The sequence below is a fragment of the Somniosus microcephalus genome, chromosome 24, assembly GCF_052327205.1.
Source record: "Somniosus microcephalus isolate GS21.2 chromosome 24, FLI_Smic_1.0, whole genome shotgun sequence".
In the NCBI taxonomy this organism is placed as follows: Eukaryota; Metazoa; Chordata; class Chondrichthyes; order Squaliformes; family Somniosidae; genus Somniosus; species Somniosus microcephalus.
This window is the reverse complement of record NC_141010.1, coordinates 40,956,330-41,078,225: the sequence shown is the minus strand read 5'-3', so window position 1 is coordinate 41,078,225 and position 121,896 is coordinate 40,956,330. Positions and strand designations below refer to the sequence as shown.

Here is a 121,896-nt window from a genome sequence, read left to right as displayed (position 1 = left end):
TAGGAAGGATGCCAAGGCCTTGGAGAGGTTGCAGAAGAGATTTACTAGAAAGGTACCAGGGATGAGGAACTTCGGTTATGTGGAGAGACTGAAGAAGCTGGGGTTGTTCTCCTTAGAGCTGAGGTTAAGGGGAGATTTGATAGAGGTGTTCAAAATCATGAATGATTTTGAAAGAGTAAATAAGGAGAAACTGTTTTCAGTGGCAGAAGGGTCAGTAACCAGAGGACACAGATTTAAGGTGATTGACAAAAGAACCAGAGGCGACATGAGGAAACATTGTTTTACACAGCGAGTTATGATGATCTGGAATGCACTGCCTGAAAGGGTGGTGGAAGCAGATTCAATAGTAACATTCAAAAGAGAATTGGATAAATACCTGAAGGGAAAAAAAATTACAGGGCTACAAGGAACGAGCAGGGGAGTGGGATTAATTGGATAGCTCCACCAAAGAGACGGCACAGGCATGATGGACTGAAAGGCCTCCTACTATGCTGTATGATTCTAAATGTACTTCACAGATCCTTGAAAGCCTTCAATTCCAATAGTCTGGGCTGCAGTCAAACCCAAGTATCAAAAGTGAAAGGACAGTGTGCTCCAAATCAGCTCCAGCTTCTCCACACATTATTTTAAAAGAACAATATGTGTAATTACTACGATCATCAAAATTACAAATCAAGGTAGAAACATGCAACACCCCAGTATCCAGTTGAGGTCCCTGCAAATGGAATTCTAACAAACACACATACTCTTGCTGAAATGTTTTATTTCCAAGTATGAACAATAACACCAGTATATTTTTTCTGCAAACATCCTCCATTACGATGCACGCGACAGAAAAATATTTACATTTCGCAAAAAGTATGGCACAAATCTAGCCTTTATGTTAAATAAGAGGAAATTCGTAAATCATTTACATGCTGGAAAGGAAAGGCAAAGGTTACTCCATGAAATACGAAACAGCCAACCCATTTTCTTTACCTACATCTGCTTTAGGCAAACACTGGGAACCTTAGCCGCCATACTGCGAGATCACTGTACAGAGAGAAATTACAAGGTGTTATGCCAAAATATGTATAAAAATACAGTTCTTTTTAAACCAAATATTTCAATGTTTCTGGAAATAATTTAAAAGAAAAATCACACATTGACTTTCTTTTTTATATACACAGGAAACCAATCACAAGCAACCTATGAACACTTCAAAATGGCCACCTGATCAGCAGGATGGGGGGGGGGGGGGGGGGTGGAGAAGAGGAAATGTAATCTTTAGTTCTAGAACAGGAATTCTAAATTAGTTTCCCCTCCCCAGTTTTCTCTGCTGTTACTGTAGGCACCGACTCTTGCTGGGGTAGTTTCAAGGGTGCCCTCTAGTACATCACCATGTGGCCATTCTTCATTTGGGCCTAGATCGAGTGCCTGGGTCTTGACTATGTTGCACATTGCAGCTGTCTTTGCCCGACACCCACACATTTTCTGGCTTGGGTCACTGAGCAGTGATGAGGAATTAAAGGCTGATTTTTCTGCTCCCTAAAGCCGAGGGGCACCAAAGCCACAGCTAAGACCAGTTAAAACTCAGCATAGACCAGGAATGAAACCCGGGGTGTATGGCTTAGCTTTATACAAGGTAGCACATTTACCCACTAGGCTATTGGGAGCATTATTTTACAGCAAACTATCCAGGCACACAGAACACCACATGAAAGCACTGGGAAAATGTAAATTATACATCAATGTGTCCAGCTAAATTAAAATTCCAATACATCAAGAAATATATTTTTGCTTTTCAGTCACCTTTTATTTAACAAATGAGGCCTCCATTGAGATTTGAGGCAGCATCCCCACCTAGCGCGATTGAAGATTATCTGTATTTAATACTCAATATTTTTACTGATACTTTGTGCTCTTCTCCTGCCCTTTGAATAAAAGTAGTCTGGCCCCAATAATTTGGCGATATACTTATAAAAGTGGAACGGATTCAAAATCCATAGTCACATCCATGAGTTGTAGAAGGGATCAAAAGGAAAACCATCACGCTGTAAATCTAAATAAAAGCATAAAATGCTGGAGCTACCCAGCAGGTTAGTCAGCAGCTGAAAGAGAAACTGGGTCAAGAGTAGTGGGTGGGACAGCTCATCAGTTCAGGCAAACTGTCCAAACCCAAATTATGAACCTATTTTTCCCTTTCAGCTGCTGACCGACCAGTTGCGCACTTCCAGCGTTTTCCATTTTAATTCCATGAGTTATACCGATTTAAAATAATCTCAAAGGATTAAAGCAAAGATGTCTTTGTAGAGGGTGCGTGGAATTTTGTCAGATTATTATTGAAGCAGAGCCCATCAATTTGTTTTAAAAAGGGATTTAGATAGTTGCTCAAAAAAGAGGGACAATGAAGGGTGTAAGAAAAGAGCAGGCGAGCAGACCAGGCGGCTCACGTGGCGAAAACCACTGGCGCAGACTTGATGGGCCAAGTGGCCCGCTCCTGTGCTGTAACGTTCTGCTTGGATAATTTGGTATCACACCAATGGTGTTTAGCCCGGGTGCGCGAGACATAGTAATTGAGAAATCCGCAGCATCTGCATGACGCTTTCCTTGAAGAGAGTTTCAGGCCTGTTAACAGTGCCCAACAGTCTCGTAATTGCAATATGCAATATGAAGTAGACTGTTGCTAAAATTGTGGCTTTTGTACATCTCAACCCCAATGCAATTTTAACCTGTAACACTCTGCTGGCAGAAACAATACCAATGAAAGCTCTTGTATTTGGAAATTGCAGGTTTAATAAAGGCTGTCATTAATGACAGGACTTAATTTCATACTTTGAAAACATTCCTCAGTGTGGATTAACTTTTGATACTTTAATACTGTCAATGTTTCTTCAAATTTGATTGATTAAAAAAAAACTATTTGTACCCGACCTCTGCCTTTTTACTAATGAAAGTCGGCAATCCTGTACGAGATACTTCCCAATGGCACCTGATGGAAGTCCCACGCATATTTTATTTCCTCATAACAGGGAATTATCTGTATCTTCATGAAGAAACAGCCACAATCCACTTCTCTCACCAAAAAAAAATTTCCTCTAAGGTACTCCAACACAAAATGCATGCCAACTTACTTTAACCAATAAAATACAGGGTGGATTCCCAGTCTCTGCTGAGTGCGCTAATCTCATCCAGGGTGGTTGTTGGGGTGTCACAGCGCCAACGGCCTGGGTAGGGAAAAGGTCAGCCAGGGCTCCCACTCCTGATCACCATCTTGTGGTATCTGTTGGAAACTGCAACTGTGTGGGATGTTAGGCCAAGAACAGGACTGGGCTTTGGAACACTGCTTTTCACCGCTCAAGAGCCTGCTGATACTCTGCCATGGCTTACAGAAGACGGCTACTTGGGTGAGGCAATGGTGGGCAGCCGGTGTTTGTGTAACCCTACCCTCGTAAGAGTCAGTGCCTTCAGGACTGGAGAAATAGGGAGGGATGACGAGGACACATCGATGCAACAAATGTACACTGGATAAGAGAATTTGAGCTGATTAGGTTAATGGGAAGAGGAAATGAAACACTCTTAGGGTTGGTCTGGGACTAGTAGTCAAGAACTGCTATAAGATAATGGGGATAATTTTCACCGAGTGTGGGCGGAAGACTGGTGGCTGTGGATCACTTGCCTGTTATACACCCCACACGATTTTCTTTTCCATTGACTTCAGTAACAAAAAAAAAAATCAGGTGGGGTGTATAATGGGTGCCCGATCCGCAACTGTTAAGTCTTCCTTCCACGCCCATAGTGTAAGAAGTTCCCACAGTGTGCACATTACAACTTATTAGATTCTGGTCGCAGTATATTCACAGCTGTCCAGTACATTCAGCAGCTGCCCTCACCATCTATCATCAATCAAAATCATTAACCAATTGAGCAAAATGCCCATGAACCTCTATTTGGCAAATCTATTTATTGATTTCTTTGACCAAATTGGACAACAACACGCAGAGCAATAGGAAAAGACCCTTCCATTATCTGAACCACCGTTGAGATCGGAACAATTCTACAACTATTCAGGATATCAAGTTTAATTTGCAAGACTCCAATATTTGCTTTGAGGTGGATGGAAAATAAGTTAGTGCAGTTATGTTATACTCTCTTAAATGTTTTACATGGTTTGCAAGAAAGATCTGTAGCTTTTACTAAAATCTGGTGTCAGAACACTACAGCAAGCTTTTGTTCTTATCTTTATAGGGTGCCCAATTATGGACCCTGGTGTTCATTCCTGTGATCTCTAATTGAAATTTCCATCCAGCTAGTTAATGCATGGGCACAAGGCCAGGTTGAGCACTGGCCTACGTTTTTCATGGTCTTGTTGTATGGATGATTCAAGTGTTTTAAAGATGCTTCACTATTCCGGTAAACTTACCTTAAATAGGTCATTTTCTGACTTCACTCTCCCAGCAGGCAAGGGCACCAAGAATGTGAAGTCAGAATGTGACCTCTTAAGTTTTCCAATTAAGTGCTGTTCCATTTTAGTACCAACTGCCTTTTTCTTCTGGGGGTGTAAAGAGTTATTGCCATGGATTTTAGGCATTGTGTAGCAGATGCCTCGTCAGGTTTCTCTCCCTGTTTTTGGGAACAGCATCTACATACAACTAATTAATGGTCTCCTGGTAAGCATCATTTAACAATCTATCATCAGGGCAAAAGGGAGAACATGGTATTTACGTATCACTGGTTAGACTGAAGGCGCAAAATTATGCCAAATGTACTAAACGTCTGGTAGATGAATTAGGAAGTTTGGCCAGTTCCGTGTTCAGATAATGGGTGGGATGGTTACCCGTGTGGTTTCTTTGCAGACTCCTTTATCGTCCAACTCATGGTATGAAACTGGGAGGAAGTAGGAAGCAAAATTTCAACACAAATTCTCAAACTTTGAATTTTGATAGGTGGCAGAAAGATACTTCAAATAAACAAATCCATCAGCCTCAAAGTATTAATACAAATAATACATATTCTTACTCTTCACAAAAATGCAAGAAAAAAGGGAATTGCAGTACAACCTGTGTATTCAAAGCAATGTACAATTTTTGACTTCAAAAAGGATTACAAAGAAGCTTTAGAAGCTGTTAAATGATTTCAATAAACACAGGAACAATTCTGAAATTAAGAGATTAATAAATAGTTAAAAATAAAGCATGTTAAAAGCATCTTAGGTTTTTATGTAAAAGAATCTGGGCCTTGCAAATAGTTAAATAAAATCTACCATCTTTTGCACGTGGGATGGGAAACAAGGAGAAAATTATGCACACAGGCCATCTTATTTCTTTGAAAAATATGAAAGACTTTTAGCACACAAAGCCTCCTTTGATTTTAAAATCGTGTTCGGTCATTTAAAATTAGTTGTAAAATGTGGGAGCCAAACACAAATAGGATGGAGCCAGGTTTAGGAGCTTCAAATCTTTGCTAAGACTGTTCTGAGTCCAACCCTTTGGTTTGGGGGAGGGGAGTCTTCATACGAGGCCACCACCCAACAACTTGGTTTTGATCTTGCCCCCTTCAACCACCAATAGCAAGGGAAGACAAAAAATGTTTATGTAAAACTTGACAAAGCCCACTCCCTCAAACGTGTACAAAAAATGGTTACATTTCACATACACTGTTTGATAAGTGGTTGCTGACATCAAAAATAATGACAAACTTAACACCTTGAAAACTTTTGTTATAAAGGCATGGCAGATCTGAGGCATCTTCCAAAATCGGAGCGAGTTACCAGCTTAAAGCCAAGAACCTCGTATAATTAGAAACAAAATACTATAGTCGTACAATTGACTGTCGTGCTTTAAGAACAATGTACTTCATTTCAGTTGCCAATCAGAGCCACGTTCATGAGGTCATCATCGTCGCCAATTAAAAATGCCGGGCTAGGGCGAGATGATCTTTCAGAGTTCAGGGATGTGTTCCCTGCCATAGATAAGGATTGGTCAGTTGAAATAGGAGACTTTGACCAACTTTCTGGTTTGATGCTGGAGTGAGACTTTTTCTTCTCCCTGTCTCTGTCACGGTCGCGATCCTTATCCTTCCCTTTCTTCTTCTCCTTTTTGTGCTTTTTATGCTTTTCTAAACTGTACTCGGGGAGTGGCCGGATATCGTCATCTGAGCTCGGACTGTTCTGGTGGGATTTCTCAGCAAAGGACGATCCCGATTCACTGCCACTATCTCCACCTTGTGGGGTATAGGCAGGAGACTTGCTGTAACTTGGTGAACAGCGTTCGTGTTTCGGTGTGGAACCACTGAACAATGGTGAGCCATAGTTTTTTGCGCCAGTTATCTGTGGTCTCAAACCATCACCACTGCCATCACTTGGCTTCTGCAAGGTTACTTTGGCCTTAATGCTTGGAGAACCACCATCATGCTTGCTAATGATAATTTTTGCCACACCAGTGCCGCCACCATTCTTGGAGTCAGAAGATTTCTTTCCACTGTCACCTGAACTACCCGAGACAGAGACCTTGGATTTGCCTTCTTTATCGCTCTTCTCTCGCTTTCCCTGGTAATCTGCAGGGGACATATTGTGTTTGGATGGCATGCTATGAGTGGACGGCATTGTTGCTGTAGCCATTTGACCATCTGGACAGTCTTCTGTACCCGAACCGCCTACGCCACCCACACCATGTTTTAATTTGTCAATCACTGCAGTCAAAGATGGTTTCTTGGTTCGACTAGGAGATTTTCCTTTGACTAAATTTCCATGAGCATTTTGAGATGATGACATTGAGGAAGCAGAGGAAGATGAGGAGGTTGGAGGCTTCTGGTTCAAAGAACTGGAGGATGCCATACCAGAGGACTGTTTCATGCTTGAACTGGAACTGGACCCTGACATGTGAGAACTTCCTGAGCCAGAGCTGACTGGAGATTTAGCTTTTGTAGGCGGAGTTCCTGGAATGGGCTTCAATGGCGATGATAGTTTGTCTGAGTTTCCTGAAGGTCTTGAGTGGGAGGGAGACACATTGGGCTTTCCTCCAGATGGATTAACCAGGGAAGATGATGATTTAACTTGAGGTTTCACTTTGTTGCTACTACTGTTGCTGGAACTCAAGCTACTACTACTGGTCAACCCGTGCTTGGTGACTGGGGAAGAGCTGGGTTTTCCCATGGACTGAGAAGAACTCTTGGACTGGCCAGAACTGGCGCTGCTTTGCCCTGGATAAAGGCTGCTGCTGCTCATTTTGGAACTGGAAGAGCCCTCAGATTTGTTGCTTTTCACTTTGCTAGAGGAAGAGGAATTGGAGGAATGAGAGTGGTGACTTTTACTGCTGGATGAAGGTCCTGGCCCAAACGGACTATGCGAAGACGATTTGCCAACCATCTCCTTGCGAATCTGAATGGTAATTTTTGGGATCGGAGGCGTGGCGCCACTAGGTGGTGTCTGTGACCGGCCCGAACTCGCAGGAGATTTGGAGCCAGTGGTACTAGCTGGTGGCGTGAAAGGGCGACTCGACACACTATGAGATGGGGACTTGCTTTCCAAGTCAGTTTTCTTGCGTTTTGGAGGCTTTTCTTTGCTTTTCCCATCACTCGACGGTGTCCGAGTGCGTTTCCCAGGTTTTCCATCGATGCCCATCCCTGATAAATTGCTGCTCCCATTTCCTTCTTTAGCAGATCGTTGTTTTTGAGATTTGTCCACTTTCCCAATCTCCACTGTGCTCAATAAAGGGCTCTGATTCCCACTGTGTTCCATCCCATCGGATGCTCCTAAAGATTTACTGCCACTTGTAAACATACTGAAATCCACCATGTCTGTATGGCTGCTCCCTTTGGAGCGATCGCCAGCATCACCACTCATCACCTGCACACTCATCGAGCTAAGCACCTGTGAAGGAAAACCCTTCATGTCATCGACATCGCCACCCTGGCTGTTCTCATCAAAATATCCACTCACAAAATTGTTCCCACTTGGATTTTCTAATAAAAAATCTACTCCATCGGGAAAAAACTGGTTCGAAGAGTCACTGGTTGGAGTAGCAGTAGCATCTGCTATTAAATCCGCAGGATCAGTGTACGTGTTCTCGTTACTTTCAGCCTGAAAAACATCTGCATCAAACGTACTATTTACAGCAGAATGAGAAGAGCTTGAAGAATCACGGATAGGCATTTCAATGGACTGGCAATTGTCCCCTGTGGTGGCCAGCTTTGCAGTCTGTTCTGCTATGTCAGACAGAATCTCCGTGACATCAGCTCCAATGCTGTCTGTGCTAGACAGCCGCACCATTCTCTGCATACTGGACTGCTGCGAGTGCACCACTGCCGGAGGGTATGTTGTAGGAGGTGTGTTACATTGACTGGGGGCAGGAGTAATATGTGGGGTGTCCAAAGTATCTCCAGCCAGGTTTACATCAAAAACACTGTTAGGAGCATCAAAGTCCATGGAGATGAGTTCTCTCTGGAAGTCCTCCTCAGTCTGTTGTTGCTTGGGTTTATCTGTCTGCGACCTCGTCCTCTTTTTCTTCTGTTTCGTGCTGCCTGAAGCCACGTCAATTCTAGGTGAGCTAGAAGAGGAGTTTTGTCTCTCCAAAGGGCTACTGCCATACAGCGTTGAGAAATCCTGGGTCGGGTTGTCCTTGAGCAAGTTCATGAGCATGGGGTGATTTTTGGTATTACTTGCAGGGGAAGATACTGGTGGTGGTGTATGGCCGGGTGGTGTAGGGCTTGAACCAATGGACGAACCAACGCTCCCTGTAATTTGCAGTAAACTTGTCAGGATGGGGTTCTGGTTTACTTTAAAGGAATCCTCCCCATGCCCCGATTCATGCCTTTCCTTCACGCCCATGTTTCCTAAATTGAAGATGGTGGAGATGGGCCCGGGAAAGGTGCTCGTCGGAGTGATGGTGCCACTCTCTGGATTGTTGACCAGGTGCGTGCTGTAGCCGGGACTGCTGGCTGGGGGTGGATTCCTTTTCAGCATGTCCTCAACAGTCTCTGCAATGAGGGGTAAGGCTGGTGTGTCTGCTTGGATGGTCTCAGCTTTTCGGCGGATTGCTCGCATCGTCACTGGGATGGACATACACCTGTAAAACACGTGTGGCATCAGTAACATTACCTAAGCTTACTTTCATTCGTCAGTGTTTCCCCCCAGGAGTTTATCCACAGTACAGGAAACTTTGTGCTATCCGGCACCGACGGGACCGAGCTGTTGCCGTCCCATCAAAACTGCCGGACAAACCAGCGGTAATGTTGAAACATACGGAGATTTTGAGCTCCGTATCTGGCAACAAACCCTGTTGCTTAGCAACAGCTTCTAAACAGTCAGGCGTACCTTGCTGAAGCTGTTGCTAAGCTACAGAGACGCTTGCAGAGCCTGACTGGTGGAAAAAAAAAGCAACGAAAAGAAAAAAAAACTAACGAAACGGCTCCTGATTTTTGCCGGTGGCTCGAGCATTCCGGACAGTTAACCTCCGGATAAACCAAGGTTTCCTGTACTGAACTATTCAGCTCTACCACAAAGAGGAAGTCAAGGGAGGAATTCAACAAAATAAAAAACACCCTTGAATGTACCTTCTTTATCAGGGCCTCAGCATGGTGATCGAATGCGAGCACTCTTCATTCCACAATACACGTTATAAAATAAGTACAGATGGAGGCCCATTCAAACTCATCCATTCAGAAAAGTAGTCCCATCACTGCCTCCACCTACATCTGAAATAATTCCAAGTTTTTGTCTCACTACTCTGCCAAAATTGTTCCCACTTTGATGATGGCCATTCCACCTGCTGAAGACTCTTTATGTAAACAACATCCTGAAGTCAGCCTTAAATTTGTCTTTTGCTTCTTTGTCCTACTGTTGCGGTCTTGAAGTAGTGCTCCAGATTTAGCTTTTCTACACTTACTATCTTGTGCATCTCTGTAATCTTCCCCACAACCCTCCACAATATCTGCGCTCCTCCAATTCGGGCCTCTTGCGCATCCCCGATTTTAATTGCTCCACCATTGGCTGCTGTGCCTTCAGCTGCCAAGGAACTAAGCTCTGGAATTCCCTCCCGAAACCTCTCTGCATCTCGCTCCTCCTTTAAGATACTCCTTAAAACCTACCTCTTTGACCAAGCTTTTGGTCACCTATCCTAATATCTCAAGTGGCTAGTGTCAAATATTGTTTGATAACGCTCCTGTGAAGCGCCATGGGACGTTTTACTACGTTAAAGGCACTATATAAATGCAAGTTATAGTTGTAGTAGTTAAATGAAAGCTGCCTTCAGTTAGTTTCCCATTATATAAACCTCTCTGCCCCTCTCTCCTCCTTTAAGATGCTCCTAAAAACCGATGTCTTTGATCAAGCTTCCCTAATATCTCCATATGTGGCTCGGTGTCAAATTTTGTTTTATAACGATCCTGTGAAGCACCTTGGGACGTTGTACTACATTAAAGGCGCTATATAAGTATAAGTTGTTGTTACGTCGCCTCCCCTCTTAGCTGCCTTCTTTCTAACATTACTGCTTCAAGACCAACCAGAAACGGACAGTGTTATTAAAAAAAAGCTAATAGCTTCTCTTTTTTTTTTATATAAAGTTCCTTAGTGACATAACATTGGAGCTAAAATAATTCAGGCTGTTATTTCTTTCCCATTGATTTTCTCCTTCCTTTGGGGAGGGTTTAAACTAAAATGGCAGGGGATTGGGAACCTGTGCAGGGAAACAGAGGAAAGGGAAGCAAGGGTAGAAGCAAAAGACAGGAAGGAGAAAAGCAAAAGTGGAAGGCAGAGAAATCAAGGGTGTAAATCAAATAGGGCCACAGTAAATAATAATTCTAAAAGAACTAAGTGTCAAAAAAACAAGCCTGAAGGCTTTGTGTCTCAATGCGAGGAGCATTTGTAATAAGGTGGATGAATTAGCTGCGCAAATAGATGTAAACGGATATGATATAATTGGGATTATGGAGACACGGCTCCAGGGTGATCAAGGCTGGGAATTCAACATCCAGGGGTATTCAATATTCAGGAAGGACAGGCAAAATGGAAAAGGAGGCAGGGTAGCATTGCTGGTTAAAGAGGAGATTAACACAATAGTAAGGAAGGATATTAGCTCAGATGATGTGGAATCTGTATGGGTAGAGCTGAGAAATACCAAGGGGCAGAAAACGTTAGTGGGAGTTGTATACAGACCCCCAAACAGTAATGCTGAGGTTGGGGGTGGCATTAAATGGGAAATTAGAGACGCGTGCAATAAGGGCACAGCAGTTATCATGGGTAACTTTAATCTACATATAGATTGGGCTAACCAAATTAGTAACAATACTGTGGAGGAAGAAATCCTAGAGTGTATATGGGATGGTTTCCTGGACCAATATGTCAAGGAACCAACTAGAGATCAGGCCATCTTAGACTAGGTATTATGTAATGAGAAAGGATTGATTAGCAATCTTGTTGTGCAAGGCCCCTTAATATGATAGAATTCTGCATTAAGATGGAGAGTGAAGTAGTTGACTCAGAGACTAGGGTCCTGAATTTAAATAAAGGAAACTATGATGGTATAAGGCGCGAGTTGGCTAGGGTGGATTGGGGAATGTTACTTAAAGGGTTGACGGTGGATAGGCAATCGCAAACATTTAAAGATCGCATGGATGAACTACAGAATTTGTTCATCCCTGTCTGGCATAAAAATAAAACAAAAAAGGTTGCGCAACCGTGGCTAACAAGGGAAATTAGGGTTAGCATAAGATCCAAGGAGAAGACATCTAAATTGGCCAGAAAAAAAAGCAAACCTGAAGATTGGGAACAGTTTAGGATTCAGCAAAGGAGGACAAAAGGATTACAGGAAACTTTGGTTTATCCGGAGGTTGTATGTCCAGAAATTCGATCCAACGGCAGAAATCAGCAGCCATTTTGGTTAGGTTTTTTTTCTTCTCCTAGCATTTTATTTTTTTATTTTTTTTATTTTTTATTTTTTTTAAAAAACAGCCAGGCTCTGGAAAGCATCTCAGTAGCTTAGCAACAGCTCCAGAGACGCTTCCAAGGTACTGGCCGAGTGTTTACAAGCTGTTGCTAAGCAACAGTGTTTGTTGTCAGATACGGAGATGAAAACTTCCATATCTGACAACATTAGCGCTGGTCTATCTGGAAGTTTTGATAGAACGGCAGCAACTCGGTCCTGTCGGTGCCGGATATCACGAAGTTTCCTGTAATTAAGAGAGGGAAAACAGAGTATGAGAGTAAGCTTGCAGGGAACATAAAAACGGACTGTAAAAGCTTCTATAGATATGTGAAGAGAAAAAGATTGGTAAAGTCAAGCGTAGGGCCCTTGCAGTCAGAATCAGGGGAATTTATAATGGGGAACAAAGAAATGGCTGACCAATTAAATACATACTTTAGTTCTGTCTTCACAAAGGAGGACACAAATAACCTACCAGAGATGTCGGGGAACATAGGACCTAATGAGAGGGAGGTACTGACTGAAATCAGTATTTGTAGGGAAATGGTGTTTGGGAAATTGATGGGATTGAAGGCCGATAAATCCCCAGGGCCTGATAATCTACATCCTAGGGTACATAAGGAAGTGGCCCTAGAAATAGTAGATGCATTGCTAGTCACCTTCCAAAACTCTATAGACTCTGGCACAAGTCCCATGGATTGGAGGGTAGCTAATGTAACCCCACTATTCAAAAAAGGTGGTAGAGAGAAAACGGGGAATTACAGACCGCTAAGCCTGACATCAGTAGTGGGGAAAATGCTAGAGTCCATTGTAAAAGACGTAATAGCAGAGCACTTGGAAAACAGTGACAGGAACGGACAAAGTCAACATGGATTTACAATAGGTAAATCGTGCTCGACTAATCTACTGGAATTTTTTGAGGATGTAACTGGTAGAATAGATAAGGGGAGAACCAGTGGATGCGGTGTATTTGGACTTTCAGAAGGCTTTCGATACGGTCCCGCATAAGAGATTAGCGTACAAAGTTAAAGCACATGGGACTGGGGGTAAGGTAGTGACTTGGATAGAGAACTGGTTGGCAGGACAGGAAGCAAAGAGTTGGAATAAACGGGTCTTTTTCAGAGTGGCAGGCAGTGACTAGTGGGGTACCGAAGGGATCGGAGCTAGGACCTCAGCTATTCACAATATATATTAATGATCTAGACGAGGAATCTAGATGTAATATCTCCAAGTTTGCAGACGACACAAAGCTGGGTGGGCGTGTGCTGTGAGGAGGATGCAGAGAAACTCCAGTATGATTTGGACAGGTTGGGTGATTGGGCAGATGCAGTATAATGTGGACAAATGCGAGGTTATCCACTTTGGTGGCAAAAACAGGAAGACAGATTATCTGAACAGCAATAGATTGGGAAAAGGGGAAGTGTAACGAGACATAGAAACATAGAAGATAGGAGCAGGAGTAGGCCATTCGGCCGCTCGAGCCTGCTCCGCCATTCAATGCGATCATGGCTGATCATCCAAATTCAGTACTCGGTCCCTGCTTTCTCCCCATACCCCTTGATCCCTTTAGCCTTAAGAAATATATTCAACTCCTTCTTGAATATATTTAATGTATTGGCCTCTACTGCCTTCTGTGGTAGAGAATTCCACAGATTCACCACTCTCTGGGTGAAGAAATTCCTCCTCATTTCTGTCCTAAATGGCCCACCCCTTATCCTTAGACTGTGACCCCTGGTTCTGGACGCCCCGACCATCAGGAACATCCTTCCTGCATCTAGTCTATCCAGTCCTGTCAGAATTTTATAAGTTTCAATGAGATCCCCTCTCATTCTTCTAAACTTCAGCGAGTACAAGCCCAATTGACCCAATCTCTCCTCATACGTCATTCCTGCCATCCCAGGTATCAGCCTGGTGAATCTTCGCTGAACTCCTTCCATGGCAAGAACATCCTTCCTCAGATAAGGCGACCAAAACTGCACACAATACTCAAGGTGCGGTCTCACCAAGGCCTCGTACAACTGCAGCAAGACATCCTTGTTCCTGTACTCGAACCCCCTCGCTACGAAGGTCAACATACCATTTGCCTTCTTAACCGTCTGCTGCACCTGCATGCTTACCTTCAGCGACTGGCGCACAAGGACACCCAGGTCTCGTTGCACTTCCCCTTCTCCCAATCTATTGCCATTCAGATAATAATCTGCCTTCCTGTTTTTGCCACCAAAGTGGATAACCTCACATTTATCCACATTATATTGCATCTGCCATGCTTTTGCCCAATCACCCAGCCTGTCCAAATCATCCTGGAATTTCTCGGCATCCTCCTCACAGCACACACGCCCACCCAGCTTTGTGTCGTCTGCAAATTTGGAGATATTACATCTAGTTCCCGTGTCTAGATCATTAATACATATTGTGAATAGCTGGGGTCCAAGGACCGATCCCTGCGGTACCCCACTAGTCACTGCCTGCCATTCGGAAAAAGACCCGTTTATTCCAACTCTTTGCTTTCTGTCTGCCAACCAGTTCTCTATCCAAGTCAATACCTTGCCCCCAATCCCATGTGCCTTAACTTTACACGCTAATCTCTTATGCGGGACCTTATCGAAAGCCTTCTGAAAGTCCAAATACACCACATCCACTGGTTCTCCCTTATCTATTTTACCAGTTACATCCTCAAAAAATTCCAGTAGATTAGTCAAGCACTTACCTTTTGTAAATCCATGTTGACTTTGTCCGATCCTGTCACTGTTTTCCAAGTGCTCTATCATTACATCTTTTATAATGGACTCCAGCATTTTCCCCACTACCGATGTCAGGCTTACCGGTCTATAATTCCCCGTTTTCTCTCTACCACCTTTTTTGAATAGTGGGGTAACATTAGCTACCCTCCAATCCATGGGTACTGTTCCAGATTCCATCGAATGTTGGAAGATGATCAGCAATGCATCTATTATTTCTAGGGCCACTTTCTTAAGCACCCTAGGATGTAGATTATCAGGCCCTGGGGATTTATCGGCCTTCAATCCCATCAATTTCCCTAACACCATTTCCCTACAAATACTGATTTCTTTCAGTTCCTCCCTTTCATCAGACCCTATGTTCCCCGACATCTCTGGGAGGTTATTTGTGTCCTCCTTTGTGAAGACAGAACCAAAATATGTTTTTAATTGGTCTGCCATTTCTTTGTTCCCCATTATAAATTCCCCGGATTCTGACTTCAAGGGACCTACGCTTGACTTCACCGATCTTTTTCTCTTCACATATCTATAAAAGCTTTAACAGTCAGTTTTTATGTTCCTTGCAAGCTTACTCTCAAATTCTATTTTCCCTTTCTTAATTAATCCCTTTGCCCTCCTTTGTTGAATCTGTTGTGTATGTACCTTTAAGAGAAGAACTGATTTTATACTGCAGTACCGGCAGTGACCACACCTGTATAAAAAGCCATAGCAGGCTTCTGTACTTCAGTCTTAAGTTTACCCTCTGTTCAGTAGATACCTGTGATGCGCTATCAATTACTCATAAAAGACTGAGAGTTAGAAGAGTAACTAAAGGCTTTTATTAACAACAGAATGGAGGTCTGCCTCGAGTGGTCGACCGGTCCAGGATACAAGGGCTGGGGAGCAGTCACCTTTATACTTGGACCTGTGGGAGGAGTCAGCCGAGGCATGTCCAGGCATGTACACAGTGGAATACAAACAGGACAAACAGGAATACAAACAGTGGTTTACCACATTCACCCCTTGTTTAAAATTGAGTCCGGCGGGGTGAAGTGTATTAAAAGTTAGTGTATTGGAGTCTCTCCGGAGGTCTTGTCTGCCGCTGTGATCGGCGTGGCGACGGCAGGGGTAGTGAAGCTTCCGGCGTCGAGTCCAGCGTAGGCTGTGGCACAGGAGTGTCGTCCTCGTAGATGTCGAGCGGGTCGCGGGGCCCAGGCCTGCCGTCTGCTGGGGCTGGATATCGGATCGTGGGGGGGGGGGGGGGGGGGGTGGTAGTGGGTAGTGGGTTACTGTGGTCCCCGAGGGTGCAAGGTCTCTTATGGAGACCGTGTCCTCCCGCCCGTCCGGGTATGCGATGTAAGCATACTGGGGGTTGGCGTGGAGGAGGTCGACCCTCTCGACCAGGGGGTCCGTTTTATGGGTCCTCACGTGTCTTCTCAGTAGGACCGGCCCTGGGGACGTCAGCCATGGCGGGTAGCGATGTCCCTGATGTGGGCTTCCTTGGGAAGACAAACATTTTCTCATGGGGGGTGGCGTTAGTGGCAGTGCAGAGCAGTGACCGAATAGAGTGGAGCGCATCGGGGAGCACATCCTGCCAGCGGGAGGTTGGAAGGCCCCTAGACTTTAAGGCTAGCAGCATGGCCTTCCAAACTGTCGCATTTTCTCTTTCCACCTGTCCGTTCCCCCGGGGGTTGTAACTGGTGGTCCTGCTTGTGGCAATACCCCTAGTTAGCAGGTACTGACGGAGTTCGTCGCTCATAAACGATGAGCCCCGGTCGCTATGGATATAGCTGGGGAAGCCGAACAGGGTGAAGAGGTTGTTCAGACATTTAATGACCGTGGCACTGGTCATGTCCGGGCAGGGGAAGGCGAACGGGAAACATTGAGGAAGTACACATTGCGGTCGGAGGAGGGGAGAGGCCCTTTAAAATCAACGCTCAGGCGCTCGAAGGGGCGAGTGGCTTTTATCAGGTGGGCCCTGTCTGGTCTATAAAAGTGTGGTTTGCACTCAGCGCAGACTTGGCAGTTCCTGGTCATGGTCCTGACCTCCTCAATGGAGTAAGGCAGGTTGCGGGCCTTGATGAGGTGGAAGAACCTGGTGACCCCCGGGTGGCAGAGGTCACTGTGGAGGACCCGTAGTCTATCGATCTGCGCGCTGGCGCAGGTGCCACGCGATAGCGCATCCGGGGGTTCATTTAGCTTCCCGGGCCGGTACAAGATCTCGTAGTTGTAGGTGGAAAGTTCGATTCTCCACCTCAAGATCTTGTCATTTTTGATTTTGCCCCTCTGCTTGTTGTTAAACATAAAAGCAACTGAACGCTGGTCAGTGAGCAGGGTAAATCGTTTTCCGGCCAGGTAGTGCCTCCAATGACGCACAGCCTCCACAATCGCCTGGGCCTCCTTCTCAACAGCGGAGTGTCTGGTCTCCGGGCCTTGGAGGGTTCGTGAAAAGAAGGCCACGGGTCTCCCCGCCTGATTGAGGGTAGCGGCCAGGGCAAAGTCGGACGCGTCGCTTTCCACCTGGAAGGGGATGGATTCGTCCACTGCGTGCATGGTGGCTTTGGCAATGTCCTCCTTGATACGGTGGAAGGCTAAGCGGGCCTCTGCCTTCAAGGGAAAAGAGGTGGACTTGATCAGCGGACGGGCCTTGTCCGCATAGTAGGGGACCCACTGGGCGTAATAGGAGAAAAACCCTAGGCACCTCTTCAGGGCCTTGAGGCAGTGGAAGTTCCATAAGGGGACGCATCCGGTCGGGGTCGGGGCCGATGACTCCGTGTTCCACAACACAGCCAAGGATGGCGAGGCGGTTTGTGCGGAATATGCACTTCTCCTTGTTATATGTCAGGTTTAGGAGTTGGGCGGTGCGGAGGAATTTTTCGAGGTTTGCGTCATGGTCCTGCAAGTCACGGCCGCAGATGGTCACATTGTCCAGATATGGGAAAGTGGCCTGCAACGCATTTTGATCTACCATCCGGTCCATCTCCCTTTGGAAGACGGAGACCCCGTTGGTGACGCCAAAGGGAACCCTAAGGAAGTGATAGAGGCGGCCGTTTGCCTCAAAGGCAGTGTACTGGCGGTCCTCAGGGCGGATGGGGAGCTGGTGGTACGCTGATTTCAGGTCAATGGTCGAGAAGACGCGGTACTGCGCGATCTGGTTGACCATATCAGCTATACGGGGGAGTGGGTAGGCGTCCAGCAGGGTGTAGCGATTTATTGTCTGGCTGTAGTCGATGACCAGGCGCTGCTTCTCGCCGGTCTTAACGACCACAACCTGGGCTCGCCAGGGGCTGGTGCTGCCCTCAATAATCCCTTCTTTCAGGAGCCGCTCCACTTCGGTTTTAATGAAAACCCTGTCCCCGGCACTGTATCGCCTGCTCTTTGTGGCGATGGGCTTACAGTCGGGGGTGAGGTTAGCAAACAGTGGGGGGGGGGGGTGACTCTGAGTGTGGAGAGGTTGCACCTGGTGCGCGGCGGGCAGTTTGGAAGCTGCTGGCTGCGGACTGTGAGTGGGGGTAGGGGTCCACCGTACGCCATCGTAACACTTTTAAGGTGGCACTGAAAATCTAACCCCAGCAGGACGGCAGCGCAGAGGTCAGGCAGGACCAGAAGTTTAAAATGATCGTACACGGTCCCGTCTACTACGAGTGTCACCACGCAGTAGCCGCCGATGTCCGCTGACTGGGACTCGGAGGCCATAGAAATCCGCCGGTGCGCAGGCAGGACTGGGAGAGAGCAACGCCGCACCGTGTCGGGGTGGATGAAGCTCTCCGTGCTCCCAGAGTCAAAAAGGCAGATTGTATCGTGACCATTTACCTTAATGTCCATTGTGGAACTGGCCAGTTGGTGCGGTCTCGCTTGGTCCAGTGTAACGGATGCCAGCGTAGGGGTCGGTGTGTCGCTGCGGGTATCAGATGAGGCGGTGTCGGGGGCCTGCTGCGTCCCGGCTGTCGTCCAAGATGGCGGCGTCCATGATCCCCATGTGGCTGGAGGCGTCCAAAATGGCTGCTGTACCGGTGATTCGCACACGGCCGGGGAGGTCCAAAATGGCGGCCCGCATGGCCCACACGCGGCGCTGCTGGGGTTCGGGGTGGCTTTGGCCCTGCAGACGCTAGCGTAGTGTCCCTTCTTCCCGCAGCCCGAGCAGATCGCGTTTTTCGCCGGGCAGCGCGCTCTGGGGTGTTTTGCCTGGCCACAGAAGTAGCATTTCTGGCCTTGGGGCACTGCTGTCTGGCCTTGGGACACTGCTGCGGTAGTTGGGCCGTTGTTGGGGTGTGGCTGGGGTGGCACGGCGCTATGAGGCGGTCCTACCGTGTCCCAGGCTGTCATTCCCCGTGGCGTCCACGGTGCAGAGGAGTAGGCATCCATGCCCTGGTAGGCTGCATCCAACGATAGTGCGAGTTCAGAGGCCTTGTTGAGGTCGAGGTTACTCTGCTCCAACAGTCGCTGTCGTGTGTAATTGGATCTGTGGCCCGCTACAAAAGCGTCCCGGATAAGTTCCTCTGTGTACACGGCGGCCTTTACATCCTTACAACCACAGGCCCGGCCAAGCACAGACAGTGCCTGAAGGTATTCCACGGTCGATTCCCCAGGTTGTTGTTTACGACTCCCCAGGAGGTGCCTGGCGTACACTTCGTTCACTGGGCGCGTGTACTGGTCCTTGAGGAGCTTGATAGCATCCGCGTACGAGGTTGCGTCTTGGATGACCGAGTACACTCGGTGGTTCACTTTGGAGGTCAGGACATCCAGTTTGTCCTCGTCCGATTTGATTGCTTCGGAGGCGGTCAGGAATTTTTCGAAACACTTAAGCCAGTGAGTAAACTTGGTGGATGAGTCCGCCTCCCGATGATCTAAGTCCAGGCATGCTGGTGTGAGGATCTTCTCCATTATAAAAATGTTGTTAATAAAATTGATGCGCTATCAATTACTCATAAAAGACTGAGAGTTAGAAGAGTAACTAAAGGCTTTTATTAACAACAGAATGGAGGTCTGCCTCGAGTGGTCGACCGGTCCAGGATACAAGGGCTGGGGAGCAGTCACCTTTATACTAGGACCTGTGGGAGGAGTCAGCCGAGGCATGTCCAGGCATGTACACAGTGGAATACAAACAGGACAAACAGGAATACAAACAGTGGTTTACCACAACCTGTTTTATTGTTCTCCTGCAGTCCGTGTATTATTGATACTCGGACACTACACTGGCGACGAGCAGGTTCGAACTCACCTGCAGTACTGCATCACCTCACGGGGGTCTTTCCCGGAGAAGAAGCTTCTTGGAGGTCGAAGTCAGAGCAACGGGCGTCGACCGCGGGCAACCGCCCAAGGATCCATCGGAGTTCGGAGAATTGCAGGAGAGGCTGTGGAGAGCTGGGCTTGGCTCCCGTCAAGGTGTTCCAGCAAATCGTGCGGGTAGCAGGTAGTGCGCTGACCCTTCCGGACTGCGGCGGGCTCGAGCTCGATCGAGCGGCTCTGCAAAGGGGCCGTGCAGCGTCGTCGGGAGGGAAAGAGAGTGGAGCACACAGGGCGCGGTCGGTGCTCGAGAACCGGGCAGCGTAGAGAAAATAAAACGAGGGGAAGGAAAAGTGAGACGCGCCGAAGCCGCGGGTCGCCGCCATTACCCTGAAGAACGCTAGGAGCAGCGTGGCAGCAAGGGGAAGAAGGAAAAGTGCGGGAGGCGCCATTTTATTCCATTGGGGAAGAAGAAAAAGCACGGGAGGCGCCATTTTAAATCACCCAAGATGCCGGAGTGGCAGTATCACTGCTTTCGACAACGAGGTAGAAGACTGGACCACGTATGTGGAAAGAATTGAAGCGTACCGCAAGGCAAATGAGGTGGCCGATGGAAAGAAGGCGTCGGTATTATTAAATTTGATGGGCGCGAGAACGTACGGCCGATTGCGGAATTTAATTACCCCAGCTAAACCAATGGAGAAAAGTTTTGAAGAGATTGTTAATATCTTACAGGAACACCTAAACCCTACACCGCTGCTGATAGCAGAAAGATTCAAGTTCCATAAAATAAACCAGCACAAAGATGAGAGCAATGCTGACTATCTTACGGAACTACGCAAGTTATCGAAGCACTGCCAGTTCGGAGCAGGACTGGCAGACACCTTACGGGGTAAGTTTGTCTGCGGGCTCCAGAGTGAAGGAACCCAGAAACGACTACTTTTGGAAAAGGACCTGACGCTAGAACAGGCTTTCAGCGTGGCAGTATCCTACAAAGCAGCAGCACGGGGAGCTGCGGAAATACAACAGAAACCACAAGAATACAGCGCTAAAAAAATGGCGTATGGAGCAGAAAAGTGCTATCGCTGCGGCAGAACAACCCATGATCAGAAGGACTGCTGGTTTAAGGACAAAGTATGCAGGCAATGTGGGAAAATGGGACACATAGCAAGAGTCTGCAGGTCGGGAAAGAAAACCAACACTACAAGAACTACTAAGGAAAAGTACAAGAAAGTAAAAAAAATGACAGACAGTAGTTCGGAAGATCAGGAGAGTGATAATGGCTCCGGGAGCAGGAGACTAAGTTGTCTATAGTTACACAACGTGATCGCAAAGGAGGATCACCGAACCATTTGGGTCACCCTCATGATAGCAGGGTCCCAAGTAAAGATGGAATTGGATACAGGATCAGCCCTAACTGTCATGAATCGACGAGACTATGAGCGGCTATTCTCACACATACTCTTGAAGGACACGTCCATTGTACTGAAGACATACACGGGGCAAAAAGTCTACCCCAGAGGAAAAATAAGGGTGCCAGTTAAATACAACGGCAAGGAAACACAGAAACTGTATCTATATATACTACAAGATGGAGGACCACCATTATTGGGACGTGAATGGATCCGAAAAATACAATTGGATTGGCATTCCATTCAGGTGCTCGCTGTGACTGACAAAAAGGATGATGACGTCACACCTGGACGACTGTCAAAAATTCTAACTGACGCGAAAGAGGTGTTCCAACAAGGACTTGGGACTCTAAAAGGAGTAAAGGCAACAATAAAAATCGAAGATAACGCAAACCCAAAATTTTTTTAAGCCCAGACCGGTACCGTATGCGATCCGCCCAGCCGTTGAAGCAGAACTGGAGAGTCTGGAGCGTTCGGGTGTGCTGTCCAAGGTGGACTGGAGCGAGTGGGCCACACCCATCGTTCCTGTTATGAATCATTGAGCAGCACGCCTGGAGAGCCGAAGAAGGTTCGCATCTGTGGGGACTTCAAGGTAACTGTGAACACAGTCCTGCACACAGTACAATATCCACGTAAACGGTTAGAATACATTTTCGCCTCACTATCTGGAGGGAAACGCTTTACAAAGATTGATCTGGCCCAAGCGTATCTACAAATGGAGGTGGAAGAAGCATCTAGGAAATACCTCACGATAAACACTCACAAAGGCCTTTACCAGTACAATCGACTGGTATTCGGGGTAGCATCAGACCCGGCTATTTGGCAGAGGGCGATGGAACAAGTCCTGCAAGGGATCCCGGGGACCCAGTGTTATTTGGACGACATCCTGGTTACGGGCGAAAATGACAGTGAACACCTTGCCAACCTGGAGCAGGTGCTCACGAGATTACAGGAATATGGGCTACGAGCCAACCGCCCCAAATGCGAGTTCTTCAGGAGACAAATCTCGTATTGTGGCCACATGATTGATGAGGAAGGGCAGCACGGTGGCATAGTGGTTAGCACTGTTGCCTCACAGCGCCAGGGACCCGGGTTCGAATCCGGCCTCGGGCGACTGTCTGTGTGGAGTTTGCACATTCTCCCCGTGTTTGCGTGGGTTTACTCCGGGTGCTCCGGTTTCCTCCCACAGTCCAAAGATGTGCGGGTTAGGTTGATTGGCTATGATAAATTGACCCTTAGTGTTAGGGGGATTAAATGCGTGGGGTTACGGGGATCGGGTGGGATATGTGTCGGTGCAGGCTCGATGGGCCGAAATGGCCTCTATCTGCACTGTGGGGTTTCTGTGATTCTGTGATAAGTCGCCAGACAAGATTGAGGCTGTAGTCAAGGCTCCAGCACCGGAAAATGTGTCGCAACTGAGGTAGTTTCTCGGGTTGCTGAACTACTACCATAACTTCTTGCCGAATTTATCTACAATTCTGCACCCACTGAACGCCCTGCTGCAAACTGGAGTAACATGGCAATGGAGTGATGAGTGTAAGCGTGCCTTTCAGAAATGTAAATGCCTAATCACTTCAAAAGAAGTATTGGCCCACTACAACCCAACACTACCGATTCGGTTGGCATGTGATGCGTCTCCCTACGGCATTGGAGCGGTGCTGTCACACAAATTCCTTGACGGTTCAGAGGCCAATAGCCTTTGCGTCGCGCTCGTTAACCTCAGCCGAGCGTAACTACGCCCAGATTGACAGGGAGGCCCTCAGCCTGGTGTGGGGGGGTGAAGAAGTTCAATCACTATCTGCACGGGCAGAAATTCACCCTACTGACTGATCATCAACCCCTGGTCTCCATTTTTAACCCAAAGAAGGGCGTTCCGGTGATGACGGCGCAACGGCTGCAAAGATGGTCACTTTTTCTAAGGGCACATCAGTACGACAGAGTACAAGGGTATGAAACAGCATGGAAACGCTGATGGGCTGTTGCGCCTACCGTTGCCTACGGTAGAGGAAGCACCTGCAGTGGACCCTGTTGAGATATTCCATGCGACCATAGTCGAATGTCTACCTGTTACAAACTCAAGTATACAGAAGGAAACCCGAAATGACCCGACACTCTCTCGGGTCTATGATTTGACGGTGAAGGGATGGCCAGCACATGGCGACTCACTGTTGCCAGCATTCTCGCCAAGGAGAGAACAGCTGTCAGTGTGCCGGGGGACCTTGATGTGTGGATCCCGAGTGGTAATTCCACCCAAGTTGAGAGATAGAGTGCTCAATGAGCTTCATGAGGGTCATCTGGGAGGGGTAAAAAGGAAAAGCCTAGCCAGGGCGTTTGTGTAGTGGCCAGGAATTGATAAAGAAATCGAGGATATGACCAAGAGATGTACAGGATGCCAGAAGGTCCAAAACGCTCCACCACAGGCCCCGCTACACCCATAGGAGTGGCCCTCATCTCCATGGCAACGGGTACACATTGATTTTGCTGGTCCATTTATGGACTCAATGTTTCTAATCGCCGAGGATGCCCATTCGAAATGGCCAGAGGTCATCAAAATGTCCTCCACCACCACGGAGAAAACTATTGCAGTCCTACGGACCATCTTCGCCAGGAATGGCTTGCCAGAACAGATTTGCTCCGACAATGGGCCACAGTTTGTGTCCGAGGATTTCCGGAGGTTTCTGAGGAATAATGGGGTGAAACATTACACATCTGCCTCATATCATTCAGCCACAAATGGATTGGCTGAGAGGTTTGTTCAGACCTTTAAAAAGGCGATGTATAACGACGACATACCACTACAACACAAGGTAGATAATTTCTTGTTTGCTTACCGGAATGCGACACATGCAGTCACCAACCAAGCTCCAGCCATAATGTTCTTCAACCGAAGACTAAGATGTCGCCTGGATTTGCTCAAACCAAACATAAGACGAGATGTTGAGGATAAGCAATTCCAGCACATCAATGAGAAGCCAACCAGGAGCTTCAAGATAGGGCAACCAGTCTTGGCCCGCGACTACCGAACAGAAAAATGGCAGCCAGGAACGACATACACACAGCAGGGACCACTAATGTACACAGTGGACGTTGGAGAGAGCATCGTGAGACGCCATGCTGACCAGATTCTAGAGTCACAGGAACAAGCCAAACCCATACCACGAGCATGTGCACCTGGTAATGAACCCGAAGTACAGACTGCGTCTACCTCAGAAGCAGTGGTATTGGAAGCTGACGAACCAACCAATGACAATGAGCCAGAATCGACTCCGCCGCAAGAACAGGATACTCGAGAAAGGCGCTATCCAGTCAGGATCAGGAAGCCTCCTCAAAGACTGAACTTATAAATAATTATTTCAGTTGATGTATATAGTACAGAGAAAATTGTAATTGTAATTAGTTATTATTTAGCTGTTAAATGAATGTTATGTACTGTTTATCTAAAAGGGGACGAATTGTTGTGTATGTACCTTTAAGAGAAGAACTGATTTTATACTGCAGTACCGGCAGTGACCACACCTGTATAAAAAGCCATAGCAGGCTTCTGTACTTCAGTCTTAAGTTTACCCTCTGTTCAGTAGATACCTGTTTTATTGTTCTCCTGCAGTCCGTGTATTATTGATACTCGGACACTACAGAATCCTAAACTGCTCCCAAGCCTCAGGTTTACTGCTTTTTCTGGCCAATTTATATGTCCTCTCCTTGGATCTTATGCTATCCCTAATTTCCCTTGTTAGCCACGGTTGAGTCACCTTTTTTGTTTTATTTTTATGCCAAACTGGGATGAACAAATTCTGTAGCTCATCCATGCGGTCTTTGAATGTTTGCCATTGCCTATCCACCGTCAACCGTTTGAGTGACATTCCCCAATCAATCCTACCCAACTCGCGCCTCAGACCATCGTAGTTTCCTTTATTTAAATTTAGGACCCTAGTCTCTGAGTCAACTACTTCATTCTCCATCTTAATGAAGAATTCGATCATATTATGATCGCTCTGACCCAAGGGGCCTCGTACAACAAGATTGCTAATTAATCCTTTCTCGTTACATAATACCCAGTCCAAGATGGCCTGGGTGTCATTGTGCACCAGTCGCTGAAGGTAAGCATGCAGGTGGTTAAGAAGGCAAATGGTATGTTGGCCTTCATAGCGAGAGGATTCGAGTACAGGAGCAAGGATGTCTTGCTGCAGTTGTACATGGCCTTGGTGAGGCCACACCTTGAGTATTGTGTGCAGTTTTGGTCACCTTATCTGAGGAAGGATGTTCTTGCCATGGAGGGAGTGCAGCGAAGATTCACCAGACTGATACCTGGGATGGCAGGGATGACATATGAGGAGAGATTGGGTCGATTGGGCTTATATTCGCTGGAGTTTAGAAGAATGAGAGGGGATCTCATTGAAACATAAAATTCTAACAGGACTAGACAGACTAGATGCAGGAAGGATGCTCCCGAAGGCAGGGGAGTTCAGAACCAGGGGTCACAGTCTAAGGATAAGGGGTAGGCCATTTAGGATAGAAATTAGGAGGAATTTCTTCACCCAGAGAGTGGTGAACCTGTGGAATTCTCTACCACAGAAGGCAGTTGAGGCCAATTCATTATATATATTCAAGAAGGAGTTAGATATATTTCTTAAGGCTAAAGGGATCAAGGGATATTGGGAGAAAGCAGGGGCAGGGCACTGAATTTGGATGATCAGCCATGATCTCATTAAATGGCAGAGCAGGCTCGAGGGGCAGAATGGCCTACTCCTGCTCCAATCTTCTACGTTTCTAAAAGGCAATAACTTGTTAGGTTAGCTCTATCGCACCACACAAAAGTGATCAGTCTTGAAGTGAGAAACTAATGATTATGAACAGTTGGATGGCATCACAGTTGAGCCAAAAGTTTTTCTCACCCGACATCCAACTTTCCAGCATTAACTGGAAAGTGATTAGGAGCGGGACACCCTCGTTAAACTTTCCTCTCAAGCCTGGGGTGCTGAGCTGAATGGCGTCTGGGATCTTGTCTCTTTGGCCCTGATTTTAACTTCAGGTGGATTCCCCGCTCAAATTACAGGTGGGTCTGAATGATGTCATCGGGCTGCAACATGCATATGTAAAGAAAGACTGTCGGCTCCAGGCGCTTGGCCTTGTCGCCTGCTCAGGAGAGCAGGTTAAAATTGCAGATGTTGCGATCATGGCGGTTTTCGGATCGTTAAGATTTTAATTTTAATTTTAACCACCCACCCGCCAGATTTCTGCTGAGCAAGTAGGCTTAAAATCGTCCCCTATGTGTCAGTACTAAACCAAGCAATGCCTTTTCCCACTAGACTATTGGAGAATGTGATCTCCAAAACACTGGTATAAATCTCAGAATGCTATCTAATAAAGATGTAATTTGAGTTACACGATGACCATCAATAAATCCCGCCCATGATCCTCCTTTTTCTGGAATGTATTCAGTACAGAGAAGACCCTTACCGCTGTACCACTCTGGTAATGAAGTCATCAGTACAGATGAGGGCATCGGAGAGTCCTTTATAGAGCTTACAGCTCACTTGCCTGGAGTCCAGCACATCCATCACAACTGGTAAAATAAACAGCATTGAAAATTGAAACTTGAAACGGAGAAGCTACACCAGAGACCACAACTGAGAGTACTGGCTGCTCTTTGGGAGCTTTCAAAATAACACAATGATCATTTAGAACAAAGGTAACTTTTAAAATAATTGAACAAGATGTGGAGTCTGAGAAAGTAGAGAGATCATTTAAAAATGATTGTGGAAAGGGGGTATAAGCTCAGTGGTAGAGCATCTGACTGGCAGATCAAGAGCTCCCCAGTTCAAATGTGGGTGCCCCCTCATTGACCTTTATTTAAGATAATTGTCAAAAGAACCAAAGGCGAGATGAGGAGAATTCTTTGATGCAGCAAGTTATGGTGATCTGGAATGCGCTGCCTGAAAGGGTGGTGGAAGCAGATTCAATAGTAACTTTCAAAAGAGAATTGGATAAATACTTGAAGGGGAAAAATTTGCAGGGTTATGGGGAAAGGGCAGGTGAGTGGGACGAATTGGATAGCACTTTCAAAGAGCGGGCACAGGCACGATGGGCCGAATGGCCTCCTTCTATGCTGTATGTTTTTTTCAGAGGCCCAGTGTCGGGAGCAGCCGGTGAGTATTTATACTCAGTTTCGCGGGTTTTTTCAGAGTCTTACCAATCTCAGACGGGTGGCGGCGTTCCAGAGCCACGTCATGATTCAAAAAGTGACGCGGGCAAGCGGAAGCAGCTGATTGGGTGAGTACGGCCAGGTGAGTATTTATACTACTCTATAGTTTGACAGTTAAAGTTAATAGTGTATAAGGTTTAGAAGGTCTTAATTTTGTGGTTTATAGTTTCTAAGGTCTCTGTTGTGTAGCGGGGAGTGCTAGTAAATAAGGGCCCTTGAGTAATTAATATAATTTAATTGTAGTGTAATTAGTGGTCTTTGATTTGATGTAATTTAATTTAATTAAATTAAAGGGTATATCATGGCAGCACAGCTCGGCCCCACGGCATGCTCCTCCTGCGCTATGTTGGAAATCAGGGACACTTCCTGTGTCCCTGACGACCGTGTGCGGGAAGTGCATCCAGATGCAGCTACTGGCAGACCGCATTGCGGCGCTGCAGCTGCGAATTAATATACACTGGAGCATCTGTGAATCTGAGGATGTCGTGGCTAGCACGTTTAGTGAGTTGGTCACACCGCAGGTAAAGGCTGCACAGGCAGGAAGGGAATGGATGACCGTCAGGCAGAGTAGTAGGCGCAGGCAGGTAGTGCAGGAGTCCCCTGTGGACATCTTCCTCTCAAACAGATATACCGCTTTGGATATTGTTGATGGGGGGGATGGCTTATTGGGGGAAGGCAGCAGCAGCCAAGTTCATGGCACTGTGGGTGGCTCTGCTGCACAGGACGGGAGGAAAAAGAGCGGGAGAGCTATAGTGATGGGGGATTCTATTGTAAGGGGAATAGACAGGCGTTTCTGCGGCCGCAAACGAGACTCCAGGATGGTATGTTGCCTCCCTGGTGCAAGGGTCAAGGATGTCTCAGAGCGGCTGCAGAGCATTTTGGAAAGGGAGGCATATAGGCACCAATGATATAGGTAAAAAACAGGATGAGGTCCTAAAAGCTGAATATAGGGAGTTAGGAGGTAAATTAAAAAATAGGACCTCAAAAGGTAGTAATCTCAGGACTGCTACAGGTGCCATGTGCTAGTCAGAGTAGAAATAGAAGGATATTTCAGATGAATACATGGCTAGAGGAATGGTGCATGGGGGAGGGATTCAAATTCCTGGGACATTGTAACCGGTTCTGGGGGGGAGGTGGGACCAGTACAAACTGGACGGTTTGCACCTAGGCAGGACCGGGACCGATGTCCTAGGGGGAGTGTTTGCTAGTGCTCTTGGGGAGGGTTTAAACTAAAATGGCAGGGGGTTGGGAACCTGTGCAGGGAGACAGAGAAAAGGGAAACAAGGATAGAAGCAAAAGATAGGAAGGAGAAAAGCAGAAGTGGAAGGCAGAGAAATCAACGGTGTAAATCAAACAGGGCCACAGTTAAAAATAATTCTAAAAGGACAAAGAATGCTAAAAAAACAAGCCTGAAGGCTTTGTGTCTTAATGTGAGGAGCATTCGTAATAAGGTGGACAAATTAGCTGCGTAAATAGATGTAAACGGATACGATATAATTGGGATTACGGAGACATGGCTCCATGGTGACCAAGGCTGGGAACTCAACATCCAGGGGCTTTCAATATTCAGGAAAGATAGGCAAAAAGGAAAAGGAGGTGGGGTAGCATTGCTGGTTAAAGAGGGGATTAACACAATTGTAAGGAAGGATATTTGCTCTGATGATGTAGAATCTATGGGTAGAACTGAGAAATACCATGGGGCAGAAAACATTAGTGGGAGTTGTATACAGACCCCCAAACAGTAGTGGTGAGGTTGGGGATGGCATTAAACAGGAAATTAGAGACGCAAGCAATAAGGGCACAGCAGTTATCATGGGTGACTTTAATCGGCATATAGATTGGGCTAACCAAATTAGTAACAATACTGTGGAAGAGGAATTCCTGGACCAATATGTCGAGGAACCAACTAGAGATCAGGCCATCTTAGACTGGGTATTATGTAATGAGAAAGGACTAATTAGCAATCTTGTTGTGCGAGTTCCCTTGGGGAAGAGCGATCATAATATGATAGAATTCATCATTAAGATGGAGAGTGACGTAGTTGACGCAGAGACTAGGATCCTGAACTTAAATAAAGGAAACTCCAATGGTATGAGGCGCGAGTTGGCTGGGATGGATTGGGGGACGTTGCTTAAAGGGTTGACGGTGGATAGGCAATGGCAAACATTTAAAGATCACATGGATGAAGTACAGAATTTGTTCATCCCTGTCTGGCATAAAACTAAAACAGGAAAGGTGGCTCAACCGTGGCTAACAAGGGAAATTAGGAATAGCGTAAGATCCAAGGAGCAGACATATAAATTGGCCAGAAAAAGCAGCAAACCTGAGGATTAAGAGGGGGAAAATAAGAGTATGAGAGCAAGCTTGCAGGGAACATAAAAACTGACTGTAAAAGCTTCTATAGCTATGTGAAAAGAAAAAGATTAGTGAAGTCAAGCATAGCTCCCTTGCAGTCAGAATCAGGGGAATTTATAATGGGGAACAAAGAAATGGAAGACCAATTAAATACATACTTTGGTTCTGTCTTCACAAAGGAGGACACAAATAACCTCCCAGAGGTCAGGGAGCATAGGGTCTAATGAGAGGGAGGAACTGAATGAAATCAGTATTTGTAGGGAAATGGACGGGATTGAAGGCCGATAAATCCCCAGGGCCTCAATCTACATCCTAGGGTACTTAAGGAAGTGGACCTAGAAATAGTAGATGCATTGCTGGTCATCTTCCAAAATTCTATAGACTCTGAAACAGTTCCCATGGATTGGAGGGTAGCTAATGTAACCCCACTATTTAAAAAAGGTGGTAGAGAGAAAACAGGGAATTATAGATTCATTAAATATATTCAAGAAGGAGTTAGATATATTTCTGAAGGCTAAAGGGATCAAGGAATAGGGAGAGAAGGCAGGAACAAGGTACTGAATTTGATGATCAGCCATGATCTCATTGAATGGCGGAGCAGGCTCGAGGGGGCCGAATGGCCTACTCCTGCTCCTATCTTCTATGTTTCTATGAGGGAATGTTTGGGGCCCTGGATGGTGGGAAGGGAGGAAGTAAAAAGGCAGGTGTTGCATCCCCTGCGCTTGAATGGGAAGGTGCGGGGCGAAGGTGAAGGGCTGTTGGGGGTGATAGAAGAGTGGACCAGGGTGTCACAGAGGGAGCGGTCCCTTCAGAATGCTTGGGGGGGGGGCGGGGGGGGGGGAAGAAAGAGGAGGCAAAGATGTGTTTGGATCACGTTGGAGGTGGCGGAAATGGCGCAGGATGATCTGTTGAATGTGGAGGCTGGTGGAGTGAACAGTGAGGACAAGGGGAACCCTATCATGGTTCTGGGAAGGAAGGGACGGGGAGAGCGCAGAACTGTGGGACATCTCTCCTGCCTTCCATCCTATCACAGACCTTCCCTTTGTTCTTTCCTCCCCATCTCCCTGCTCCTGCTTAAAAATCTCTTTCTAACCCTTTCCAGTTCTGACGAAAGGTCTCCGACTCGAAACGTTGACTCTCTCTCTCTTCGATGCTGCCTGACCTGCTGAGTGCTTCCAGCATTTTCTGTTGTTATTTCAGAATCTAGTAATGAGTATTCTACTAAACAGGTTTACATATGGTCACAAACTAGACAAAGATTTTAGTCAGTAAAGTAGCATACCACACACAAGGGAGTCGTTGACTGGGTGCTGGAAGGACAGGCTGAAGCTGGTATCGCTCAACGGGCACACCTCAAACTGCAAACGACCAGGTAAATCTGCAATCAAACGATTCACACAGAAATTATAAGAAAACTGTACAGGAAACGAATTTAAGAGAGTTTTACAATTGCTCTGATTAACAGATTGAAAGGTTTTCCCTCGCTTTTCACTCTGGGAGCTGGGTCTAGCCCTGATATGATATTTTCCTCTTTCTGTTGGCAACAAGGACCGCATTTCTAATGAACTTGGGAAGTGCCAATCCAGTTCTTAGTGGCCATGAGTTAATAGAGGTTTTTAAAGTTATGAAATGCTTTGAGAAGGTGAATAGCAAAATATTGTTTCCTTCTTTGTTCCAGTGAAAAAATTGTCAATTTTTCAAGCCGTTCCTCATAACTATAGCCTCTCATTCTGGTATTACTCTAGTGAATCTTCACCATACCCTTTTTATGACTTTAATATCCTACTTATACTGAACTGCATATACTACTCCAACTGTGGCCTAACCCATGTCTCAGTTCCTTGCTTTTATATTAAACAACCCAGTGTATACAGCCCAAAGTCCCTTTTGCCTTTTTAATAGTCTTTTCTATCTGCACTCATGCTGTTAAAGATCTCTGTATCTGAAACACCTAGATCTCTCCATTCCTCACTCTCTTAAGGAGGATTCACACAGGAATACGTATAATTTTTGTCATTGTTCTTTGTTCCCGAAATGTACCAGGTCACATTTCTTGAACTGCATCTGCCACCGTCCTGCCCACTGCACTTGCCTGTCGATGTCCTCCTAAAATCCTCATCACAGCTTGGCGTGCTCCAGTCATTAGCAAATTAAAAATGATCCCTCGTGCCTATCCCATTCATTTATATAGATAGAAAGCAACAAAAAAAAACAGCAAATAGTCCTGGTGCACACCACTACCCATAACCTGACCATGTGAAAAATACTCATTTACACTGCTCTTTAGTTTCTGTCCCATAACCAAATGTAGCTACATGTTTCAAATCCAGAGGCCACGAGTTTAAAATCGCACCATGGCAAGCTGTGTGACTGAATTCAACAAATTTAGTAATTGTGAGCAAGCACCGGAACAATGATCATGATAGCTGCCAAACTGTTGTAAAAACCCAACTGGTTCACTAATGTCCTTTAGCATAGGAAAGCAGCTGGCCAGTATCCGACTGCAGTCTTGCACTGTAGTTGATTCTCAAGGCCGTCTGAAGTGATCTACGAAGCCATTTAGCTGCAAAAACAATTACCCAGCGGTTCAGGAAGAAGACCTGCCACCTTCTCAGGGCAACCGGGGTGGACAATAAATGCGGCCTTGCTGAGCCGCCCACTTACAGTGAACAAATTAAAAAAAAAAAGGTTTTCAGCCTTTAGAGTATTTGATGCTGCCTGGGCATTAATTTTAAAAATGTTCAGAGCTATATTATTGTTAACACAATTCTGAAGGGTCTGTGTAAGGATAGACTTTCTGGTCAGTTGAGCAGGAGCAGAACAGGCACTGGGGACTGGAAAATCAGATTAAGAGCTAGATTACCGAACTCAGTTTTCTGGCAGGCATCTTAGACTGGCCTGAAGTGGTGTGGCTGAAAACAAGCTATACTTTCATTTAAATATTATAATACACTGAAATGAAACCCAACAGGATTTTCTGTCTGCTCATACTGGGTTCTCACTTCACCTATTCGGAATGGGTCTAAGGGAGAGCTCCATAAGCAATGGCATTTTTAGCATTATGTTCCGTTTTGCTGCACATTATTTTGTACAATCTCCATTGTTAAATTTTGTTGATTTTTTTTTTAATGAAAAGTGCTTAACGATTAACTTTCTTGAAAAATGTTGCACCTCAAATGCAGTATTTCATGGGTGAAGTGGTACGAGGTGAAAGAAGGCATGCCAAGAAGATCAGCAGGCACCAGAGCTAGTCTGTGCACACCCATTATGCCACAAGCCATACCTGGCAATGACCAAGAGGAACTGGTTCTATCAACATGAAGCCAGTTGCATGTGGGTGCCACCCACTGAAAGGAGACCGGCAACCAACCTGCAACACGGGCAGCACACCAGTGAGCGTCAAGGTCACTTGTTCCCTCAATTTTTTTGCCACTACCTCCTGTCAGTTCTGCCCTGGAATGCCAAAACAGCACAATAGTGCGTACCAATGAGGAGGTCTGGGTGCAGCATCACTCTCACTTGGTCACAGACTCAGTTTGCTGCCTCCAGATTCATTTTGCCAGCCAGTGGGTTTTGTCAGGCCACCTTTTCTCCCCCAAGCAGCCTTTGTAAATGCTGAAATAGATGGAGTGAATATTTAGAATCTTTGCAAAAAGTTTTTTTTCTCCACTTCCACCTTTTATGACCACATGCCTTTCATTTTGCTGACGTGTATAATTTCCTGCCCCTTCTTTCTCAGTGGTCAGCCCAACATGAGCCACGAGCTTGCCATGAATAAGCAGTGAGGGGGCAGCCCTGAAAAATCTTGGGCGAGCAGTCCTGCTGGCAAGTGTTGCGCTTGCTGCACAGATGCTTCATCAGACTCCATGGCGCCACAACAAATCTGTCCTGCAATCTTTTCAAGGGCAAAAGGCGTCACAAGGAAGTTGGTTAATTGCAGAAGCTATTTTCAACAACTAAAAAGCAGCAACGACCAACAAGTTCCTGTTTTCGCTATAGGGGAGTACCAACCTGAGCACAACCGTCTCGCAAATGGGTAAATGCACAATCCCAGTAAACGGAGCAATCAGGTTCTTGTATAGAAAACCTCCCATACCTTCCTTGAGCACAGTCCTCTTCACACAGCTCCCAATCAGCGTGTTGTAGGCCACTTGGTGTCTGATAAGCTCCAGAATCTGAGGCACCTGGCCTGGGTGCCTGAAAGGGATTTTATGAAGCAGTGCTCCCTGCAGGCACCTCCCATCATGGATTGGGGCATCCTTGTTCAGAAAGTAGCAATGCTGTTGGCCTGGTAAAGACTGGCAAAGCACCAACATCAAACTTTTAATTCATTTAAATATATTATATGCACATATATAAAACTGTCAAGAGTGAAACAGTCAAGATTCTAGTCTGTGGCATACATTTATCATGGATATTTGTCCAGAGGAGGATACTTGTCAACGTGCAGGGCTCTCTTCATTCCCCTCTCCCACCCCGCTCAAATATACAGAGCAGAAGTCAGTCAAATGAAACAGTGAAAGATTAGTACTGCATGTCTGCCATTTGTGACTGCTTGAATACTGACAACACTTGAATATTTAATTTAAGGAATATAGGCACGTTTTTACCGACTTGCCCCCAATCTCTCTGGAAGGCTGAGTCTTGCTATTGTACAGTTTCACGGAATTTGGGAGTCCTCCATTGCCTCATTCATGTATCCGTACTTCATGTACGTGGATAGACTGGAGAAGCTGGGGTTTTTCTTCTTCGAGCAGGGAAGGCTAAGAGGGGATTTGTTAGAGGTGTTTAAAATCATGAAGGGTTTAGATAGAGTAAATAAAGGGAAACTATTTCCAATGGCTGAAGGGTTGATATTCAAAGGGCACAGATTTAAGGTGATTGGCAAAAGAACCAGAGGCGACATAAGGAAAAACTTTTTTACACAACCAGTGGTTAGGATTTGGAACGCACTGCCTGATAGGCTGGATACAGATTCAATAGTAGCCTTCAAAAGGGAATTAGATAAATGCTTGAAGGAGGAAAAATTGTAGGGATATGGGGAAAGAGCGGGGGAGTGGGAGTAACTGGATTGCTCTTCAAAAGTGCAGATGCAGACTCGATGTGCCGAATGGCCTCCTTCTGTGCTGCACTATTCTATCTGTGAGCCTAGATGGTGAATGTAAACAAACTGTGCCAAAATCCAGTCCTATCCACACCCAATGTCCACACAGGTGCGTTCTCCAAGACGTATCTATGAATAGTAAGCAAGAGCAGGAACACTGGCTGATGCTTCCACTCCCAAGTCTAAGGGTGGTGAGGCTAACTGTAGTGTCTTCAGATAACTCAGCAAGTAAAAACATAAATCAGCTAATAAATAAATCAACAGTAATGTTTTAAACAAATAACCAGAATTACAACTAGTCTATAAATTCCAGTATTACTGGTCACTCACAGCATAAAACCGCATGTTGTGTTTCAAAGTTGATGAGCTGCCATCCTTCCCTGAGAGTACAAATTGTGTGATCAGTTCATATAGTGGAACTAGAGTGGCAGGAGGATCGAAGAGGGGGATACCTGTCCAAAAAAAAAATCATCATTGGAAGAACATAGAAAATCACACGCCGCTAGATACGGTGAAAAACCTACTGAAGGTGTGATTGTTCTGTTCGACTATGTATAAGCTCGAGGAACAGCACCTCATTTTTGATTAGGTATTTTACAGCATGGAGTTCAACAGTTTCAGATTATAGCCTCTGCCACAATTTTTTCAGACAGCTGCTGCTGATGATTCTGCTATTCCCATTTAAACCTCCTCTCAACCCATCTTCTGTTTCTTTACTTGTCCCATTACCATCTCCTTTTGCCTCGCACCATCATCCCTTTTGTCTTTTAATCTCTCCTGCCTTCTACCCTATCACAGACCTTCCCTTTTGTTCTTTCCTCCCCTCCCCCTTTCCCTGGCTCTGCACTTGCTTAAAACCTGTTACATCTCTAACTTTTCCCAATTCTGACAAAAGGTTATTGACCTGAAATGTTAACTCAGTTTCTCTCTTGACAGATGCTGCCTGACCTGCTGAGTATTTCCAGCATTTTCTACTTTTATTATGTATTAGCCATAATGGGAGCAAATCAAGTTCTGGTTGATTTTTGATCTAAAAGCACTATAAAATGCATACACTACCCATTCCTTTAAAAAAAAACATTGTGAAGATATGTTACACTAAATGCTGAGATTTTACAGGTTATTATATTGTCTGTAGTCCATTTTTGCCAAAAGGGTGCAGTAGAAATGCGTACTTTATTCTCTTGTGGTATCCATCTTCGCTATTAGAAGGCGTGAGCGCACTTAAAAAAAAAATTAGTAGCAGATTGCTGACTGCTCAAAGTCAACATTCTGAAATTCTACTTTGAAAACATTTTAAACAGACTATTAATTATACTAAAGTGTTTGATCCTTGACAAGGAGACCAGGCTTGACTCCTTTCCACCCCCTCCTCCCCCCCGCCACTCTCCAAAAGGTCTGACTCATGCTGGGGATAGCCCCTCCACTTTCTTGCCTCATCGGTTGTTTCTCATGAGCCGAGAGGTGAGTGTAGGAAGCTATTGTATTGTGGGGGAGGAACCCGCAGGGTCATCGCAGACGAGCCCAATTCTGACCTCAACCAAAATTTGCTTTCTGTCACTGAACAGAGATCAGAAGCAGGAAACCTCCCTAATCCACGGGCACTGAGTTCAATTGTTCTGCCCTAGCTGAGATCAGCTAACTCAACACAGACCAGGGAGCCAACGGGGGGGAGCTCTTTGGTATTGCTGATCTTTCCAACACTGGCAGACTGGCTTTCCTGAGGCGACAGCTGTTTTGAAGGTATTATAGAGAAGACACACTTGTTGCCGGGGCCCTAGAATTCACCTCCAAAGCCTCTCTGCCTCTCTCTCCTCTCTGCCTCTCTCTCCTCCTTTAAGACGCTCCTTAAAACCTACCTCTTGTCACCTGTCCTAGTATCTCAAGTTGCTCAGTGACAAATTTAGATTGATAATGCACCTTGGGATGTTTTGCTACATTAAAGTCACGATATAAATGCAAGTTGAAATAGGAATCATGTTGCAATATCAGATAAGAGACCATAAAGTGATATCCCACATATCATGAGTTAATAAGTGATCCATAGATTGACTAAAACTCAGAGCACCACGCTGAAACTTGAAAAGCAGTACATTGTGCGGACAGTAGAATTTTAATCAAACAAAGTTTTGAATTGTAGGATACTAGGAGTACTTAAAACTTCAATTGTTTAATCCTGCTTATTTAACCAGGGAAGATTGTACAAAGCCCTTTAGGGTCAGCTTTAAACTTTGATGGCACCCTGTCCTAATATTTCTCTCGCAATGGGTGCACATAAACTAACCTAAGAAGCTCTGAAGTTTCTGAATGAAAAAAGTTGATACAGGAATTGGCCGAGGAAATTTTAGGAAGAAGCAGGCTGGCAGGTCCACACTGTTGGTATTTGTCACAGAAGAGAAGGAAGGTGTGCTGGAAGAGAAAAAAAACAAAGTAGGAGGATTACCGCATGGCTAACCAACAGCCAGGGCACGGAGTCAGATCTATTTGCAGCATTTCAGGGATCAGTGTTATCAGTAACCTTATTTAGCCTATTGTTAACAATGTAATATAGGAAATACCAAGGCAAAATATTAATGCTATGCGGATATGTTTATTGTAGGCTACCCTTAATTCGCCATTCCAAATTGTTCCCACTACTACCCCCACCACACCTGTAACTGCCAGCACCTGTCAGTTTGGCTCAGTTGGTAGCACTCCCGCTACTGAGTCAGAAGATTGAGAGTTCAAGGCCCACTATGGATTTGAGCACATAATCTAGGCTCACACCTCAGTCATTTTGAGGGAGTACTGCATTGTCAGAGATGCTGTCTTTCAAATAAGATGTCAAACCGAGGTCCCATCGGCCTGTTCTGGTGGTTCAGATGGACGGTAAAGATCGCATGACACTTTAAGAGAAGCTGTTCTCCCAGTGTCTTAGCCAACATTCCTCCCTCATCCAACAGCCAAAAAAAACCAAATTAACTGGCCATTACTTCACTTGCTGTTTGCAAGCCCTTGCCATGGGCAAAATGGCTGCCAATACCAGTGGCTACACTTTAAAAAAGCACTTTTGAAGCATTTTGGGATCTCAAGGACATAAACCTCAATGTAAATGCAAACTCTTTCTTTCTTTAGCAAAATACTACGGATGCTGTTTCTCTCTCTCCACGGATGCTGCCTGGCCTGCTGAGTGTTCCCAGCATTTTCTGTTGTTATTTCTTTCTTTCTTTCCTTCATTCTAGCATTATACAACTTAACATGCTAAATTTTGCAACAATAAAACCTATAATCTAACGGATGGCTGTGTGTTTGTCATATTTCAAATGGACCCAGAATGAGAATTTCCCCCATGCACAACCACATGCCACTAAAATGCTAGTGATAGCAAAAAGGAGAAGAACAAAGTCAAAGTGACAACTGGCCAAAGCCCTTTTAAAAACAAGCATCGTCACAATTTAACAACAATAATTATTGATGATAAAAAGCAGAGTTGGGTACCACAGCCACCCAATTCACTATTACTTGGTGGCATTGGGGTTTTTGAAACGTTCTAGGTGTTATTTATAAGATAAAAAGCCTGGGGATTTGACTATATGCTTCTCCTCTTGCATAGGGAATGGTATGAGACAGATAGCCCATTTTATAGTAATTCCTGTCTCAAATTACTGTAAACCAGTGTGCAAACCATACCTAATATTAAAGCATATTACATAAAATCACCCAAATTATAAACAAGTAACAAATAGTAACTCTCACAATGGTTTTTGGTTGGTTTGTTTCTCTGAGGTGCTACAATTATTACCAGCACACCCTCTTGGCTTGGCTAATAGCTGATGGAATAAAATCTCTTCCTGCGACTAAGGCTGCAATTACACTATAAGCTTAGTATTAGTTTGAAGGGGTTTTGTTTTGCAACAATACTAAACGTGTATAGTATAAAGCCGGAGTTAAGGCCCAACCTGAGACTGGAGCGGCGGAATGAGACTAACCTCGTCCAAGGAGTTTTCACTCTGGCAATCAGGTTAGGCTTTGATTCTGGACTCGAAGCTGCATTTACACTATATTTGCAGTCTTGAGGCAAAGCAAACCCACACTATACTTATGGTGTTAATACACGCTGACAATGCGAATTATCAGTCTGCATTAGGACTATCATCAATCATTGCATAGCCATGTTAGGAGTGCCTTTAACACTATACTTAAACAATTATTCCTACATTATACGGTTTAATGAGCAAGGATTACTTAACCCAAAGTCCCCATTCACCAGCAGCAAGTTTCCTTACCCTTTGTTGTCTGTGGGATGGGAGCCTGTGATCAGGGGAGCTATAGGCAGCTTACACATTCCCGTGGGGCCCTCAATCGTTACAAACACATTCATGCCCAAGGATCGGGGAACTGCAGAGAGAGGATAAAAACAAATTAGCTGCAAAAACTACAAAAGGGAAAATAAACAGAAGCGCCAAATTCCTGCTACTTATGATTGTTTCCTATAAAATAGCATTATACAAAATAACAAATGGGTCTGAATGTATTACAAGGATGTAAACACTCGAGCTTCCAACGTTGAAGCAGTTTAAAAAACTCATCTAAATGATCTAATAGCAATCATAACATGAACGAGTTCAATGTAGTGTTTGAAAGGGAGAAACGCGACATAGCTACTAAGATTCTGGATTTAGGAAAGGTCGACTTCAAGGAGATGAGACAAAGACTGTCCACAGTAAACTGGGCATGGCTGTTAATGGGGAAAACGACAGAAGATTAGTGGGAGGTGTTCAAAAAAGAATTTGTGATACAGAACCAGATTATACCAGGGGGGCAAGAGCCCTATTTGCCAAAAAAAAGCCACGGACGGCTAAAGAGGTAAGTGTCAGTGGTGGCTCAGTGGGTAGCACACTGGCCTCTGAGTCAGAAGGTTGTGGGTTCAAATCCCACTCCAGGAACTTGGAGCACATAAAGCTAGGCTGACACTCCAGTGCAGTGCTGAGGGAGTGCTGCACTGTCGGAGGTGCCGTCATTCAGATGAAACGTTAAACTGAGGCCCCGTCTGCTCTCTCAGGTGGACGTAAAAGATCCCACGGCACTATTTCGAAGAACAGCAGGGGAGTTCTCCCCGGTGTCCTGGGCCAATATTTATCCCTCAATCAACATAACAAAAACAGTTTATCTGGTCATTATCACATTGCTGTTTGTGGGAGCTTGCTGTGCGCAAATTGGCTGCCGTGTTTCCCACATTACAACAGTGACTACACTTCAAAAGTACTTCATTGGCTGTAAAGCACTTTGGGACGTCCAGTGGTCGTGAAAGGCGCTATATAAATGCAAGTCTTTTTAAGAGATAGCATGATACTAAGAAAACACATACAAAAATGCAAAAAATAGCACAGATCCTGTTGAATGGGAAAGATAGAAAGAACAGAAAAGATGACAAAACAGATAGCAAGAGCTACAAAAGGAGTATGAAAAGAAGCTTGCAAGAAATATCAAAATCAACTCAAAGAATTTTTACATTTATATTAGGAAAGAGGGTGGTCAGGAGCAATGTTGGCCCGTTAAAAACTGATATCGTTGATATTGTCAATGATGATAAAGAAATGGCGGACATGTTGAATAATTACTTTGCATCAGTATTTACAGTAGAAGAGGATTGCATGCTGGAAATCCCAAAGAAACTAATATTGAAGCAGAAACAGGGACTCATTAAAATTAATGTAAACAAAATAACAGTAATGAAGAAACTAATGGTACTAAAGAGTGGCAAATCCCCAGGACCAGATGGGTCCCAGGGTTTTAAAGGAAGTAGGTCAGCACATTGCAGATGCCCTAACTGGAATCGTCCAAAGTTCTCTCTATTTTGGAGCTGTCCCTTTAGATTGGAAAATTGTCCATGTCACTGCTATTTATGAATGGCGAGGGGGAAAGAAACAGGAAATTATAGACCAGTTAGCCTAACATCTGTTGTCGGGAAATTGCTAGAGTCCATAATTAAGGTTGGGGTGACTGAAGACCGTGAAAATTTTCAGCTCATCAGAAAGAGCCAGCATGGATTTGTGAAAGGTAGGTCATGCCTGACAAACCCGATTGAATTTTTGGAAGAGGTGACTAAAGTAGTGGACAGGGGAATGTCTATGGCTGTTATTTATATGGACGTCCAGAAGGCATTTCATTAAGTCCCTCATAAGAGACTGTTAACTAAGGTTGAAGTCCATGGAATTGAAGGCAAATTATTGACTTGGTTAGGAAATTGGCTGAGCGGCAGGAGACAGAGAGTAGGGATAATGGGCAGATACTCTAATTGGCAGGATGTGACTAGTGTTGGGGCCTCAACATTCACAGTATTTATTAACGACTTAGATGATGGCATAGAAAGCCACGTATCCAAATTTGCAGATGACACAAAGGTAGGCGGCACTGTAGACGAAAGCATAAAATTACAAAGGGATATTGATAGATTAAGTGAATGGGCAAATGGATATCAATGTAGGCAAATGTGAGGTCATCCACTTTGGACCCAAAAACAATAGAGCAGGGTACTTTCTAAATGGTGAAAAGCTAAAAACAGTGGAGGTCCAAAGACACAGATAATTAAAAAGGTACAGAAAATAATCAAAAAGGCTAATGGAATGCTGGTCTCTGTATCTAGAGGACTAGAATACAAGAGAGATTTAGGTGTCCTCGTACAGGAAACAGAGAAAGTTAGCATGCAGGTACAGCAAGCAATTAGGCAATTTGGAGTACAAGAGTAAGGAAGTCTCACTACAATTGTACAGGGCTTTGGCGAGACCACACCTGGAGTACTGTGAACAGTTTTGGTCTCCTTAACGGAGAAAGGACATACATGCCTTAGAGGCGGTGCCACAAAAGTTCACTAGATTGATTCCTGGGATGAGCGAGAGCTGTCCTATGATGAGAGATTGTGTAGATTGGGCCTATACTCTCGAGTTTAGAAGAATGAGGGGTGATCTCATTGAAACACAAGATTCTGAGGGGGACTGACAGGGTAGATGCTGAGATGTTGTTCCTCTAGCTGGAGAGTCTAGAACTAGGGGGCATAGTCTCAGGATAAGGGGTCAGCCATTTAAGACTGAGATGAGGAGGAATTTCTTCACTCAGAGGGTTGTGAATCTTTGGAATGCTCTATCTCAAAGGGCTGTGGATGCTGAGTCTGTGTGTATATTCAAGGCCGAGATAGATTTTTGGACTCTAGAGGAATCGAGGGATATGGAGATTGGGCTGGAAAGTAGAGTTGTGGTCGAAGATCAGCCATGATCTTATTGAATGGCGGAGCAGGCTCGAAGGGTTGTATGGTCTACTCCCGCTCCTAATTCTTATGTTCTTATAAGGAGGTAGAAGTTATGCTGCAGCTATACAAAGGCCTGGTTAGACCACACCTGGAGTACAGTGCGCAGTTCTGGGCACCACACCTTAGGAAGGATAGATTGGCCTCGGAGAGAGTGCAGTGTAGGTTTACCAGAATGATGCCCGGTCTCCAAGGGTTAAATTACAAGGAGAGATTACACAAATTAGGGTTGTATTCTCTAGAATTTAGCAGGTTAATGGGTGATTTGATCGAAGTTTTCAAGATATTAAAGGGAACAGATAGGGTCGATAGAGAGAAACTATTTCCGCTGGTTGGGGAGTCTAGGACTAGGGGGCATAGTCTAAAAATTAGAGCCAGACTTTTCAGGAATGAAATTAGGAAGCACTTCTACACAAAAAGGGTGGTAGAAGTTTAAAACTCTCTTCTGCAAATGGCAACTGATGCTAGATCAATTCATTTTAAATCTGAGATTGATAGATTTTTGTTAACCAAAGGTATTAAGGGCCAAAGGCAGGAATATGGAGTAAGATCGCAGATCAGCCATGATTTCACATTGAATGCCAGAACAGGTTCGAGGGGCTAAATGGCCTACTCCTGATCCTGTTCGCAAGCCTCAGTGTAAAAAGAAAGCTTTTCCACATTGTTTTCTGGAGTCTGCAGCTTCCATCATACTGTGGTATTGTATTTTACGAGTTGGTATAATGAATGTTGCAATCAATGTGTTATTTCTGATCACGTCACAGGAACTAGGATGTTTTACTTGTCAACTGACAGTCAAAGGATTTTTACAGAAGAATCTCAATCTAATGTAGTCTAAATTAAGTTCAATAACATCAGCTGTCCAATGATGGAATAAATTACACAAACTCGGTCATCAGTCTGTCCTAGATTGTAACAAACTCAAAAGCATGGGATATGGTCTCAAGCGTAGAAGGAAAGCGTACAGACAGTTCAATTATTTTTACACAGAATGTGGTGAATGTGTGGAACAGACTTCCCAAATAAGCAGATAGTGTGGAAAATTTTACAGGAGAATTGGATAGATATTTGACGGAGTAGGCAATTAAGGAGCATCAATCTTTGGGACCAGGCAGAGGATCCCATACTTTTAAACTAGCAGCTGCAAAAGAGGCATTTAATAACAAAGGAATTCCTGTGCAACTGTGGAACAAAACTGGTGGTATAAGTAGTTAGCATTGTATGAATATGAAACCTGGACCTTGAATGTTAAAGTGGGATGGCCTCGGGTATTGGAGTTGCTCTGCTACAGATGTAGGTTAAAAATCGTTAGGGTTAAGAAAAGTAACTGGAATCACAAATACAAGTACTGTAAATAATACGTATATAGTCCCAGTGTGAATTCCCCACCAAGTTCATCGTTTAAACCCCTCAAACCCAACATTTATTTAATGTTATCTTCTTGCAGTGCATCGGTCCTTTAAGTATGTTATTTCCACCCTGGTTTCTATTACTCACTGAAAGCTATGTTTGCCTATAATTGTTGGCATTGCAAAAAAACAACAAATGGTCACAAAATTGAGTTCCTTCCAAACATAAATTGCAATTCAACTCAAGATACAGGTAGACTATCCTTTATCCGAAAACCTTGGGACCAGCTGAGTTTCGGTTTTTGGAATTTTTCGGATTTCAGAAGGTATTGGGAAATTTGTCAGGGGTGGCGGAGGGTCGGGGTGGGGGGGGGGGGGGGGGGGAGAAAAGAATATCGGACGGGCCGCTGTATTGTCGGGTTCACTCTCCCGGTACCACCTCCACGCTACCCGGCTCGACCTGCAATCTCCTACCCAAGAGGGAACTCTGTGACCCTCTGCCCTGCTCAGCGTAAGTCGTGCGCCACTCTGGTCATGTCGTGCGCACGACTTACGCTGAATGAAAAAACTTTCGGTTTTTAGAGGTTTTCGGATAAAGGATAGTCTACCTGTACTCTAATCTTACCTACTCTTATCTATTTTTAAGCCATCAACTAAAACTTTCAGTCTATTTACCCAAGTCTAAGGTTTCTCTAGTCTGTAAGGTTGCCAATTCTATTACATAATAGCCCATACACCATGACACTAATTGTATTTGTTTTATCTTATTCGTTCACAGGATGTGGGCGTCGCTGGCAAGGCCAGCATTTATTGCCCATCCCTAATTGCCTTTGAGAAAGTGGTGGTGAACCGCCTTCTTGAACTGCTGCAGTCCATGTGGTGAAGGGATGGAGTTCCAGGATTTTGACCCAGCGACGATGAAGGAATGGCGATATACTTCCAAGTCAGGATGGTGTGTGACTTGGAGGTGGTGGTGTTCCCATGCGCCTGCTGCCCTTGTCCTTCTAGATGGTAGAGATCACGGGTTTGGGAGGTGCTGCCGAAGGAGCTTGGCGAGTTGCTGCAGTGCATTTTGTAGCCACGTTACGCCGGTGGTGGAGGGAGTGAATGTTTAAGGTGGCGGATGGGGTGCCAATCAAGCGGGCTACTTTGTCCTGGATGGTGTCGCACCTCGAGTGTTGTTGGAGCTGCACTCATCCAGCAAGTGGAGAGTATTCCATCACACTCCTGATTTGTGCCTTGTAGATGGTGGAAAGGAGACAGGAGGTGAGAGACTCACCACAGAATACCCAGCCTCTGACCTGCTCTTGTAGCCATAGTATCTACGTGGCTGGTCCAGTTAAGTTTCTGGTCAATGGTGACCCCTAGGATGTTGATGGTGAGGTATTTGGCAATGGTAATGCCATTGAATGTCAGGGAACGGTGGTTAGACTCTCTCATGTTGGAGGTGGTTATTGCCTGGCAGTTGTGTGGCACAAATGTTACTTGCCACTTATCAGCCCAAGCCTGAATATTGTCCAGGTCTTGCTGCAGGCAGGTACGGACTGCTTCATTATCTGAGGAGTTGTGAGTGGAACTGAACACTGTGCAACCATCAACGAACATCCCCATTTCTGACCCTATGATGGAAGGAAGGTCTTGCTTGGGGCGGGTGCATAGATACAAGATGGGCAAAGACATCACTGTAACTTCAAATCACATGTTTAAAATGGAACAAAGTTTAAATCATATTCTATCTTTGGCAGCTGCTAATTTTGACTCAAAATGAAATCATGGGAGGAAAACCCACCTTTAGCATTGTATTCTCCTAGATAACAGAAAGGCTCCTCAGTACATATTAACATTACAACTGGACTACAAAGAGGAAATTACACTGAAAACTTTATCTAGCACCAACTCACTATCCTAGATGTTATTCATCTCATTCTCAGCCCTGGCCATTTATTTTCTACTGACACAACAAACAGGATCCTGGCATTGTACCGTTAGTTTCATTAAGGTTCATAGGTGCACCAGTTCCCTCTTCAAACAGGTCGTAAGGAGAGACGTAATACTTTAAGTTCATTAAGTGTCCTGTAAAATCAAGCAAAGATACTTTGACTCAAAACACACCCATCGTTAATCAAACTGGTAGAAAAACATTGAAAGCGATGGAAATACACAGGTTAGTCAGCATCTGAAAGAGAAAGACAGATTAACGTTTTTGTGTGGTATCTTTCATCTGTTCTAATGAAGGGTTTCACTGAAACGTTAACCTAACTTTCACTGTCTAACCTAACTTTCACTGTCTAAGCTAATTCAAAGAATGGGCACTTACTTGCGTGAGGTACTGCAGAGCTGCTGCTGCCACCATGACATGAGTCGCCACCTTCGGGGAGGGCGGGGGGCCGAGTGTCTATTGGCAACACTGTCAGCCAATGAGTTGGACGCGGGGCAGGACTTACAGCAGGACTTATAGCAAAATGGTCTATTTTACAGCAAACAAAGCCTATTTAAACAGCGCACTACACCAAATGGTCTATTTACTCAGCATATAGAGTCTAACCTTCTAAAAGGATATTACACAGCATGTTCCCGGTTTAATCCAAGAAAGCCATTGTTGTAAGAGTAAAGCACTAATTCTAACATTTTTGTAATGTTAAATTATCTGTCTTCTCTAGACAATAATGAGGATGCAACAGTCAATTGCATCACACAAGTGCAATCTTTTATCAAGCTCAATTTTCCACTTTAATCTTCACTTCATTCACTGACAGTAATGCGGTTCGTCTTGTTAACCTGGCCTGGAAGTGCCTAAAGGAGGAGCTCTGGGAGCTACTTCCTCAAGCCACAAGTTTATAATAATGCCGCAGTGTTGTAATTTAGTCAGTTAAACTGATGATGTTTAAAAAGCCCTAGTCAGTTGGACTTTGTATCCGTCAGTGATACTGGGATATTAATGGCAGCCCAGTCCTACTCTTTGTACAGCCATGTACATAATTGTATGCAATTTAATTCATAAACTTATCCAGTTATCTGGCCACCTTTTCGTTTCGTGTGCAATTTTGTAAATATATGGTTATGTTATTGGACTAGTAATCCAGAGAATGAGTTCAAATCTCACCATGGCAGTTTGAGAATTTGAATTCATTTTTAAAAAATCTGGAAATAAAAAGTTTGCATCGGTAAAAGTGACCATGAAGTTGTTGGATTGTCGTAAAACCCTTCCTTTAGGGAAGGAAACCCGCCGTCCTTACCCGGTCTGGGCCTATATGTGACGCTAGTTCCACAGCATCGCGCAGACTCAATGGGCCAAATGGTCTCCTCCTGTGCTGTAGTGTTTTATGATTCTATGATTTAAAGAGTCGCTACAAATTACAGCAAACAGAACTCATGACCAAAAGTACGGCAACGTCTCCCGATAAAAGCAGACTAATTTCTAAAGCAAAATACAGCGAGTGGAGAATAGTTAAATAATACAAATTATGTGCGTGAAATCAATCCCAGGCACTTACAGCAGGGTGGTCATCTCCAGGTGTGACTGATGGGGGAATTACCCAATTATCTCCATTCTGGCCAGGAATAGTGGTGTTACTATATGCAGCCCAGGGGGAGGAGGTTAAACTAAAATTCAAAATACTGCTAAATGTTCTCAGAGTGTACCTGGGCCTTACAAAGTTGTGCAAGACCATTACATTGCTGCTATTATTTCAGTGACGTAACATAGTTAACACCATCCTCCCTCCCCCAATCTGTTTATCCAGATATACTGACCAGAAATACGCACACATCAAATATTGAAAGAAACATACCACCGCTCCTCGGGGTAAGGTAACCAACACTTCCTTGAAGTACGGTATCAAGGTTACTTGCATTTGTCGCTAATCTGCAATAATGAAGAATAAAGAAAAGATGTTACAACTGGATTACAAAACCAATGTTCTTGCAAAGTAACACATTTCTAATGAATCCTTTCACAACCTCTTTCAAGAGTGCTAACTCCCATTTGGTGCATGCACAAATAATGAAGATGCTGTTTAAATATCCAGCTCTCTTGATGGCTCAATTTATTGCCACAGGGGCCAGGAATTCCCCCGTTTTGATCCCTGGTCTGTGCTGAGTCAGATGACGTCAACTGGGGTGACAGTAGAGTGCTACAAGTGGCCTGTCAAGGTATAAACCAGCCAGGATTCCCGCTCCCGATTACTATCCAGTGATGCCTGCTGGGAAGATATGCACTTGGCCGCAGGTGAAGACAGGATCAGACTCGGCCGTTAGCTCTCCACGGTCAAATAATGCTGGCATTCACCATTAAGGCTCACGTATGAACAGTGACCACTTGGGCCAGGTATCAGCAGGTGAGAGGTGCCAGTGTAACATACCTGAGCAAAGAGCCAACATCTTCAGTAGGAGAGGGGGAAAAATTGGCAAGGAAAAATAATTTAATCTCCCCCACCTCACAATGGCTCGGATAATGTACCTGGCTCAATGCCAGCTTCAATTCCTAGTCTGCGGTGACTTAAAAGATCTCAGCTGGTATGTTACAATTGGCTACAGGAAGGAGGGGGCGGGGGGGGGGGGGGGGGGGGCAAAGTATTAAACCAGGGTTGCCACTCCTATTCACTGCCCCTGCTGGAAAATGCATGAGCATTTCAATTGGGCTTGAATGTAATGCCTCTATGGTAGGCTAGCCTGGCAACACGTGCTGCCTGAGTGCTCACCGAATGGATACTTGGGCACCTGTGAAACTGTACCTCAGCTCGAGTCAGTTATTTTCAGGAATATAGGGCAAAAAGTTTATAGTTGGGATGGGTTTCATATTTAAAGTGCTTGGGTGAGAAATTTAAACTTCAATCACAGCAGCACGTAAATCTGTAGCATGAGTTCACAATCTTTATATGAATTGTATCTAGGAGTCAGATTTGTATAGTTTATCAGTTCGCAAAATAAAAATGAATGAGCCACCTTTCAGTCAGAAGATCACCACTAGGAAGCCCGAAGAACAATACAATAAAATAAATACAACATGCACCTGAATTAGGTAGACACTTAGATTTGTTCTAGTAAAAGCTAGAAGTGAGGGAAGTGTCAACACTTTCATTTCACTTCACTGTAGTAGCAAGTCTGGAGGTTTGAGGATCTGAACTTGTTGAAAATAAAACCCATGCACGTGCTTTTCTCACCTCACCTCTCATGAAAGCGACTATACTTCTGTTATGCAGAATTATTTTCAGTGATCTTATCTCTCGTGTTAAATCACTGCAATCCAACTTTGACACAGTAACAAACCAATCTCAAAATCAATTTACTGCATCAAACCAGAGAAGTGAATATTTACCGGAACATGTTCGCCATCTTTGAAAGATCAAGCTCTAGGGACTGCAGAGCCAGATACATCTTTGTTTTCAGTTTACTACAGGAAAAAAAATGAAAAACTGAAAATGTAACATACCCGATTATTCATATTCCCATTATCCATATTATCGTTTATGTTCGAATATTTCCAGGGAGTCGGGAGAGCAGTGATCTGCGCTGTAGAGCGCAGCGAGAGAAGTACACTAGGCAGTTGTTCGGGGGAGCAGAAGAGACTCTTCTATATGGCTACCCTTTATGCTATATTGCTCTTCGATATGGTATTCCTTACATTATATATGGCTCCTCTTTATGGATATCCTTACATTCTAAATTGCTGTTCTATATGGCTATCCTTACATTAATGATATACTGTGATTCTATACAGCTATGTTAGGTTAGGTTGATTGGCCATGATAAAAAAAAAAATTGTCCCTTAGTGTTAGGGGGGATTAAATACGCGGGGTTACGGGGATAGGGCTTGGGTGGGATGGCTGTCGGTGTAGGGACCGGGTGCTAGGGTTTGGATGATCAGCCATGATCTCGTTGAATGGCGGAGCAGGCTCGAAGGGCCGAATGGCCTACGCCTGCTCCTATCTTCTATGTTTCTATGTTAGCTGTGGCTCAGTTGGTAGCACCCTCGCCTTGGAGTCAGAAGGTTGTGGGTTCAAGTCCCACTTGAGACTTGAGCACAAAAATCTAGGCTGACACTACAGTGCAGCGCTGAGGGAGTGCTGCACTGTTGGAGGAGCCGTCTTTCGGATGAGACACGAAACCCCGTCTGCTCTCTTGGATGGACGTAAAAGATCTCATGACACTATTGCGAAGAAGAGCAGGGGAGTTCTCCCAGTGTCCTGGCCAATATTTATCCCTCAATCAACATCACTAAAACAGATTATCTGGCCATTATCTGATTGCTGCGTGAAAATTGGCTGCCGCGTTTCCTACATTACAACAGTGACCACACTTAAAAAAGTATTTCACTGGCTGTAAAGCACTTTGGGACGTCCGTTGGTCGTGAACGGCTCTATATAAATGCAGGTCCTTCTTTTTCTTTCTATCCTTACATTATATATACTGTGCTTCTGTATGGCTATCTTTACATTGCATACTGCTCTTCTATCTGACCATCCTTACATTATATAACGGCCTGGAAATTGCGGTCGGAGGTTTGCCGCCAGTGTATGCCTCCAAACTGAAAGAAAAGTACGAATTTACCTGGAGTCTACGAAGTTTCGGACTGTTCTGGTCCTGGGCCTGCAGGTTGCGTAAAGAGCCACGGATCCCAGGGGCGTATGCAGGTCGTGGGTCACGTGGGCTAGGCCAACCAATCAAAAAGGGGGATGCCTTGGATGCTTCTGGGGATTCTATTTATGTACAGAATCCCCATGAGCATAATGGAAATCACCTAATGGCCCAGAAATTCGGGACTCCACGGGTGAGTACGCACGGGGTACTCACCCGTAAGCCCAATGGAAGTGCCGGTTTCCTGCATGCACTGCGCATGTGCGGGAAACCGGCACTTCCGTTCCCCTGAAAGAAGGGGTTCAGAGTTCGAACGTGTGCGCAGGAGAGGCTGCGCATGCGCATCGAACTTGCGTTTTTTTGCAGGTTTTCCCGCGAGGGTAAGTCTCCAGAATTTACACATTTAAAAAGCAGTCGTAAGGCCTGCTTTTTACAAGGTAAGTGGTGAATTAATTAAAATTAAAACATTTTTTCCACAGGTTTATTATTTTTAAATACTTTAAAGAAAGGTAAGTTTATTTTTAGCCCCGTTAGAAAATAAAATTATTTTTTTCAAAAATTTAAATTATTTAAAAGTTATTTCATGTAATTTATAGTTTATTTAAAAAATGTGATTGTTTTTTAATTTTTTTTGAAGATTTAGTGATGTTTTGGGGCTCGTAGTATTTCTAAGTTTGACAGCACTTCCTGTCAAACTTATGAATGAAGCATTCCCTGCTCCGATTGGCTCCCCATGGCCCACGCAATCCCAGGGGACGCATCGAACTAACTGCGCCTGCTTTTACCAGGTGTAAGGGTTTTGTGGGCATTCGTTGGGTAAATAGCCCAACTCTGCACCAGCGAAAGTGAATTTGTAGTGGATGCGGTGGATCTGTCCAAGCGAAACTTGACAGATCGCAAGTTCCAGGTTTTCGCACATACGGAAACCCAGAACTTGCGGGGCCATTCTGTAGGCTTCCGGCAGCGTAAGCTGTGCATACGCTGTTGGGAGCACCATAAAATCCGGGCCTTACATTATATATGGATATCTTTACATTGTTTCTTCTCAACTCTCTTCATGGAGTTATTCTCGAGCTGACGTAGCATTTGACAAGAAACAGGATACAAGGAGAATTGCATACAAGATGCTCCTCCATCCCCACCTCAAGCTGCTCCCAACATCAGTGCTAACTTGATTATCTGCCAATTCTTTACTAAGCACTGGGTGGGGTTGCCCCAAAAATCCAGGTTCCACTGTACTACAGTAAATAAACAGATTCATATCTGCTTCTACTCAGGAAAAAATGGAACTTAAGAAAGTCAGGAAATATTAATTTTTAAAAAAACAGCAAAAATGAAAGTGAAGTCATTAGGATACAGTTTGTCCACGTGGCTCCAAGCTCACTTAAGTTTGTAACAGAAATGGAGGGATTCGCAATCCAGACTGGACACCAACATGGGGTAGTAGGATGTCCAATACCCATCAAAATACAGCAAGCTATACAGATAGCCCAGGCGGGTGAATTATTCGTTTATTATAAAGCAAATCACATTAGTTCATGAAACACCAGATTATAGTATCACTGCTTCTAAATGAGACACTTTAAGCTAATTCTCTAGGTATGGATGATTAAATACAGTACAAGATGATATTGATATAGTGCAGTTACAAGCATTGGGATCAAGGTGGCCACAAGGAGGGGAGAGAAGCCAGGCAGGGGGGCACAGGGGCTATCTTGCCTTGCCTGGGACTGCCATTGGATCAGGTCGCTATTGTGGTGCCTGGAGCAGGTGGTGAGGTATCCCCATCTTCCGTCTTGTATTAGTCTGTTCCCTGTGGCCATCTTGATGCCAAAGTTTGTAACCACACTATATTAATATAAAAAATTATGCCAACATACTTGTATCAGCTTATGTGCCTTTAATTCCTTTGTAAGCAAACAATAAATAATACAACAGCACTGATATGTCAATCAGCGAAAACTCCTGAGGGAGAGAAAAAGATCAAACTTCTGATACTTGCTTGTCTCCAGGAAGTTTATATAGGTTGACGAGACCTTTAAGGTGTTTTGAGAACTCCAAAAAATTCTTCTCTCTGCAACACAATCAAACCATTTGTTTCCATTATCAGGAAACCACAATGCAAAAGTCAAGATCAGCCATGATCACATTGAATGGCAGAACAGGCTCGAGGGGCTGAATGGCCTACTCCTGTTCCGATGTAAGTAAGGCATGAAGCAAAAGACCTTAAATCTTCCAAAGTATGTTTATTTTCCTTTCTATAAATTCTTGGTGATTATTCTGGAGTAGAATAGTGGCGCTCCAACACACTGAGGAGTGATGGCACAAGGATTCAATTGCCCCACTCCTCTGAGCTGTTCCAAGTGGGGACCAGGTAATTCACAAATTATGGGAGACGGGAGGGACGGACGGAAGAGATGGGGAGCCTGCTCCAGCTGCTGTTCGTCACCTATTGGTGGCCCATTAAAAGTGGCACAGGCCAAGGAGTGGACCATCTGCCCTTCCCTTCGGCCACAGGAAGCTAATAATCCGTTAGGAGAAAGAAAAGGCAACACACCCTCATGCAAGACTGGCCTGCCCAGCATCTTCAGTATGAATCCCTCTCTCCATTCTCTCAACTTCTGTCAGCTGAGAAGCAGTGTGAACAACAAAATCAACACAATGAGATTTTTAATCACTACTTATTTCAGTAATAAAGACCTTTTGATCCTTTCAAAACATACACCTGCTCCCTGCAACAAGAGATTTTCTGCTCATTTCTATTTCGAATAATAGAAGAATTAGAGAAATGGTCCTTTTTTTTCCCCCCCAGTTTCTGAATCGGTTTTCTGTGCTGAAGTGGCACTGCTGGCTTGAGTCAACATCTCGCTGACACCGACTAGTTCCACATATTTATTATCCAGACTGGCTGTCGGCCTTTACCCTTGTAACAGAACACTTTAAATTATTCACACAGTTGAAGTAACAATGGCTTACCTCAGATACTGTACCAGCTCCTGGCAACTCTAGGAAAAACAAGTTAATAAAAAAATCATGTAAAATTATATTTTTAGTAAAGGTCTGGCAATTGCATAAACAACAAATGCATTTAATCATTTGAAACTGTTAGAATATTTTGTTTCTCATCACAATAGTTCTTCCAATTATCAATGCTTATTATTTTAAAAATTGAACTATAGAACACATTTAAATACAGTATTTTGTCACTTAAAAAATTTGCTGGTGTCTCTGTACCAAAAATAAACTAAGCTCTAAGATTTGAGAGCCCATTTTAGACATGGCCATGCACTGTCACTCTTCTGGTCTCTGTGCTTTTGCACCAGTACTTTTCAGTCCAGTACTGAGGGACTGCTGCACTGTTGGAGGTGTCGCCTTTTGGGTGAGACCAAAACTGAAGCTCCACCGGTCCTCTTAGGTGGCTGTAAAAGATTCCAAATCTTCCTACTTGGAGAGCAGGGGAGTTCTGCTGTCCATGTCAACATACATCGTTCAACTACCGCCACCAAAACTAGATTATCTAGTCATTTTTCTCACTGCTGTGTACATATTGGCTGTCACGCATCCCGACATTACAACGCTGACTACACATAGAAACACAGAAGATAGGAGCAGGAGTAGACCATTCAGTCCCTCGAGCCTGTTCCGCCATTTAATGAGATCATGGCTGATCATCCAAATTCAGTACCCTGTCCCTGCTTTCTCCCCATATCCCTTAATCCCTTTAGCCTTAAAAAATATATCTAACTCCTTCTTGAATATATTTAATGAATTGGCCTCAATTGCCTTCTGTGGTAGAGAATTCCACAGGTTCACCACTCTCTGGGTGAAGAAATTCCTCCTCATCTCAGTCCTAAATGGCTTACACTACAAAGTACTTCATTGGCTGTGAAGTGCATTGGGGACATCCTGTGGTTGTGAAAAGTGCTCCATAAATGCAAGTACTTCTTTTCTTTCCTTGATGCGTATACGAAGCTCGATTTGGCAATCAAGGGGAAAAGGCAAATTTCATCAGTGGCACCTTGGTGGGGGAGGGCTACAATATTGGACATTCATAGAATAGAATCATAGAATGGTTACAGCACGGAAGGCGGCCATTCGGCCCGGCTCTCTGCAAGAGCACTTCAGCTAGTCCCACTCCCCCGCCCTTTCCCCGTAACCCTGCAATTTTCTTTCCTTCAGATACTTATCCAACTCCCTTTTGAAAGCTGTGATTGAATCTGCCTACACCACCCTTTCAGGCAGTGCATTCCAGATCTTAACCACTCGCTGAGTAAAAAAGTTTTTCCTCATGTCGCCTTTGGTTCTTTTGCCAATCACCTTAAATCTGTCCCCTCTGGTTCTTGACTCTTCTGCCAATGGGAACAGTTTCCCTCTAACTACACTGTCTACACCCCTCATGATTTTGAACACCTCTATCAAATCTCTCAGTCTTTTCTGCTCCAAGGAGAACAACTCCATCTTTTCCAGTCTATCAATGTAACTGAAGTCCCTCATTCCTGGAATCATTCTCGTAAATCTTTTCTGCACCCTCTCGAAGGCCTTCACATCCTTCCTAAAGTGTGGTGCCCAGAATTGGACACAGTACTCCAGTTGGGGCCGAACCAGTGTTTTATTCAGGTTCATCATAATTTCACACTTTTGTACTCTATACCTCGAATTATGAAGCCCAGGATCCTGTAAGCCTTTTTAAATGCTTTCTCAACCTGCCCTGTCACCTTCAACAATTTGTGCACACATACTCCCTGTCTCTCTGTTCGTGCACCCCCTTCAGGATGGTACCATTTAGTTTATATGTCCTCTCCTCATTCTTTCTACCAAAAGGTATCACTTCACAACTTTCTGCATTAAATTTCATCTGCCATGTGTCCACCCATTTCACCAGCCTGTCTATGTCTTCCTGAAGTCTATCACTCTCCTCCTCACTATTCACTATACTTTCAAGTTTTGTCTCATCTGCAAACTTTGAAATTGTGCCCTGTACACCCACATCCAAGTCATTAATATATGTCAAGAAAAGCAGTGGTCCTGGAACCAACCCCTGGGGAACACCACTGTATACCTTCCTCTAGTCCAAAAAACAACCGTTCACCACTACTCTTTGTTTCCTATCACTTACCCAATTCCATATCCATGTTGCCACTGTCCCTTTTATTCCATGGGCTTCAACTTTGCTGGCAAGCCTATTATGTGGCACTTAGTGTACATGGATTTCCAAAAGGCGTACGACAATGTCAACTGTATTACCCTCATCAACCCTCTCTTACCTCATCAAAGAACTCAATCAAGTTAGTTAAACACAATTTGCCGTTAACAAATCCATGCTGGCTTTCCTTAATTAATCCACACTTGTCCAAGTGACTGTTCATTTTGTCCTCGATTACTGTTTCTAAAAGCTTTCCCATTACAGAGGTCAAACTGACTGGCCTGTCGTTGCTGGGTTTATCTTTACACCCTTTTTTGAACAACGCTGTAACATTTGCAATTCCCCAGTCCTCTGGTACCACCCCCGTATCTAAGGAGGATTGGAATATTATAGCCAGTACTTCCGCGATGTCCTCCCTCAATTCTCTCAGCATCCTAGGTTGCATCCCATCTGCTCCTGGAGATTTATCTACTTTAAGTACAGCCAGCCATTCTAATACTTCCTCTTTAAAAGAGTTGGAATAAACGGCTCTTTTTCCGAGTGGCAGGCAGTGACTAGTGGGGTACCGCAGGGATCGGTCCTAGGACCCCAGCTATTCACAATATATATTAATGATCTAGACGAGGGAACTAGATGTATTATCTCCAAGTTTGCAGATGACACAAAGCTGGGTGGGCGTGTGTGCTGTGAAGAGGATGCCGAGAAACTCCTGTATGATTTGGACAGGTTGGGTGATTATACTGCATCTGCCCAATGTGGATAAATGCGAGGTTATGCACTTTGGTGGCAAAAACAGGAAGGCAGATTATTATCTGAACGGCAATAGATTGGGAGAAGGGGAAGTGCAACGAGACCTGGGTGTCCTTGTGCACCAGTCGCTGAAGGCAAGCATGCAGGTGCAGCAGGTGGTTAAGGCTGCAAATGGTATGTTGGCCTTCTTAGCGAGAGGGTTCGAGTACAGGAACAAGGATGTCTTGCTGCTGTTGTACAGGGCCTTGGTGAGACCACACCGTGAGTATTGTGTGCAGTTTTGGTCGCCTTATCTGAGGAAGGATGTTCTTGCCATGGAGGGAGTGCAGCGAAGATTCACCAGACTGATACCTGGGATGGCAGGAATGACGTGTGAGGAGAGATTGGGTTGATTGGGCTTATACTCGCTGGAGTTTAGAAGAATGAGAGGGGATCTCATTGAAACTTATAAAATTCTAACAGGACTAGACAGACTAGACGCAGGAAGGATGCTCCCGATGGTCGGGGAGTCCAGAACCAGGGGTCACAGTCTAAGGATAAGGGGTAAGCTATTTAGGACAGAGATGAGGAGGAATTTCTTCACCCAGAGAGTGGTGAACCTTAGAATTCTCTACCACAGAAGGCAGTTGAGGCCAATTCATTAAATATATTCAAGAAGGAGTTAGATATATTTCTTCAGGCTAAAGGGATCAAGGGAGAAGGCAGGGACAGGGTACCGAGTTTGGATGATCAGCCATGGTCTCATTGAATGGCGGAGCAGGCTCGAGGGGCCGAATGGCCTACTCCTGCTCCTATCTTCTATGTTTCTCAATTTTTATCCTATCAAGTATCTCCATTACCACCTCCTTCACTATGTCTATGGCAGCATCCTCTTCCTTGGTGAAGACAGATGCAAAGTACTCCTTTAGTACCTCAGCTGTACACTCTGCCTCCATGCATAAGTTGCATTCTTGGTGGAAACTCAGTGTTGTAATTTGTGGTCATTTGACCCATGCCAGGGTCAAAAAAAATTATGGAGTTTTATAGAATCATAGAATTTTACAGCACAAAAGGAGTCCATTTAGCCCCTTGTGTCTGTAACAGCACTCTGAAAGAGTAATCCACAGTCCCATTCCTCTGCCCTTTCTCCAAAACCTTTATAATAGCTAATTGGATAAAGCACAGAAAGCTGAAGAAAACTGTGTGACCATAACCCCAGCAAAAGATAGGGGAGCTATACATAAATGATTACACCTGAGGCTATGCAGCTCCCATAAATCGACACCTCAGTTGTAAGAAGAGAATTCTAACTGGGGCCAAAATCATTAATTGGGCATACAGTGGAATAGTCACAGATCCTCAATAGCAAAAAGCTTACCACGGGATTTTCTCCATGGTGCGCCACCTTAACATCACAGACTTGCCCTGTTGGATCCAGCAGCACTTCTACATAGAACATGTCTGATGTAATGTAACACTCAGTACCCGAAGGGCCCAGGTGAGAACCAAGGCTGGATGAGAGAAAAGGATAGATTAGAATTAAGCTTTCTTAAAAATAACTTCTTCATTGCTCATTAAAGAGCCTGAATAATGACAGACCGATGAATTCAATTGACATTCAAAGCATGGTCACTTACCTGTTCTGTCTGGCAATCGACTCTAGGCGGTCTGTCATTGCAGGCAGAGACATGACTAAAAAACAATGAGCATGAATTGAGAGTTAGCATCAACGAGAAGATTCAGGGAAAATGAGGGGAAATCCTGTTGTGACAAATACAGGTGTCGCAACTTGAATTTGTACAGTGTCTTTAAAGTAAAGAAAAAATCCTAAGGCGCTTCACAGATGAGTGGAAAGAGAATCAGGGCTGTGCCAGAGAGAGAGAGAGATTCGCTTGATTGAAAAGGTGAGTTTTGAGAAGGCTTTTGAAGGTGGAGAAAGAGCTGCAGAGGTTTAGGGAGCGAGTTCCAGAGAACGAGAGAGGGGGACTGAAGGCTCTGGCACCAATGGTGGCACAAAGGGAGATGGGGATGAATAGAAGGTTCGAGTTAGAGGAATGGGAGGGACAACAGGGCTGGAGGAGCTTGCAGAGGGAGGATAGGGCAAGCTGTGGAGAGTTAAAGACATGGTTTTTAAATTGAATGTGTTGGGGACAGGGAGCTGGTGAAGGTTAGTGAGGGCAGGGTAATGCACGAGTGGGGCAGGACATGGGTGATAAGAGTATTAGACAAATTACAGATTATAGAGGAAGGCGAATGGGATGCCAGCAGGAGTGTTAAAATCGCTGAGTCAGAAGTGAGAAATGCATGTATAAGGGTTAAATGATTTCCTTATATGTAAAGTTGTAGACTTAAAGATAACCTGGACCTATCTAATATATATTCACATAGATGAGAACAAAACCTTCATCTATGGCTGCACTTATAAAATACTAATGCATAGTAGTTTTTAAAAAAAAAATAGCATTGACAATTATGCAAGACTTAAGAGATAAAATTCCTCCCGCAGTGGCCTCGTAGATAAAGGCACCACACGGTGTAGCATTAAGCGACAGACCAGAATGTTCCAGGTTCGATTTCTGGTCTGTATTAAGTTAGCTGATTTCAGCTAAGATTGCAATTGGGGCTCTACAATTGATTGCAGCCCCCCTAAGCTGAAGAGAAAATGAGCCAGGGTGCCTGCATTGACTGCTTTCTAATGGGCCCTGCTGGAAAGTACGAGTGTTCTGAAATTCTGCATAACTTACCTGTGGGAGTCATAAAAACTACAGGCAATTTTCACATGCCATTAAGCGTATTGCATAGAGGTAATCAGAGAGCAAGAGCAGACTGTTCATGGTCTGTGGAGAGAACAGGATTGATGGGCCAAATGGCCTATTTTCCATTACATGCATAATATATTGGCGCTCATCGTGAAATCCTACATTGATCCCCACAACCCTAAAGAACGCTCTGTTCATGTATATCTTAGTTACCTGTGTCAGGCTGTGACAGCCTTCACTAACCTTTTAGTGCTTTCTGCAGAGTCTCCAGACAGGCAATAAGATGCTGGTGGCCTCCTGTGTTCATTATACTTCGTTTCTCCTTTATAAAATGACAATACAGCAATTAGAATGGCTGACCACTGTAAAGTCCGCGCCTCAATAATACACGGACTTCGGGAGAACAGTTAACAGGTACTTTACTGAAGAGGCAGCTTGAAACAAACTACAGAAGCCTGCTAGGGCCTTTTATACAGGGGTGGTCACCGCCGGTACTGCAGTCTAAGACCAGTTATTCCCTTAAAAGGTACATACACAACAATTCCTCCCCTTTTAGATAAACAGTACATAACATTCATTTAACAACGAAATAATAACTAATTACAATTTTCTCAGTAATATATACATCAACTGAAATAGTCATTTATAAGTTCAGTCTTTGAGGAGGCTTCCTGATCCGGACTGGATAGCGCCTTTCTCAAGTATCCTGTTCTGGCGGTGGAGTCAATTCTGGCTCATTGTCATTGGTTGGTTTGTCAGCTTCCAATACCCCTGCTTCTGAGGTAGACGCAATCTGTACTTCGGGTTGATTACCAGGTGCACATGCTTGTGGTACAGGTTTGGCTTGTTCCTGTGACTCTAGAATCTGGTCAGCATGGCGTCTCACGATGCTCTCTCCAACGTCCACTGTGTACATTAGTGGTCCCTGCTGTGTGCATATCATGCCTGGCTGCCATTTTTCTGTTCGGTAGTCGCGGGCCAAGACTGGTTGCCCTATCTTGAAGCTCCTGGTTGGCTTCTCATTTATGTGCTGGAACTGCTTATCCTCAGCATCTCGTCTTATGTTTGGTTTGAGCAAATCCAAGCGACATCTTAGTCTCCGGTTGAAAAACAGTACGGCTGGAGTTTGGTTGGTTACTGCATGTGTCGCATTCCGGTAAGCAAACAAGAAGTTATCCACCTTGTGTTGCAGTGGTATGTCGTCATTATACATTGCCTCTATGGTCTTTTTAAAGGTCTGAACAAACCTCTCAGCCAATCCATTTGTGGCTGGATGATATGGGGCAGATGTGTAATGTTTCACCCCATTATTCTTCAGGAACCTCCGGAAATCCTCAGACACAAACTGTGGCCCATTGTCGGAACAGATCTGTTCTGGCAACCCATTCCTGACTAAGATGGTCCTTAGGACTGCAATAGTTTTCTCCGTGGTGGTGGAGGACATTTTAATAACCTCTGGCCATTTCGAATGGGCGTCCACAGCGATTAGAAACATTGAGTCCATAAATGGACCAGCAAAATAAATGTGTACCCGTTGCCATGGAGATGAGGGCCTGTGGTGGAGCATTTTGGACCTTCTGGCATCCTGTGCATCTCTTGGTCATATCCTCGATTTCTTTATCGATTCCCGGCCACCACACAAACGCCCTGGCTAGGCTCTTCATTTTTACCCCTCCCAGATGACCTTCGTGAAGCTCAGTGAGTACTCTATCTCTCAACTTGGGTGGAATTACCACTCGGGATCCACACATCAAGGTTCCCCGGCACACTGACAGCTGTTCCCTCCTTGGCGAGAATGCTGGCAAGTGAGTCGCCATATGCTGGCCATCCCTTCACCGTCAAATCATAGACCCGAGTGTGTGTCGGGTCATTTCGGGTTTCCTTCTCAATACTTGCGTTTGTAACAGGCAAACATTCGACTATGGTCGCATGGAATATCTCCACAGGGTCCACTGCAGGTGCTTCTTCCGCCGTAGGCAACGGTAGGCGCGACAGCCCATTAGTGTTTCCATGTTGTTTCGTACCTTTGTACTCGATGTCATACTGATGTGCCCCTAGAAAAAGGGACCATCTTTGCAGCCGTTGCGCCGTCATCACCGGAACGCCCTTCTTTGGGTTAAAAATGGAGACCAGGGGTTGATGATCAGTCAGTAGGGTGAATTTCTGCCCGTGCAGATAGTGATTGAACTTCTTCACCCCCCACACCAGGCTGAGGGCCTCCCTGTCAATCTGGGCGTAGTTACGCTCGGCTGAGGTTAGCGAGCGCGATGCAAAGGCTATTGGCCTCTGAACCGTCACAGAATTTGTGTGACAGCACCGCTCCAATGCAGTAAAGGTGACGCATCACATGCCAACCGAATCGGTAGTGTTGGGTTGTAGTGGGCCAATACTTCTTTTGAAGTGATTTGGCATTTACATTCCTGAAAGGCACGCTTACACGCATCACTCCATTTCCATGTTACACCAGTTTGAAGGAGGTGTTCAGTGGGTGCAGAATTGTAGATAAATTCGGCAAGAACTTATGGTAGTAGTTCACCAACCCGAGGAACGACCTCAGTTGCGACACATTTTCTGGTGCTGGAGCCTTGACTACAGCCTCAATCTTGTCCGGCGACTTATGCAATCCTTCCTCATCAATCATGTGGCCACAATACGAGATTTGTCTCCTGAAGAACTCGCATTTGGGACGGTTGGCTCGTAGCCCATATTCCTGCAATCTCGTGAGCACCTGTTCCAGGTTGGCAAGGTGTTCATTGTCATTTTCGCCCGTAACCAGGATGTCGTCCAAATAACACTGGGTCCCCGGGATCCCTTGCAGGACTTGTTCCATTGCCCTCTGCCACATAGCCGGGGCCGATGCTACCCCAAATACCAGTCGACTGTACTGGTAAAGGCCTTTGTGAGTGTTTATCGTGAGGTATTTCCTAGATGCTTCTTCCACCTCCATTTGTAGATACGCTTGAGCCAGGTCAATCTTTGTAAAACGTTTCCTTCCAGATAGTGAGGCGAAAATATCTTCTATCCGCGGAAGCGGATACTGTACTGTGTGCAGGACTGGGTTCACAGTCACCTTGAAGTCCCCACAGATGCGAACCTTCCTTGGCTCCCCAGGCGTGCTGCTCAATGCTTTCTTCATTACCGGAACGATGGGTGTGGCCCACTCGCTCCAGTCCACCTTAGACAGCACCCCAGAATGCTCCAGACTCTCCAGTTCAGCTTCCACAGCTGGGCGTATCGCGTATGGCACCGGTCTGGCCTTGAAAAATTTTGGGGTTGCGTTATCCTCAATCTTTATGGTTGCCTTTACTCCTTTTAGAGTCCCAAGCCCTTGTTGGAACACCTCTTCCGCGTCAGATAGAATTTGTGACAGACGTCCAGGTGCGACGTCGTCATCTTTTTTGTCAGTCACAGTTAGTGCCAGAATGGAATGCCAATCCAATTGTAGTCTTCGGATCCATTCACGTCCCAATAATGGTGGTCCTCCATCTCGTAGTATATACATGTATAGTTTCTGTGTTTCCTTTCCGTTATATTCAACTGGCACCCTTATTTTTCCTCTGGGGTAGATCTTTTGCCCCGTGTATGTCTTCAATACAATGGACGTGTCCTTTAAGGGTATGTGTGAGAATAGCCGCTCATAGTCTCGTCGATTCATGACAGTTAGGGCTGATCCTGTGTCGAATTCCATCTTCACTGGGGGCCCTGCTATCATGAGGGTGACCCAAATGGTTCGGTGATCTTCTTTTGCGATCACGTTGTGTAACTTTAAACAACTTAGTCGCCTGCTCCCGGAGTCCTGATCACTCTCCTGATCTTCTGAACTACTATCTGTCAGTTTCTTTACTTTCCTGTACTGTTCCTTAGTAGTCCTTGTTGTGTTGGTCTTCTTTCCCGACCTGCAGACTCTTGCTATATGTCCCATTTTCCTGCATTGCCTGCATATTTTGTCTTTAAACTAGCAGTCGTTCTGCTCATGGGTTGTTCTGCCACAGCGATAGCACTTTTCGGCTCCATACGCCATTTCGTTAACGCTGTATTCTTGTGGTTTCTGTTGTATTTCCGCAGCTCCCCGTGCTGCTGCTTCGTAGGATACTGCCACGCTGAAAGCCTGTTCTAGCGTCAGGTCCCTTTTTTGAAAGTAGTCGTTTCTGGGTTCCTTCACTCTGGAGCCCGCAGACAAACTTATCCCGTAAGGTGTCTGCCAGTCCTGCTCCGAACTGGCAGTGCTTCGATAACTTGTGTAGTTCCGTAAGATAGTCAGCATTGCTCTCATCTTTGTGCTGGTTTCTTTTATGGAACTTGAATCTTTCTGCTATCAGCAGTGGTGTAGGGCTTAGGTGTTCCTGTAAGATATGAACAATCTCCTCGAAACTTTTCTCCATTGGTTTAGCTGGGGTAATTAAATTCCGCAATAGGCCGTACGTACTCGCACCCATCAGATTTAATAATACCGACGCCCTCTTTCCATCAGCCACCTCATTTGCCTTGCAGTACACTTCGATTCTTTCCACATACGTGGTCCAGTCTTCTACCTCGTTGTCGAAAGCAGTGATACTGCCACTTTTCGGCATCTTGGGCGATTTAAAATGGCGCCTCCCGCGCTTTTGCTTCTTCCCCAATGGAATAAAATGGCGCCTCCCATGCTTTTGCTTCTTCCCCAACGGGATAAAATGGCGCCTCCCGCGTTTTTGCTTCTTCCCCTTACTACCACGCTGCTCCTAGCGTTCTACGGGGTAATGGCGGCGACCTGCAGCTTCGGCGCGTCTCGCTTTCCTTCCCCCCCATTTAGTTTCTCTCCGCTGTCCTGTTCTCGAGCACCGACCGCGCCCTGTGCGCTCCACCCTCTCTCTCTCTCGTTTTCTTTTCCCGGCGACGCTGTGCGGCCCGATTTGTAGAGCTGCTCGATCGAGCTTGAGCCCGCCGCAGTCCGGAAGGGTCAGCGCGCTACCTGCTACCAGCACGATTCGCTGGAATCGCAGTCTCTCCCGCAATTCTCCAAACACCGATGGATTCTTTGGGCGGTTGCCCTCGGTCGACGCCCATTGCTCAGACTACGTCCTTCCAGGACCTTCCTTTCAGGCGAGATCCCCGTGAGATGATGCCACACTGCAGGTGAGTTCGAACTTACTCGTCGCCACTGTAAAGTCCGCGCCTCAATAATACACGGACTTCGGGAGAACAGTTAACAGGTACTTTACTGAACAAGAGGCAGCTTGAAACTGAAACTACAGAAGCCTGCTAGGGCCTTTTATACAGGGGTGGTCACTGCCGGTACTGCAGTCTAAGACCAGTTATTCCCTTAAAGGTACATACACAACAACCACTGTAATATGAATAGAACACAGGCTGTGATATATCTTTATTGGTAGTTAATAGGGATCGTAATTCATCCACCATTTTAACCAACACTACATCTACACATGGGCAAGGAAACCTCCTGCTGATTACCAACTACCGCCCTCCCTCAGCTGATGAATCAGTACTCCTCCATGTTGAACATCACTTGGAAAAAGCACTGAAAGTAGCAAGGGCACAGAATGTACTCTGGGTGGGGGACTTCATTGTCCATCACCAAGAGTGGCTCGGTAGCATCACTACTGGCCGAGCCCTGAAGGACATAACTGCCAGTCTGGGCCTGCGACAGGTGGTGAGAGAACCAACACGAGGGGAAAACCATACTTGACCTCGTCCACACCAATCTACTTGTTGCAGATGCATCTGTCCAGGACAGCATTGGTAGCAGTGACCACCGCACAGTCCTTGTGGAAACGAAGTCCCGTCTTCACACTGAGGACACCCTCCATCGTGTTGTGTGGCACTACCACCGTGCTAAATGGGATAGATTAACAGATCTAGCAGCTGAAAACTGGACATTCATGAGGCGCTGTGGGCCGTCAGCAGCAGCAGAATTGTATTCCACCACAATCTGTAACCTCATGGCCTGGCATATCCCTCACTCCACCATTACCATCAAGCCAGGGGACCAACCCTGGTTCAATAAGCAGTGTAGAAGAGCATGCCAGGAGCAGCACGAGGTGTACCTAAAAATGAGGTACCAACCTGGGGAAGCTGCAACACAGGACTACATGCATGCTAAAATGCAGAGGCAGCATGCTATAGACAGGGCTAAGTGATCCCACAATCAACGGATCAGATCAAAGCTCTGCAGTCCTGCACACATCTAGTTGTGAATGGTGGTGGACCATTAAACAACTAACGGGAGGAGGAGGCTCCATGAATATTCCCCATCCTCGATGATGGTTGAGCCCAGCACGTGAGTGCAAAAGACAAGGCTGAAGTGTTCGCAACCACCTTCAGCCAGAAGTGCCGAGTGGATGATCCATATTGTCCTCCTCCCGAGGTCCCATCCGTCACAGAAGCCTGTCTTCAGCCAATTCGATTCACTATCAAGAAACGGCTGAGCGTACTGGATACAGCAAAGGCTATGGGCCCCGACAACATCCCAGCTGCTGTGCTGAAGACTTGTGCTCCAGAACTATCTTCGCCTCTAGCCAAGCTGTTCCAGTACAGCTACAACACTGGCATCTATCCCACAATGTGGAAAACTACTATGTCCTGCCCACAAAAAGCAGGACAAATCCAACCCGGCCAATTACCATCCCATCAGTCTACTCTCAATCATCAGCAAAGTGATGGAAGGTGTCATCGACAGTGCTATCAAGCAGCACTTACCAATAACCTGCTCACTGATGCCCAGTTTGCGTTCTGTCAAGACCACTCTGCTCCCAATCTCATTACAGCCTTGGTCCAAACATGGACAAAGGAGCTGAATTCCAGAGGTGAGGTGAGAGTGACTGCCCTTGACATCAAGGCAGCATTTGACCGAGTGTGGCATCAAGGAGCCCTAGTAAAACTGACGTCAATGGAAATCCGGGGGAAAACTCTCCACTGGCTGGAGTCATACCAAGCACAAAGAGATGGTTGTGGTGGTTGAAGGTCAATCATCACAGCCCCATGACATCGCTGCAGGAGTTCCTCAGGGCAGTGTCCTAGGCCCAACCATCTTCAGCTGCTTCATCAATGACCTTCCCTCCAACATAAGGTCAGAAATGGGCATATTCGCTGATGATTGCACAATGTTCAGCGCAATTCACAACGCCTCAGATAATGAAGCAGTCCATGCCCGCATGCAACAAAACCTGGATGACGTTCAGGCTTGGGTGGATAAGTGGCAGGTAACATTCGCACCACAGAAGTGCCAGGCAATGACTACCTCCAACAAACGAGAGTCTAACCACCTCCCATTGACATTCAAAGGCATGACCATCGCCAAATCCCCCACCATCAACATCCTGGGGGGTCACCATTGACCAGAAACTTAACTGGACCAGTCACATAAATACTGTGGCAACAAGAGCAGGTCAGAGGCTGGGTATTCTGCGGCGAGTGTCTCATCTCCTGACTCCCCAATGCCTTTCCACCATCTACAAGGCACAAGTAAGGAGTCTGATGGAATACTCTCCACTTGCCTGGATGAGTGCAGCTCCAGCAACACTCGAAGCTCGACACCATCCAGGACAGAGCAGCCTGTTTGATTGGCAACCCATCCACCACCTTAAACATTCACTCCCTCTACCACCGGCGTACCGTGGCTGCTGTGTGCACCATCTACAAGATGCACTGCAGCAACTCGCCAAGGCTTCTTCGGCAGCACCTCCCAAACCTGTGACCTCTGCCACCTAGAAGGACAAGGGCAGCAGGCGCATGGGAACACCACCACCTCCAAGTCACACACCATCCTGACTTAGAAGCATATCGCCGATCCTTCATTGTCGCGGAGTCAAAATCCTGGAACTCCCTGCCTAACAGCACTGTGGGAGTACGTTCACCACATGGACTGCAGCGGTTCAAGGCGGCGGCTCACCACCGCCTTCTGAAGGGCAATTAGGGATGGGCAATAAATGCTGGCCTTGCCGGCGACGCCCAGATCTCATAAGCAAATAAAAAAAACATGTTGGAATTGGTACCTAAAAGGTTCCCATTTACAGGAAACTTTGTGATATCCGGCACCGACAGGACCGAGCTGTTGCCGTCCCATCAAAACTGCCAGACAAACCAGCGCTAATGTTGAAACATATGCCGATTTTGAGCTCCATATCTGGCAACAAACCCAAACAGCTTCTAAACAGTCAGCTGTACCTTGCAAGCATCTCTGTAGCTTAGCAACAGCTTCAGCGAGACCTTGCAGAGCCTGACTGGTGAAAAAAAAGCAACGAAAAGAAAAAAAAACCTAACGAAACGGCTCCTGACTTTTGCCAGTGGCTCGAGCATTCCGGACAGTTAACCTCCGGATAAACCAAAGTTTCCTGTATTCGCTACTAAGTTGTTGCTTCATAATTTACTTCAAGGAATCACTGGATGGTCAACACAAAATCATGGCTGAATTTGGCCCAGGGATGCTGAGGCTAATTGAACATCCACTGCTGCTCAAACCGAGATCATCTAACTCAGCACAGACTGCTGAACGAATGATTCAGCTCCACATTGGGAAGTGTATTTTTAAGCTGAATCATTAGGGAGCTGGGGTGTCCCCATTGAAACAGGACACAACATTTCCCCATTAAAAACTGTGGCATTTTTTTTGCGAGCTATGATCTGAGAGCATTACATAGATTCCTGTCTGCTCTGCTCTGCAATCTTACCATGGCTTGTCGCACGAGTTTCGCAGTGTCAGACCAGGGTCTAGTCTGGCTATATTTTGCGTGCAGCTTCTCCAGCAAGGAGTTCATTTTACTCAACTTCTCGGCGTCTGTAAAACAAGCAAAAAGAAAATGCATTTGTTGGGAGAACATGTTAATTTTTAATTATACATCTCAAATTGTTCCATGCAGGTATAAGCTAAGCTTGGAAAAACAAAACTAATTAATGCCAAGTGGTTTTTTTTTTCCCCCACAGTTCAAATTGACATTTATAGCACAAAGGCTTCATAAGCCCATTACATTTTGCTGAATTCCTATGGACAACTCTGAACATATAAAACACAAACACACACAAAATAGCAGACTAACAATCCCACAGTATCTGCATCATCGACCCAATTTTAAAAGTAAACAATGCAAAACTGTATAGATTGGTCTGCTCTATTTCAATAGCTGCATCCTATTGTTATTTTGAAACGCTGTCCTTTTTATACTCAATTTAAAACATTTTGTTTGAATACAGGAAACTTTCGTTTAACCAGAGGTTAAATGTCCGGAAAGCTCTCTCTACCGGCAAAATTCAGGAGCCGTTTTCTATAAGTTTTTTTACTTCTCGTTGCTTTTTTTCCCCCAGTCAGGCTCTGCAAGGTCTGTAGCTAAGCAACAGCTTCAGCTAGAGACGCTTGCAGCTGCAGCCGACTGTTTTGAAGCTGTTGCTAAGCAACAGGGTTTGTTGATTCACACGGAGCTGAAAAGCTCTATGTTTAAACATTAGCGCTGGTTTATACGGCAGTTTTGATCTAACGGCACCAGCTCAGTCCCGTCAGTGCCGGGTACCAGAAAGTTTCCTGTACTTTTTAAAAAAAAAAGTGAATTGAAGTTCTCAAAGATTAAAAAAATTATTTTAAGGCATTGCTGTTACTTTCACTTCCCCACCCTCAGAAGAAGCCAGATACCTAGTCAAGACTTCATCCAATCTGCAGAAGCATTTCCCATGGGGAAAGAGCATCAAACAGATCCTCTGGCTGTTTTTGGTTTACACGAGTAAACCGAACACACAGGGGGATCAGTGAAATATGGAACACCTCACTGGGGAGTAAGGGATTTCAGCTAGGAAGCTTCAGCTTCTTGGGGGGGGGGGGGGCTCGAGATTCGGCTCTGTGTTAGAATCTCTTATTCTCAAAGGAGAGTAATAACATTTATAATCAAAATGCCCCATGATCTGAGGTGTTGAATTGTAGTTACAGGCAAGCTGCTATTATTCATTTCCTCCACAAATGCTGGAGTAAACTGTATAATTGCATATCCCGCTCCTTGCCCTTGTGAAACTATTTGGCGGGGAAGAGTGTCAGTTTCTGAAACAGCACTTGGGATTATGTAGAGTGAGTATTCACAATCTGATCCGTCTGACATTTAGTGCAATGTAACTGTGGCAAAGTCCACAGGCATGCACACATGCAATGTTTGAGTTAGCTGGGACTTAGATCAGCAACTTGAAAAGTTTCAACTGGATGTCAGCAGCAACTTGGGGTCCTGTAATTTGAATCTCAATTTGTGTAAAATCTAACAACCTGACCTAGAAGTTTAAAATTGAAAACAGCCAATCACATAATTAGATTTTTAGTTCCATTTAACTAGGTGGGTCAGATGCATATACCTGATCACTTATCCCATGTTCAGACTATTACTAGGTAACATTACACAAATATTGCATGTGTGCATGCCTGTAGACTGTTTATTTGCTACAGTTACATTACACTTACAATTGTCAAATAATTCTCAGGGGAGGAGTCTTAATACAGGAAACTTTGTGCTATCTGGCACCGACGGGACCGAGCTGTTGCCGTCCCATCAAAACTGCCGGACAAACCAGCGCTGATGTTGAAACATACGGAGATTTCGAGCTCCGTATCTGGCAACAAACCCTGTTGCTTAGCAACAGCTTCTAAACAGTTGGCCGTACCTTGCAAGCGTCTCTGTAGCTTAGCAACAGCTTCAGCGAGACCTTGCAGAGCTTGACTGTTGAGAGAAAAAAGCAACGAAAAGAAAAAAACCTAACGAAACGGCTCCTGATTTTTGCTGGTGGCTCGAGCATTTCGGACAGTTAACCTCCGGATAATACAAAGTTTCCTGTACTCAGAAGAGGGGCTACCCTGGTTGCTGCACAGTGTGGATCTGAGGCATATAGGCCAGGGAAGCCCAGTTTTGGACCTGGGACTGTGCTGTTATCTGATCTCAGCCACAATGGCCCCAGTACCCACAGACTGGAGAGGGGTTAAAAAAAACATCCAGAGCTCTGCTGTTGATCATAATCCAGGGACTACCGCTGGAACCTGTGTGTAGATGTCACGAGGACAGGGTCAGCCTTGGCTCTGTTGTCTGTCCCCCACGCTCAAACTGTCCCCCAACATCCAGGAAAGTAACGGTAGAAAAGAAAATATCAAAAATCTCTCAAAACCCCCCACCCCCCCCCCCCCACACTCATAAGAACATAAGAAATAGGAGCAGGAGTAGGCCATTTGGCCCTTCAAGCCTGCTCCGCCATTCAATAAGATCATGGCTGATCATCTACCTCATCTCCACTTTCCTGAACTATCCCCATATCCCTTGATTCCCTTAATATTCAAAAATCTATCGATTTCTGTCTTGAATATACTCAACGACTGAGCCTCCACAGCTCTCTGTGGTAGAGAATTCCAAAGATTCACCACCCTCAGTGAAGAAATTTCTCCTCGTCTCAGTCCTAAATGACCGACCCCTTATTCTGAGACTGTGACCCTTGGTTCTAGACTCCCCAGCCAGGGGAAACATCCTCTCTGCATCTACCCTGGCAAGCCCTGTAAGAATTTTGTATGTTTCAATGAGATCACCTCTCTTTCTTCTAAACTCTAGAGAATATAGGCCTAGTCTACTCAATCTGTCATCCTAGGGCAATCCCCCCATCCCAGGAACCAGTCTGGTGAACCTTCGTTGTACTCCCTCTATGGCAAGTATATCCTTCCTTAGGTAAGGAGACCAAAACTGTACACAATACTCCAGGTGTGGTCTCACCAGGGCCCTATATAATTGCAGTAAGACGTCGTTATTCTTATACTCAAATCCTCTTGTAATAAAGGCCAACATACCATTTGCTTTCCTAATTGCTTGTTGTACCTGCATGTTAACTTTCAGTGATTTATGTACAAGGACACCCAGGTCTCTCTGAACAACATTTCCTGATCTCTCACTATTTAAAAAAAATACTCTGCTTTTCCTACCAAAGTGGATAACTTCACATTTCTCCACATTATATTCCATTTGCCATCTTCTTGCCCACTCACTTAGCCTGTCTATATCTCCTTGAAGCCTCTTTGCATCCTCCTCACAACTTACATTCCCACCCAGCTTTGTTTCATCAGCAAACTCGGATATATTACATTTGGTCCCCTCATCCAAATCATTGATGTAGATTGTGAATAGCCGAGGCCCAAGCACTGATCCTTGCGGTACCCCACTAGGTACAGCCTGCCAACCCGAAAATGATCCGTTTATTCCGACTCTGTTTTCTGTCCGTTAACTAATCCTCAATCCATAAGCCCTAATTTTGTTTAATAACCTTGTGTGGCACCTTATCGCATGCCTTCTGAAAATCCAAATACCCCACATCCACTGGTTCCCCCATATATATTCTGCTATAGTTACAACCTCAAAATACTAATAGATTTGTCAAACATGATTTCCCTTTCATAAATCCGTGTTGACTCTGCCCAATCCTATTATTATTTTCTAAGTGCCCTGTTACCACGTCCTATATAATAGATTCTAGCATTTTCCCCACTACTGATGTCAGGCTAATTGGTCTGTAGTTCCCCGTTTTCTTTCTTCCCTCCTTTCTTAAATAGTGGGGTTACATTTGCTACCTTCCAATCTGCAGGAACTGTTCTAGAATCTGTGGAATTTTGGAAAATGACAACCAAAGTATCCACTATCTCTATAGCCAACTCTTTCAAAACCCTTGGATGTAGGCCATCAGGTCCAGGAGATTTATTGGCTTTCAGTCCCATTAATTTCTCCAGTACTACTTTTTACTAATATTCTTCAGTTCCTCATTCACACTAGACCCTTGGTTCTTCACCATTTCCAGGAAGTTTTTTGCATCCTCTTCCGTGAAGACAGACACAAAGTATTTGTTTAATTTCTCTGCCATTTCCTTATTCCCCATTATAATTTATTCTGTCTCAGCCTGTAAGGGACCACATTTACTTTTGTTAATCTTTTTCTTTTTACATACCTATAGCTTTTATAGTCTGTTTTTGTGTCTCTCGCTAGTTTACTCTCATTCTATTTTCCCTTTCATTATCAATTTCTTGGTATTCCTTTGCTGAATTCTAAAATCCTCCCAATCCTCCCAGGCTTACTACTCTTTTTGGCAACATTATAAGCCTCTTCCTTTGATCTAATACTAGCTTTAACTTCTCGTTAGCCACGGTTGGACCACTTTTCCTGTGGGATTTTTGTGCCTTAAAGGAATGTATATTTGTTGTAAGTTATGTATTAATTCTTTAAATGCTAGCCATTGCTCGTCCACTGTCACACCTTTTAATGTAGTTTCCCAATCTACCTTAGCTAACTCGCCCCTCATACCTACGTAGTTTGCTTTGTTTAGATTTAAGACCCTAGTTTCGGATTTAATTAAGTCACTTTCAAGCTCAATATAAAATTCTATCATATTATGGTCACTCTTCCCTAAAGGCCCCCTTACTACAAGGTTATTAATTAACCCTTTCTCATTGCACAATACTAAATCTAAAATAGCCTGTTCCTTATTTGGTTCCTCAACATACTGATCTAGAAAACTATCTTGCATACATTCCATTAATTTGTCCTCCACACTATTACTGCAAATTTGGTTTGCCCAGTCTAAATGTAGATTAAAATCCCCCATGATCACTATTACCCTCGTTACATGTGCCTCTAACTTCCTGATTTATACTCTGCCCTACATTACAACTACTGTTTGGGGGCCTATAAACAACTCCCACCAATGTTTTCTGCCCCTTGCTGTTTCTTAGCTTCACCCAAACTGATTCTACTTCTTGATTTTCAGAGCCAAGATCCTTTCCCTCTACTGTCTTTATCCCATCCTTTATCAGGGCTACCCCTCTTCCTTTTCCATTTTGCCTATCCTTTCTAAAAGTTATGTATCCTGGAATATTTAGTTCCCAACCTTGGTCACTTTGCAACCACGTCTCCGTTATGGCCATTAGATCAAACCTGTTAATTTCTAATGCGCTATTAATTCATCTATTTTGTTGCGAAAGCGTCGCGTATTCAGATGTAGTGCCTTTAGCTTTGACTTATTTATTTTTCTCTGATGTCACCTTAGTCACTGATGCCTTATTACCTTTGTTACTCTCTCTGTCCCTTCCTGACCCACTCTGCTAATTTTTACCCAAAACTCTACTCTGCTCCAGAGCCTTGACATTTTTCTTGCTGCTTTTAAATTTACTCTTTCTTGAATCCTCCCGCCCCCTCTTCCAGCAGGAGTCACTGGACAGCAGTCAGGCCCAGAACTCTGGCTTATTTTCCCTTCTCTAGCCCAGAGGCTGTGAAACCAGTTAAGTTACCCTTCCAGCCATCTAGGTTAAGATTCAGCACAGGTCCATCGAACCTGAAACCTTCTAGTCTCATTATCAACGGAGTCATCTGAGGATAATGAATATCTCCGCTGTTAATTCACTTTGATAAACTGCCACATAATAGGCTTGCCAGCAAAGTTGAAGCCCATAGAATACAAGGAACAGTGGCAATACGGTTACAAAATTGGCTAAGTGACAGAAAACAGAGAGTAGGGGTGAAACCAGCTCTGATGAAGTGTTATCAACCTGAAACGTTAACTCTGTTTCTCTCTCCACAGATGCTGCCCGACCTGCTGAGTATTTCCAACATTTTCTGTTTTATTTCAGATTTCCAGCATCCGCAATATTTTGCTTTTGTAGTAGTGGTGAACGGTTGTTTTTTGGACTGGAGGAAGGTACACAGTGGTGTTCCCCAGGGGTTGGTACTAGGACCACTGCTTTTCTTGATATATATTAATGACTTGGGTGTACAGGGCACAATTTCAAAATTTGTAGATGACACAAAACTTGGAAGTATAGTGAACAGTGAGGAGGAGAGTGATAGACTTCAGGAAGTCACAGACAGGCTGCTGGAATGGTGGGTACGTGGCAGTTGAAATTTAATGCAGAAAAAGTGTGATACATTTTGGTAGGAAGAATGAGGAGAGGCAATATAAACTACAATTCTAAAGGGGGTGCATGATCAGAGAGAGCTGGGGGTATATGTGCACAAATCATTGAAGGTGGCAGGGCAGGTTGAGAAAGTGGTTAAAAAAGCATATGGGATCCTGGGCTTCATAAGTAGAGGTATAGAGTACAAAAGCAAGGAAGTTATGATGAACCTATATAAAACACTGGTTTGGTCTCAACTGGAGTATTGTGTCCAATTCTGGGCACCGCACTTTAGGAAGGATGTGAAGGCCTTAGAGAAGGTGCAGAAATGATTTACAAGAACAGTTCCAGGGATGAGGGACTTCAGTTATGTGGATAGACTGGAGATGCTGGGGTTGTTCTCCTTAGAGCAGAGAAGATTGAGAGGAGATTTGACAGGAGGTGTTCAAAATCATGAGGGGTCTATACAGAATAGATAGAGAGAAACTGTTCCCATTGGCGAAAGGGTCGAGAACCAGAGGACATAGATTTGTGATTGGCAGAGGAACCAAAGGTGACATGAGGAAAAACTTTTTTACACAGCAAGTAGTTATGATCGTGAATGCACTGCCTAAAAGGGTGGTGGAGGCAGATTCAATCACGGCTTTCAAAAGGGAATTGGATAAGTAACTGAAGAATTTTTTTTTTTTTTTTGCAGGGCTATAGGGAAAGGGCGGGGAGTGGGACTAACTGAAGTGCTCTTGCAGCGAGCCGGCAAGGGCTCAACGGGCCGAATGGCCTCCTTCTGTGCTGTAACCATTCTATGATTCTTTGTTAGACTCAGTAATTGCAATAAGCTGATTTTTTTCAACTAGTCCAAAAGAACTGAAAGTAAAAAAAACAGAACGAAGCCAAAAGATATGATTCTTTACAAACCAGTCAGATTCTTAACAGCCATCCCAAGAGGATTGCCAACTTCATAATCTTTGCAAAAACTAACCCAAATGTCAGAGTTGGTTATCTTTCAGAATGGCAGGCCATCCTGGGACCTGAAACATTAAATCGTAACCAAACAGCCCAGAAGAATCCAAGTCAGTTCACAGCCCTAACCTTTGGCAAAGTTTGCTTTAGGGACTGAGTTGAACGCGTGCCAGGGCAGGTCGTCTGTCTAAAACATGCTTGGCCGAGGTCCATTTCTAAATGTGCAGGACTAACTTTGGTGAATGCTGTACAGCAATAAGTGAACGGTTTGACATTTTCCCCACTGTTCTTCAACATACAAACATTCTAATTCATTGACATTTCTTTAGTTTTGACTTTCAAGTTCTCTATTTTATTCATTTTCCTAGAATGTATTTCCTAACTTTTTGTTTAGTCTTAGTCGGGTTTATTATTTCACTCATGGCCTCGTACTGCCTTATGATCCTATTAACAAAAGGATAGGAAGATTGACGCAAGGTAGAGAGAGACAGAACACATGTACAATGTCATAGAGTCATACAGCACGGATAGAGGCCCTTCGGCCCATCGTGTCCGCGCTGGCCATCAAGCCCTGTCTAATCTAATCCCATATTCCAGCATTTGGCCCGTAGCCTTGTATGCTATGGCATTTCAAGTGCACATCCAAACGCTTCTTAAATGTTGAGGGTTTCTGCCTCCACAACCCTTTCAGGCAGTGAGTTCCAGACTCCAACCACCCTCTGGGTGAAAAAGTTCTCTCTCAAATCCCCTCTAAACCTCCCACCCTTTACCTTGAATCTATGCCCCCTAGTTATTGACCCCTCTACTAAGGGAAAAAGCTCCTCAGCATCCATCCTATCTATGCCCCTCATAATTTTGTACACCTCAATCATGTCCCCCCTCAGCCTCCTCTGCTCCAAGGAAAACAAACCCAATCTGCCCAGTCTCTCTTCATAGCTGAAGCGCTCCAGCCCTGGTAACATCCTGGTGAACCTCCTCTGCACCCTCTCTAACGCGATCACATCCTTCCTGTAGTGTGGCGACCAGAACTGCACACAGTATTCCAGCTGTGGCCTAACCAGTGTTTTATACAGCTCCATCATAACCTCCTTGCTCTTATATTCAATGCCTCGGCTAATGAAGGCAAGTATCCCATATGCCTTTTTTACCACCTTATCCACCTGTTCCGCCGCCTTCAGGGATCTGTGTACTTGCACACCCAGATCCCTCTGACCCTCCGTCTTGCCTAGGGTCTTTCCATTCATTGTGTATTCCTTTGCCTTGTTAGTCCCCCCAAAGTGGCATAGTGGCATAGGGCAGCACGGTGGCATAGTGGTTAGCACTGTTGCCTCACAGCGCCAGGGACCCGGGTTCGAATCTGGCCTCGGGTGACTGTCTGTGTGGAGTTTGCACATTCTCCCCGCGTTTGCGTGGGTTTCCTCCGGGTGCTCCGGTTTCCTCCCACAGTCCAAAGATGTGCAGGTTAGGTTGATTGGCTATGATAAAATTGACCCTTAGTGTTAGGGGGATTAAATACGTGGGGTTACGGGGATCGGGTGGGATATGTGTCGGTGCAGGCTCGATGGGCCGAAATGGCCTCTATCTGCACTGTGGGGTTTCTGAGATTCTGAGAAGTGCATCACCTCGCACTTTTCCGGGTTAAATTCCATTTGCCACTGTTCCGCCCATCTGACCAACCCATCTATATCGTCCTGCAGACTGAGGCTACCCTCCTCGCTATTTACCACCCTACCAATTTTTGTATCATCCGCGAACTTACTGATCATACCCTTTACATTCATATCCAAGTCATTAATGTAGACCACAAACAGCAAGGGACCCAGCACCGATCCCTGTGGTACCCCACTGGCCACAGGCTTCCAGTCACAAAAACAACCTTCGACCATCACCCTCTGCCACTAAGCCAGTTTTGTATCCAATGTGCCAAGGCACCCTGGATTCCATGGGCTCTTACCTTCTTGACCAGTCTCCTGTGCGGGACTTCATCGAAGGCCTTACTGAAATCCATGTATACCACATCCACTGCGTTACCCTCATCCACACACCTAGTCACCCCCTCAAAAAATTCAATCAAATTAGTCAGACATGATCTTCCCTTGACAAAGCCATGTTGACTATCCCTGATTAATCCTTGCCTCTCCAAGTGGAGACAAATTTTGTCCCTCAGGATTTTTTCCAATAATTTTCCTACCACTGATGTTAGGCTCACTGGCCTGTAGTTCCCCGGTTTTTCCCTACTACCCTTCTTGAATAATGGTACTGCATTAGCGGTTCTCCAGTCCTCTGGCACATCCCCTGTGGCCAGAGAGGTCCTGAATATATGTGTTAGAGCCCCCGCAATCTCCTCCTTTGCCTCACACATGTGGGTTATGACACAAAGTTCCCAGCATTTAAATTAAGCCAAGGGCGCTGACTAGGCTGATTATGCCAGTTCACATCACAGCTCATTTATTTACTCCAACCAATGGCAGCCAACATTGAAAACAAGGAGCTGTTATTGGAGCAGATTAGTTGAGGAGCAAAGTGTGCTCCACAACCTGCAGGAGTGACACCTTTTTAATCTTTAAATTAAAAAGGAAAAACTGAAAAATGCTGGAAACCTAAAATAAAAAAACAGCAAGTGCTGGAAATACACAAGTCAGTCAGTACTTGTAAAAAGAAAACAGCATCCCCCTTCATCAGACTCCCTAAAATGTAAAGAGTACGGGCAGATGATGACCTTTTAGGATGTCCGTTGAACAGAACCCACCTGTACTTTTTTATATAGACCTGCTGTGTATTTCCAGCCCTTTAATTTTGTTCTTTTGTTGTCACCCTCGAGAATATACCAATGCTGAATTTTAGTATATAAACACATGGACAGAATGCAGTTTTATGTGATTCAAGGATAAATAATAAGTCTACATTTAATGACTGACAGCATACTCCAAAATATAACCACCCCACACACAGAAACATCTTTCTAGGATCTTCCTTAACTAGTGGTTTTCTCATTGAGAGCATGCTCTCTTCCTTCAATTCTCCCAATTCAAACATTTTAAAGCTTTATGTATTCTCCGTGAATGAGTGCTTACGCACAGCACAAGCTGTCATTAACAGAAACTATATTGGTAAACAGCCCCCAGCTCAAAGAACTATAAAACAGTTACAGACTCACTGGGACACAAGGTAGAAGTCACTGTTTTCTGCTGAGAGTTTTGAAATGATTGTATGTAATCGACTCATGTGAAACAGTACCAGTGGAGGTTACCATAATATTTGACATGGTCATCAGCTAATTCAGTGTCTCTTCTTGTCTATTTTCTACTTTCGAGTCACCCAATGCTGCATAATTTACCCTTGGGTGAGGTGGTGAGAAGTAGATCTGCTCTAGGATGGTGTCATAAGAACATAAGAAATAGGAGGAGTAGGCCAATCAGCCCCTCGAGCCTGCTCCGCCATTCAATAAGATCATGGCTGATCTGATCCTAACCGCCAATCCACTATCATAGAACCATCTCCTGAATCTAACAGAATTAGACACACGAAATAGGAGCAGGATCAGGCTACACGGCCCCTGGGCCCGCTCCGCTACCCACAAGGCCATGACCGATCCGAACCTAGACTCATGTCCAAATTCCTGCCCGCTCCCCGTAACCCTTAATTCCCTTTACTTCTAGGAAACTGTCTATTTCTGTTTTAAATTTATGTAATGATGTAGCTTCTACAGCTTTTTGGGGCAGCATATTCCATGGACCTACCACCCTCTGAGTGAAGTAGTTCCTCCTCATCTCAGTTTTGAAAGAGCAGCCCCTTATTCTAAGACTATGCCCCCTAGTTCTAGTTTCACCCATCATTGGGAACATCCTCCCTGCATCCACCCGATCCAACCCCTTCACAATCTTATATATTTCAATAAGATCGCCACTCATTCTTCTGAACTCCAATGAGTAGAGTCCCAATCTACTCAACCTCTCCTCATATGTCCATCCCCTCATCCCCAGGATTAACCGAGTGAACCTTCTTTGTACTGACTCGAGAGCAAGTATGTCCTTTCTTAAGTATGGACACTGTCAATGCCATTCTGTAACCAGATTCTAGAAAAGAGCGCTTTTCTCTCACTTCCTCCCCAATCTTCATTCAGCATTAGCTGTTCTGCACAAACAATTCCCTTTCTGAACAGTATGACTGAGGGCAAGTTATTGAATATAGAATCCCAGTGCTAACCTGTGTCAACGGCACAACACAACACATAGCTGCTTAACTGTGCTGCCATGATGTTTAGAGAGAGAAAAATTCCATAACTAAAATCTTATTTGATCGCCAATCACTGAGCAACACAACAGCTTATATTATAATGAAATGAAACAAAAGAACTTACATTTATGTAATGCCGTACATATCTTCAAGACATCGCAAAATACTTCACAGCCAAACAAATTACATTTTAAGTGTAGTCGCTGCGGTTATGTAAGCAAATGTGGCAGCCAATTTGCACACAAACAGTAATGAAATAAAGGAAGTGTTAATGTTAGTGATCGTGTTGGTTAAGGGATAAACATGGGCCAGGAGACCTGAAGAACTTGCCTTCTCTTCAAATAGTGTCATGAAATCTTTAACGTCAACTTAGACACACAGGACCTCGGTTTAACATCTCAAATGAAAGACAGCACCTCCAACAATGCAGCACTCCCTCAGTACCGCATTGAGAGATTGTGTGCTCAAGTCTTGAAGTGGGGCTTGAACCCATGACTTTCTGACAAAGGCAAATGTGCTACCAGTGAGCCAAGCGGGCACTTAAAATGAAATACACGTCTGTTCTCTCATGATATTAGCAGTTTGGGAATGGAATTCTGTACATACATGCAAGTGCAGAGTCCATTTGTTGCCAAGATTAATACAAGGTACAGTTGATATTGTAACTCAGATCTGCCAGCTGCAGAACGCACGCGACAGATGTAGTGGTAGTATAACTGGAGCCCTAGCTTAATACATTACTTCCTTTCTGCATGAAGCAGAGTTTGCTTTTGAAGAAGGTAAAACATCAATATACTTTCATTTTAAACTCACAATGGAAAAGGACTGTTGGTAAAATTGCCTCATTATGCTCTTTTCCTAGAGTTTCCTTTTAAGCTGGTGCGATCTGATCGCTTCTCTGCGTCCTCCCCCTAAAGATAGTCAACATGTCCTCTGATCACCGACTCTTTCAACGCAGCACATGAATGAATGAACATGGAGCTTCCCAGTACACAAGTATTCACAACCACCAGCAAGACTCAATTGTGCATTCACAACTAGCACTCGGTTTCTTTTTTAAAAAGACAAATTTGAGATAGTTTCTGCACTCTGGTAGGCAATAGCTAGACAAATGAAATCCTCCATTCTCCTTGTTCCTCACTGATTCATGCCTATCCCTCTCCTTCCATGTTGCTCAGGTTTCATCAAGCGTTTCCCACCACAAGCAACCATTCATATTTTCACTGTGCTGGGAGCTGGTGATTTCTAACAAAAACAATGAACGTCTTTCTGTATACCATTTTCAAAGAGAAACAATGGCGAATTTAAATATATCTCCATCATTTCTAAAGATAAATGTCCAGCCACCTTTTTACTCCCTCAATGTTATGTACAATCTCTCATTTTCATCTTGTTCAGTTGGATATCTTTACAAATAGGAAGGCAACATCCTTTATATCAAGGGACTCAGATGATATCAAACTGAGAACACAAAACCTAAATGGTTTATCAGGGTTCGTCTTTGACTCTAGATTGCTGCTCGATTCCTCCACGCCATCACTGGTGGCCAGTCTTTCAGCCACTGCTCTTTGGAACTCTTGCTGCCTCTCCCCCCTTCCTCAAAAGAGCCTCTTAAAAATCATTCTCTTGGATTGTGCTTTTGGTATCCTCCCCGTAATATTTTTTCAGCATCCTCCTCTCTCCCTTGTAATAGACTCTGATCATTTTCTATGTGAGGGATTCTATACAAATGAAAGTTTTAGATGTATATCCTAATATTTTCTCTCTGGTATGCCTAAAACAAACCAACAACGGAAGTGACCATCTCTGAATCTCCATTTTACACACGTTGGGAGTTTGAGTTTCCATTTCTTATACTCTTATCTGCAGCCTTGTCTGGTTCTGTCACTTTCCCAAGTTACACATGTAAGCATATATGGATTAAACAGAGTCTAACTTTGTTTTTCTTGCAAGCAGCACAATGCCTTCACTATTATGGGAAACATCATTCACACGAGCCTGGAAGATTCAGCGTCGTCGAAATGAAAAAAAGATCACAAATGAAGTAAGTACTGTCGTTTCAGGAATTTTTAAAGAGCTGTCATGCCCCGGGTGGCAAGAGCGAGGACAGTTCCAGTAACAGATTAAAATGGTGCTGTCACTAGGATTTCAATCAAACACAATGGGCATATTAAACTGTTGTACCATGTCGACTTGAACTCTTGGAACATCCACAAGTACAATTTTATTTGGTAGGATTGTGTCTGGAGATAGTATCGTCATATAACACGGGTAGTTACAGCTCGATCACTAGTGGTGGGTACAATTCAACCTCTAATAACTGCCTTTGCACTTATTTATTTTACCTGAGGAATTCCAGGATCTAGGGTCCATTGGTTGCTGCCAGAATCGCCGATTCTGGTTTATACAATTAGCCTGTTTAAATACAGCTCAGCTCCGCACAAAAATGAATGCAGCTCCGTTTGTGTAAGTGGGGTTGCGGCCTGTCCCACTCTCTTTGGATCATGTGTACCCAACACCTCTCAGCCACAGCGGTGGATGGAGGGGCTCCCCAATCCCCAGCCTGTGCCAAAGAGTTTGTAGAGCTGACGGGCGCTCCACCTGGGGGGGTTCATGGTTCCTAGCTCAGTGAGGGGGGGTTCATGGCTCAGCGAGGGGGGGTTCATGGCTCAGCGAGGGGGGGGTTCATGGCTCAGCGAGGGGGGGGTTCATGGCTCAGCGAGGGGGGGGTTCATGGCTCAGCGAGGGGGGGGTTCATGGCTCAGCGAGGGGGGGGTTCATGGCTCAGCGAGGGGGGGGTTCATGGCTCAGCGAGGGGGGGGTTCATGGCTCAGCGAGGGGGGGGTTCATGGCTCAGCGAGGGGGGGGTTCATGGCTCAGCGAGGGGGGGGTTCATGGCTCAGCGAGGGGGGGGTTCATGGCTCAGCGAGGGGGGGGTTCATGGCTCAGCGAGGGGGGGGTTCATGGCTCAGCGAGGGGGGGGTTCATGGCTCAGCGAGGGGGGGGTTCATGGCTCAGCGAGGGGGGGGTTCATGGCTCAGCGAGGGGGGGGTTCATGGCTCAGCGAGGGGGGGGTTCATGGCTCAGCGAGGGGGGGGTTCATGGCTCAGCGAGGGGGGGTTCATGGCTCAGCGAGGGGGGGGGTTCATGGCTCAGCGAGGGGGGGGTTCATGGCTCAGCGAGGGGGGGGTTCATGGCTCAGCGAGGGGGGGTTCATGGCTCAGCGAGGGGGGGGTTCATGGCTCAGCGAGGGGGGGGTTCATGGCTCAGCGAGGGGGGGGTTCATGGCTCAGCGAGGGGGGGGTTCATGGCTCAGCGAGGGGGGGGTTCATGGCTCAGCGAGGGGGGGGTTCATGGCTCAGCGAGGGGGGGGTTCATGGCTCAGCGAGGGGGGGGTTCATGGCTCAGCGAGGGGGGGTTCATGGCTCAGCGAGGGGGGGGTTCATGGCTCAGCGAGGGGGGGGTTCATGGCTCAGCGAGGGGGGGGTTCATGGCTCAGCGAGGGGGGGGTTCATGGCTCAGCGAGGGGGGGGTTCATGGCTCAGCGAGGGGGGGGTTCATGGCTCAGCGAGGGGGGGGTTCATGGCTCAGCGAGGGGGGGGTTCATGGCTCAGCGAGGGGGGGGTTCATGGCTCAGCGAGGGGGGGGTTCATGGCTCAGCGAGGGGGGGGTTCATGGCTCAGCGAGGGGGGGGTTCATGGCTCAGCGAGGGGGGGGTTCATGGCTCAGCGAGGGGGGGGTTCATGGCTCAGCGAGGGGGGGGTTCATGGCTCAGCGAGGGGGGGTTCATGGCTCAGCGAGGGGGGGTTCATGGCTCAGCGAGGGGGGGTTCATGGCTCAGCGAGGGGGGGGTTCATGGCTCAGCGAGGGGGGGGTTCATGGCTCAGCGAGGGGGGGGTTCATGGCTCAGCGAGGGGGGGGTTCATGGCTCAGCGAGGGGGGGGTTCATGGCTCAGCGAGGGGGGGGTTCATGGCTCAGCGAGGGGGGGGTTCATGGCTCAGCGAGGGGGGGGTTCATGGCTCAGCGAGGGGGGGGTTCATGGCTCAGCGAGGGGGGGGTTCATGGCTCAGCGAGGGGGGGGTTCATGGCTCAGCGAGGGGGGGGTTCATGGCTCAGCGAGGGGGGGGTTCATGGCTCAGCGAGGGGGGGGTTCATGGCTCAGCGAGGGGGGGGTTCATGGCTCAGCGAGGGGGGGTTCATGGCTCAGCGAGGGGGGGGTTCATGGCTCAGCGAGGGGGGGGGTTCATGGCTCAGCGAGGGGGGGGTTCATGGCTCAGCGAGGGGGGGGTTCATGGCTCAGCGAGGGGGGGTTCATGGCTCAGCGAGGGGGGGGTTCATGGCTCAGCGAGGGGGGGGTTCATGGCTCAGCGAGGGGGGGGTTCATGGCTCAGCGAGGGGGGGGTTCATGGCTCAGCGAGGGGGGGGTTCATGGCTCAGCGAGGGGGGGGTTCATGGCTCAGCGAGGGGGGGGGTTCATGGCTCAGCGAGGGGGGGGTTCATGGCTCAGCGAGGGGGGGGTTCATGGCTCAGCGAGGGGGGGGTTCATGGCTCAGCGAGGGGGGGGTTCATGGCTCAGCGAGGGGGGGGTTCATGGCTCAGCGAGGGGGGGGTTCATGGCTCAGCGAGGGGGGGGTTCATGGCTCAGCGAGGGGGGGGTTCATGGCTCAGCGAGGGGGGGGTTCATGGCTCAGCGAGGGGGGGGTTCATGGCTCAGCGAGGGGGGGGTTCATGGCTCAGCGAGGGGGGGGTTCATGGCTCAGCGAGGGGGGGGTTCATGGCTCAGCGAGGGGGGGGTTCATGGCTCAGCGAGGGGGGGGTTCATGGCTCAGCGAGGGGGGGGTTCATGGCTCAGCGAGGGGGGGTTTCATGGCTCAGCGAGGGGGGGTTTCATGGCTCAGCGAGGGGGGGGTTCATGGCTCAGCGAGGGGGGGGTTCATGGCTCAGCGAGGGGGGGGTTCATGGCTCAGCGAGGGGGGGGTTCATGGCTCAGCGAGGGGGGGGTTCATGGCTCAGCGAGGGGGGGGTTCATGGCTCAGCGAGGGGGGGGTTCATGGCTCAGCGAGGGGGGGGTTCATGGCTCAGCGAGGGGGGGGTTCATGGCTCAGCGAGGGGGGGGTTCATGGCTCAGCGAGGGGGGGGTTCATGGCTCAGCGAGGGGGGGTTCATGGCTCAGCGAGGGGGGGGTTCATGGCTCAGCGAGGGGGGGTTCATGGCTCAGCGAGGGGGGGGTTCATGGCTCAGCGAGGGGGGGGTTCATGGCTCAGCGAGGGGGGGGTTCATGGCTCAGCGAGGGGGGGGGTTCATGGCTCAGCGAGGGGGGGGTTCATGGCTCAGCGAGGGGGGGGTTCATGGCTCAGCGAGGGGGGGGTTCATGGCTCAGCGAGGGGGGGGTTCATGGCTCAGCGAGGGGGGGGTTCATGGCTCAGCGAGGGGGGGGTTCATGGCTCAGCGAGGGGGGGGTTCATGGCTCAGCGAGGGGGGGGTTCATGGCTCAGCGAGGGGGGGGTTCATGGCTCAGCGAGGGGGGGGTTCATGGCTCAGCGAGGGGGGGGTTCATGGCTCAGCGAGGGGGGGGTTCATGGCTCAGCGAGGGGGGGGTTCATGGCTCAGCGAGGGGGGGGTTCATGGCTCAGCGAGGGGGGGGTTCATGGCTCAGCGAGGGGGGGGTTCATGGCTCAGCGAGGGGGGGGTTCATGGCTCAGCGAGGGGGGGGTTCATGGCTCAGCGAGGGGGGGGTTCATGGCTCAGCGAGGGGGGGGTTCATGGCTCAGCGAGGGGGGGGTTCATGGCTCAGCGAGGGGGGGGTTCATGGCTCAGCGAGGGGGGGGTTCATGGCTCAGCGAGGGGGGGGTTCATGGCTCAGCGAGGGGGGGGTTCATGGCTCAGCGAGGGGGGGGTTCATGGCTCAGCGAGGGGGGGGTTCATGGCTCAGCGAGGGGGGGTTCATGGCTCAGCGAGGGGGGGTTCATGGCTCAGCGAGGGGGGGGTTCATGGCTCAGCGAGGGGGGGGTTCATGGCTCAGCGAGGGGGGGGTTCATGGCTCAGCGAGGGGGGGTTCATGGCTCAGCGAGGGGGGGGTTCATGGCTCAGCGAGGGGGGGGTTCATGGCTCAGCGAGGGGGGGGTTCATGGCTCAGCGAGGGGGGGGTTCATGGCTCAGCGAGGGGGGGGTTCATGGCTCAGCGAGGGGGGGGTTCATGGCTCAGCGAGGGGGGGGTTCATGGCTCAGCGAGGGGGGGGTTCATGGCTCAGCGAGGGGGGGTTCATGGCTCAGCGAGGGGGGGGTTCATGGCTCAGCGAGGGGGGGGTTCATGGCTCAGCGAGGGGGGGGTTCATGGCTCAGCGAGGGGGGGGTTCATGGCTCAGCGAGGGGGGGGTTCATGGCTCAGCGAGGGGGGGGTTCATGGCTCAGCGAGGGGGGGGTTCATGGCTCAGCGAGGGGGGGGTTCATGGCTCAGCGAGGGGGGGGTTCATGGCTCAGCGAGGGGGGGGTTCATGGCTCAGCGAGGGGGGGGTTCATGGCTCAGCGAGGGGGGGTTCATGGCTCAGCGAGGGGGGGGTTCATGGCTCAGCGAGGGGGGGGTTCATGGCTCAGCGAGGGGGGGGTTCATGGCTCAGCGAGGGGGGGGTTCATGGCTCAGCGAGGGGGGGGTTCATGGCTCAGCGAGGGGGGGGTTCATGGCTCAGCGAGGGGGGGGTTCATGGCTCAGCGAGGGGGGGTTCATGGCTCAGCGAGGGGGGGGTTCATGGCTCAGCGAGGGGGGGGTTCATGGCTCAGCGAGGGGGGGGTTCATGGCTCAGCGAGGGGGGGGTTCATGGCTCAGCGAGGGGGGGGTTCATGGCTCAGCGAGGGGGGGGTTCATGGCTCAGCGAGGGGGGGGTTCATGGCTCAGCGAGGGGGGTCGGGGGGGGTTCATGGCTCAGCGAGGGGGGGGTTCATGGCTCAGCGAGGGGGGGGTTCATGGCTCAGCGAGGGGGGGGTTCATGGCTCAGCGAGGGGGGGTTCATGGCTCAGCGAGGGGGGGGTTCATGGCTCAGCGAGGGGGGGGTTCATGGCTCAGCGAGGGGGGGGTTCATGGCTCAGCGAGGGGGGGGTTCATGGCTCAGCGAGGGGGGGGTTCATGGCTCAGCGAGGGGGGGGTTCATGGCTCAGCGAGGGGGGGGTTCATGGCTCAGCGAGGGGGGGGTTCATGGCTCAGCGAGGGGGGGGTTCATGGCTCAGCGAGGGGGGGGTTCATGGCTCAGCGAGGGGGGGGTTCATGGCTCAGCGAGGGGGGGGTTCATGGCTCAGCGAGGGGGGGGTTCATGGCTCAGCGAGGGGGGGGTTCATGGCTCAGCGAGGGGGGGGTTCATGGCTCAGCGAGGGGGGGGGTTCATGGCTCAGCGAGGGGGGGGTTCATGGCTCAGCGAGGGGGGGGTTCATGGCTCAGCGAGGGGGGGGTTCATGGCTCAGCGAGGGGGGGGTTCATGGCTCAGCGAGGGGGGGGTTCATGGCTCAGCGAGGGGGGGGTTCATGGCTCAGCGAGGGGGGGGTTCATGGCTCAGCGAGGGGGGGGTTCATGGCTCAGCGAGGGGGGGGTTCATGGCTCAGCGAGGGGGGGGTTCATGGCTCAGCGAGGGGGGGGTTCATGGCTCAGCGAGGGGGGGTTCATGGCTCAGCGAGGGGGGGGTTCATGGCTCAGCGAGGGGGGGGTTCATGGCTCAGCGAGGGGGGGGTTCATTTCATGGCTCAGCGAGGGGGGGGTATGGGGGGGGGGTTCATGGCTCAGCGAGGGGGGGGTTCATGGCTCAGCGAGGGGGGGGTTCATGGCTCAGCGAGGGGGGGGTTCATGGCTCAGCGAGGGGGGGGTTCATGGCTCAGCGAGGGGGGGGTTCATGGCTCAGCGAGGGGGGGGTTCATGGCTCAGCGAGGGGGGGGGTTCATGGCTCAGCGAGGGGGGGTTCATGGCTCAGCGAGGGGGGGGTTCATGGCTCAGCGAGGGGGGGGTTCATGGCTCAGCGAGGGGGGGGTTCATGGCTCAGCGAGGGGGGGGGTTCATGGCTCAGCGAGGGGGGGGTTCATGGCTCAGCGAGGGGGGGGTTCATGGCTCAGCGAGGGGGGGTTCATGGCTCAGCGAGGGGGGGGTTCATGGCTCAGCGAGGGGGGGGTTCATGGCTCAGCGAGGGGGGGGGGTTCATGGCTCAGCGAGGGGGGGGTTCATGGCTCAGCGAGGGGGGGGTTCATGGCTCAGCGAGGGGGGGGTTCATGGCTCAGCGAGGGGGGGGTTCATGGCTCAGCGAGGGGGGGGTTCATGGCTCAGCGAGGGGGGGGTTCATGGCTCAGCGAGGGGGGGGTTCATGGCTCAGCGAGGGGGGGGTTCATGGCTCAGCGAGGGGGGGGTTCATGGCTCAGCGAGGGGGGGGTTCATGGCTCAGCGAGGGGGGGGTTCATGGCTCAGCGAGGGGGGGGTTCATGGCTCAGCGAGGGGGGGGTTCATGGCTCAGCGAGGGGGGGGTTCATGGCTCAGCGAGGGGGGGGTTCATGGCTCAGCGAGGGGGGGGTTCATGGCTCAGCGAGGGGGGGGTTCATGGCTCAGCGAGGGGGGGGTTCATGGCTCAGCGAGGGGGGGGTTCATGGCTCAGCGAGGGGGGGGTTCATGGCTCAGCGAGGGGGGGGTTCATGGCTCAGCGAGGGGGGGGTTCATGGCTCAGCGAGGGGGGGGTTCATGGCTCAGCGAGGGGGGGGTTCATGGCTCAGCGAGGGGGGGGTTCATGGCTCAGCGAGGGGGGGGTTCATGGCTCAGCGAGGGGGGGGTTCATGGCTCAGCGAGGGGGGGGTTCATGGCTCAGCGAGGGGGGGGTTCATGGCTCAGCGAGGGGGGGGTTCATGGCTCAGCGAGGGGGGGGTTCATGGCTCAGCGAGGGGGGGGTTCATGGCTCAGCGAGGGGGGGGTTCATGGCTCAGCGAGGGGGGGGTTCATGGCTCAGCGAGGGGGGGGTTCATGGCTCAGCGAGGGGGGGGTTCATGGCTCAGCGAGGGGGGGGTTCATGGCTCAGCGAGGGGGGGGTTCATGGCTCAGCGAGGGGGGGGTTCATGGCTCAGCGAGGGGGGGGTTCATGGCTCAGCGAGGGGGGGGTTCATGGCTCAGCGAGGGGGGGGTTCATGGCTCAGCGAGGGGGGGGTTCATGGCTCAGCGAGGGGGGGGTTCATGGCTCAGCGAGGGGGGGGTTCATGGCTCAGCGAGGGGGGGGTTCATGGCTCAGCGAGGGGGGGGGGGTTCATGGCTCAGCGAGGGGGGGTTCATGGCTCAGCGAGGGGGGGGGTTCATGGCTCAGCGAGGGCGGGGGGGATTCATGGCTCAGCGAGGGGGGGGGTCATGGCTCAGTGAGGGGTTCCTGGCTCAGTGAGGGGTTCCTGGCTCAGTGAGGGGTTCCTGGCTCAGTGAGGGGTTCCTGGCTCAGTGAGGGGGCCCTCTCTTCCCCACACCAATCTCCAGGTTATTTCCAGCTCCTGGCTCCCGGCCCCCCGCCCCCGGTTCTCCTGCCCCTGAAGCCCCAGCTCCCTGTCCCCGGGGCTGCAGCCGCGCTCAGTGGTCCGGCCCGCCCCGGTTACCTGTCGCCTCTTCTTTACTCCTCTCGGCGTGCGACGGCTGGTGCTGGGGTTGCGGCCCGGTCGACGTATCCATGTTGGCGCTGTGACCGTAGGAAACGGGAAGCCCCTGCAGCGCCGCCATCTTCCCCTTCCCTCCCTCGGCACGGCTGGGCCGCGCGGAGTGTGTGCGTCACTTCCGGCGCAGTGAAATCGCGTCACAAGGCGGCTGGGCGGGACCAGCGCCCCTCGAGACCAGGAGCGGTAACTACACCCAGACTACCTGAGTTGCCCAATTTGAATTAATTGGGAAGGTGGTTCCCCTCTTGGTAAAATAATGGAACTTTTCCCAAATAATCTTATCATTACACAGTTCCCCCTCCTGTCCCTCGCAAGACATATTGGCTCTTCATTGGAGCATGGCTCCATGGGCATCAGGTACCCACTGGGAAAGGTGGCACCTCCAACAGTGCAGAACTGCACTGAAGTGTCAGCCTGGATCAAGTTTGGAGTTGGCAAGAGTGCTACTACAACTGAGCCAAGGTTGACAGTGCATTATCCAAGTGTCTATACTTCAAGCATGAGCCTGGACAGAGAGTGTTGGCAGCCTATTGAACTACAGACAGCACCCAATTCAAGCCGGATCTTGTGCTTACCCCACATCCATCCACACGCACTTTCCAGCTAGATTGTACTTTGATTGAGAAACCTAGATGAACCCACAGTGCGAGACTCTACCAAGGTTGAAAGTAGTGGGATAACACCAAATGGAGGAGGTAAGAAGTGGACGATGGAAAACCAGGGAGGAAGGGAAGATCTGAGTAAATAAGCAGTGCAATGCCAAGCCTGGGAGGAAAGAGAAAACTGAGGTGAAAAGGAGATGGGTGACACCAAGCTTTGGAAGAAATGAAGACAGGAAATAACGAGTTCCATAGTTTTGTAAACTAGGGAAAGAATGAGTTGGAGTGGGAAATAGTGCTTTGAGTCTTGATTTCAACACAACGAGGATGCAGGGAGCAGGAAGAACATCTAGGGCAATGTATTTGAGCTTAGAAGAAATATGATAGAAAAGTTCGGAGGAACAATGACTAGCAGTGTAATCTATATTTTGGAAAGACAATATCCATTTTTTTGTTAAAATGTTTCAACTCATTTTTAAAACATTTTGAATCACATTATTATCTTGTAATTACTGCTTACATTATTTTATACAATAAAATACACTGATTGTAGAATTACCCAATAATGATAAACTGTAAGTTATTCGTTATTTGCAATTATAGTCATTAATTCTATGTCCTGGACAGTATTCCTCCCTGAATCAACACCACCAAAAACAGATCAACAAGTCAATCATCTCGTTTGTTTATGGGACATCACTCTGTGCAAATTGGCTGCTGCATTTGCCTGCATAACAACAGTGACCTGCACTTGAAGAATTCATTGATTGTGTTTTGGGAGATTCGAAGCTCAAGATAAAGTGCTATTTAATACAAATTCTTCTGAAACCCTCATCCATGCCTTTGTTACCTCTAGACTTGTCTATTCCAATGCACTACTGGCTGGCCTCCCACATTCTACCCTACGTAAACTTGAGGTCATCCAAAACTCGGCTCCCCGTGTCCTAACTCGCACCAAGTCCCGTTCGCCCATCACCCCTGTGCTCGCTGACCTACATTGGCTCCCCGTTAAGCAATGCCTCGATTTCAAAATTCTCATCCTTGTTTTCAAATCCCTCTATGGCCTCGCCCCCTCCCTACCTCTGTAATCTCCTCCAGCCCTACAGCCCCCCGAGATATCTGTGCTCCTCTAATTCTGCCCTCTTGAGCACCCCTGATTATAATCGCTCAACCATTGGTGGCCGTGCCTTCTGTTGCCTAGGCCCTAAGCTCTGGAATTCCCTGCCTAAACCTCTCTGCCTCGCTACCTCTTTTTCTTCCTTTAAGATGCTCCTTAAAACCTACCTCTTTGACCAACCTGTCCTAATTTCTCCTTATGTGACTTGGTGTCACATTTCTTTTTGTCTTTTAATACTCCTGTGAAGCGCCTTGGAACGTTTTACTATGTTAAAGGCGCGATATAAATACAAGTTGTTGTTGTTGTACAGTGTGAACAGTAAAATGCCTCAATGACTTGGATCACACTGTCAGCCTGCATCTTCACTTAAACAATTTAACATAATCAAACAAAATTTAAAAGCAAGTTCTTTATACAGTGTGAACATACCTGTCAGTATCTCTGCTGATATTAGTTCAGCTCCCTAACACTTGACCACAGTAATTCTTTAAAGTCCCTAATAATGACATCCAGACATTGTACATTTTCCAACAGGGATCCTGAATAGCATCCAGGAGCAGAAATCCTTTTGAGGTCCATTATAGTGGATCCCTCCTGGTGCCGCTGCTGAGATCAGTCAAGTCAGCACAGACCAAGGGTCGAATCAATGACCTTACTGTTCTGCGCGGTTCATTCCACATGCACACAGTGAGTTTACCTGCTGAGCCACTGGGGTAAGCCCAACGGCAAGTAAGGAGTTACAATTTACAAATAACTTTGGCCTGAAGTCAGATCAGCTTCTGATAAAGGATGTGATTTAATTGACTGAATACAAGGTTATGTTTTTTGCATGAATTTTATACTCATGGAGGTGTGTGAGGTTAGTCTTGGCAAATGGAACACTTTCTATGTTGGGCATCCATTTTTGAACACCAGGGACTTTCAGATCAGGTGTAGAACAGTTTGTTGGAGCATAAAGCCCCCTCTACTCTGCCGCACTGTCAGAAGAAGACCACCCCACTATAGCAGAGAAGCGTTCCAGGGGAAGCTAGATAAGCACATGAGGGAGAAAGGAATAGAAGGATATGTTGATGGGGTGAGATGAAGAGAGCTGGGAGGAGGTTCGTGAGGAGCATAAAGACCGGCATGGACCTGTTGGGCTGAATGGCCTGTTTCTGTGCTGTAAATCAGTGTAACATTTTCCACAGAAGCCATCTTGTGTTTTTCTGAGTCAGGGAGACAACTTAGTGTTAATTAGTGATGAATTATGAGCCATTTTGTGGTGGGCAGTCCATGGCCCACTGGGAACTAAATTGAGAATGTTCAAACTAATTTCATGTAGGACCTTCACAGCAGCAAATAGAGAGAAACCTTCATCCCATTGGTCTGGGTTGGATTTGAACACATCTTGATTTGTTAGCTCTCATTAGATCTCCAATTAAAGAAAATGTTGTCTGAATCCTTTGACACAGTTTATGAAGCTGCATTATTGTTACCATTCATCAAATGAAACAATTACATTATCTGTTTGCCTATGAGGTGACATTTTGTTCACACTGGGGGAAAAAAACAGCACAATATCTCTACCTTTTACCTTTGAAGCTGAATCGCTATTTGAACAACATGGTGCAATGAGCTACAAAGCACAATATCACTGCCATACCTTCAATTTAGTGCTGTATTTGTTAGAGCTGGTTCAGTTGTAGAAGCCACTTCTAAAACAGAGGAGGACAACATCGAAATTCTAACCGTAGAGCTGAGCAAAGTAGTAGTGACCTAAGTGTACAAGCCACCTGGCACAGATTTCAGCTTCTCTAACCCTGTACCCAACCTGCACAATAAACCACAGATCATCATTGGAGACTTTAATAGCCACAGTACCCAATGGGGGTACAAGGAGACTAACAACGATGGAGAAGCAGTCGAAGAATGGATGGACGCTAACCAGCTTAGTCTCATCCACGATCCTAAATTGTCAGCCTCCTTCCACAGTGCCCGCTGGAAGTGTAGATATAATCCAGATCTTGCCATTGCCAGCAACGACATTGCTGGCCTCTGCAAGAAGCTTGTCACAGGCCTAATACCACAGACACAACACCGTCCTATTGGCATCCAGGTAAATGCAGCAGTGTTACCAACCGTCGCACCATTCAAAAGGCGCTTCAACTTCAAGAAGGCCGATTGGAACGGTTTTACACGAGCACTTGACCGCAAGGTTAAACGCATTAAACTACTACCTGAGCACTACAACCTCTTTGCAAAAGATGTCCAAAAAACAGCTAGAAGGAAGATCCCCCGAGGTTGCAGAGTACACTACATCCCTGGTCTCACCAAGGAGAATGCTGAAATCTACTGGGAGTATGTCTCAATGTTTGAATCTGACCCCTTCTCAGAGGAAACAATATCTACCAGTGAGAGGGTGATGTTAAGTATCTCAAGAACGTCAAAACACCTGGAACACCTTGATAGAGACAACAGATCTTACAAAAAACAGCAAGACGGCATGGTCTCTCATACGCAAACTTGGAGGTGATCCCAAGAAAGCTGCCCAACATCCAAATGTGTCTGCTAACCAAGTTGCACACCAATTGCTCCTAAATGGAAAAATCAACAAGAAACAACCAAGAGCACAACTAGATAGGAAGAAGTACAGCGATGATCCTGGCTTCACTAGACCATTCACCATGGAAGAGCTGGAAACTGGTATATCTAGTCTAAAACACGGGAAAGCAATTGGTCTTGACAACATAGCAACGGAGAAGATAAAGCATTTTGAACAGAAAGCAAAGAAATGGCTCCTACAATTGTTCAACCACTGTCTGGCAACACACAAGCTACCTAATATCTGGCAGAAGGCACATGTAATAGCACTATTAAAGCCTGGAAAAGATCCCTCAGATCCTAAGAGTTTTCGGCCAGTTTCACTGCTTTGCCACACCTATAAGCTGTTTGAATGCCTGATACTCAATAGGATAGCACCAACTGTAGATGAGAAGATCATTCCAGAGCAAGCAGGTTTCCGCCCCGGCAAATCAACAACAAGCCAACTGCTCAACCTCACACAACACATCGAAGATGGTTTTGAGCAAGGGATGGTAACAGGTGCTGTTTTTGTAGACCTGTCAGCAGCATACGATACAGTGAACCATCGACGTCTCCTCTGCAAGATTCTAGAGATGACAAAAGAGATTCACTTAACAGAGCTGTTAGAAAGCATGCTTCAGAATCGCCGGTTCTATGTTGAACTAGGTGGGAAGCGCAGCAGGTGGCGTATTCAGAAGAATGGTCTTCCTCAGGGAAGCGTGCTTGCACCGCTGCTGTACAACATCTACACGAATGACCAACCTATAGACGGTGTTACACGCCGTTTAATATATGCTGATGACTTATGTGTCACTGCCCAAAGCACTGATTTTAACACCGTGGAGAAAACGCTTTCTGAGGCCTTGGAGGGACTAAAATCCTACTATGAAGAAAACCACCTTCGCGCAAACCCATCAAAGACGCAAGTTCGTGCATTCCACCTCAGAAACAGTGAAGCCAAACGCCAGCTGAAAGTAACCTAGTGTGGAACAACACTGACGCATTGCGAGCACCCTATCTACTTAGGAGTCACCCTTGACCGATGCCTCACCTTCAAGAACCACATCGAGAAGACAAAGGCAAAAGTGAGCGTACGAAACAACATCCTGAATAAGCTCACTAACACAAGATGGGGAACAAGCCCGAAAACATTGCGAACTAGTGCACTTGCTCTTTGCTATTCCACTGCCGAATACGCCTGCCCTGCATGGGAAAGGTCTACTCATGCCAAGAAGATGGATGCCGTTCCGAATGCAAGCTGCCGATTTATCACAGGTTGCTTAAAACCAACAAACACCAACAGCCTATATATCCTGGCGGGTATCGCTCCCCCTGATATAAGAAGAACGGTATCCAGCAAGAAAGAGTGACTCCGTCAAACATCAGATGAGAGACATCCTCTGCATTGTCATACACCTACACCCAGCCGCCTAAAGTCAAGAAAGAGCTTCATGAACAGTGTTGTTCCATTACAATCAACCTCATCTGAAGCCCGCATCGCCTTGTGGAAAGACCGGCTCGCCAGTCTTGAACAACCCCCAGCGATGGAAATTTTACTTGATGAAAGCCTTCCCCCAGGAGCTAATTGCAACTGGACAACCTGGAAGTGCCTTAACAGACTTAGGACCGGTGTAGGTTGCTCAAAGGTGTCACTAAGCAAATGGGGATATTCAACAAGCCCGACAACTTGTGAATGTGGAACTGAGGCACAGACTATGCAACATCTCCTGCAACGCCCATCGTTAGAGGAACCCTGCACTGTTGCAGATCTTGCCAAATCCAACAACAAGGCGCAAAAATGTGTCCAGTTCTGGCTGGGCTATGTATAGACTGTCCGTGGACACGATAAGAAGAAGAATTTAATCGATGTTCAGAGAAATTGCACAAGATGGGTTTCACATGACTTTACACTCAGATTGCTGCCTCCCTTCTTTGGCCACCTTTGCGCCCGGGTGGCCCTGGAGATGGAGCATGCGGTGTCCGCCGGATGGCTTGAGGCCTTCCGCGACCGGTGGGCGCCGCAGGGACTGGAGTGCATAATCAGCCCGGACAACACAATTTTAATTTGATTTGTTAAGTTTCATTTAAAGTTTTGTTAATTTACAGATAATTTGTTTACGTACCCAAACTAAAAGAGCACACTTAGATTGCTGCCTCCCTTCTTTGGCCACCTTCGCGCCCGGGTGGCCCTGGAGATGGAGCATGCGGTGTCCGCCGGAACGCTTGAGGCCTTCCGCGACCAGTGGGCGCCGCGGGGACTGGAGTGCATCATCACCCCGGCCAATCAAATTTTAATTTAATTTGTTAAGTTTTATTAAGTTACAGAAAATTTGTTTAAACACTCATTCAAAAAGAGTACACTCAGATTGCTGCCTCCCTTCTTCGGCCACGTTCGCGCCCAGGTGGTCCTGGAGATGGAGCATGCGGTGCCCGCCGGCACGCTCGAGGCCTTCTGCGACCGGTGGGCGTCGCGGCGACTGGAGTGCATCATCACGCCCGGGAATACAATTTTTATTGAATTTATTAAGTTTCATTTAATGCTTTAAGTTAAGTTACAGTTTTATGGTTTTAACCAGAAGAGTACACGCAGATTGCCCTTTGCTCACATTATGGGGTAGGTTTTCCTGGTCCTGCGCTCGGGCATACTGGATTATCTGGGCACAGTGAGTACAGGAAAATCGGGCGGGAGGAGCACACTCCCATAAAAGATCCTGCCTGATTTTCCGCCCATTCATTTAAATGGATTGAGAAAAAGGAATGTCTTTCAGAAATTGATCCCTCTTTCTGCCATCTCTTAAAACTGCCGAATCCGATGGTTTAACGGGTATTAAACATAAGGATGGAAATTTCCCCCGTCAATGTTCCTGACACACAGCCAGCCCCTGATTGTCTATCCATTACATTATTGGCTGGGAAATCACAGGCTGGTGACGTGGAATTTCCGGATATGCACAGGCTCGAAGGGCTGAATGGCCTCCTCTGTGCTGTACTATTCAAGGATTCTGTCCTATTCTAGGTGCTGCTGGCATGCACTAGGAGCACTGAAGCAGAAGCTATGGGCTGGATTTTCATTCAGAAGTCGGGAAGGAGGCGGGACTACAACTTTCGGGTTTTAGTCCCGCCTCCATCGAGATGCGGCCAATCCACGCGATTTTCCCTTGATTGACCTTGTTGAGCCCGCCCAGCGGGCTCAGCAGGCCAATTAAGGGCCACCCGGCAACAGGTGACATCACAGGCTGAAATTTCATCTGTCAGGACGTGTTGACAGATGAAATATCAGTGTTTCACAGCTGTTTGAAGCTGTCAAACACTGACAGTCTTACTTCTAACCTGAGTCCTTCTACGCAGACTCAGTTAGAAATCTCGCCGGCACTGAAAGCTGCAGGCTGTCACTTTTGACAGCTCGTGGCCATTCTGCTTTCTGTGCCGGCTGAATGATGGACTCCCGAAGCCTAGAGGAAGAAAGGCTGTAAAGGTAAGTACGGGTAATTTAAACTTCTTTACACACTTTTGACACACCAAACACACTTACCTTTGCACTCATGCACCCATCACTCACCTGAACATCGACATCTTGACCCCTTCAAGTCCTTCAACCCGACGGCCCGCCTCCTCTAACCTGGCGTGGTTTGGAGCCGTCGGGAATCCCACACGACAACCTTCAAAATAGGGATTAGGCTAAAAACTGCCTGTTAACTGGCAGTTAATTAACAGGCAGTTAATTGGCACTAATCCCTTCCCGCCTCGGGTACCCGCCTCCTTTAAAACTTACGTGGAGGCGGGTTTTGGGTGGGATGGTGTCGGGACCCCCGAATTCGGGATTTTTGCCCTCCCGCATGCCTAAAAGCCCGCCTCATGGCACACTGAAAATCGACCCCTATGTATTTAATTTGCTATGCATGCCACGCGCTCCTTATTTAGGCGTCACCATTCCGTCATGCCTCTAGGTGGCACCTCAATAGGGTTTTCCCATTTTAAAGCTACCAGTCGCACGGTCACACCTGTAGCGGCACACATCTACCACTAGATGGAGCTTCGTAAACTGCAGATTCCCATTCTTGTACTGACAGCATCACTAATGCAATCCAATGGAAATTTGCTTCGTCCAGACTTTCCATGGGCATCGTCATTGGAGATCCACTAGTTCCACTTTGTGGTTCAAAGTATGATATCTGAGTCAGTGACAGTCTAAACTACTGGCTTGTGTTGCTTAAATAGAAATCAGATCATTAGTGAAAAAGTGCATAGATATAACAACACTTTTGCCTGTATAGTATATGTAAAATGTTTTTTAAACAAGCACTGATACAATGTACAATAGCAAAATACTGCGGATACGGGAAATCTGAAATAACAACAGAAAACGCTGGAAACACTCAGCAGGCCAGGCAGCATCCGTGGAGAGAGAAACAGATCCAAGAGTCCCAGACCTGAAACGTTAACTCTGTTTCTCTCTCCACGGATGCTGCCTGGCCTGCTGAGTGTTTCCAGCATTTTCTGTTGTTATTACTGATACAATGTACCCGCTTTTCAGCACAAAAAAATAAAATGAATCAGTGTTGAGGGCTTCGGTGACCCAGTGGACTTGCTCACTACCCTTACAACACTGGGACTAGAATTCTCACTTAGCCCAGGCTGTCAGACAGCTGTAAAGGTCTAGGCCGGGAAATTCGATACGGCTGGAAAACGGGTGCAGGCACCGCGATGCGAGATATGCCTGCACCCCTTCAAAAAGCGCAGGCAGCACCTCAGATTCACGCTGCCTGCTAAATATGATTGTAGCGCACAGCCTACTGCTGAACATGCTGCTGACAGGCTGTGCGCTCAGTAGGGGGGGCCGAGGTTCGCGGTGCTGGAACGAGGCTGGCTTTATTTAAAGCTAGCCTGATTCTGTTTAAGGCAGTCGGCACCTCTTAAAGGCGAGCTGCCTTCTGCTGATCAAAAATGCTAAAAGAGCTTCAGCACTAACAGCAATGGCTCAAAATGGGTACGGAAACTTGGTGGTTATGTTACTGGATGAGTAATCCAGAGGCCTGGACTAATGATCCGGAAACGTGAGCTCAAATCCCACCACGACAGCTGGGGAATTTAAATTCAGTTCCTGAAATAAATCTGGAATAGCGCCAGTAATGGTGACCATGAAACTACTGGATTGTCGTAAAAACCCATCTGGTTCACTAATGTTCTCTAGGGAAGGAAATCTGTGACCTTACCTGACCTGGCCTACTTGTGACTCCAGTCCCACAGCAATGTGTTAGTCCACTGCCCACTGAAATGGCCTAGCAAGCCATTCAGTTGTACCATACCGCTACAAAGACATATTCTACGAATAAAACCGGACGGACCACCTGGCATTGATCGAGGCACCGGACACGACAAAGGCACACCCAGCCCAGTCGAACTTGCAAAGCCCGCCTCACTAACATCTGAGGACTTGTGCCAAAATTGGGAGAGCTGTCCCACAGACTAGTCAAGAAACAGCCTGCTCAAGAAACACCTGACATAGTCATACTCACAGAAACACACCTTTCAGCCAATGTCCCAGACTCCTCCATCACCATCCCTGGGTATGTCCTGTCCCACCGGCAGGACAGACCCACCAGAGGTGGCAGTACAGTGGTATACAGCCAGGAAGGTGTGGCCCAGGGAGTCATCATCATTGACTCCGGACCCCATGAAGTCTCATGGCATCAGGTAAAACATGGACAAGGAAACCTCTTGCTGATTACCACCTACTGCCCTCCCTCAGCTGATGAATCAGTACTCCTCCATGTTGAACACCATGTGGAAGAAGCACTGAGGGTAGTAAGGGCACAGAACATTATCTGGGTGGGGGACTTCAATGTCCATCACCAAGAATGGCTCAGTAGCACCACTACTGACGGAGATGGCCGAGCCCTGAAGTACATAGCTGTCAAACTGGGCCTGCGGCAGGTGGTGAGAGAACCAACACGAGGGAAAAAGCTACTTGACCTCGTTCTCACCAATTTACCTGTTGCAGATGCATCTCTCCATGAAAGCATTGATAGCAGTGACCACCGCACAGTCCTTGTGGAGACAAAGTCCCATCTTCACACTGAGGACATTCTCCATCGTGTTGTGTGGCACTAACACATATCTAGCAGCTCAAAACTGGGCATCCATGACGCTGTGGGCCAGCAGCAGAATTGTATTCCACCACAATCTGTAACCTCATGGCCTGGCACATCCCTCACTCTACTATTACCATCAAGCCAGGGGACCAACCCTGGTTCAATGAGGAGCGCAGAAGAGCATGTCAGGAGCAGCACCAGGCGAACCTAAAAATGAGGTGCCAACCTGGTGAAGCTAAAACACAGGATTACTTACATGCTAAACAGCGGAAACAGCATGCTTTAGACAGAGCTAAGCGATCCCACAACCAGCGGATCAGCTCAAAGCTCTGCAGTCCTGCTACATCCAGTCATGAAAGGTGGTGGACAATTAAAGAACTAACGGGGGGAGGAGGCATCATGAATATCCCCATCCTCAATGATGGTGGAGCCCAGCACGCGAGTGCAAAGGACAAGGCTGCAATGTTCGCAACCATCTTCAGCCAGAAGTGCCAAGTGGAAGAACCATCTTGGCCTCTTCCTGAAGTCCCCACCATCACAGAAGCCAGTCTTTAGCCAATTCTATTCACTCCACATGATATCAAGAAACGTCTGAGCGCACTGGATACAGCAAAGGCTATGGGCCCCGACAACATCCCAGCTATCATGCTGAAGACTTGTGCTCCAGAAATAGCCGCACTTCTAGCCAAGCTGTTCCAGTATAGATGCAACACTGGCATCTATCCGACAATGTGGAAAACTGCCCAGGTATGTCCTGTCCACAAAAAATATATCCTGTCCACAAAAAGTAGGACAAATCCAATCCGGACAATTACCACCCCATCAGTCTACTCTCAATCATCAGCAAAGTGATGGAAGGTGTCGTAAACAGTGCTATCAAGTGGCACTTACTCACCAATAACTTGCTCACTGATGCCCAGTTTGGGTTTTGCCAGGACAGCTTGGCCCCAGACCTCATTACAGCCTTGGTCCAAACATGGACAAAAGAGCTGAATTCCAGAGGTGAGGTGAGAGTGACTGTCCTTGACATCAAGGCAGCATTTGACTGAGTGTGGCATCAAGGAGCACGAGTAAACTTAAAGTCTGGGAATCAGGAGGAAAACTCTCTTCCTGCTGGAGTCATACCTCGCACAAAGGAAGATGGTTGTGGTTGTTGGAGGTCAATCATCTCAGCCCCAGGACATCGCTGCAGGAGTTCCTCAGGGCAGTGTCCTAGGCCTAAGCATCATCAGCTGCTTCACCAATGACCTTCCCTCCACCATAAGATCAGAAGTGGGGATGTTCGCTGATGACTGCACAGTATTCAGCTCCATTCGCAACTCCTCTGATAATGAAATCTGGAGGACATTCAGGCTTGGATTGAGAAGTGGCAAGTAACAGTCGCGCCACACAAGTGCCACGCAATGACCATTTCCAACAAGTGAGAGTCTAACCACTGCCCCTCGACATTCAACGGCATTACCATCGCCGAATCCCCCACCATCAACATTTTGGGGGGTCACCATTGACCAGAAACTTAACTGGACCAGCCACATAAATACTGTGGCTACAAGAGTAGGTCAGAGGCTAGGTATTCTGCTGCGAGTGTCTCACCTCCTGACTCCCCAAAGCCTTTTACCATCTACAAGGCACAAGTCAGGAGTGTGATGGAATACTCTCCACTTGCCTGGATGAGTGCAGCTCCAACAATACTCAAGAAGCTCGACACCACCCAGAACAAAACAACCTGCTTGAGTGGCACCCCATCCGCCACCTTAAACATTCACTCCCTCCAGCACCGGCGTACCGTGGCTGCAGTGTGTACCGTCTACAAGATGCACTGCAGCAACTCGCCAAGGCTTCTTCGACAGCACCTCCCAAACCCGCAAACTCTACCATCTAAACGGACAAGGGCAGCAGGCGCACGGGAACACCACCACCTCCAAGTTCCCCTCCAAGTCACACACCATCTTGACTTTGAAATATATTGCCGTTCCTTCATAGGCACTGGGTCAAAATCCTGGAACTCCCTCCCTAGCAGCACTGTGGGAGTACCTTCACCACATTTCCTACATTACAACAGTGACTACACTTCAAAAGTACTTCATTGGCTGTAAAGTGCTTTGGGACATCTGGTGGTCATGAAAGGCGCTATATAAATGTAAGTCTTTCTTTTCCTGGACGGCAGCGGTTCACTAAGGCGGCTTATCATCACCTTCTCAAGGGCAATTAGGGATGGGCAATAAGCGCTGGGCTTGCCAGCGTACCCACATCCCTTGAAGGAATAAAACATAAACAGGCCAGGGAAAGGGAACCCAGTGTTTCAGATGCAGCACTTTGTGCAGGGGGTGAACACTGGAAGAGTGGTCCTCTACCCACAGGGGACCAGGAGGCCCTCCAGAAAGAACGATGTGGGACCAGATTGCCGAGGCGGTCACTGCCAGCAGTGTCACCCCCAGGAAATGGCTCCAGTGCCCACAGGAGTTTCATGACATGACAGGCTATCCTAGATTGGGTTTTGTGCAATGAGAAGGGGTTAATTAATAATCTTGTTGTGCGGGGTCCTTTAGGGAAGAGTGACCATAACATGATAGAATTCTTCATTAAGATGGAAAGTGAAGTAGTCCAATCTGAAACTAGGGTCCTAAATCTAAACAAAGGAAACTACGAAAGTATGAGGAGTGAGTTGGCTATGATAAATTGGGGAGCTTCATTAAAAGGCACAACAGTGGATAGGCAATGGCTAACATTTAAGGAACGAATGCATGAATTGCAAGAGTTATACATTCCTTTCTGGCGCAAAAACACAAAAGGAAAAGTGGCCCAACCATGGCTAACAAATAAATTAAGGATAGTATTAGATCCCAAGAGGAGTCATATAAAGTTGCCAGAAAAAGTAGCAAGCCTGAGAATTGGGAGCTGTTTAGAATTCAGCAAAAAAGGTCCAAGAGATTGATTAAGAGGGGAAAAATAAAGTATGAGAGTAAACTTGCAAGGAACATAAAAGCGGACTGTAAAAGCTTCTGCAAGTATGTAAAAAGAAAAAGGTTAGTGAAAACAAATGTAGGTCCCTTACAGTCAGAAATGGGAGAATTTATAATGGGGAACAAGGAAATGACAGAGCAATTAAACAAATACTTTGGTTCTGTCTTCACAGAAGAGGACACAAATAACTTCCCAGAAATGCTAGGGAACCAAGAGTCTAGTGAGAAGGAGGAATTAAAGGAAATTAGTATTAGTAAAAAAATAGTGCTGGAGAAATTAATGGGACTGAAAGCCGATAAATCCCCAGGGCCTGATAATCCGCATCCCAGAGTACTAAAAGAGGTAGCTGTAGGAGTCTCTGCACTCCTAGCAAAGAATCTATAAACTCACTAGTCGTTAACAAACTGAGTTTAATGTACTAAAACTTTACAAAACAAGAAAATGCAGGAGAAGCTCTAAACAGGTCTATTCACTATCACTCCACACGAGGACTAGCTGGAAACGCCCTCTACCTCTGACGTCATGACATCATCACGTTTCCCGCCGTTGGGACGTCACATGACCCATGTGATGACGTCATTGCGTCAGATCGCGATTTTGTCGATCTAGCTCTGTTTAACCAGAGCCAACATTAAAAGGTAATAAACATGATTAAAGGCAATTGTACAAGTCACTGTGAGAGTCTCTTAGTGGCTTTGCCACATACGCCCCCCCAGAATTGTCTTTAACGAGAAGAGTCAATCGCTGAGGAGGTCGGACAAGCCTGTTGGACCGACTCCTAAATTCCCAGAGGGGAAAACGCTGAGCAGGCGGCGAGCTGGCAGGTAACACGGCGCTGTCAGGTGTGGCGGAGGCTGCGCCAGCTTGATCGGTCGTTCGAGGTCCAGGTGCGCAGGCTTAAGGCGATCGAAAGAGATGTGATGAGGCTTGCCCCCGACGTTGATCATGAAACTCTTGTCCCCTGCCTGCAAAACCTGGAAGGGCCCTGCATAAGGAGGTGCGAGCGGGGTACGATGGCTGTTTTGGCGCACAAAAATGAACTTGGCCTTCGACAACTCCCCCGGGACGTTGGACGAAGGCAAACCGTGCTGTGAGGTCGGAACTGGGCGGAAACAGCGGGCTGCATCGCGGTGGGTCTCTCTTTGCCTGGCCGCGGACCATGGCCGCGTAGGGGACGGCAGGAATTCACCCGGAACTCGAAGTGGTTGCCCGTAAACCATCTCCGCTGCCGACGACTGGAGATCTTCCTTCAGCGCCGTGCAGAGTCCTAACATCACCCACGGCAGTTTGTCGACCCAGGATGCATCCAGAAGGCTGGCCCTGAGCGACGCCTTCAAGGAACGGTGGAACCGCTCGCACAAGCCGTTCGCTTGCGGGTGATAGGCCGTAGTGCGGTGGAGTTTAACACCCAACACGGAAACCACCTCATTCCACAGTTCGGACAAAAATTGCGGCCCACGATCCGACGAAATATCCACAGGGACACCAAACCGGGCTACCCATGATGAAACGAAAGCTCGAACAACATCCGCAGAGGTGGTGGATGTCATGGGGACTGCCTCCGGCCACCTCGTGGTGTGATCCACCATTGTCAAAAGGTACGTAAAGCCCCGGGCCCACTAAGTCAATGTGAATGTGATCGAATTGCCGCTCCGGGACCTCGAAGATGGCGAGCGGGGCCCTGACATGCCGCTGCATCTTGGCCCGTTGGCAAACAACACAAGTGTTCACCCAGTCTCTGATGTCTTTGCGTATTCCCCTCCATACGAATTTGGAGACCAGCAGCTTTTGCGACGCCCGCACTCCAGGATGCGATAGGCCGTGTATGGCATCGAAAACAGCCATTTAGACGAGACAATCGGACGGGGTGCACCCAACGAAACATCGCAGAGCAGAGTAGTACCTGCGGAATGGAACGGCACATCCCTCGGCTGGAGGCTGGCTGGAACCGAACGAAAAACCTGGGCCTCCAGGTCGGCCGCTTGGTCAGCCGCCATCTGTGTGTAGTCAATGCCCAATTGGATGGCCTGGACGGCGGCGCAGGATAGGCAATCGGCGACGACATTGTCCTTACCGGCCACATGCCGGACGTCGGTGGTGAACTCCGATATGTACGTCAGCTGCCTTTGCTGCCGAGCCGACCATGGTTCCGCAGACTTGGCCATTGCGAACGTCAATGGCTTGTGGTCAACAAACGCGATGAAGCGGCGCCCTTCGAGGAGGAAGCGCAAATGGCGGATGGCCAAAAACAAAGCCAACAGCTCTCGGTCGAAAGTACTGTACCGGCACTCATGCCGTTGTAGCTGGCGGCTAAAAAAGGCCAGAGGTTGCCACGCGCCGTCGACCCACTGCTCCTGGACGGCCCCCACCGCGTAGTCTGACGCGTCCGTCGTGAGGGCGATGGTGGCTCCCAGCAGGGGGTGTGACAACATGGTCGTGTTGACGAGCGCAGTCTTCGTCTCCTCGAAGGCGCGATCCATGTCTTGCGACCATACCACGGGCTCCTTTCCCGTCGTGCCCCTGAAGGCCTCGTAGAGCGGCCGCATGAGCTGCACTGCCCTGGGGATGAAACGATGATAGAAGTTCACCATCCCCAGGAACTCCTGTAAGGCTTTCACGGATTTCGGTTTCGGGAACTCCGCGGTCGCCTCCACCTTGACTCGAAGTGGCATTGCCCCAGCAGGGGTTATGCGATGGCCCAGGAAATCAAGTTGCGCTAGGCCAAAACGGCATTTGTCTGGGTTAACGATGAGGCCGTGCTGCTGAAGCCATCGAAAAAGGACCCGAAGGTGCTCGAGGTGTTCCTCCTTGGAGGTGCTGGCAATCAGAATATCATCCAAGTAAACAAATAAAAAATCAAGGACCTGCAAGACTGAATCCATGAGGCACTGAAACACCTGCGCCATGTTCTTAAGTCCAAAGGGCATTCGTAGGGATTCAAAAAGTCCAAAGGGGGTAATGACCGCCGTCTTTTCGACATCTTGAGGGTGCACTGGCACCTGATGGTAACCACGGGCGAGGTCGACTTTCGAGAATGTGGACGTCCCCGCCAAATGTGCTGAGAAGTCCTGTATATGGGGAATGGGGTAGCGGTCGGGCGTCGTTATCTCATTGAGGCGGCGATAATCACCACAGGGCCGCCATCCCCCACCGGGCTTGGGGACGACGTGGAGCGGGGAGGACCAGGGACTACTGGACCGACGGATGATCCCCATTTTCTCCATCACGGCGAACTCCGCCTTCGCCGCCGCTAGCTTGCTGGGCTCTAATCATCACGCCCTGGCGTAAACGGGAGAGCCGGTAGTCGAAATATGATGCTCCACCCTATGCTTGACAGTCGAAGCCGAAAAGGTGGGCTTTGTCAGCTCGGGGAACTCCTCGAGGAGACGGGCGAAATCGTCGGGCGGTGGCCGCGCACATGAAATTGTGTGTGACGCAGCCGTGCTGCGCGCCCCTGAAATATCGTCAAGCGTGGCGGCGTGAACAAGGCATCGATTTTTCATGTCCACCAACAGGCCGTTGGCGCCCAAAAAGTCGGCACCCAACAGGGCCTGCGAGATTTGAGCGGTGATGAAATTCCAGGTGAAAAGCTGTCCACCGAAACAGACCTGGACGAGCCGCTTTCCGCAAGTGCGGATCGAACCCCTGTTGGCCGCTTGCAGAGGGGGACCCCGTCCGCCGGACCGAAGGTCGATGACCGAGGCGGGAAGTATGCTGCATTGTGCCCCCGTGTCGCATAGATAACGACGGCCCGAGATGGAGTCGGTTAAGTAGGTGAGAGTCCCAGAAGCGCTGATCGCCATCGTGGCTGCGGGGGAAGTACCGGGACCGGCGTGCTTGACTCGCGGCGGTCTATTCGACGGTCTGGTAACAAAACTGCACGGTGGGCGGCAGCAGCGGGTCTTTGGGCCGAAATGAGCATGGTAGTAACAGTAACCGGTCGTTGGAGGCGCCGTGGTCGGAGCCGTGGCCGGGCTCCTCATGGCGGGGCGTTGCGCGATGGCGCAGAATTGTTGCCGGACTGCGTAAATCTTATCCGTCTCTTCGGCGAGCGCGACGCAGTCTGCGGTTTCTGCTCGGGCGAGGGCTGCCTGGACTTGCTCGGGGAGCTGAGTAAGGAACAGCTCGCGAAACAGAATGCACTGGGGCTCGGACCCCAGGAGAGTCAGCATGTGGCTCATAAGCTCCGAGGGTTTGGAGTCACCTAACCCTGGTAGCGTCAGTAAACGGCGAGCGCGCTCTGCTTTGGTAAGAACAAATACCTGCAGCAATCCTGTCTTGATGGCTACATACTTGTCAGCATTCGGGGGACTCTCCAGAAGGTTGATGATTCTCGACGCCGTCGAGCTATCGAGGGCAGAGACCACGTGGAGATATCTTGTCTGGTCCTGTACGACATTGCGGAGTTCAAATTGCGCCTCGGCTTGCACAAACCAAGAGGCCGCCTGTTGTTCCCAGAATTGGGGCAGCTTCAAGGCCACTGCATTGGCCTCCATTCCTGGCCCGTGTTCTACGTTCACCGCGAAAAACGATCGCGAGGATTCGGGGTCACCAATGTAGGAGTCTCTGCACTCCTAGCAAAGAATCTATAAACTCACTAGTAGTTAACAAACTGAGTACTAAAACGTTACAAAACAAGAAAATGCAGGAGAAGCTCTAAACAGGTCTATTCACTATCACTCCACACGAGGACTAGCTGGAAACGCCCTCTACCTCTGACGTCATGACGTCATGACATTTCCCGCCGTTGGGACGTTACATGACCCACATGATGACGTCATCGCGTCAGATCACGATTTTGTCGATCTAGCTCTGTTTAACCAGAGCCAACATTAAAAGGTAATAAACATGATTAAAGGCAATTGTACAAGTCACTGTGAGAGTCTCTTAGTGGCTTTGCCACATAGCCATGGAAATAGTGGATGCATTGGTTGTCATCTTCCAAAATTCTATAGATTATGGAACAGTTCCTGCAGATTGGAGGGTGGCAAATGTAACCCCACTATTTAAAAAAGGAGGGAGAGAGGAAACAGGGAACTACAGACTAGTTAGCCTAACATCAGTAGTAGGGAAAATGCTAGAGTCTATTATAAAGGATGCGATAACAGGACACTTGGAAAATATCAACGGGATTAGACAAGGTCAACATGGATTTATGAAAGGGAAATTGTGTTTGACAAACCTACTGGAGCTTTTTGAGGATGTAACTGGTAGAATAGATAAGGGAGAACCAGTGGATGTGGTGTATTTGGATTTTCAGAAGGCCTTTGATAAAGTCCCACATAAGAGGTTAGTGTGCAAAATTAAAGCATATGGGATTGGGGGTAATATACTGGCATGGATAGAAAATTGGTTAACAGACAGGAAACAGAGAGTAGGAATAAATGGGTCTTTTTCGGGGTGGCAGGCGGTGACTAGTGGGGTACCACAGGGATCAGTGCTTGCGCCCCAGCTATTCACAATATATATCAATGATGATGGAACCAAATGTAATATTTCCAAGTTTGCTGACGACACAAAACTAGGTGGGATTGTGAGTTGTGAGGAGGATGCAAAGCGGCTTCAAGGTGATTTAGACAAGTTGAGTGAGTGGGCAAATACATGGCAGATGCAGTTTAACATGGATAAATGTGAAGTTATCCACTTCAGTAGGAAAAACAGAAAGGTAGAGTATTATTTAAATGGTGATAGATTGGGAAATGTTGATGTACAAAGGGACCTGGGTGTCCTTGTACACCAGTCACTGAAAGCAAATATGCAGGTGTAGCAAGCAGTTAGGAAGGTGAATGGTATGTTGGCCTTCATTGCAAGAGGATTTGTGTACAGGAGCAAGGATGTCTTACTACAGTTATACAGGGCCTTGGTGAGACCACACCTGGAGTACTGTGTGCAGTTTTGGTCTCCTTACCTAAGAAACTATATACTTGCCATAGAGGGAGTGCAGCAAAGATTCACCAGACTGATTACTGGGATGGCAGGATTGTCGTATGAGGAGAGACTGGGTTGACTAGGCCTGTATTCACTAGAGTTTAGAAGAATGAGAGGGGATCTCATTGAAACGTATAAAATTCTGACAGGGCTAGACGGACTGGATGCAGGGACGATGTTTCCCCTGGCTGGGGGGTCTAGAATGAGGGGGTCACAGTCTCAGGATATGGGGTAGGACATTTAGAACTGAGATGAGGAGAAATTCCTTCACTCAGAGGGTGGTGAACCTGTGGAATTCTCTACCACAGAAGGCTGGGGAGGCCAAGTCACTGAATATATTTAAGAAGTAGATAGATTTCTAGACACAAAAGGCATCAAGGGGTATGGGGAGAGAACGGGAATGTGGTATTGAGATAGAGGATCAGCCATGATCATATTGAATGGCGGAGCAGGCTCGAAGGGCCGAATTACCTACTCCTGCTCCTATTTTTCTATGTTTCTATGTTTCTATGACCTCAGACGAGTGGTCAAGGTCAGTGAACGCATCTTCAAAAGCCATTTCCTACCAAATGCACCACCAGCCTCACACTGAAGGGATAATTACTAGTCCTAGCCCTTTTCGGGCTACCCCAGATCAGGCGTATTCCCTAGACGTTCACCTTCAACTAAAGTTAGAGATAGCCGAATTCTATAAGATGCTTAACTGGGTCTAAAGGTCCAGGCTATCTCTCCCTAAAGGAAAGGAACAACTTGAAGATGTTACCATCCTCCAGATAGCACTTTTAATAAGTTTAACTAGACTGTAACCTTCTGGATATTATGAGGGTCCGGAATACTCCCCCAGAATTCTGTAACTCCTCACCAAAGAGTGTACAGAGATTGAGTTCGCGAGTTTGATACAGAAATACTCTGTGAGACAATTCTAAAAATATATAGATTTATTAAAGAACCAACATGTAGTTAACAGCTGGTGAGTCAATCGCAACTTTAACAGTTAAAAAAAAATAGCTTACATTTCTTATTCTCAGAGATCCTTATTCTCAAATCTTAACTTCGTTACATTTCTACTTATTTTTTCTAATCCAGCATATCCAGGATATCCACCAATAACAAAAGTATCTCTTCATCCCCGAGACTCAAAGAGTTCAAAACTTACAGAGCCTGCCTCTGAAGTTGAGAATCGCTTGCCCCTTGCAGCGACTTCTGACTTTCTATCTGAAAGTTCCATATTTTATACTCTTTCTCAGTGGTATATCCTTTGAAGTTTTCTGCTAATGTAAGCTAATTATCTCTAGTCATATCTCTGCTGACTTCTTTCTACTCTTACTGTCAATTCAGCTGTTAACTTTCAGAATCCTGTCTCCTATATAGGTGTTCAAAAACTTATCATAAAAAATGGTTATGACTGATGTATCTATTTGATACCATTTTTACGAAGGTCTTCCATTCAATTTTTAAATCACTGGTTATAAGCAGACATTGTGGGGCCGATTTTCCTGGAGCCCTCAGGCGGGCTTTCAGGCATGTGGGGGGGGGTGGAAAAATCACAAAAATAGGGGGTCGCGACCCCCCCCCGCCTGATTCCCCGCCCCGTCCGATTTTCACCCAGGCATTTCTGTCCGACCCGAATCAGTCCCGCCCGCAGGAGGCGGGAGTGGTCTTCAGGCACCTTAATCATCAATAATTGGCACCTATAATGCCATTTTAAGGGGCCCTTGTTATTTTCAGCCTATTCCCATGTTAAACACGCCTGGTGGGAACCCCGCTGATGAAACCTGGCGTGAACAATATCGGATTGCTGACTATCAGCTACAGGTCAATCAGGAAAGAAGAGATTTAATCAGACGTCATTTGTAGGTTGCAGGACCTTGTTGTTTCAGGCTTGGGGCAACTTGTTCCAGGCTTAGGCACAGCTGTGGAAGGTTGGAGCCTCACACACTTCTCCAGTGTGAGCTCCTGGGAAGCCCCTCTCACCACCCTCATTCAGCGCTTCCTCAACTGAGGCACCTACCAGAAGCATGGGAGGCCTTTTTTTCCTTCCCCTCTTGGCATTAGAGGACCTCCAGCCCCATTCGCGAAATGACACATGCCACAACTGCAGAAGTTGCCATCAGAAATTTTAGTTACAATAACCAGCTGATGGCATTTTTCAAATAAACACAACATTTCACACAAGTGACTACCCTTGTGACTATTAGTGCTTTATTTTCCTCTTATGCGTGCTCCTACGTAGTGGTTCCCCTGTGGCTTCAGCAGATGTGGAGGCCCCTTGCTCACTTTCCTGCTGCTCCTGTCTCGACACCTTTGGCGGGCGTCCTCTGGGATGGCGAGCTTGTGAGGGCTCGCCAGCAGTCTGCTGCTCCTACGGCTGTGCAGGGGTTGAGACCTCTATCTCCGTTGGGTGTGGACTCCGGCGGGGTTTTGACCGAGGGCTCTGCAGTGGCATGGAAGTGTGAGCGCTTGGAGAGGAGCCCCCACTTCCTTGAGGTCTGCCACCAACCTCCCTCTCATGGGTCAGGTCCCCGTCAGTGCCTGCAAGTGGCTTGAGAGCAGCTTGCTGCACATCAGGGGGCCATGGGGACCCGTTTCTACAATGGCAGTCCTACTCAGAAGGCCTGCCATGAAGGTCTGGTTTCTCTGCTCAATAGCTGACCATCGCTCCTCCAGAGATGTCAGTCTATTCTGAACACTCACCATGTCTTCAACACTCTGGCGACTTAGCACCTCCATGGCCGTAGCCATCCTCTCCTCTACTGTAGCCACCCTTTCCTCGGAGGTTGCCATCCTTTCCGTGGTGATGCATTCATGTGCCAATGACTCCACAAAGGCTCTGCTCATGTTCGCTATGGACTCCTCCATTTGCTCCACACTCGCAGCGACCCTGGAGACAAAACCTGCCAGAGACTCCTGCATCTGTGCATGGAGATCCAGCACCTCTTCTCTTGCAGATGGACCCAGAGGCAGAGGGTCGACATGCAGCTGAGCTGAGCTGGCAGAGTCCTGCGCCCTCCGACGAGGACTCTCCACTGCTGTCCCTGTCTCCACCATTTGCTGATGCTCACTTGTGCGCTGTAATACACCAGGGCCTAGAAATTCGGTTGGCTTTGCGCCCAGTTTTCGCCCAAAGAGGGCTTTTGCGCCAATAGAGGAGTTTGCGCTGATATTCAGCGCTGCGGTAATGGCGACGGTAGCCGGTAGCGCTGCGCCAGCACCGATGATGTCATCAGTGTGCGCAGTGCCCCGGTTCCGCCCCGATGCCGGCCCGAATCCCATATTCAGTTGCCGCCGCCTCCTCCATGGCGGCCGTTACTTACATCCGGAGACCAGGGCCTTACTGCAGCCTTAGTGGGGCGCATAAAGGTGGAGGTGCGGCCGGCCGCTTTTTCGGCGGCCGCCTGCCCGCACCTCCTTCCCCGGCCTCCTCCACCACCCTCCCCGCGGCATTGCCGGCTGCTTTCCGCGAGCCCGGCACTTCTCCGTGGTGCTGGGCTCATTTGCTGGCACAATCCAGCGGCGATCTCCCCGTTGCAGGCACCTCCACCTTAAGAGAAGGAGGAGGCCTGCAGTACCGCAGCCTGCCGCACCGCATCGGGTGGCGCAGCGGCGCCTACAGCGCTGAAATTCAGTTTCAGCGCCCCAAGCGGGGGCGGCCACACCCTGGAATAGCGCCCGGTTCCGACTTGGGGCACAAAAACTGAATTTCTGACGGTCGCAAATGGCTCCCCGCCCAGCGCTAACTTTTGGGCGCAAACCAGCTGGCGGGCCCAAACTGAATTTCTAGGCCCAGGTGACAACACTACTCTATCTCGCGAAGGTCCCACCGAGGTGTGAGTGTCTGCGCTGGTGCTGGGTGCGCTGAATTCTGCTGACGTTGCACCCTCAGAGGTTGGAGAACCATAGAAATATAGAAGATAGGAGCAGGAGTAGGCCATTCGGCCCTTTGAGCCTGCTCCGCCATTCGATGAGATCATTGCTGATCATCCAAATACAGTACCCTGTCCCTGCCTTCTCCCCTTATCCCTTGATCCCTTTAGCCTTAAGAAATATATCCAACTCTTTCTTGAATATACTTAATGAACTGGCCTCCACCGCGCTCTGCGGCAGAGAATTCCACAGGTTCACCACTCTCTGGGTGAAGAAATTCCTCCTCATTTCAGTCCTAAATGGCTTACCCCTTATCCTTAGACTATGACCCCTGGTTCTGGACTCCCCGGCCATCAGAAACATCCTTCCTGCATCTAGTCTGTCCAGGCCTGACAGAATTTTATAGGTTTCGATGAGATCCCCTCTCAATCTTCTAAACTCCAGTGAGTATAAGCCCAATCGACTCAATCTCTCCTCATACGTCATTCCTGCCATCCCAGGTATCAGCCTGGTGAATCTTCGCTGCACTCCTTCCATGGCAAGAACGTCCTTCCTCAGGTAAGACGACCAAAACTGCACACAATACTCAAGGTGTGGTCTCACCAAGGCCCTGTAGAACTGCAGCAAGACATCCTTGTTCTTGTACTTGAACCCTCTTGCTACGAAGGCCAACATACCATTTGCCTTCTTAACCGCCTGCTGCACCTGCATGCTTACCTTCAGCGACTGGTGCACAAGAACACCCAGGCCTTTTTGCACTTCCCCTTCTCCCAATCTATTGCCATTCAAATAATAATCTGCCTTCCTGTTTTTGCCACCAAAGTGGATAACCTCACATTTATCCACATTATAGTGCATTTGCCATGTTTCTGCCCAATCACCCAACCTGTCCAAATCATACTGGAGTTTCACGACATCCTCCTCACAGCATACCCTCCCACCCAGCTTTGTGTCGTCTGCAAATTTGGAGATATTACATCCAATTCCCTCGTCCAGATCATTAATATATATTGTGAACAGCTGGGGTCCTAGGACCGATCCTTGCGGTACCCCACTAGTCACTGCCTGCCACTCGGAAAACGACCCGTTTATTCCAACTCTTTGCTTTCTGTCCGCCAACCAGTTCTCTATCCAAGTCAATACCTTGCCCCCAATCCCATGTGCCTTAATTTTGCACACTAATCTCTTATGCGGGACCTTATCGAAAGCCTTCTGAAAGTCCAAATACACCACATCCACTGGTTCTCCCTTATTTATTTTACCAGTTACATCCTCAAAAAATTCCAGTAGATTAGTCAAGCATGATTTACCTTTTGTAAATCCATGTTGACTTTGTCCGATCCAGTCACTGCTTTCCAAGTGCTCTGCTATTACATCTTTTATAATGGACTCTAGCATTTTCCCCACTACCGATGTCAAGCTTACTGGTCTATAATTCCTCGCCTTTTCTCTACCACCTTTTTTGAATAGTGGGGTAACATTAGCTACCCGCCAATCCATGGGTACCGTTCCAGAGTCTATCGAGTTCTGGAAGATGACCAGCAATGCATCTACTATTTCTAGGGCCACTTCCTTAAGTACCCTGGGATGTAGATTGTCAGGCCCTGGGGATTTATCGGCCTTCAGTCCCATCAATTTTCCTAACACCATTTCCCTACAAATACTGATTTCTTTCAGTTCCACCCTTTCATCAGACCCTATGTTTCCCGGCATCTCTGGGAGGTTATTTGTGTCCTCCTTTGTGAAGACAGAACCAAAATATGTATTTAGTTGGTCTGCCATTTCTTTGTTCCCCATTATAAATTCCCCCGATTCTGACTGCAAGGGACCTACGCTTGACTTCACCAACCTTTTTCTCTTCACATATCTATAAAAGCTTTTAGTCAGTTTTTATGTTCCCTGATAGCTTACTCTCATATTCTATTTTCCCTTTCTTAATTAATCCCTTTGTCCTACTTTGTTGAATCCTAAACTGCTCCCAATCCTCAGGATTATTGCTTTTTCTGGCCAATTTATATGCCCTCTCCTTGGACCTTATGCTATGCCTAATTTCCCTTGTTAGCCACGGTTGGGTCACCTTTTTTGTTTTATTTTTATGCCAAACTGGAATGAACAAATGCTGTAGTTCATCCATTCGGTCTTTGAATGTTTGCCATTGCCTATCCACCGTCAACCCTTTGAGTGCCCTTCCCCAATCAATCCTACCCAACTCGCTCCTCAGAGCATCGTAGTTTCCTTTATTTAAATTGAGGACCCTAGTCTCCGAGTCAACTACTTCATTCTCCATCTTAATGAAGAATTCGATCATATTATGATCGCTCCGACCCAAGGGGCCTCGTACAACAAGATTGCTAATTAATCCTTTCTCGTTACATAATACCCAGTCTAAGATGGCCTGATCTCTGGTTGGTTCCTCGACATATTGGTCCAGGAAACCATCCCGCAAACACTCCAGGAATTCCTCCTCCACAGTATTGTTACTAATTTGGTTGGCCCAATCTATATGTAGATTAAAGTCACCCATGATGACTGCTGTGCCCTTATTGCATGCTTCTTTAATTTCTCTTTTAATGCCATCCCCAACCTCCGCCTTACTGTTTGGAGGTCTATAAACCATTCCCACTAACGTTTTTTCCCCCTTAGTATTTCTCAATTCTACCCATACAGATTCCACCTCATCAGAGCTAATATCCTTCATTACAATTGTGTTAATCCCTTCTTTAACTAGTAATGCTACCCCACCTCCCTTTCCTTTTTGCCTATCTTTCCTGAATATCGAATACCCCTGGATGTTGAGTTCCCAGTCCTGGCCTTCCTTGAGCCACGTTTCCGTAATCCCAACCAAATCGTATTTGTTTACTTCTATTTGCACAGCCAATTCATCCACCTTATTACAAATGCTCCTCGCATTAAGACACAAAGCCTTCAGGCTTGTTTTTTTAACGCTCTTAGACCTATTAGAATTATTATTTACTGTGTCCATGTTTGATTTAAACCGTTGATTTCTCTGACTGCCACTTTTGTTTTTCTCCTTCCTATCTTTTGCTTTTATCCTTGTTTCCCTTTCCTCTGTCTCCCTGCTCAGGTTCCCAACCCCCTGCCATTTTAGTTTAAACCCTCCCCCACAGCACTAGCAAACACTCCCCCTAGGACATCGGTTCCAGCCCTGACCAGGTGCAAACCGTCCAGTTTGAACTGGTCCCACCTCCCCCAGAACCGGTTCCAATGTCCCAGGAACTTGAATCCCTCCCCCTGGCACCATTCCTCTAGCCACGTATTCATCTGAAGTATCCTTCTGTTTCTACTCTGACTAGCACGTGGCACTGGTAGCAATCCTGAGATTACTACCTTTGAGGTCCTGTTTTTTAATTTATCTCCTAACTCCCTATATTCCGCTTTTAGGACCTCATCCCGCTTTTTACCTATATCGTTGGTGCCTATATGCACCACGACAACTGGCTGTTCACCCTTCCCTTCCGAGATGTTCTGCAGCCGCTCGGAGACATCCTTGACCCTTGCACCAGGGAGGCAACACACCATCCCGGAGTCTCGTTTGCAGCCGCAGAAACGCCTATCTATTCCCCTTACAATTGAATCCCCTATTACTATAGCTCTACCCCTCTTTTTCCTCCCATTCTGTGCAGCAGAGCCACCCCTGGTGCCAGGAAGTTGGCTGCTGCTGCCTTCCTCTGATAAGCCATCCCCCCCAACAGTCCTCTGAGGCGTCTGGCTGCTCAGCCTCTTCCTCCTTCGCAGTGGGGATCGGGGCTCTGGATGGTCCTGTGGGGGAGTAAAGGAAAGAGTTAGAGATGTGATGCCAAGGTTACATGCACATTGGATTTTGCAGATGTTCATAAATCCAAATGATGTAGCTTCAGAATCATAACTGCGACTCATGCTGTCGACAGAGATGGAAAACTATTCTGTCACCAGCTTGCGGGACTGCCCCTGTCTCTCCTTCCCTAGCTTCCGCAGCCACATCAGCCCTGACAATTTCCAGCACTCCTTCCTCCCCGGGGGTCAGGTGGGCTATTGGTTCTTCTGGTGACTCCCAGCGAGTTAACATCTGTTGTCACCTGCATCCATGCAGCCTTGGTCTCAGTGGGAGGCCTCTTCCTCCCTGACCTAGGGAAGAGGACCTCTCTGTGGGCCCTCACCCCATTCAATAATGCCTGCAGTGAAGCCTCGTCGAATTTGGAGGCAGCTCGGGGTCTGGCACTGGCCACAGCTGCTGCAGGCTCCTCTGCCATCCTGTGTGGTTCGTTTGGAAGCCTGCAGAGGGAGCAATGCTTGCTGTGGACCTTAAAAGCACCACGAATGATGACATCATACTGTGTGACTTTCTGACTGGAAATAGTCAATTAGCAAGGGTTCCCACACGCTGGAAATGAATTGACCAATTGAGGGAAAATTGCATCAATCTGGCAGACCCATTTACATTCGTTTGGGAACCCCGACATTTGGGGAACCCGACAATTCCCCACACCTGCCGGAAAATCGGCCCCTGTGTCTCCTAACTGTTCAATTTTCAACACAAACACAATGTGATTGCTTGGTGCATCTATTGAAGTTGTATTTACAAAGTCTTCTGTTTGTACCTTTTACAATATGTAAATCAAAAACACTTCAACTCAAATCAAATCAAATCAAATCAACTTTTATTGTCATTGTTAGTGCACAAGTGCAGTACAACGAAATGTAGGCTTGCGGCTCCCGAGAGTGTACATTTAGATTAAGACATTTAAACATTCAACATACATTTGGCTTGTAATACATTAACATAAACATACCCATAATAAAGTGCATTGGCAGATGTGCAGGCTTTAGAGTTTATTTGTGGAGTTCAGTAGGATGACAGCCCTGGGAAAGAAGCTGTTCCTAAATCTGGTTGTACGGGTGCGAATGCATCTGTAGTGTCTCCCAGATGGCAGGAGGGCGAACAGACTGTGGCTGGGGTGGGTAGGGTCTTTGATGACTAGGGTGTTCTATGCATTTCTTAGCTACTTCAATGGTTATATCACAGACGTCATGTCTGCTTGTTCTAAGTTTAACATATAACTATTTTACAGCAGGTATTTCTTTTACTTTATGTCATTTTTTCAAAGGCACATGTTTTTTTAAATTTATGTGATGCTTTCTGAAGTGTTGGTTTATAACACTTAGCTTGGGCATTGCTATTGTGTTTCTTCCAATGTTCAGACATAGAGGAACCTCCAACCTGCTGTTTCAACAGGGCCATTGTTTTAGAATTAACAACCAATTCCCATTTCAAAAGCTTGTATGGTGTTTACAACTTTTGTGTTAACAAACCATCTTATTTCAGAAGCCTGTATTCTGTTTACAGCCTGTGTGTTTGAGGCTTTTAGATTTTTAAACCCAGTTTTCATGTTTTAATAAAGTCAAAAATTCCATTCATAGGATGGTGTATCTTTCTGAAATATGGCTATTCCTTTACAACACACTGCTCAATGCATGAACGCCCCCCGCCCCTGTCCATTACTCACCTACCAGCAACCTCTACCAAACACGAGGCACACCTCACATTCCAAATTCACCTCACCCCCTTGGAGGAGACGGTGCTGGCCATTCTTGGTCCAGTGACGGTGAAGGAACGGCGATATATTTCCAAGTCAGGATGGTGTGTGACTTGGAGGGGAACTTGGAGGTGATGGTGTTCCCATGCGCCTGCTGCCCTTGTCCTTCTATGTGGTGGAGGTCGTGGGTTTGGGAGGTGCTGCCAAAGAAACCTTGGCGAGTTGTTGCAGTGCATCTTGTAGATGGTACACACTGCAGTCACGGTATGCCGGTGGTGGAGGGAGTGAATGTTTAAGGTGGTGGATGGGGTGCCAACCAAACGGGCTGTTTTGTCCTGGATGGTGTCAAGCTTCTTGAGTGTTGTTGGAGCTGCACTCATCCAGGCAAGTGGAGTATTCGATCACACTCCTTACTTGTGCCTTGTAGATGGTGGAAAGGCTTTGGGGAGTCAGGAGGTGAAACACTCTCCACAGAATACCTAGCCTCTGACCTGCTCTTGTTGCCACAGTATTTATGTGGCTGGTCCAGTTAAGTTTCTGGTCAATGGTGACCCCCAGGATGTTGATGGTGGGGGATTCAACTATGGTAATGCCGTTGAGGGTTAGACTCTCGCTTGTTGGAGCTAGTCATTGCCTGGCACTTGTGTGGAGCGAATGTTACCTGCCACTTATCAGCCCAAGCCTGAATGTCATCCAGGTATTGTTCTATGTGGGCATGGACTGCTTCATTATCTGAGGAGTTGTGAATGGCACTGAACACAGTGCAGTCATCAGCGAATATCCCGATTTCTAACCTTAAGTTGGAGGGAAGGTCATTGATGAAGCAGCTGAAAATGGTTGGGCCTAGGACAGTGCCCTGAGGAACTCTTGCAGCGATGTCCTGGGACTGTGATGTTTGACCTTCAATCACCACAACCATCTTCCTTTGTGCTAGATATGACTCCAGCAAGAAGAAAGATTTCCCCCTGACTCCCATTGACTTCAATTTTACCAGGGCTCCTTGATGCCACACTCAGCCAATTGCTGCCTTGATGTCAAGGGCAGTCACTCTCACCTCACCTCTGGAATTCAATTCTTCTGTCCAAGTTTGGATCAAGGCTTTAATGAGGTCTGGAGCCGAGTGGTCCTGGCGGAACCCAAACTGGGCATCAGTGAGCAGGTTATTGGTAAGTCCATTTGAAGACGGATGATATGGAGCTGAGGTCACGTGCACTATGCCATTGTTTCTCATGAAATCTTTTGTTTCTGTACTCACAAAACACGTGGCATTGTCACTTACGACGATCTCCGGTAGCCCTTGATTACTAAAACTCCTACGCAGGCAGTCTATAATAACAGTAGATGAAGCAGAATTTACAGGATAAACATCCATCCATTTGGAATGGGCATCCATGATTGCTTTGTGCATTGAGTGCTGCTGGAGTTTTGCTAAGTGGGAGAAAAATCATTTAAGTGTATTTTGTGAATTTTAGTGTGTTAAGAAGTCAATTATTTGAAGTAAGTTTAATTTTTTAAGGGTTTTTTAAACTCTTGGGCAGTTTAAACCGGAAGTAGAATCCGGGTATAAAAGGGGAGGGGCTAGTGCGGTGCACGGAGTGCTTTGTGCATTGAGTGCTGCTGGAGTTTTGCTAAGTGGGAGAGTTCGGATAAGTGGGAGGTGAGGGTGTGTTTTTTGCTCTGTTTTGTTCCCCACTCCCAGGCTTAGACAGCACTGCGGAGGCGGAGCAGCGAGACGAGTCAACCAAACAGGCCCCGCAGACAGTATTCAAGGAGGAGGTTGGTGATCAGCTGGTTGGTTGGTTTTCTTCCTTCTCTTCTCTTTTATACCTTTAAGTTGGTAAGTCCTATTGAATAGTGGTGTGATATTATCATATATATCCGGGCAGGGTCTTCATAACTAATAATAAGAAATTTAATTAATTATATAGAATGGAGCAGGTGATGTGTTACTGTTGCGAGATGTGGGAGCCGGTGAACCCCATTGAGGCTCACGGTGATTACATCTGCAACAAGTGTTTACTGCTAGAGGAACTCAAGTTCCAGGTTATGGAGCTTGAGACCGAGCTTCAGACACTGCGACACATCAGGGAGGGGGAGAAGTTCCTGGACTCTATGTTTCAGGAGATGGTCACACCTATGAAGTTAATTACTGCAGATGTAGTCCGTGGTCAGGGACAGGACGGTGTGACTACGAGTGAGGAAGGTACAGGGATCCAGGATGTAGTGTTGAAGGAGACGCAGCCCTTGTTCGTGTCCAGCAGGATCGAGGTTCTTACTCCCTGTGAGGGCGGGAGCAGGGACTGCAGGGAGGATGAGCAACCTGGCCACAGCACCGTGGTACAGGGGGCCATTCAAGTGGAGGGAGTAAAAAGAAATGTTGTAGTGGTAGGGGATAGTATCATTAGGGGGGTAGATAGGGTTCTCTGCAGTCAAGAGCGGGAGTCCCGAAGGCTGTGTTGCCTGCCCGGTGCCAGGGTTAAGGACATCTCTTCTGGGCTGGAAAGAAACTTGGAGTGGGAGGGGGAGGATCCAGTTGTCGTGGTCCATGTTGGTACAAACGACGTAGATAGGACAAGGAAGATGGTTCTGTTAAAGGAGTATGAGCAGCTAGGTGTCAAATTAAAAAACAGAACCTCAAGGGTAATAATCTCTGGGTTATTACCTGAGCCACGAGCGAATTTGGCTAGGATAAATAAAATTAAAGAGTTAAATGCGTGGCTCAAAGACTGGTGTGGGAGAAATGGGTTTTGCTGCTTGGGACACTGGCACCAGTACTGGGACAGGAGGGAGCTGTTCTGTTGGGACGGACTCCACTTGGCCAGTGTGGTAAACCACTGTTATTGTTTTCACTGTCGTTCACTACCGTTATCGTTATTGCACATTGTTACCTCCTGCTACTCACTGTGTACCTATGCATGCCTCAGCTGACTCCGCCTACATGACCTGGTATAAAGGTGGCTGCCCGGCAACCCACTTCCTTCTTGGAACCGGTCATCCATGAGAGGCATGCTCTGTTCTTTAGTTAATAAAAACCTTTTCATTACTTTCCTAATTCATCGCCTTTTATGGAGTAATTGATAAGCGTATCAATTTTATTAACTAAAAGTAAAATGTCCGGAACTGAGCAGCAACAACAGCAGGCATTGCTGCGAGCCCTCAGACCAGCATGCCTGGACCTCGACCCTCAAGCGGCGGGTTCAGCTACCAATTTCGAACACTGGCTGAGCTGATTTGAATCCTTCCTAGAAGCCTCCGCCGTGACATCGGAGGAGAACAAATTAAAAGTTCTGACCGCCCAGGTGAGCCCTCAAGTATATACACTCATCCGGGACGCTACTACGTACACGGCGGCTCTCGACCTGCTAAAAGGACAATACAAGCGCCCAGTGAATACGATTTACGCCAGACACCTCCTGGGATCCCGCAGGCAGCAACCGGGGGAATCGGTAGAGACATTTTTACGGGCGTTACAGACACTCTGCAGGGACTGCGACTGTAAGGCCGTAACGGCTGCGGCGCACGCGGAGGGACTTATCTGTGATGCCTTCGTTAAGGGCCTCCAGTCCGACTACTCCCGGCAGAGACTGCTCGAAAGCAAGGAGCTTGACCTGAAGACGGCCGTAGCCCTCGCGCTCTCACTAGATGCGGCCCACCGAAACCTCGAAGCATACTCACGTAACGATGCCGCGCCATGGCCATCGCGACCTTGGGACATGGGACCGCCGCCCCCGGTACCAACTACTGCAGCAATGTCCCGAAATCAACTGGGACCGCCGCCCCCGGTACCAACTACTGCAACGATGTCCCGTAACCAGGCCTAAAAATGCTACTTCTGTGGCCAGTTAAAACACCCTAGAGCGCGCTGCCCGGCGAAGACCGCTACCTGCTCTGGCTGCGGGAAGAAAGGCCATTACGCCAACGCCTGCAGAGGGAAACCCGCGAACGCCAGCAGCGCCGCGTGTGAACCGTGGGGGCAGCCATCTTCTTCGTCATTTTGTGCACCTCCGGCCGCGTGGGGATCGGAATCATGGCCGCCGCCATTTTGCCCGCCGCACTCAACCGCCATTTTGTCTCCGGACTCGACCACCGTCTCGTCTGACGACCATATCGGCTCACTCAGCCATACACTGGCCTCCGTTACGCTGGATCAAGCTCTCCCTCATCATCTGTCCAGGTCCATGATGGACATTACGGTAAACGGCCGCGCCACTACTTGCCTGTTTGACAGCGGGAGCACGGAGAGTTTTATTCACCCCGACACGGTGCGTAGCCACTCCCTCACGGTCCTGCCAACGCGCCATCGGATTTCTATGGCGTCCAAGTCCCATTCAACGGACGCCGGCGGCTACTGTGTGGTGACCCTTTCGGTTAGGGGCACCGAATATAAAAATTTTAAACTTCTTGTCCTGCCCCGTCTTTGCGCTGCCATTCTGCTAGGGTTGGATTTTCAGTGCCACCTCAAAAGTGTCACATTGGCATACGGTGGACCCCTCCCCCCACTCACAGTCTGCAACCAACAGTTTTTAAATCACCCGCCGCGCACCACTTGCAGTCTTTCCACACTCAAAGTCCCCCCCCCTCCCCTGTTCGCTAACCTCACCCGCGACTGTAAACCCATCGCTACCAAGAGCAGGTGGTACAGCGCCGGGGACAGAGCTTTTATTAGCGCTGAGGTGGAGCGGCTCCTGAAGGAGGGCATTATCGAAGGGAGCACCAGCCCCTGGCGAGCCCAGGTTGTAGTCGTTAAGACCGCCGATAAACGCCGCCTGGT

General features: G+C 47.3%; 1 protein-coding gene across 1 annotated transcript; it reads right to left on the bottom strand.

Moving 5' to 3' along the window:
* Positions 1-746: 746 nt before the first annotated feature.
* On the bottom strand, positions 747-88,643 carry med1 (mediator complex subunit 1). The gene is made up of 17 exons (XM_085966557.1): positions 88,409-88,643; positions 67,415-67,521; positions 58,995-59,073; positions 57,630-57,684; positions 57,371-57,503; positions 53,097-53,125; positions 52,123-52,194; positions 48,862-48,936; positions 47,336-47,409; positions 45,528-45,617; positions 39,179-39,290; positions 37,198-37,322; positions 35,244-35,365; positions 33,906-34,107; positions 31,092-31,187; positions 26,710-26,815; positions 747-9,044 (listed from the first exon to the last, which is right to left on the bottom strand). Exons 1-17 carry the CDS (start codon positions 88,527-88,529, stop codon positions 5,840-5,842), a joined length of 4,803 nt encoding a protein of 1,600 aa, XP_085822683.1. The 5' UTR covers positions 88,530-88,643; the 3' UTR covers positions 747-5,839.
* Positions 88,644-121,896: the final 33,253 nt, after the last annotated feature.

Excerpts from the sequence above, each read along its gene's own strand:
- med1 (XM_085966557.1), bottom strand. The coding sequence starts at position 88,529 with ATGGCGGCGCTGCAGGGGCTTCCCGTTTCCTACGGTCACAGCGCCAAC. Across the intron at positions 37,323-39,178 it reads CATCCCACAGACAACAAAGG|CACACCTTCCTTCTCTTCTG; the intron begins GTAAGGAAACTT and ends TTTCTCTTCCAG. Across the intron at positions 35,366-37,197 it reads GAAACTTCAGAGCTTCTTAG|GTATCCCCCTCTTCGATCCT; the intron begins GTTAGTTTATGT and ends TTTTTTGGACAG.